At 45.9% G+C, this 144179-nt stretch overlaps 1 protein-coding gene, 1 long non-coding RNA gene and 4 pseudogenes across 8 annotated transcripts; 3 read left to right on the top strand and 3 right to left on the bottom strand.

Moving 5' to 3' along the window:
- Positions 1 to 29298: 29298 nt before the first annotated feature.
- Positions 29299 to 31391, bottom strand: LOC149119508 (small ribosomal subunit protein eS24 pseudogene; annotated as a pseudogene).
- LOC149119507 (uncharacterized) lies at positions 29423 to 43173 on the bottom strand. 3 transcript variants are annotated; one of them, XM_089325235.1, is made up of 4 exons: positions 42840 to 43173; positions 42476 to 42731; positions 41263 to 41349; positions 29423 to 29662 (listed from the first exon to the last, which is right to left on the bottom strand). In XM_089325235.1, the coding sequence occupies exons 1-3, from the start codon at positions 42922 to 42924 to the stop codon at positions 41292 to 41294; spliced, it is 399 nt and encodes a 132-aa protein (XP_089181361.1). In that variant the 5' UTR covers positions 42925 to 43173; the 3' UTR covers positions 29423 to 29662; positions 41263 to 41291. The 3 variants fall into 3 exon arrangements, with proteins under 3 accessions (XP_089181361.1, XP_089181362.1, XP_089181360.1); XM_089325236.1 differs by lacking the exon at positions 29423 to 29662 and adding an exon at positions 29797 to 30026; XM_089325234.1 differs by lacking the exon at positions 29423 to 29662 and having other exon boundaries at positions 41075 to 41349.
- Positions 43174 to 55116: 11943 nt separating this feature from the next.
- On the top strand, positions 55117 to 55691 carry LOC149119506 (protein delta homolog 2 pseudogene; annotated as a pseudogene).
- Positions 55692 to 84151: 28460 nt separating this feature from the next.
- Positions 84152 to 104154, top strand: LOC149119505 (uncharacterized). 5 transcript variants are annotated; one of them, XR_016228580.1, is made up of 4 exons: positions 84152 to 84245; positions 84353 to 84573; positions 87055 to 87141; positions 104100 to 104154. It is a non-coding gene; the product is annotated as an uncharacterized LOC149119505 (long non-coding RNA). The 5 variants fall into 5 exon arrangements; XR_016228576.1 differs by lacking the exon at positions 84152 to 84245 and having other exon boundaries at positions 84253 to 84573; XR_016228577.1 differs by lacking the exons at positions 84152 to 84245; positions 104100 to 104154 and adding an exon at positions 96468 to 101311 and having other exon boundaries at positions 84253 to 84573.
- Positions 104155 to 109120: 4966 nt separating this feature from the next.
- LOC149119504 (telomerase reverse transcriptase-like) lies at positions 109121 to 114652 on the top strand (annotated as a pseudogene).
- A 3676-nt stretch (positions 114653 to 118328) lies between these two features.
- LOC149119503 (sodium-dependent neutral amino acid transporter B(0)AT3-like) lies at positions 118329 to 126103 on the bottom strand (annotated as a pseudogene).
- Between the last annotated feature and the right edge of the window lie 18076 nt (positions 126104 to 144179).

Genomic DNA, 144179 nt, shown 5'->3' with positions numbered 1-144179 from the left:
CATCCCAGCAGTTAGCCTGAGCCCAGGCACATTTCTCCCCACCCTCACCTTCTGCCAATCAGGTAAACTGCTCCCAGGTGTGGTCCTGGCCCTTTAGGCCCCCCAGAAAAGCTGAGTGGAGAGGCATATTGGTATCAGTATCAGTTCTGTCCTATAGTCAGTGTTCCCCTGAGTTAGTTACGCTCCTTCTCCCTGCTCTTTAAAAAGCATCTGTAGCTGTTAATAAATGGACATGTTCCCCAAAACTTGTCTCTGGTGTTCCTGCTGGAATGGGCACTACCATCAGCCCCAACCTGGGCTCCCATGGCTCTTCAGGCTCCTATGCCAACCTGCTGCTGCCAAATACAGACACAGATGAGAAAGATTTTTCAATTTAACCCTATAGTTACTCTCACAGGTTGTCCCCGCCTTGTAACTGAATACCAAGAAAATTTCTCTCTTTGAATCCAGCAGTATCGCTGCCTTCAAAATTATTGCTTTGTAACATGCCAAACTTATTTTGCAATATATATTTTAAAAGGTTTCCAGTGCTATAGAAATGGGTAATCAATGATGAAAACAGCAATAAATATTTATTACTAGTTATAGATAAATGCAGTTTTGATTTTAAGTTCAGATAGAGATACAATATAATATACTATCAGCATCATAAGTCATTTAGGTGTAAGTGCTAAATGTAAAATTGGGTAAAGCTAATGAGATGAATGTGTCTATATAGAAAAGCCACTTGGGCTTGCTAACATGTTTTCATAAATTGTCCATATGAAAATAGTTCAACACCACTTGGAAATAACTAGGCTTGAAATTTGATGTTACTGTATTTTAAAAAGTGTTGTCTTAATGTGGGGAATCCTAGAGGGTTATTTCAAAATATATGTCTATTTATCTATTTGACATAGAACTAAAATCTGATCCTCTGTTACAGCAATGTAGACTTTACAATGCATATGTTAGTAAATATTCCAAAATATTGCTAAAAATCTATTTTAAAACCTGCAGCATCTCCTTTTGATAGCTTTGTTTAATTGGTGACTCTGCTGAGTTTTCTAGCCAGCTCCAGTAAGCTATTCTCTCTTCCCTAGTTCTGACTCTGTTAAAACATCCAAGTTATGGGATTTGATTCAATATACAAGCTCTTAAATATAAGGTTTTATTTATCAGTTTTGGAACAACCAAAGAGATGCAGATTTTGTGTTAAGTTAATCTATTATGTTATCTTAATGTCTCTGCTAGGTTCTAATTGTTTAAAACAGCTGAGTTCTTATTTGGGTTATGATTTGTTTAAAATACATATTTATTCTGAAACACATATAATCACCTTATAACAATGATCAAATTTTGTCTATATGATGTCATGATGTAAAGGGATCCTATTTCAACCAGATATTTTGGATTTTGAGCCTTCTTGGCATTATTGGCAGGCATTCAAAAATTCAGTTCCAAAAATTTTGGACTTTGGTATTTCCAGATAGGCACCTGGAAATATCAAAGGACATGTCTCTCATCTTGTAGAGACACCAAATCATCAGGCTATTTCGGTTGTATTAGAAGTACTATCAAGATATGAAGTGGTGCTAAATTTTAAATTTTGATAATATAAAATGCTACCAATACAAATGTCTAAAGGTTAAAGTCTAATGATCTTGTGTTACTAGATATGATGGTTATTTTAATGAGAAAGGCCCAGAGGCCTAAAAGGGTTATTTCTCTTACAAAATCCTATAAGTGCTTTTTAAAAAAATATTGTATGGAGTAAGCAAGCACCTCTTATTGGTTAATAGGTTTATAATTTTAAACATGCCTACTTAAAATTTTTTGTTATCCACAGTTTTATATACCATATCTGCTGCTCATGAAACTAAAACATTGTTGGTTCTATGCTTAAATGTATCATTTTAGGTTTAAAAGGACCTCTTTTTCCATGACCTCTATTGTGTTCAATACTCTGGGACAGTTCTGTAAACAGATAAAGCCAACTTCACAGAAGTTTGGCTAATTTAGATTATTAAGAGCAGCAAGTAATTCTAAATGGTTGATGATAATAAAAAAACAGCTAAAGATTTTAGGAAACTATTAACAAAACTGCTTCATTGTTCTGTCTTGTATGTTGTGTTATATGTGTGTATATATTGTACACCTACATAGGAAAATTTAGTAAGAGCTCTGTCTTAATTAGCCTATAAATGAAAGATTGCTCATAAATTTAAACTGCTAAAATTAATCAAAGATACATTTGATTCATGTGACCTAAATCTCTTTGTAAGATGTTTTAAATCTATTGGTAGAAAGAAACAAAATGCTTCATATGTGTGTGCTCAAGTTTGCTGGTTAAGCAAGCTACACTGTGTTAGATATTTAAGAGATATTTCCAAACATATGTATTAAAATGTATAAAAGGCATTGGACATCCTAGTGAATATTTTCATAAGCTGTTATTTAATGGTTGTAATCACTGTTCCCTCATTTCTCTCTATTCCCTTTAAGATGGGAAACGGACTCTGTGCTGAGGGATTCTCCAAGACGTACAGTTTGATTTTTAGATCTTATGAAAGGAGTGGCTAACATTCGCTACATAATAGCATAGCCAAAATAAGAGCTTAAATTGTAACTTCACAACTAAATTTACTTCACCATGGGATCTCAAATCCCCTTGGGCTAGATAGTGAAAGTGACATCTTAAGTTTTAATATAATTATACAGATTAGATTGTGTTTTTTTTTTTTTTTTTGGACAGGCAGAGTTAGACAGTGAGAGAGAGAGACAGAGAGAAAGGTCTTCCTTCTGTTGGTTCACCCCCCAAATGGCTGCTATGGCAGGCTCACTGTGCTGATCTGAAGCCAGGAGTCAGGTGCTTCCTCCTGGTCTCCCATATGTGTGTAGGGCCCAAGCACTTGGGCTATCCTCCACTGCCTTCCCAGGCCATAGCAGAGAGCTGGACTGGAAGAGGAGCAACCGGGACAGAATCTGGCACCCCAATGGGGACTAGAACCAGGGGTACCAGTGCCACAAGCAGAGTATTAGTCTAGTGAGCTGCGGTGCCAGCCCTAGATTAAGTTTTAAAATGATCCTATTGGATTGGATTAAGTTTTAAAGTGGTCGTATAGATGGGACTAATTGTTAAACTGATCATAGCAAGAGAATTAATAGTGTTATAGAGGAGTAAATGCTCCAATATATGAAGCAGTCCATACAGCAGACTCATAGAATGGCAATTGCTCTAAGTAACACTCTGTGACCTCAGAATTAGCCCTAAAGGCATCCTGGTCTTCTGGTCTGGCTAAAAGGCTCACAAGAGCATGTCAGGTGTGGAAAGCCAGGACACTTGTGGGAAAAGTTGTCCCTGCATGGAGAACCTCCCTGGGTGAGACTCCAGTGGAAAGAAATGGTCATCAAAGAAGGATGTACTTTTCTCTGTGGGGTGGAGAGAACTTTCACTTTGCTTATGGCCTTGTTTGAATTTTGACAGAGTCTTTAGATTCAGAAGGCTTTCAGAGCCTAGGCAGCTCATGTCAAGAGCCTTGGGCGGTCACTGATGTCACACATAAGAGTGTTAATGGTTAAATTAACAACATGAGTCACTGTGCACTAACTTCCCATGCAGGACCTTAATACTATGCTTAAGAAACAGAGTGGGAAGTATGGTCCCCACCATGAGCACATTAACTGTGATCCTTTTGCCTTAAAGTTGATCTTTAGTGCAACAGAATTACTTAAATTTAAGGCCAGTAATCATATTTTAAAAAAAGTTTTGTTAATGAAAAATAAAGGTAGACTACACATTTTGTAACAATCCTGGCAAAGAAGTGCTCATTGTTCAAGAAAGGACCCACATGACTGTTCCCCAGGTCCAAGGAAATCCTGGGACACTTTTCATTAACCTTATTGTCCTGTTGCAAAAAGAAGAAATACCCCCCTGTTCCCTCAGCAAGGTAGAATGGATGATCTCCCAAATAAAAATCCAGGAGATCTAAATAAAAACAGTTATTTTGGCCTTAGGGTTCTTTAAAGATCAACCCTTTAATTTTATTGCTGATTCTTGATGTAATTTATTGTTTCATTTACCACATGCTTAAATTAGTCCAGCTGTGAGAAGTCAGATGGGTTAATAGGCAATCAGTGTAGTCTCAGTGGAATTGGGGGTGTAAAATGCTTCCTTTCTCCAAAGAATCATCCTTAGCAAGGTCAGAAGTGCCTGCCTGCCCAGTCTTTGGAATCTCACAAATTTACCATGAGAATAGTAGGCAAGTAGTGAGCTCCTGAGCTCACAGTTTATTGTGAAAACAAATTAGGCATCCCACCCTTGTGATTTTTTTTTGTAGTTTGTTTTATTTTATCATAAGCAAGCCAGATAAGAAAAGGATTGTAAATTGGGTCTTTTGATGGGTTTTGTCCCTGCCTCTTAACTGAATGCCAATCTGTCAAGTTTTTTTCCTTTAAAATTGTACTTAAGAAATTGTACTTAAAAAACCTCTGGTGCTGGTGCCAGGGAATCTCTTGGGTTTTGCTTCTGTTACAGCCCCCTTTCATGTCATTCTGGCTGGAGGTCTTTGACTCTAGTAAATCTTGCTTTTAAACCTTTAAATATTGCTTTTCTCTTTGCCTTATCAGCTTGGAAATTCTTCCATATTGTCGCTCCCCCTCTTCGTGGAGGAGCGACACTAGACCCTGCGTTGTTCTTTCGTCTGCTCGGCGCTTCCCGGGTTTGCTGCTGGTTCTTCCCGGGTTGGCTACTGACCCTTCCACCTCCATGGAAGGGCGGTTCCCCCTGCCACTTTCCTCACTTCCGCGGGGGAGCGGCACACCTCCGGCCGGGTCTCTCGGGGGCTGCTCAGGTGTTCCCTTTAGATGTTCCTGGTGCATGTTGTCTCTCTCCTCCTTTATAGTCCTCTTCCACCAATCCCAACTCTGCTACCCACACACCAAGTACGCTGCTCTCCTCCAATCAGGAGCAGGATCAGCTCCTGCAGGTCATCACTCAAGTTGGCAAGAGGCAGCTGCGTAGAAGTTGTTACTCCCTTCTCAGCGCCATATTGTGGGAGAGCAGATGCATAGAATAAGTCTTAATTCCAGTAACAGTCTAGTCCGAGTTGCTCCCCACACATATGAGACAAAAATCTATGGTAATAATAATTTCTTTGCTGCTGTTTTCCCACAACACTGCCATTGATCTTAATTTACTTAGCCATTTTTTACTAACCTTACACTTTCTGCTATGCCAATCCCTTTACATGCTGCTATATTCACAGTCACACCTCTTTACCAGGTTTTCTTTCAGAAGGCAACAAACATGTGGATGAAGCTTTACATGTCTGTGTCCTACTTACTGATCCTCTTCAGTCCTGAATTTTTCATTAATCAGCTAAATCTCTCCATAAACAGTTTAAAATTCCTCTTCCTGATATTCCTGAAACAATCTATAATTGTTCCCAATGTGATCAAACTCCTCATCCTCATTATTTTCCTTTTGCTGCTGTCAACCCTCAAGGCCATCATTGTGGGCAGCCACAGGCAGTCGCCCCTTTTGTTTACACTTAAACATATGAATGGAGACACAGACAATTAGGCTAAGGAGATTCCAGGAAGAGACAGGAAGAACCTTATCTCACTGCTAAACTTCTCACAAGAGATGATGTAGATAATCAGTCACACCTCTGTTAAGAGGAAGAACCTTATCCGAACTCTTTAGTCTTTTTGATATGTAAATCTTTTGTGCTCCTTCTTGTATACAACTGGTCATGTTTAAATACTACTGGGTTTGTTGAATAAAGGAGCCTTGATCAGGACTTGTCTTGGCTCCATTCTTTGCATCCTTGTCCCCTCATTCCCACTTTCTGTTTCAGGAAACCAGGTTCTTTGTGCTGCAGGCCAGCACACATCATGCCAATGAACTTTGACAAATGGACATAACTCAATGTCCTTTGTCAAAATCCTTCTCTTATTTACATGTTATTATTATTTTTTTAACTTTTATTTAATGAATATAAATTTCCAAAGTACGGCTTATGGATTACAATGGCTTCCCCCCCATATCGTCTCTCCTACCCGCATCCCTCCCCTTTCCCATTCCCTCTCCCCTTCCATTCACATGAGGATTCATTTTCGATTCTCTTTGTATACAGAAGATCAGTTTAGCATACATTAAGTAAAGATTTCAACAGTTTGCTCCCACACAAACATAAAGTGAAAAATAATAGATGATTTTTTAAATGATGATGAAATCAGATCAGACCTATTGTCATGTTTAATCCCAGTGAGAGTCAAGTTGGGAATTGATAATTTCTTCTTCTTCTTTTTTTTTTTTTTTTTTTACAGAAGATCAGTTTAGTATACATTAAGTAAAGATTTCAACAGTTTGCACCCCCATAGAAACACAAAGCAAAATATACTGTTTGAGTTCTCATTATAGCATTAAGTCTCAATGTACAGCACATTAAGGATAGAGATCCTACATGAGGAGTAAGTGCACAGTGACTCCTGTTGTTGACTTTAGAAATTGACACTCCTGTTTATGGCATCAATAATCTCCCTATGCACCAGTCATGAGTTTCCAAGGCTATGGAAGCCTTTTGAGTTCACCGACTCTTATCTTGTTTAGACAAGGTCATATTAAAAGTGGAGGTTCTCTCCTCCCTTCAGAGAAAGGTACCTCCTTCTTTCAAAGGAAGCGCATAAACAAGTCTAGTACCTGCTAATACTAACCGATAGAATAAATAAAGGGGAGAGTGATCCAACATGGGAAGCGAGATACTCAGCAGACTCATAGAATGGTGGATGTCCTAAACAGCACTCTGGCCTCAGAATCAGCCCTAAAGGCATTCCGATCTGGCTGAAAAGCCCATGAGAGTATTTCAGGCATGGAAAGCCAAGACACTCTGGAAAAAAAAAAAAAAAAAAAAAAAAACCTAAATGAAAGATCTCTGTGAGTGAGATCCCAGTGGAAAGAACAGGTCTTCAAAGAAGGAGGTACCTTTACATGTTATTATTAATACCCATTCAGATTACATTTGGACAACTCCACTTAAAGGAGAATTGTTATGCCCAGTTCAGTTGTCCCCAAAGGCTACCAAGGAGCCGATACTGCTGTAAAGCACAGGCTAGTTTTATTGCAGGTCTGGACCTGGACTCTCAATCAACACCGAAGCAGTGGGTCTGAATTGAGAGCCCAGACCCTTCAGTTAACAGGGTTTTTATAGGGTGTCAGAGACATTCTATACATCATGGTACCATTTAGCAAATCATCTCATCCCACGGGAAATTCAAAGGACATCTCTTAGAATTGATTAGTGCATCCAGTGGTGGGAACAGACCTACTAAAGGTGGTTGGAGGGCTTTGGGGTTGATGCTTTTGAATTGATTGGCCGAAGCATGGGGTCTGAGCTGATGGGGTGTACTTGTTGAACTGCAGGGTCTTGGGTAGCTATCAATCACCTTATCTGCCCTGAGAAGACACCAGGAACTCTAGGTATTTCTCTGTTATCTGTTAATCAGCTGTTGCTAGGAGAGTTTATTGCAAGGGGAGTTCATTTATTTACTTTTAGGAGCTTCTGGCTCAGAGTTCAGTGCCTGGTCAGGCCCAAGTTACAAGATGGAGGCCTAATTAAAAATAGTTATACCTTGATCCAGGCTCAGTTCTCACAGAATCTACTTGCTATGTCATTGTGTTCAATTTTTTTTTAATAAATCAAGCCCAGACTTTTGTTTATAAAAATCTATTTGGAGGAAAGATGATGGTATAAACCATTTACATTAGTTTTATCTTGACAAGTAAAGCATTATCCATAATGTAAGATTTGTTACTTGTGCCCCCTACTTCTTTTTTCTTAAAGTGTATAAGTTTGTAATGTGGCAAAAAGAATATATGAATTATATAAAATATACATAAAAATTTCCTTTTATCTTTGCTATAAAGAAACTATTTCTCCAAAGGAAAAATCATGGCTGTCATAGACAAACTTATTCAATTAAAGACTGATAATAGGCCCACCTATATCTCTTCTGCATTCAATCATTTTTGTCAATTATGAGATATTAAACTTACTCATGGCATTCCCCATAATCCTGCAGGAAAGCCATTGCTGAGCAGGCCCATCATATGCTTAAAACCCTTCTTCAAAAACAAAAGAAAAGGGGGAAACACCCCTGGGGAGATTAATCATAAAATAGCCATTCTTTTATTTACACTTAATCATTTAACTTATTTTTCAAAATTCAATTCTGGACTATTTCTTTGTATCTGTATGTGCCTTTCAAGAAAATAAAAATTTTAAACAAATAAATTCAAGTTTGTATGACATTTGTGTATTTGAGGCAATTTTATCTTGCTGCTCACTGTGAGGCTTGAGAACAAATGGGAAAAATTACTTCAGGTTGGAAATAAGCATATGTATTTTAGCATTTTTATTGAATTCTTAACAGTGCCTATGTTTTATGGAACCATTAGTTCAAGTGATAAAAACTTACATACCCGAAATCATGTCAACATATCTAGCCATTTAACTAGAAAGACTCATAGGTTATTGTGCACCCCGTATCTGCTAAAATATAGCTTTTCTTATTTTTTATGATCTTTGAACCATTACTTGTCAATATCATCTACCATAATTGCTGGAATTTAGCCCCTCTTGATGGTTACCTCAGCTAAATCTGAGTTTCCCAGGAATCCTTCTGATTCTTGTCTTTCCTCCTTTACAACACTGAGTTGGGACAGAGAACCCTAATACATTGCCACCTCAATGCCCACAGTGTCCTTCATGAGTATAGAGTTGTCCTTCAAACTGTCCTGGATAGTTTTCAGGATGCCCACAGTCTATCTCAGATAGGAAGTTGCACTGCTCTCCCAGCCAACTAAACTGTTATATTTGACTTTCTAACTTCCCACAAAACACCTCAGAGCAAGTTTTACAATTATCAAGAACTTACTGAAGATTTTGAGATAAGTAGGAACATAACACAGGCACATCCCTGCATATCCATCAAAGAAAAAAACCAAAGCTGCCTCATAAGCCTACATCAAGTTAGAAGACACCTCCATCTTATATTGTAATGATTCCATCAACTACACCACGAAAACACCAGGCTTTGGAAACCTGCATAATTTGACTGTAGTCTCAGATAGGAAAAACAGTTTCATGTTTGTTTGTGTCTTAAGCACACTTACAAGGCCTACCCTGAAATTCTTATTCTCTGGATCATATTTTTTCAAAGATGGTGGCTCCCTTGGGCCTTCTTTAAGAGATTTTAGACTGACCCCCTGAGACTCATGGACCCACTGGCTCCTTTCTGACCATTGGCCACAATTAAGGAATAGATGCCTTTAACCCTGGGACACAACCTATATAATGGTGCAGAAAAAGGCAAGCTCCATCAGGCACAGAGTGAGACCTCAAAATGGCCCTCCCCTCATGCAGAAGAGGCCTCAGCACTGCATAAACCACAACTACCTCACATCCAGCTCCATCCCTGCCAGTTACCCTGGGTCACTCAATGGGTCAGTCAGCTCTACTCTAATGTTCACCAGGATGAGCACTGTGATGGCAGCCAGAAACAGGGTTCCAACCCTGTGGAGACCCATCTTATCTCAAGGCAGGTGTTTCTAAAAATGGTCTCACTACTTGGGTGAGATGCAGACAGACGACTCACTGTAGGATCCCCAACCTGTCTATGACTAGGCAGCAGCTCACATCCTTCTCCTCCCTAGGCCCCACCTGCTTCCCTCCTTTGTAATGCTTCAATGAACAAGACTCAGGTGAATGACCAGAGGCACTTGGAGTCTTGGGGCAGCAGGGCAGCCTGTCTGTCCTGAGGGATCCCAGGGCCCTGTGACCATAGGCATAGAACAAGGTTGGATTCTTCCTCCTTTGTGGAGTATCCAGGTCTGTAACTGCTCATCTTTGGCTATGGTGTCTGTTCACCCTTTTGCCTACTACACCTTCAGGGCCCACATCTGCTAAAAGCTACGGGACAAAAATCTGTACATAAAGCAATACTGGATAACTGAAGGGAACTACTCCTCACAGAGCTCTTGTCAATTTCATCAAAGGAAGATTCAGGTCCACAGACAGGTGTATGACACCTGGAGTCTAGTTTCCAGAAAGGTGACTTCTTTAAAGTATAGGGACAGAAGGAGCATCAGACTTAGGGTCTTTGTCCAGCTTCCTTGACACACAGGAAGACTGCTCCTCACACAGATTGGGTTGTGAGTATCCTCCAGCAGCCACATTTTCCATCATAAAGGGCCATCACCATCCCATTATAGGTCATGAAGTCTCTGAGTCTGGTGCACCCACAGCTCTAAGATCACTGTTGACTACAATGGCTCCCCAGGGACTCATGTCCCTCCACAGATCCATATCAAAGGGAAATTTGCACCCATCCCACAGGGTCAGAAACAACTATATTCATAAGCAGTATACAGTGGACTCCACTGAGGGTACAGCAAATATCACCTTCCTCATTAGCCAGGAGAAATCAGGGCCACATACCTTGCAGGGACTGTCCCCAACTCAGCAGGAAATGAAGAAAGCAGGTTGCAGTCACCTGTGTCCTCCTGTGATGAATGAGCTTCCTAAATAAAAAATAAAAAAAAAACCTCCAAGTCAGTAAGCCTCTAACTGCAGTAGAACACAGAGAGAGGGGTGCTGGGCAACAGTGACATCATGGAACCAGCCCTGTCACAATGGTACACTCCACAGATACTAGGGCCAAAGTCAGCCTCCTCAGCCCACAGAATAACAAAAATCTCCAGGGATGGATCTTGGGGTCTCGGAAACAGGTGAAAAATAAGATCTGTGGTAGGTATTCCATGTGACCAGATATACCAGTGCCTTCTATCACTTGCTATACAAGGTCCTAGGTTCCTGCAATCCTCTACCTCCAACCCATTCTCCTTCCCCAAATGCAATTATATTTTGTAACAACTTTTTAAGCCCTTTTAATTTTGAATCAAAATTTTTCAGTGAGTCCCCACACAAACCTACTACACCTTCCTAAGGTTCACATACTCTGCTTCCATTCCTTCAATAAGAACTGAGTAATACAATGGTAAAACCTCCTCCACATAAGAGTCTTCACACCAGCCCTGCTGATCCAATCTGATGCCTTCTGCTCTAATACTGCCCCATCTCTCTCGTGCTGTCAACATTGGGCTCCAGGGAGTCCTCCTGGAATGGTGGAAAGGGGAGAGTGTAACTGAGCACAGCCTGCCTGGGACCCTGAGCTGTACAATCTATAGGAGGAACAGGGACCTAAATTTTCTTGATGCAGGAGAGGGGTTAAGGGGTGGATCACTCTTACTTTTCCTGACACTCATGCACCCAACACTGAGGCTGATGTTGAGAGTACCTAGGATATCTGCACACTGTGAGGACCCTGACTCAGAGTGGCGGACATCCCTGTCCAAAGAGCAGCCCCATCTCTCCAAATCCTACTCTCCTCCTGTTCTCTTCTGGCCCCTGCAGAGGCAGCAAGAGACTGGTCAGTTTTCTGTAGTTTGGCAAACTCTAGCTCCTGTTGTACTCCAGCTGTTTCTTGCTCTCCCCACCTGGACTGCATTCCCCTGTGTAGTTAATGGCTGTGCCACTGTGCATGTGGATAAAATAAGCCCATGAGTGTTCTGTGGATGTGTATGCTCTAGCACTCTAGCAGGGCCTTGCTGATTCATGCTCAATGTACAGAACTCATTGCCACTGTCACCTCTTGAATGAGACTTCCATCAGAGTTGCAGCAAGTGCTTCCCAGTTTTCCCAGCATACTCCAGGGGCCATCATGGGGAGGTACGTGGGAGCTGTCAGAGTCTGAAGCCCTATTAGGAAACACACCTGTTACTAGGAGGATCTAGGTAGCATGGTAGGAACAGAAAAATAAGTCACAAAATTCTACTCATATGTGAAATATAATAAAGCTGATCTCAGAAGTCGGGGTGTTTGGATAGTTACCAGAATCTGAAGAGACTATGGTAAGAGAGGATACGGAAATGTAAATGGTACAAGTGATAGTAAAATCCTACACTACACATTGGGGATGAAAGTTCTGTTGTTGCATTGCACAATAGAGTGACAATGCATAATGATAATGCTTATTTAATTTAAATAAATGTTAAATGTTTATTTAGATACTATGCTCCTAAATCTGTATTTATGAAATAAATGAAATTTGTTTACCATAAGAAATTTTAAAACAAATGAAAATTAACAGAAAGAACTTTGTGTATTTTCACCATGAGAATGATATGTTTGGGGACAATGCTATGGTGTAGCAGGTAAAGCCACTGCCTGCAGTGCCAGCATCCTATATGGGTGCTGGTTCAAGACCCAGCTGTCCCACTTCTGATCCAGCTCTCTGCTATTCCTTGGGAAAGCAATAGAAGATGGCCTAAGTCCTTGGACCCTGTATCCACATGGAAGATCCAGAAGAAGCTCCAGGCTTTTGGCTTTGGATTGGCCCAGCTCCGGCCATTATGGACAATTGGGGAGTGAACCAGCAGATGGAAAACTTCTCTCTCTCTCTACTTCTCTGTAAATATGCCTTTCAAATCAATAAATGTTTTAAAAAAAGAAATAATATGTTTGAGGAGATAGATTTGTTTACCCTGATTTGAATGTTATGCAATGCATGCATGTTTCTAAATAGTACATGGTGTCCCATAAATAGATACACAATTTTTATGTTTATTCATAGATATTTGTTTTTTGACAGAGTGGACAGTGAGAGAGACAAAGGTCTTCCTTTTGCCATTGGTTCACCCTCCAATGGCCGCCGTGGCCGGTGCACTGCGGCCAACACATCGCACTGATCCAAAGCCAGGAGCCAGGTGCTTCTCCTGGTCTCCCATGTGGGTGCAGGGCCCAAGGACTTGGGCCATCCTCCACTCCACTCCCAGCCCATAGCAGAGGGCTGGCCTGGAAGACAGGAACCAGGACAGAATCCGGCACTCCGACCGGAACTAGAACTTGGTGTGCCAGCACTGCAGGTGGAGGATTAGCCTATTGAGCCACAGCCCTGGCCGTTTAATCATAGATAATATACATTTTCATCACAGTTTAAAATTAAAAATAAATAATTTGAAAAAAACACAAGAAAACAACCCCATATTTGCACAACCAAATACATATAGAGATCACAGCAGAATATAAGTGAAATATAAAACAGATTACAATAGAAAAATAATTTGAAAATTAGGACACATTAATATCTGGAATTTAAATGATTTTTTCTCAAAAGATTTTTGGACGATAAGAGAATATTAGGAAAATATCAAATAAACTGAATGTACTAGAATAAACCCCAGCAAGGAAGGTGAGCATGCAAGATTCAATGAAATTTGTTTTTAAGAACAAATTAGGTCTGCGCGACAGTGCTCCAAGGGGAGTGCATGCCACACAGACAACAACGGGGAGACTTGGGATGCTCAGGGCTCCGAGTCCACACATTGGCACTGGAAGGGGAGGAAGAACCAGGCAGAGCTCTCAGGCCGCACATATCTCAAGCCTCCAAGGCTCCTCCAACAGCAGGCAGTCCACTTAACACGGACACAGTATAAAAAAAAAAAAAAAGAAAAAAAAACGCACAGTGATGCAAGAAGAATTAACTATGCCGAGTAACAAACACAGAAATAGAGGGAGCAAGATCAACGATGACACTATGATGCCTCCAAATAAGCAAAACACCCCAAGCCAAGATTATGAAGATGATGAGATAGAAGAAATGCAAGATACGGATTTCAAAAAATTTATGATAAGAACATTTAGAAGTTTTCAAAAGCAAATCCTTGAACTACAGAAATCCTTAATGGACAAGATTGAAAATCTCTCTCGTGAAAATGAAATTTTAAGGAAGAGTCAAAATGAAACTCAGAAACTAGTAGAACAGCAAAGTGTAATAGTCAAGAGAAATCAAAATGAAATGAAGAGCTCAATAGATCAAATGACAAACACATTAGAAAGCCTTAAAAACAGAATGGGTGAAGCAGAAGAGAGAATATCGGACTTAGAAGATAGAGCACAGGAAAACATACAGTCAAACCAAAGAAAAGAAGAGGAAACTAGAAACCTAAAAAATATTGTTGGGGATCTACAGGATACTATTAAAAAAACCAACATTCGAGTTCTAGGAGTTCCTGAAAGGATTGGAAGGCCTTTTTAGTGAGATACTAGCAGAGAACTTTCCAGGTTTGGAGAAGGACAGAGATATCCTAGTACAGGAAGCTCATAGAACCCCCAAAAAACATGACCAAAAGAGATCCTCACCACGACATGTGGTAATTAAACTTACCACAGTGAAACATAAAGAAAAGATCCTAAAATGTGCAAGAGAGAAACGTCAGATTACTCTCAGAGGATCTCCAATCAGACTCACAGCTGACTTCTCATCAGAAACCCTACAAGCTAGGAGGGAATGGCGAGACATAGCACAGGTGCTAAGAGAGAAAAATTGCCAGCCCAGAATATTATATCCTGCCAAGCTCTCATTTGTGAATGAAGGTGAAATAAAGACCTTTCATAGCAAACAGAAATTGAAAGACTTTGTGGCTACTCATCCGGCCCTGCAAAAGATACTTAAAGATGTGCTACACTCAGAAACACAGAAACACGGCCATCAATATGAAAGAAGGGAAAGGAAAAACACCTACCAGTAAAAGAGCATGGGAAGCTCAAAGCATATACTAGAAAATATTTCCGGGAAAATGGCAGGGCAAAGTCACTACATATCAGTTGTCACATTGAACATTAATGGTCTGAATTCTTCAGTTAAAAGACACCGTTTGGCTGACTGGCTCACAGAACACAACCCAACTATTTGTTGCCTACGAGAAACACATCTCTCTAACAAAGAGGCATGCAGACTGAAAGTGAAAGGTTGGAAAAAGATATTCCATGCCAACAGAAACCAAAAAAAAGCAGGTGTAGCCATATTAATATCAGACAAAATAAACTTAAATACAAAAACTGTTAAGAGAGACAAAGAGGGACACTATATAATGATTAAGGGTTCAATTCAACAGGAAGATGTAACTATTATAAATGTATATGCACCTAATTACAGGGCACCGGTCTATTTAAAAGATATGTTAAGGGACTTAAAGGGAGATTTAGATTCCAATACAATAGTACTGGGGGACTTCAATACTCCACTCTCAGAAATAGATCATCCGGACAGAAGATCAACAAGGAAACAGCAGATTTAATTGACACTATTGCCCAAATGGATCTAACAGATATCTACAGAACTTTCAATCCTACATCTACAGACTTCACATTCTTCTCAGCAGCACATGGAACCTTCTCTAGGATTGATCACATACTAGGCCATAAAGCAAGTCTCAGCAAATTTAAAAGAATTAGAATCATACCATGCAGCTTCTCAGACCACAGCGGGATGAAGCTGGAAATTAGCAACTCAGGAAACCCCAGAAAGTATGCAAACACATGGAGACTGAAAACATGCTCCTGAATGAACACTGGGTCATTCACGAAATCAAAAGAGAAATCAAAAACTTTCTGGAAGTAAATGAAGACAACAACACAACATATCAAAACTTATGGGATACAGCAAAAGCAGTATTGAGAGGCAAATTTATAGCAATAGGTGCCTATATCAAGAAATTGGAAAGGTACCAAATAAATGAACTTTCAGCGCACCTCAAGGACCTAGAAAAACTGCAGCAAACCAAACCCAAATCTAGTAGGAGAAGAGAAATAATTAAAACCAGAGAAGAAATTAACAGGATTGAATCCAAAAAAACATTACAAAAAATCAGCCAAGCGAGAAGCTGGTTTTTTGAAAAAATAAACAAAATTGACACCCCATTGGCCCAACTAACTAAAAAAAGAAGAGAAAAGACCCAAATCAATAAAATCAGAGATGAAAAAGGAAATGTAACAACAGACACCACAGAAATAAAAAGAATCATCAGAAATTACTACAAGGACCTGTATGCCAGCAAACAGGGAAACCTATCAGAAATAGATAGATTCCTGGACACATGCAATCTACCAAAATTGAACCATGAAGACATCGAAAACCTAAATAGACCCATACTGAAACAGAAATTGAAACAGTAATAAAGGCCCTCCCAACAAAGAAAAGCCCAGGACCAGATGGATTCACTGCTGAATTCTACCAGACATTTAAAGAAGAACTAATCCCATTTCTTCTCAAACTATTCAGAACAATCAAAAAAGAGGGAATCCTCCCAAATTCTTTCTATGAAGCCAGCATCACCTTAATCCCTAAGCCAGAGAAAGATGCAGCACTGAAAGAAAATTACAGACCAATATCCCTGATGAACATAGATGCAAAAATCCTCAATAAAATTCTGGCCAATAGAATACAACAACACATCAGGAAAATCATCCACCCAGACCAAGTGGGATTCATCCCTGGTATGCAGGGATGGTTCAACATTCGCAAATCAATCAATGTGATTCACCACATTAACAGACTGCAGAAGAAAAACGATATAGTTATCTCAATTGATGCAGAGAAAGGATTTGATAAAATTCAACACCCTTTCATGATGAAAACTCTAAGCAAATTGGGTATAGAAGGAACATTCCTCAATATAATCAAAGCAATTTATAAAAAACCCACAGCCAGCATCCTATTGAATGGGGAAAAGTTGGAAGCATTTCCACTGAAATCTGGCACCAGGCAGGGATGCCCACTCTCAACCACTGCTATTTAACATAGTTCTGGAAGTTTTAGCCAGAGCCATCAGACAAGAAAAAGAAATCAAAGGAATACAAATCAAGAAGGGAGAAGTCAAACTATCCCTCTTTGCAGACGATATGATTCTGTACTTAGAGGATCCAAAGAACTCTACTAAGAGACTACTGGAACTCATAGAGGAGTTTGGCAAAGTGGCAGGATATAAAATCAATGCACAAAAATCAACAGCCTTTGTATACACAAGTAATGCCATGACTGAGAAAGAACTGCTAAGATCAATCCCATTCACAATAGCTACAAAAACAATCAAATACCTTGGAATAAACTTAACCAAGGACGTTAAAGATCTCTACGATGAAAATTACAAAACCTTAAAGAAAGAAATAGAAGAGGATACCAAAAAATGGAAAAATCTTCCATGCTCATGGATTGGAAGAATCAACATCATCAAAATGTCCATTCTCCCAAAAGCAATTTATAGATTCAATGCAATCCCAATCAAGATACCAAAGACATTCTTCGCAGATCTAGAAAAAATGATGCTGAAATTCATATGGAGGCACAAGAGACCTCGAATAGCTAAAGCAATCTTGTACAACCAAAACAAAGCTGGAGGCATCACAATACCAGACTTCAGGACATACTACAGGGCAGTTGCAATCAAAACAGCATGGTACTGGTACAGAAACAGATGGATAGACCAATGGAACAGAATTGAAACACCAGAAATCAATCCAAACATCTACAGCCAACTTATATTTGATCAAGGATCTAAAACTAATTCCTGGAGCAAGGACAGTCTATTCAATAAATGGTGCTGGGAAAATTGGATTTCCATGTGCAGAAGCATGAAGCAAGACCCCTACCTTACACCTTACACAAAAATCCACTCAACATGGATTAAAGACCTAAATCTACGTCCTGACACCATTAAGTTATTAGAGAACATTGGAGAAACCCTTCAAGATATTGGCACAGGCAAAGAATTTCTGGAAAAGACCTGGGAGGCACAGACAGTCAAAGCCAAAATCAACTATTGGGATTGCATCAAATTGAGAAGTTTCTGTACTGCAAAAGAAACAGGAGAGTGAAGAGACAACCAACAGAATGGGAAAAAATATTTGCAAACTATGCAACAGATAAAGGGTTAATAACCAGAATCTACAAAGAGATCAAGAAACTCCACAAAAACAAAACCAACAACCCACTTAAGAGATGGGCCAAGGACTTCAATAGACATTTTTCAAAAGAGGAAATCCAAATGGCCAACAGGCACATGAAAAAATGTTCAAGGTCACTAGCAATCAGGGAAATGCAAATCAAAAGCACAATGAGGTTTCACCTCACCCCGGTTAGAATGGCTCACATACAGAAATCTACCAACAACAGATGCTGGCGAGGATGTGGGGAAAAAGGGACACTAACCCACTGTTGGTGGGAATGCAAACTGGTCAAGCCACTATGGAAATCAGTCTGGAGAGTCCTCAGAAACCTGAATATAACCCTACCGTTCGACCCAGCCATCCCACTCCTTGGAATTTACCCAAAGGAGTTTAAATTGATAAAGAAAAAAGCGGTCTGCACCCTAATGTTTATTGCAGCATAATTCACAATAGCCAAGACCTGGAACCAACCTAAATGCCCATCAATGGTAGACTGGATAAAGAAATTATGGGATATGTATTCTTTAGAATACTATACCGCAGTAAGAAACAACGAAATCCAGTCATTTGCAACAAAATGGAGGAATCTGGAACACATCATGCTGAGTGAAGTAAGCCATCCCAAATGGACAAATACCATATGTTCTCCCTGATCGGTGACAACTGACTGAACACCAAAAAGGAAACCTCCTGAAGTGAAATGGACACTATGAGAAATGGTGACTTGATCAGCATAGCCCTGACTGCTAATGGACAACTTAATACATTATCCCTCATAGTATTTTTTTTGTCTGTTCTACTTAATATGACTGGTTTAATTCTGTAATTATCACACAGTTATTCTTAAGTGTTGAAATTTAACTGAAATGTGATCCCTGTTAAACATAAAAGTGGGAATAAGAGAGGGAAGAGATGTATAATCTGGGGCATGCTCGGGCTGACTTGCCCCAATTGGTAGAGTTGGAAACATACCAGGGGATTCCAATTCAATCCCATCAAGGTGGCATGTGCCAATGCCATCTCACTATTCCAAGTGATCAATTTCAGTTCACAATTGATCATAATGAAAGGACTAAGAGTCAAAGGGAGCACATAAACAAGTCTAGTATCTGCTAACACTAACCGATAGAATAAATAAAGGGGAGAGTGATCCAACATGGGAAGTGAGATACTCAGCAGACTCATAGAATGGCGGATGTCCTAAATAGCACTCTGGCCTCAGAATCAGCCCTAAAGGCACTCGGATCTGGCTGAAAAGCCCATGAGAGTATTTCAGGCATGGAAAGCCAAGACACTCTGGCAAAAAGATCTCTGTGAGTGAGATCCCAGTGGAAAGAACAGGTCTTCAAAGAGGGAGGTGCCTTTCTCTGAAGGGAGGAGAGAACCTCCACTTTGACTATGACCTTGTCTAAACAAGATAAGAGTCGGAGAACTCAAGGGGCTTCCATAGCCTTGGAAACTCATGACTGGTGCATAGGGAGATTATTGATGCCATAAACAGGAGTGTCAATTTCTAAAGTCAACAACAGGAGTCACTGTGCACTTACTCCTCATGTAGGATCTCTGTCCTTAATGTGCTGTACACTGAGGCTTAATGCTATAACGAGTACTCAAACAGTATATTTCACTTTGTGTTTCTATGGGGGTGCAAACGATTGAAATCTTTACTTAATGTACACTAAACTGATCTTCTGTTAAAAAAAAAAAAAAAAAGAAATTATCAATTCCCAACTTGACTCTCACTGGGATTAAACATGACAATAGGTCTGATCTGATTTCATCATCATTTAAAAAAATCATCTATTATTTTTCACTTTATGTTTCTGTGTGTGAACAAACTGTTGAAATCCTTACTTAAGGTATACTAAGCTGATCTTCTGTATATTAAGATAATCGAAAATGAATCTTGATGTGAATGGAAGGGGAGAGGGAGTGGGAAAGGGGAGGGTAGTGGGTGGGAGTGACGGTATGGGGGGGAAAGCCATTGTAACCCATGAGTCGTACTTTGGAAATTTATATTCATTAAATAAAAGTTTAAAAAAAAATTAAATGAAATAAAACTATTTACAAAAGCATTAAAAATATAAAATACTTGGTAGCAAATAACAAATGTTATGTAATACTCCATGCTAGGAAAAACAAAATATTCCTGATAGTATATAAAGAAGATCCAAATGAAGTGGAAAGTTATAATACATGCATTGACTATAAAACTCAGTGTCAGTGTGGTCATTGTCATGCAGTGTGTTAAGTTGCCATTTGGGGTGCTAATGTCCCATATTAGTCTACTTCTGATCAAATCTCACCTCCACATCTGATATAGCTCTCTACTACTATGTCTAGGGGACAGAAAGGATACACTGAGTGCTTGGGCCCCTGCCACCCATGTGGCAGACCTAGATAGATCATTGTGTTTTTGAGTTTTGTTTTGTTTTTGTCTTTGTTTTGTTTTTGGCTTCACATAGCTCTGGCTATTACCAGTATTTGGAGAGTAAAACTACAGATAGAATATTCATTTCCATCTTTCCCTCTGTCACTCTGACTTTCAGACAAATAAAGCTAAGAAAATTCAGTAATTCAAGACATGAATTTCCCCAAATTTATTATTTTAAAATATGAAGAAATGCCATCACAATTTCAACAACTCTGTGTGTGTGTGTCCTCATGAAAAATCACCTTCTAATTGAAAAACGTACTTTAAAATGAAAAGGACATAAAATAGTAAAGCTAATTTTAAGAAAAATCAAATATTGTGATTTTCAACTACCTCATACCAAGAGTTAAAATGGGGGTATGACAGTTTGGCATGGTGCATAAAGCTGCTGCCTGTGATGCTGACATCCCATAAGGGTGCCAGTTCATGTTCTGGTTGCTCCACCTCCAATCCAGCTCTCTGCTAATGCACTTAGGATAGCTGTGGAATATGGCCCAAGTGCTTGAGCCTCTGCATCCACATGAGAGACCCAGAAGAACCTCCTGACCCCTGGCTTCAGCCTGGCCCAGCCCTGACTGTTGTGGCATTTGGGGATCAAATCAGCATGTGGAAGATGTCTCTCTCTCTGTCTCTCTCTCTGTCTCTCTCTCTGTCTCTCTCTCTCTCTCTCTCTCTCTCCCCTTTGTGTTTGTGGAGGGTGTCTCCTTCTCTCTCTGTAACTCTGTTTTTCAAATATATGATTACTAGAGTCCAAAAACCGACCTGAACATTTCATTTGATGATATTCAGCTAATGCACTCATGTAATCAAAGTGTTAAAGGTTAAACTTTTCTCTAAATGGTACTGCACACTTAGATATATCTGTGGAATGAAGTTTACCTTGATCCCTGAATGGCAACATACAAATACACATTTAGTAAATTATAGACTTCCTGGCAAAAACAAAAACAGTAAAACTTCAAAAACAAATTATAGATGAAAACCATGCTGATTATATCATTGGCCAGTATTTCTTAGATATCAAAAAAACACATGCATCACAACAGAAAATTGTACATTAAAATTTTAATATTTAATTCCTCAGAAAACACTACATCCTGTCATGTACTTAATAACAAAGCTTCAGTGAAAGACATACCACATAAAAACCCCAAGTCATCCCATAAGATTATATTGACAAGTAATGGCATAGATCTTGTCTTGTGTAGATATGTTTTGTGATGATCAGTAACAAAATTGCCTAATGATGCATTTCCCAAAATGTATTCTCATTGTAATACATGACCATTACATGGAAGCCATTTATTTGGGGAATATATTCACCAAAATTTGAATTATGTATTTATATTCATTTGATTTGAAAAGCAGAGAGAGATACACACAGAGAGAAAGATATAGAAAGAGAAATAGAGGGGCCAGAAGTGTGGCGTAGGGGGTAAAGCCACCCCCTGCAGTGCTGGCATCCCCTATGGGCTCCAGTTAAAGTCCTGGCTGCTCCATTTCCAATCCAGCTCTCTACTGTGGTCTGGGAAAGCAGTGGTAGGGCCTTGGGCCCCTGCACTTGTGTGAGAGCCTGAAAAATCTCCTGGCTCTGGGCTTCAGATTGGCCCAGCTCCAGCTTTTGTGACCATTTGGGGAATGAACCAGCAGATGGGAGATTTCTCTGTCTCTGCCTCTGCCTCTGCTTCTCTGTAACTCTGCCTTCCAAAAAATAAACAAATCTTTTTTAAAAGTAGAGAAATGGAGAGGGAAATACAGTGACAGAAGATCTTCTCTATGCTGCTTCATTCCCCAAGGGATTGTAACAGCCTCACAGTGCCTAATCAAAAATCATAGCCCTGGACTCAATCCAAGCTCCTGTATGGATAGTAGGATCCAAAGTGCAGCCAAAAGTTGCAAGCAGGCATTTGGATATGAATGTAGGTATCCCAAGCAGCATCTTACCTGCTACACCAAATGCCCACAGCCAAGCCAAACTTTTTTAAATTGGACATATGAAGAACTCTAATAATTCAATAATAATAAAATAGTAAGTCCTAGGATACATGAAAAATACTTGAAAAGATGTTTTAAAGGAGCTTTATGTATGCCTACTAGTGTCAAGAAAAGAAACTCAACATAAGTCCTATTAATGGAAGTTCAAATTAAAACACTTTCACATATCACTAAATACCAGCAGATTGACTAAATTTAAGAAGACTGAGGATACCAAACATTGGTGAGGATGTGGAATCACTGAAACTTTCATATATTGCTGTTCAGAATATAAATGGAACAACAGTTTGGTGGCTTGACAAATTTACACAATTAAAACAAGTATCACAGCCGGCGCCCCGGCTCACTAGGCTAATCCTCTGCCTGTGGCACCGGCACACTGGGTTCTAGTCCCTGTCGGGGCACCGATTCTGTCCCAGTTGCCCCTCTCCCAGGCCAGCTCTCTGCTGTGGCCAGGGAGTGCAGTGGAGGATGGCCCAAGTCCTTGGGCCCTGCCCACCATGGGAGACCAGGAGAAGTACTGGCTCCTGCCTTCGGATCAGCATGGTGTGCCGGCCACAGCGTGCTGGCCGTGGCAGCCATTGGAGGGTGAACCAATGGCAAAAGGAAGACCTTTCTCTCTGTCTCTCTCTCACTGTCCACTCTGCCTGTCAAAAAAAATAAATAAATAAAATAAAATAAAACAAGTATCACATGAGTTACCAATTCCACTTCTATGTGTTTTCCCAAGAGAAAAGAAAAAAAAATACACACCAGTATTTTTACAAAAATTTCACAGAAGATTTATTCATAAGGGTCATTAATTAGGGATTAAAATTTTGTATCACCTAGAGTGAATTTATAGAACCATAGATATTCTCATCATTGAAAAATGTTAAAAACACCATCCTGGAGAAAATATGGTAAGGTGGTTGTCTTAGATAAGGGCTATTTGAGGGAGTGAATCCAAATGGAGCTTTCTGGGATGATGGAATTATTAGAAATCTCAAGTGGTTACACTAACGTTTATATTTATTAAAACTCACCAACATTGTACTTTGACAGGATACATTTCATTATTATAAATTATATTTACACAAGTGCTAAAAAATAAGGCATAAACTAAATGGTGCATACATTTGGTATTTTTGGAAAACTATAGAGATGTACAACTTGTCACCTATCGTATGAGCAAAAGTCCCCCAAATTGAAAATCTTTTCACGAGGAATTAGCTCCCTCACAGATTTCTGTGTGGAATTCAAATTGTCACAGCTTCTGTGGGAGTGAATATAAAGATTTTTAGGAAACTCTGTTCATTATGCTTTGATGCAATGCTCCCACATACAGAAAATGTGTTCCGTAATTATTTAAATTGACAAAAATAAGGATGATTTCTCTCTCCATCTCTCCCTCTATGTCACACTTTCTTTCAAGTAAATAAATAAACCAATAAAATTTTAAAAAGAAAATGGAAAAGGAATGTAGCAAAATTGTATATCATGTGTTAATGTGAGATATATAAATAAAATTATAAGAAATTATCCAAAAGAAATTAACATAGTCACATGAAGGAGAGAATATGTATAGGGACAAAACCAGATAAAAGCATCATTTTGATTTTTCTATGCCAAAATTCTATGGCTTTTTTATATGTCAAATTTAAAATTTTAAATTTCAATGACCTTTATGTCTCTTGCATTTCCAAATACTTTAAATTCCTCTTTTTTTTTTTTTTTTTCTTGACAGGCAGAGTGGACAGTGAGAGAGAGAGACAGAGAGACAGAAAGTTCCCCCTGTTGCCATTGGTCCACCCTCCAATGGCCACCCCCTGCTGGCACACCGTGCTGATCCTAAGCCAGGAGCCAGGCGCCCCCCCCCCCGGCTCCCCATGCGGGTGCAGGGCCCAAGCTCCCGGGCCACCCTCCACTGCCTCCCTGGGCCAGAGCAAAGAGCTGGCCCAGAAGAGGAGCAACTGGGTCAGAACCCAGTGCCCTGACCGGGACCAGAACCCGGGGTGCCGGTGCCACAGGTGGAGGACCAGCCCACCGAGACATGGCGCTGGCCCCCAAATATTTTAAATTCATATGAGAGAGAGAGAATAAGTATTCCATCTGCTGATTCACTTCTGAAGTGCTCACAACACTTGGAGTGAGGTGGACTGAAGCCAGGAATCTAGAATTGAATTTAGGCTTCCCATGTGGATGCAGGGACCACATACCTGCTGCCTCCCAGAGTATGCACTGGTCAAAACAGAGTTGGAAATAGAGCCTGTAAAACCCAGCTACTCTGATATAGAATGTGGTCAACCCAAGTAGTGGTGGGAAGTAACATTGTGGCATGGATGGCAGGGTCAGTGCCAGGATGTCTGATGTGGCAAGGGCAGGTGGTGGGGAAGGCTGTGACAGTATTTCAGATGGCAGCAGGGACATCATAGATACCAAAGAGGGAGATTTGCATGGAATATAACTCTCATTCAAACTCCACATGCTGTAATCAGGGAGGGCCCATGGTCTGGCCTTCTGGTTTGGTGTTGCTCTTACTGGCTCCATAAAGACCATGTGGCTATGCCTGGCCATGACAGATCCCCTGTCACACTGTTACCAGTTCTGGTGCCTGCTCCAATCACCAGCATTTGCCAAGGCTGGAGGAATGCTTTCAGGACCATATCAGCTTTGTGAACTTGGAACTTTCTATACCATATGGATAGCAGTTGCTGCCCATGTTCTGGACCTCAGTGCATGTCACTGTCATATTTTACATAAGATCACATCAGGGGAACCATTATCCTGACCTTGATTTGACATCTGCCGTCACAGCCCTGTTGCACCTGACACTGTACCTGGGTAGGATGGGAGGAGAGGAGCAGCTGCTAATGAGCCCAGCTCCAGAAACCCCATTTCAGCTAGCATGTCTTCGTTACCATGGGTTTGGCATGCTGTTTTTTAGTAAATTATATATTTTTGGAAATGAACCAGTGTCAGTTGACAGACTTGCTGAAAAAAACCAGCCAGGTGGGCTCAGCCAGCAACACCTTCTCTCCTTTGACTCAGAGGCTCAGTGGTGAGGAGTAGCCCTGATGAGTAGCCAGGGGAGATTGAAGGCAAGCCCTGGAGGGCCCCTCTCAACCAGTCTTTCCTTCATATTTGAATGTATACCCCATTCCAACTGTCAGAAGGCCTCCACCCTAAGGCCCTGTTTTCTGCTGTTATGCTGTCTCTCAGGCCTGCAGATCCCTCTCCCACTGCACACTAAGAGCTGGAACAGGTGGCCTGGAGGGAAGGACACCATGGGCCACTTGGGGTAGACATAGAAACATCAACATCTGTCATAGAAGGTGTCCCATCCTCTTCACTCACAGCTAATGTTAGGCCCATGTTTCCCTCCATATACATGGCTGCTATAGTCAACTGCCATGATGGCATTTTGCTCCCTCCCATCCATGGAAGGGACCAGGCAGAGACCTCATCCTCCAAGTACAGGAAAAATAGAAAGATAAATAGAGGAAATATATGATTCAAAGAATAAATATGGTATATAGAATGTAACACTATGAGACACTTAATGTTACAAAAGCACTTTATAGAATTATAATCAATATATATCAGTTGGATACAGTAACACAATGGAAACCAGTAACGTTATTACTGTTATTGATTCTGAAACAGACAATGAAGATAGACTCATTTATTTGATGGGAGGAATGTCTATGAATGAGTGGAGATTGAAATGATACCATACACTGCCTTTAAGGGTGAATACACACATAACTGAACAGCAAGGAAGATTGTTTTTCACTATGTTGATGTCTTAAATTAAAATGTCTAACTTATTAAAGTTAGAGCATCTTATCAACCCCATCACACCACACTCCTTGACAACCTCCCAAATTCACCATCTCTGTATATCAGGAAAATGATTTTTACCTAAAAGTATGCACACTATAGGATAATCATTTTTATTTTCAATGTTTATTTTGATCTTCTGTTTTGTTTCAGTTTGTCTGTTTTCAAATAATTATTTTCCATCTGTAATCAGATTTGTAGGCCCTATGCTTTTAATGTTAATTCTCTATGTAATACCTTCAAATGCATTAATATTGGATTATTATTTTTCAATTCATTTTTGCCTTTTTAATTTTATTTTTAAATACAGAACACAGAGCTAACTTTGAACATTTTGCTATATTTTTTCATGTATATCAACCAGACCTGCATAAAATCTGTTAGCATATCTTGCTTAATAGCTGCTACTGTAATTCACAATACATGAGCAAAAATATCTGTTGTGATGTATTTTCTTGAAAACTAAGATGAAAGTGGAAGTCATTGAGATAATTTTGTTAGAATGCTGATTATAAAGGAGGAAGCTTTAGCTGCAAAATCATTTTCTTTATTCCTTCCTGAAACACAGATAGTGTGTTGGTCATACAGAAGCCATTATGTAGCCATGAGATAAGAGTATGGAGAATATAAGCCACATGGTCAGGATCATGTTAATGTTACACTCTCAGACTACTGTATTAGCCCCAGATCATATAATTTGGGGAGCTTGTTAGAAAAATACAAATGATTTAGAAAAGCTCATGAGTTCAATTATCTATTATACTCAATCAGGTTTATTCTTAACTGAATGGAAAAATACTTTATTTTATTCAGTGAGTTATTTATAATTATTATCAGCCACCCTCCTTATCTCTTACCCAGGTTGTCCATTATGGTAATTTAGTCTCCCACAAATGATGCATGAAGCCCCTCTGGTATTAGGGAAAAGACTTCCCAGTGTCTGTCCCCCCTCAGCTTCAACAAAATCCTAGCATTGCTTCAGGAGTATAACTTTGAGAATGATTTACCAAATCATATAGATATATTGAACACTATAATATTTTTAGAGTCTAAAATGATGCCTGTTGTTCCTCTTATCTTTTCTATTAAGAGACAGTTGATTATAATTAATCTAAATCAAAACAGCAGTGTTAATTTTACTTCAATATAACTTCATTATTGTGTTTTTTTTCCTACAATAAGCAAACGTGTAGAGAAAGCAATTTTCAAGACATTTCTTACAATTTTCCCTTTAAATTAATAAATAGATGGCAGTCAGAAAGCTAGAGAAATTAAGATAAGGTATTATAATTTAAATAAATACCTATTGGGGGCATACTAACACTTGCCTGTTAATTATACACGTTCAATTCTTGCTAGTAATGCCTGGCTCATTTTGTTATCACTTATTTTTATCCACAAAATAATTGTTATCATAGGGTAACTTCTGTAGCACATCAGGTTAATCTGACACTTAGAGTGTACACAGCAATCCACCTTCCTGATAATTCCCTTGTGAGGAAGCAGATAGTGGCTCAATAGATGGGTTCCTGCCACAGACACAGGAGACCTGGATGGAGTTTCTGCTTCCTGGCTTTGGCCTGGCCCAGCTGAAGCTATTTAGGGCACTTGGGAATGAAACTGAAAAGAAGATTCATTCTCTTCTCTCTCTCTCTCTCTCTGTCTCTCTCTCTCTCTCTCTCTCTCTCTCTCTCTCCATCTCTACAATTCTGCCCTTTCAAAAAATAAATGCTTTTTTTTTTTTGACAGGCAGAGTTAGACAGTGAGTGAGAGACAGTGAGAAAGGTCTTCCTTCCATTGGTTCACCCCCAGATGGCTGCTACAGGTGGCGTGCTGCACCAATCCGAAGCCAGGAGCCATATGCTTACTCCTGGTCTCCCATGTGGGTGCAAGTCCCAAACACTTGGGCCATCCTCTACTGCCTTCCTGGGCCACAGCAGAGAGCAGGACTGGAAGAGGAGCAACCGGGACAGAATACAGCACCCCAACTGGGACTAGAACCCAGGGTTCCAGCAGCACAGGCAGAGGATTAGCCTAATGAGCCGTGGCACCAGCATGAATACTTTTTTGAAAAGATTTATTTTATTTGAAAGGCAGAGGCAAGAAAGAGAGGTCTTCCATTTGCTGGTTCACTCCCCAAATGGCTGAAGCTGCTGCAGCTGCACCAATCCAAGGCCAGGTGCCAGGAGCTTCTTCCATGTCTCCTGCATTAGTGCAGGGGCCCAAGCATTTGAGCCATCTTTGACTGCTTTCCCAGGCCACAGCTGACAGCTGGATCAGAAGTGAAGCAGCCAGGACATGAACTGGAGCCCATATGGGAAGCCAGCACTGCAGGCAGTAGCTTTATCTGCTATGCCCAGTGCCAGCCCCAATGAACACAATTTTAAAATAATGCATTTTAAAAAGGTGGCGGTATTGTGGTGGCAGCAGCTGGCTTCCAGGGAGCTCACCAATTCTTAAGAGCCTGGCCCTGCACATTGCTACAGTGAGCTGGGCTGAACTGCTGTGCCACACTTCCTTTTAGAATAAATCATGGGATTGAGCTTCACTCAGATGTAGTGAAATATGCCAAGGAAAAACTGGAGAGCTTTGTCAAAAATAATAGTTTTGATAAATTTGAGTTCTGTGAACCTGCATTTGTAGTTAGTAATCGCCTCTAGAAATGTCTTACAGTTATCAGTATGAACGAATTTATTGTGATGATTTAATTTATTGTGGTGCTAGAGTCCAGAAAGGCCATGAAAACTATGTGAAAATTTTACTGAATATGGGAGGCATGCTAGTCATGCCTATAGAAGATCAGCTAACACAGATTATGTGACTGGGACAAAACATTTGGGAAAGTAAAAATATCCTTTTTGTTTCATTTGCTCCACTTGTGCAGCCAAGTAAGAATGGTTATGGCAAGCCTGCTTCTGTGGGACTCCCCCCTGTGCTGTCAGGAACCTGCAGGACTTGTGCCACAGTGCCAGACCATGGCTATGCCTGAGATTGAGCTAATAACTGCCCCACACTCTAGTATTTGCTGCACAAAGTAGTTATTGTAGACTGTCATCATTTCTTCTTTGTAGTGTTTACTGGATCATTAACTGAGTAAAGCACATGTACTCCACATAGAAAATACACAGTTCATTCCACACATTTTTTTAAAGTTTTACAGTTTATTAATTCTTATGAAAATGTCACAAAATCACCATAGATAAAGTCATCACAAAATCTTTATTCCTTCAGCTTTTTGCCAGCACTAACATTGGCTTTGGTAGTTCCCCTGAACTTCTTCATTCTGTTGTTACACTCCTTTTGCTGTTGTGTTGAGATCTTTTTCTTATACAGGCCATGTATTGCAAGTCAACGTTTGGGTTCATTTTTTTAACATAATCAAAGGAATCACAAATCTTACCAAAGTCCATTGTCTTGCCACTGCCAAAATGGGTTCTAAATCCAAATACAAAATGACATCAGGAATCGTCTAGCACATTGTGGCTAGTTTTTCCCAAATCTCTGTGAAACAGTTGCCTTCCTAGAGTGGAACACATCAATGACCATTTGTTCCCTCTGAAGTGGTCGGTTAGTCATGAACTTCCTGGTACAAATAGTACTGTGTCATTCATTATATCAGCTGATTGTTACAAAAAGAAAAATGCTACTATATGCTATAAATTTCAAATAAAATATAATTCAATTCAACTCAGACAAACGGTATAGAGTGATATCTGGGACTGGCATTGTGGTGCAGAAGTTTAAAGCCCTGCTCTGAAGTGCTGGCATCCCATATGGGTGCCAGTTCTAGTTTTGGCTGCTCCTCTTCAGATCCAGCTCTCTGCTGTGGCCTGGGAAAGCAGTAGAAGGTGGCCCAAGTGCTTGGGCCCCTGTGCCCATGTGGGAGACCCAGAAGAAGCCCCTGGCTCCTGGCTTTGGATCAGCTCAGCTCCAGCAGTTGTGGCCATCTGGGGAGTGAACCAGCAGATGGAAGACCTCTCTTTCTTTCTCTATCTCTTTGTGTAACTCTTTCAAATAAATAAAATAAATCTTTTAAAAAAAGAGTGATACCTTATTCATAAAGTTACAGTCCACAAATAAGATAAAATAGCTGTGATTTTTTATATACTTTCACAGCAGTCTCGTATTCACAAGAACTAATCTGATGAAAACAAGTTGATATTACAAAAACAATACTATGACAGATAAATTTGGCATGTTCTTACTGTGAATGAACAGATCATAGTAAAAAGTTTTATAAAATAAGATTCTACTAGTTAACCTTCAAGTACTAAGAAAAAAATCTGTTGTTTCTCAAAACAAATTTTGTGCATGTTACAATCACTGATCAGCATGCAATATTGAAATTATGGCAAAAAATAGAATACATATATATGATTATACTTTGGACAATTCATGGAAGAATGGAACTAAAGATATGTTATTAAAATTATAAATGTATTTCAAAACACAAGTATTTCATACAAAATTTAAAAATTTGTTGTATACATGGATTTCAAAATTCCATTTCCAGGGCCAGCACTGTGGCATAGTAAATGATGCCTACATCCTCCAAAAAAAGAAAAGCCTAGGACTGCATGGCTTTACTGCTGAATTCTACCAGACATTTAAAGAACTAGTTCCAATTCTTCTCAAGCTATTCAAAATAATTGAAAAGGAGGGAATTCTCCCAAGTTCTTTCTATGAAGCCAGCATTACCTTAATCCCTAAACCTGAAAAAGACGCAACTGAGAAAGAGAACTACAGACCAATTTCCCATGAACACAAAAGCAAAAATCCTGTACAAAACTCTAGCCAAACAAGTCCAACAACACATCAGAAAAATCATTTACCCCAACCAAGTGGGATTTATCTCTGGTATGCATGGATCGTTCAATATTCAAAAATCAGTAGGAGCCAAGATGGTGGAATAAGAAGGGAACTTACTGATAGTCGAGGAGAAGACAGATTAATAAAAGTGAAGATAGTGTAGTCTCAGGGAAGAATTAGGGAAAAACAGCAGAGGAAACTCTTCCGTAATTAGAGGGACATGGTATACCTACGTGGAGGGCACAGGTACCCACAGCTTGGGACTCTAGCTGTTGAGAGGTTCTGCACCAGCACTGGAAAGCGTAGTGAGATAAAACCACAGTAGCATGAGACACTGGCAGAAAAGTGGCAGGAAGAGCCTAAAGGGAACAAGGCTTGAAGCCCTGTGGGGGAAAAACACCAGCCTAACTAGAGGAGAGAAAAAATAAAAGGGACAGTATGGACATGATTCTATCTCTCCAATCACCTTACAAGAGCCTAGGAGCCAATAGAGCAGGCACCATTTTGGACATACGTAACAGTTGCACCAGCTTGGGGCTGTACCCAGCAATCAGCCAAACAGAAAAACCTTACTCTTGTGGGGAGTAATAACAGGAGACTAAGACCTAGTGAATGTGTGGAGCTTATGAACTGGCACAGTGAAAAAAAAAAAACTGAGGGTGTGTGGTATAACTCACAGTGTGGCTGAGACTTGAGCAGTCTTAGTGGGAGATGCCACAAGCACAGGCCACACTGGCTACCCGGTGAAAGACATTGCAGGGGAATCTAAGCTTACAGTGAGGAATGCACAGATCATTTGTGTGGTCCTTGAGACAGAGCAGATGAATATTATACCCACAGGGGCTCATGCTCAGGCACTGATTGCCACCAAGGAGAAGAGCTCAGCTGAGCAGAATTACTTCCCTTCTGAATAAAAAGAAAAAAAAGAGGGAGAGAAGATTTACCACACCAAACCTGGGTGTGTAACCTTTGGCACACCCTTAACCCTGAAGAACTGAACAGAGCTCTCTGGCCACACCCACCACAAGCCTCTAGAGATTTACCAAAAGCAGACAGTCCACTTAATTTAGAGACATAGTATAATGAAAAAAGCCACCGCAGCAAGAAAAAAAGAAGAAACCAAAGAATATATCCACAATGCCAAAGAACAAACACAAAAACTGAGGAAATAAGAACAAGGAAGACACCATGATGCTCCCAAATGAACATGACACGCCAATACAAGAATATGAAGATGAGATAGAAGAAATGGAAGATATGGAATTCAAAAAATTTATGATCAGAACACTTAGAAGTTATCAAAAACAAATGCATGAACTACAGAAATTCATACAGGACAGGACAGAAAATCTCTCTCATGAAAATGAAATCTTAAGGAGGAATGAAATGAGGAATTTAATAGAACATGAAATTGAGATATTGAAGAGAAATCAAAATGAAATGAAGAATTTAATAGAACAAAGGAAAAACATATTTGAGAGCCTTAAAAACAGAATCAGTGAGGTAAAAAAGAGAATATCTGACCTAGAAGACAGAGCACAGGAAAGTATACAGTCAAACCAAAGAAAAGAAGAGGAAATTATAAATCTAAAAAATATTGTTGGGAATCTACAGGATACTATTTAAAAAACTAACATTCAGGTTCTAGGAGTTCCTGAAGACATGGAGAGAGAGAAAGTATTAGAAGGCCTTTTTAGTGAGATACTAGCAGAAAACTTCCCAGGTTTGGAGAAGGAAAGAGACATCCAAGTACAAAAAGCACATAGAATCCCCAATAAACAAGACCCAAAGAGATCCTCATCATGACACGTTGTAATTAAATTCACCACTGTGAAACATAAAGAAAAGATTCTAAAATATGCAAGAGAGAAACAGATTACTCCCAGAGGATCTCCAATTAGACTCACAGCTGACTTCTCATCAGATACCCTATAGGCTAGGAGGGAATGGCTAGATATAGCCCAAGTACTAAGAGAAAAAAAAAAAAACTGCCATCCCAGAATGTTATATCCTTCAAAGCTCTCATTTGTGAATGAAGGTGAAATAAAGACCTTTCATAGCAAACAGAAAGAGTTTGTCACCACTCATCCAGCCCTGCAAAAGATGCTTAAAGATGTGTTACATGCAGAAACACAGAAACATGGCCATCAATATGGAAGAAGGTAAAGGAAGAAAATCTCCCAGTAAAAGATCACAGGAAGTTCAAAGCACATATTAGAAATATCTTTGAAAAATTGCAGGGCAAAGTCACTACTAATCAACAGTCACTTGAATGTTAATGGCCTCAACTCCAAGTTAAAAGACACAGACTGGCTGAATGGATTGAAAAACAAAACCCATATATTTTCTGCTTACAAGAAACACATCTTTCCAGCAAAGATGCATGCAGATTGAATGTGAAAAGTTGGAAAAAGATATTCCATGCCAACAGAAACCAAAAAAGAGCTGGCATAGCCATCATAATATCAGATAAAATAAACTTTAATACAAAAACTGTTAAGAGAGACAAAGAGGGGCACTATATAATGATTAAGGGTTCAATTCAACAGGAAGATGTAACTATTATAAATGTACATGCACCTGATTACAGGGCACTGGGTTATTTAAAAGATATGTTAAGGAACTTAAAGGGAGACTTAGACTCCAATACAATAGTATTGGGGGACTTCAATACTCCACTTTCAGCAATAGACAGATCAACCTGACAGAAGATCAACAAGGAAACAGCAGATTTAATCTGCACTACAGACCAAATGGATGTAACAGATATCTTCAGAACTTTTCATCCTACACTTGAGGAATACACATTTTTCTCAGCAGTACATGGAACCTACTCTAGGACTGGCCACATACCAGGCCATAAAGCAAGTCTCAGCAAATTCAAAAGAACTGAGATCATAACATGCATCTTCTCAGACCACAGTGGAATGAAGCTGGAAATTAGCAACTCAGGAATCCCTAGAGCGTATGCAAACACATGGAGACTGAACAACATGCTCCTGAATGAACAATGAGTCATAGAAGAAATCACAAGAGAAATCAAAAACTTTCTGAAAGTAAATGAGGATAACAATACAACATATCAAAACTTATGGGATACGGCAAAAGCAATGTTAAGAGGGAATTTTATTGCAATAGGTGCCTACATCAAGAAATTGGAAAGGCACCACATGGATGAGCTATAAATGCATCTCAAATATCTAGAAAAACTGCAGCAAACCAGGCCCAAAACTAGTAGGAGAAGAGACATAATTAGAGGAGAAATCAACAGAATTGAATCCCCCCAAAAATTACAAAAGATCAGCAAAATGAAGAGCTGTTTTTTTTTTGGAAAAAAATTTGACAACCCATTGGCCCAACTAACTCAAAAAATAAAAGACCCAAATCAATAAAATAGAGATGAAAAAGGAAATGTAACAACAGACACCACAGAAATAAAAAGAGTCATCAGAAATTACTACAAGGACTTGTATGCCAGCAAACAGGGAAATCTATCACAAATGGACAGATTCCTGGAAACATACAACCTACCTAAATTGAACCATGAAGACATAGGATACCTAAACAGACCCATAACTGAGACAGAAATTTAATTAGTAAAGGCCCTCCAAAGAAAGAAAGCCCAGGACCAGATGGATTCACTGCTGAATTCTACCAGACATTTAAAGAAGAACTAGCTCCAATTCTTCTCAAACTATTCAGAACAATCCAAAAAGAGGGAATCCTCCCAAATTCTTTCTGTGAAGTCAGCATCACCTTAATTCCTAAACTTGAAAAAGATACAGTATTGAAAGAGAATTACAGACCAATTTCCCTGATAAACATAGACACAAAAATCCTCAATAAAATTCTGGCCAATAGAATGCAACAACAGGTCAGAAAGACCATCCATCCAGACCAAGTGGGATTTATCCCTGGTATGCAGGGATCATTCAATGTAGGCAATTTAATCAATATGATACACTACATTAACAAGCTGCAGAAGAAAGCCATATGATTATCTCAATAGATGCAGAGAAAGCATTCGATAAAATAATAATCCTTTCATGATGAAAACGCTAAGAAAATTGGGTCTAGAAGGATCATTCCTCAATACAATCAAAGAAATTTATGAAAAACCCACAGCCAGCATCCTATTGAATGGGGAAAAGTTGGAAGCATTTCCACTGAGATCTGGTACCAGACAGGGATGCTCACTCTCATCACTATTATTCAATATAGTACTAGATTTTGAGCCAGAAACATTAGGCAAGAAAAAGAAAATAAAGGGATACAAATTGGGAAGGAAGAAGTCAAACTATCCCTCTTTGCAGATGATATGATTCTTTATTTAGGGGATCCAAAGAAATCTACTAAGAGACTACTGGAACTCAAAGAAGAGTTTGGCAAAGTAGCAGAATATAAAATAAATGCACAAAAATCAACAGCATTTGTATACACTGGAAATACCATGGCCGAGAATGAACTGCTAAGATCAATCCCATTCACAATAGCTACAAAAACAATCAAATACCTTGGAATAAACTTAACCAAGGACGTTAAAGATCTCTACGATGAAAATTACAAAACCTTAAAGAAAGAAATAGAAGAGGATACCAAGAAATGGAAAAATCTTCCATGCTCATTGATTGGAAGAATCAATATCATCAAAATGTCCATTCTCCCAAAAGCAATTTATAGATTCAATGCAATCCCAATCAAAATACCAAAGACATTCTTCTCAGATCTGGAAAAAAAGATGCTGAAATTCATATGGAGGCACAAGAGACCTCGAATAGCTAAAGCAATCTTGTACAACAAAAACAAAGCTGGAGGCATCACAATACCAGACTTCAGGACATACTACAGGGCAGTTGTAATCAAAACAGCATGGTACTGGTACAGAAACAGATGGATAGACCAATGGAACAGAATTGAAACACCAGAAATCAATCCAAACATCTACAGCCAACTTAGGATCTAAAACCAATTCCTGGAGCAAGGACACTCTATTAAATAAATGCTTCTGGGAAAACTGGATTTCCACATGCAGAAGCATGAAGCAAGACCCCTACCTTACACCTTACACAAAAATCCACTCAACATGGACTAAAGACCTAAATCTATGACCTGACACCATCAAATTATTAGAGAACATTGGAGAAACCCTTCAAGATATTGGCACAGGCAAAGAATTTCTGGAAAAGACCCGGGAGGCACAGGCAGTGGAAAGTCAAAATTAACAATTGTGATTACATCAAATTGAGAAGTTTCTGTACTGCAAAAGGAACAGTCAGGAAAGTGAAGAGGCAACCAACACAACAGGAAAAAATATTTGCAAACTATGCAACATATAAAGGATGAATAACCAGAATCTACACAGAGATCAAGAAACTCCACAATAACAAAACAAACAACCCACTTAAAAGATGGGCCAAGGACTTCAATAGACATTTTTCAGGTGAAGAAATCCAAATAGGCAACAGACATATGAAAAAATGTTCAGGATCATCAGGGAAATGCAAATCAAAACCACAATGAGGTTTCACCTCACCCCAGTTAGATTGGCTCACATTCAGAAATCTACCAACAACAGATGCTGGCAAGGATGTGGGGGAAAAGAGGTACTAACCCACTGTTGGTGGGAATGCAAACTGGTAAAGCCACTATGGAAGTCAGTCTGGAGATTCCTCAGAAACCTGAATATAACCCTACCATACAACACAGCCATTCTACTTCTTGGAATTTACCCAAAGGAAATTAAATTGGCAAATAAAATAGCTGTCTGCACCTTAATGTTTATTGCAGCTCACTTCACAATAGCTAAGACCTGGAATCAACGCAAATGTCCATCCATAGTAGACTAGATAAAGAAATTATGGGACATGTACTCTATAGAATACTATACAGCAGTAAAAAAAAAAAACACTGAAATCCGGTCATTTGCAATAAAATGAAGGAATCTGGAAAACATCATGCTGAGTGAAATAAGCCAGTCCCCAGGGGACAAATATCATATGTTCTCCTGATTGGTGAGAACTAACCAAGCACCAAAAAGGAAACCTGTTAAAGTGAAATGGACACTATGAGAAACAATGACTTGATCAGCCCTTGTCCTGATTGTTGAAGAACATTTACTACTTTATTCCTTTTAGTATTTTTTTGTTCTACATAATTCCATTGGTTGAACTCTGTAATTAACACACAATTATTCTTAGGTATTTAACTGAAAAGTGATCCCTGTTAAATATATCAGTGGGAATAAGAAAGGGAAGAGATGTACAGTTCAGCACATGCTCAATCAGACTTACCTCCAATGGTAGAGCTAGAAACATGCCAGGGGATTCCAATTCAATCCCATCACGGTGACATGTACCAATGCCATCTCACTAGTCAAAGTGATCAGCTTCAGTTCATAATTGATCACAATGATAGGATTAAGTGTCAAAGGGATCACATAAACAAGACTAGTGTTTGCTAATACTAACTGATAAAATTAAAAAGGAGAGAACAATCCAACATGGGAAGCGGGATATACAGCAGACTCATAGAATGGCAGATGTCCTAAACAGCACTCTGCCTTCAGAATTAGTCCTTAAGGCATTTGGATCTGGCTAAAAAGCCCATGAGATTATTTCAGGCATGGAAAGCCAAGACACTCTGACAAAAAATAACCTAAATGAAAGATCTCTGTGAGTTAGATCACAGCAGAAAGAATGGGCCATCAAAGAAGGAGGTACCTTTCTCTGAAGGGAGGAGAGAACTTCCACTTTGTCTATGACCTTGTCTAAAAAAGACCAGACAGTTGTGTTCAGTCAGTTGTCACCGATCAGGGAGAACATATGGTATTTGTCCCTTTGGGACTGGCTTACTTCACTCAGCATGATGTGTTCCAGATTCCTCCATTTTGTTGCAAATGACTGGAACCTCCTGAAGTGAAATGGACACTATGAGAAATGGTGACTTGATCAGCATAGCCCTGACTGCTAATGGACAACTTAATACATTATCCCTCATAGTATTTTTTTTTGTCTGTTCTACTTAATATGACTGGTTTAATTCTGTAATTATCACACAGTTATTCTTAAGTGTTGAAAATTAACTGAAATGTGATCCCTGTTAAACATAAAAGTGGGTATAAGAGAGGGAAGAGATGTATAATTTGGGGCATGCTCGGGCTGACTTGCCCCAATTGGTAGAGTTGGAAACATACTAGGGGATTCCAATTCAATCCCATCAAGGTGGCATGTACCAATGCCATCTCACTATTCCAAGTGATCAATTTCAGTTCACAATTGATCATAATGAAAGGACTAAGAGTCAAAGGGAGCACATAAACAAGTCTAGTATCTGCTAACACTAACCGATAGAATAAATAAAGGGGAGAGTGATCCAACATGGGAAGTGAGATACTCAGCAGACTCATAGAATGGCGGATGTCCTAAATAGCACTCTGGCCTCAGAATCAGCCCTAAAGGCACTCGGATCTGGCTGAAAAGCCCATGAGAGTATTTCAGGCATGGAAAGCCAAGACACTCTGGCAAAAAGATCTCTGTGAGTGAGATCCCAGTGAAAAGAACAGGTCTTCAAAGAGGGAGGTGCCTTTCTCTGAAGGGAGGAGAGAACCTCCACTTTGACTATGACCTTGTCTAAACAAGATAAGAGTCGGAGAACTCAAGGGGCTTCCATAGCCTTGGAAACTCATGACTGGTGCATAGGGAGATTACTGATGCCATAAACAGGAGTGTCAATTTGTAAAGTCAACAACAGGAGTCACTGTGCACTTACTCCTCATGTAGGATCTCTGTCCTTAATGTGCTGTACACTGAGGCTTAATGCTATAACGAGTACTCAAACAGTATATTTCACTTTGTGTTTCTATGGGGGTGCAAACTGTTGAAATCTTTACTTAATGTACACTAAACTGATCTTCTGTTAAAAAAAAAAAAAAAAAGAAACTATCAATTCCCAACTTGACTCTCACTGGGATTAAACATGACAATAGGTCTGATCTGATTTCATCATCATTTAAAAAAAAATCATCTATTATTTTTCACTTTATGTTTCTGTGTGTGAACAAACTGTTGAAATCCTTACTTAAGGTATAATAAGCTGATCTTCTGTATACTAAGATAATCGAAAATGAATCTTGATGTGAATGGAAGGGGAGAGGGAGTGGGAAAGGGGAGGGTGGTGGGTGGGAGGGACGGTATGGGGGGGAAAGCCATTGTAACCCATGAGACGTACTTTGGAAATTTATATTCATTAAATAAAAGATAAAAAAAAAAAAAAAAAAAAAGCAACATAAAAAAAAAAAAAAAAAGATCAGAGTTGGCGAACTCAAGAGGCATCCATAGCCTTGGCAGCTCATGACAAGAGCCTTGGGTGATTACTGATGTCGTAAATAAGAGTGTCAATTGTTAAATTTCAACAGGAGTCACTGTGCACTTACTCCCCATGTAGGATCTCTGTCCTTAATGTGTTGTACTATGTGAATTAATGGTATAAATAGTACTCAAACATTACTTTATACTTTGTGTTTCTGTGTGGGTGCAAATTATTGAAATCTTTACTTAGTATATACTAAACTGATCTTCTGTATATAAGCATAATTGAAAATGAATCTTGATGTGAATGGGATGGGAGAGGGAATGAGAGATGGGATGGTTGTGGATGGGAGGGTAGTTATGTGGGGGAAAGCTGTATTTGGAAATTTATATTTATTAAATAAAAGTTAAAAACAATATCAGAGAACCCAAGATGTGCTACACTTGAAGTTCTCATTTCCTAGCTCAGTTACTAAAACAGCAAAGAAGAAACCCTGGAATAGAATTAGACTCATATTCACCCTACTTCTTGGAACAATTTAAATACCTTAAGAAAAGCTAGAGGTCAGAATCAAATAACCCTGCTCTCTAAACTTTTAAGCTACAGGAGCTGACTGACAAACTGAGGAAGTCTCCAACTAAATGCAAACTGTAAAAAAAAAAAAAGAAAAGTTGCAACATGGAAAATTACAAAGACAGGTTGAAAAACTCTAAAAGCAGAGTTCAAAAGTAAAAGATCAAAACTTCTTGTCAACTTTTTTCCTAACAGAAAACCTGGTTGTTTTATCATTAACATGTAGGACAAAATTCTAACTTCATGTCAATGTGCCTTTTGTATTAATGCTCTCAATTTCCAGAAACTCATGTGGCCAATTCCATGATAACCTCAGCCAATCTACCACAAATCTACAACACTTTATATTTTCCTCAGCTGATTGTCCTATTTTTTTTTCTCCATGCCAAACACCATTATACTTTAGGACAAATATTACTTTTTCCTTTATCAAAACATATCTCTTATATTCCATACCTTTGCTCTTAATTTTGGTTACCATATACTTGTTAGAATTATTCCTTATTCTAAGTAATTTAATTTCTAGCAAAAGCTTAGTAAACAATTTTGAACTCACATACTTCAATAATTGATGAAAGTGGCCGGCGCCGTGGCTCACTAGGCTAATCCTCCGCCTAGCGGCGCCGCCACACCGGGTTCTAGTCCCGGTCGGGGCGCCGGATTCTGTCCCGGTTGCCCCTCTTTCAGGCCAGCCCTCTGCTGTGGCCAGGGAGTGCAGTGGAGGATGGCCCAGGTGCTTGGGCCCTGCACCCCATGGGAGACCAGGAAAAGCACCTGGCTCCTGGCTCCTGCCATCAGATCAGCGCGGTGCGCCGGCCGCAGCGCGCCGACCGCGGCGGCCATTGGAGGGTGAACCAACGGCAAAGGAAGACCTTTCTCTCTGTCTCTCTCTCTCACTGTCCACTCTGCCTGTCAAAAAAAAAAAAAAATAATTGATGAAAGCACAGTTATTTATAGGCCCAGTGCCTTTTATAGAATTTAAGATGTCAAGAGTTCATGAATTTACATTTAGGAACATTTACCTCTTTCAGAGGTTAATCTGGTAATGCACAGCTATAGTAAAAATGGTGGTCCTTACTAGCACTTCTTGCAGGCTTGTGCCAGGTGCTTGGTTGAGGGATCTACACTCCTTAACCTTTTTGATCCTCATCACAGCTTTCTGGGGCTTTAACTTTGGTTATCTCTACTTCTCAGTTAAGACATGACAGACATGCCCTGAGTAACTTTCCCTTAGTCACATAGGAGATGCATGATGGAGTCAGAAATGAAACCCAGGCAGTCTGCTACATATACGTACATATACACATACACAGGCATGTACATATTCCTCAGTCTGCTATATGTACACATACATATATAGACACATACATATGTGTTCCTCACATCAAATAATAAAGAGCAATTTTTCCAGTAGCCAATGTGACAACTTAAACTCGTAGTGTTTAAAAGCCATAAAACTTACAAATTGAAGATTTCAATGAGATTGGCTTATACCTGCATTGTGTTATCTCTGGTCAGTGTTTTCAGTACCCAGAATAATGCTGACAGAAGTACCATGGCCTTCCCGTTGGGCATTTTGCACTGTCAAATGAATTTTAGCAACAAGTGAGCATAAATTCTAACATGATAAAAAGCTTCAGAATATTAGATAACATTAAATTACCGTGTGTAAAATGTTTATGGAAAATATGTATCATGACAAAGCCATGCATGGATTATCAAAAAATTTTTATACCAAAACAAATGTACAATTTTTCTTCCCACAAACTTTTTCAAGTACAATCATGTTGCTCCTGTCATTATTTAAAGTAATTAGAAAAAAAAAGCTATCAAATAACAGATAACTCTTCCAAAGCCAAGAAACACTCCTTTAATGAGCCAGAGTGTTCTGCCCCAATTCAGTCCTACAAAGTGACCACAAGCCAAAAAAGGTTTCATTCTCAGCCTAAGTCAAATTCTCCATTTTCTCAAATGCCTTATCAACCCAGTTTTCTTTCAGGTAAGCTCCCTCTCGAATCCCAATATCCTGGAGACCTTTCTTGAAGTTTCCTAATTAACACTGCACTCATGCTCCAGTCCTTTCAGAAAGATCCTCCTCCCAAATTCTCCTTTCCCCCACTTTTCCCAAGGATTTTCCACAGGCCCCATCTCACATATCCCATGCATCCCTGCTATGGCTCTTGCAAAAGTCATCTGCTTTCAGCAATAATATTCTTCCCTTTTCCTATCTATCCTCGGATGGAGACATACACAAACATATTCTCCCGTCTCCCAGCTCTTCCAAGGCACCAAACGCTCCCCCAGAGTTTCCCTCCAGTGCTGTCCACCTTGGTCCTGCACTCTAAACACCGACCTTTTTCTCAGTCTTTCAAATCCAGAAGTGCTGGGGTTTTACTCTTTGCCAACAGCACATGGCTTTCCTTCCAGGTCTACCTTCCATGCCGCCACAACCAAGTCTTATCGGCCCCTGATTTCCTGCAGAACCCCAGAGAAACCCAGTCCCCAATATCCCTTCTGCCCTTCCTGTCTCTGTGGCCCCTAATTCTCCTGTAGGCGCCCTCAGACCCCAGATTTCTCCCCATACATGCGGACCCTCTCTGCTGTGGGACAGAGGCCCACCTCACTGCCTGCAGGGCTTGGGGGTCCCTTCCCTTAACCTTGATGCCCCCAGGCTGCTGACAGCGTCAGTCCGACCGGACTGACTCACCTGCTGCTCCTGTCCAGGAGGAAGGCACAGCCGGCCAGGTTAAGCCAACACCGAGCAGCATCTGAAACTTGGAGACGAGCACGTCGTTGTTGAACTTCGGTATCATTTCCAGGTCCGGCTCCAGCCCCGTGTCCTCCAGGGCCCGGCCGACTCCAGCCACTTCTCACGTCTGAGCGTCTGCCGCTGGGACTCCAAGAGGCCTGCTGCCAGCAGACGCTGCGACTACACTCCACTGAGGTAGGCCCTAGATCTGTCACTGCCTCAAAGATAAACGCAGTCACAAGTCAGCTCCACAGGACAGCGCCGTGGCCACCACCTCTGCTGCAGTCCCAGGCTCCCCCACGGCAGCCCCAGGCTTCCTCACCACACAGACGCCTGAGGTCTAACTTCGCCCCCACCGCCGCTGGGCCCACGCTCAGCGCCCGTTGTTTGACCACCGCGGCCGCCATCTTCCCACGCTCAACATTGCCTCCTCCCCACACTTCCTCGCTTCCAACGCTGGAGCCTGCCAGGACTCATGGCTGCCACCGTCACAGCCTCCCTGCTGTTCATGGCCGCCCTACTCTTCCTGGCCGTGGCCGCCACCCCACTCTTCAGGGAAGCCCCACTCTGCATGGACTCGGCCTTCGCCGACGTCCAGAATTCGTAGTTGCTACTTCTGCCGCTTGGTGACGCAGCACGTACTGCGCAAGCGCCGCACGCCCGGCCCCGCCCCTTCCTCCTGGTCTCACTCGCCCCCCTCCTACCTTCACTTTCACCTGTCCGTGGACGCCATGGAGTTGACTGTCTGAGAGCTTTTCCCTTCCCACTGACCCAGAGGCATAGGGCCCTCTTCTGACATCTCTAAGTAGTAAACTTCTACTTCATAGATGTGGTTCAGTTGCCTTGACTCACACTGAATCTAACTTTACTGATGGTCAGAACTCTCCTAGAGCAGCCACCTGGTAGGAATAAGCTAGAAACAGATCAGACAAGTCTCCAAGGCATCTGGAAATCTTAATACGTGCCCTGTAAAAGGAACACCTGGTCGTTGGCTGCACACTCCCCTAGGCCCTCCGTTCCCTCTGTGACGTGTCCTGCCTGGTGGCCAGGGTTCTGTGTGAACTGCATGCTCCTAGACACGGCGTGCACTGCAGTGTCACTAGATGGTGGACAGTATCATTCCCATCCTCTGATGGGACCACTGTTGTATATGCAGTCTGTTGGCGACTGAAACGTTGGCACGTGGTGACTGTTTTCTTAGAAGTTCTGTAATGGAAGTTAAAAGCTCCCAGGTGTGTGAGTATCCAGGCCATACCAATTGGGGTTGAGTGGCGGAAACCAGGCCCTCGGGGCACATGACTTTCTGTAATTCTTCTCTGATCATTTTCAATGTATGTATATACTGTATTTATTCATTCCCAAATGAAAATTGTGTTTAGAGACATCACAGAGAACAGGACAAAACTATCTGAATTGTTTGTTATAGCCTCCTTTAAGTCAGAAGTTTGTGTTGCTTGTGTTTAACTTCCCAATTCTCAAATAAGAGTTTTTGAAGCTGCTGATCCTTTCTTCCATAGTACAATGGTAATTGATAAAACAAACAATCATAGTTTCAATTATATACATGCATATTTAGAGATTTTTTGAATATGTATTTTTGGCACAATCCACTCTAATTGATCCTTCGAGCTGTTAAAATTTCTTGTTTCACAGTATAGTCGAGAGTGCTTTCCAACACAGATTTTCAACTCTTTCATGTTCATAGAGACAAAATATATTATAAAATCTCCTTTTGTTGCAGCTATACTTCACAATAAAAACAATCTACACACCACTTGAATATCCCTATTTTGAATTTTTTATGTGTTTGTACATAAAGATTGAAATGACAACAAAGAAAACTAGCTTAAAGTAAATGTCAAAGGGGCCAGCACTGTGGTGCAGTGGGTTAATGCCCTGGCCTGATGTGCAAGCATTCCATATGGGTGCTGGTTCTAGTCCCGGCTGTTCCACTTCCAATCCAGCTCTCTGCTATGGCCTGGGAAAGCAGTAGATCATGGCCCAAGTCCTTGGGCCCCTGCACCTGTGTGGGAGACCGGTGGAAGCTCCTGGCTCCTGGCTTCAGATCAGAGCAGCTCCGGCCATAGCATCCATTTGGACAGTGAACCAGCAGATGGAAGACCTTTCTCTCTGTTTCTCCTTCTAACTGTCTGTAACTCTAACTCTCAAATAAATAAATAAAATCTTTAAAAAAAAAAAGTAAATGTCAAAGCACATTGTCATGCTCTAGTACTTAACAATCTGATCAAAGAAAAGTTAATAAAAGTCATAGCTTTTTAAAATTACAATTGTTTGAAATATTAATTTTTAATAACTTGCATATGCATGAAACTTTTGAGGACCTTCCTCTTACATACAGTGGTAGAGCAAAGCCTGAACATCTGCATATTGTAATAAAAGGATAGAAGTAGCACTATGCATGAAGCACTTCACTAAAGAGCCTGAAGGCATAAGATTCTAATGTTAACAATTTGGAAAAGAGTGTCACTGGGCCAGCATTGTGGTATAGCAGGTTAAGCCATTGCTTGCAAAGCCAGAGACCCATATGGGTGCTAGCTCCTTTGTGGCCACTCCACTTCTGATCCAGCCCCCATGTGTGAGGCCTGGATGAAACTCCTGGCTCCTGGCTGCAGTCTGGCCCAGCCCTGGCCATTGTGGCCATTTGTGGAGTGAACCAGCTGAGGGAGATTTCTATCTCTCTATTTCTCCCTATCGCTCTATAAGTTTGCCTTTCAAATACATAGATAGATATTTTAAGGAGGGAAAGAGTGGCATTTTCAAGCTCAAAGAGAAAAGGAGTTTGCCTACATTTTATATGGTAGTTGATATGGCTACATTATTGGCTGCACTTATTAATTCTAAATCACTATACATACATTCTGAAGCAGAATTATGTGAAGGGAATTAAGATTCTCACTGTTAAGGAGGGAGTAGAGATGATGAATAAGGAAGAATGAAGCATGTAATATTGAACTAAATATATAGTATAAATTCATGTTTTCTTAATATAGATATGTTACCAAAAGCAAGGTAAAGTTTCTCTCTGCTTGCAAACAAATATTTAAGAGTCAAGAACTGATGCATGAAAGCAGGTTAATTCAAGAAGCCAGAAATGTTGGGAGAAGGAGGATGTGATTTTCACCAAGACAATTGCAGCATCTCAGGGTAGCAGGATTGTTTCAGATGAGACCAGAATGGGGAATCAGGAATAAGGGGCATCAATGATAGGCCCTGCTGCATGTTGGGCTCTAGCAGAAAATAAGGGGGCTGGTCAGAGTCAAAGAGGTTAAGTTTGAGCCTGTAGTCACAAACCCCAGCCTCTGGTCCTGCTGACTGGGGTAGGCTATATTACTTGGCAAATTCAGCTGACTTTCTCAAGATCATATTCCAAAATCCTTAAGCAGGCATAACTTGTTTCTTAAGCATAAGTTTAGTCACAAAGACAACAGTTTTTACAAAGCAAAATGGAGTCATTTGGGCTATTATCACAGTTAAAATGCTACATGTAAAATCTTTACTGCTATGTGTATTATAATGAAGAGTAAGATTCTGGTGTTTTTTTTTTTTTAATTTTAACTGGGGCATCTTTGAATCCTCACCCAAGTGACTTCTACTACTTTTCTACATCTAGAGAGGCTGTTAAGAAAACCCAAGTGTTCCTTCTTCGCACCAGTAGGAGTTCAAGTCAAACACAGGGTCCTTCATCCCAGCCCAAATTGTAACCCTTACAAAACCAGAAACAAATCTCCTTTCCCTGCTATTTCAAGTTATGTGTTTGAACCTCCTGGGAAGCCACTCTTCTCTCTCCAGAAATTCATTTTGTGTGAAATAACACATAACAAATTCTCATAGTCTCTTTATGTGTGTGTGTGCACACATGGAATCATTGTTCTCCATATCCAAACAAATTTTGAGAGTCATGTTTGTTTCTACACAATGGCAATAACATGTATCCACATAGGTTACTTAATATGGTTACTCCTGCTATTAGCTGAGTGGGCCTAAAAGTAACTTGTTCTCTGTAACAACATGCATACCTCATAATCTGATCCTCAATTTTCATGCCATTCTCCAATTAAAGGCACCCAAACTCTTCAGATGAATGACTGAGTTAAGATGAGGCAAGTAATATACAAAATAAGCCAGGAACATCTTGCAGCACTAGAAATAAAGAAGTGCTAAAAAGAAATGGTTGTGAGTATGGCCAAGGATACAGAAACCAATTGAAAAACCTCCTGATAGCCAAAGTTGGAATATGTCCATAAGAAAGTAAATGAAATATCATTGGAATATACCCAAGAAATAAAATAGCTATCTATAAATCTATACTTATAGAAACAACTGGATGCATAAATAATTATGACAGAGTATAAAAACTCTATGCAGAAGAGTTTAGATAATTTACATGTCAACTCTGCTGTCATGGAGAAATTACAGCATTCCAAACTGCTAGTGTAAGCTGTTCAAAATAGCCTTCATCTAAAAGTAACAGATGTAGCCAGTGTTGTTGTGCAGCAAGTTAAGCTGCTGTGAGCAATGCTACCATCCCATATTAGAGTACTGATTTGATTCCCAGCTACTCCACTTCCAATCCAGCTTCCTGAAAATATGTTTCCCTGGGTTGAGAATGGGAAGGGCAACAGAAGATGGGTCAAGCATTTGGACTCCTGCCATCAATGTAAGAGACCCGGGTAGAGTTCTAGGCTATTGGCTTCAGCCTACAGTAACCTTGGCTGCTGCAGGCATTTAGGGAGTGAATTATTTCTGCCTATTGCCAGGTTGGTCCAGCTACCCCTGTGTGTTTGGAGATAAAAATCTGCTCAGAGACAGATTCAGGTGGAAACAACATGAGGGCCAGGGAACTGCAGATTCACAGGTCTGAGCCCTGCATTTCAATGTTCATATACTTTTATTTGCTTTACGTGGATCGGGGTTGAGGGTCAGGTAGCCTAAACAATCTCTTGTGTAGGCATATCTGTTCCCTAGGGCTATGGCCTTTTGCATGCTCTAGGTCGGCCTCTGCAGCCACAAGTCTTGCCTGTTTCTCCCTGCCTCCAACCTTTCACATACATTTTAGAAAACCAAGAATTTTTCAGAAGTGGTTGTTAAGAGAATGACAAGTCAGCTACTAAAATGTTCAAAGCACGAGGGAGGGAGTAGTTGGTGATGGAATATGATGCCATCACCTTCAATGGCTTCCAATATCTTTATTGCTCATCAATGAAGTTTGATACTGTTTATCAATGAAATATTTTCATTTTTCCCAACTTGAACTCATTCATCAATTCAGACTCTTAAAGAAGAAGCTTGAATAATAGAAAAAGTAGAAACATGGTAATATGTGGCCTTACTATTTCCCTGAGAGCTATATCGCAGTGCTAAGATAATGTCCAGCACCTGGTGTTATCACATAGATACTTAATTAATATTTATTGAATGGCTTTATGATGACAAAAATGTCAAAATAACCTAAGTGGCCAATAAGTTTAACCTAGCTATGTTTAAGAAGTTATCACATATCTATTTAATGGAACATCACAGAGTCATAAAAAGTATGCTTCCAAAAACTATGAATATATGACATGAAGTGGTGTTTAGTCTGGTGATTAAGGTGCCTGCATCCCATATCAGAGTGTCTGGGTTCAAGTTGCACTCTAGCTCTTGAGTCCAGCTTCCTTAGCCACAGGTGATGGATTAAGTAATTGGATCCTTATACATGAGAGATCTGGAAAGAGTTCTTGGCTTTTGGCTTTCACCCAGCTTATCCTGCATTGTTGCAGGCATTTGGAAAGTGAACCAGTGGATGAGAGTGCTCTGTTTCTGTCATGTCTCTCAAATAAATAGTAAACATTTTTAAGAGCCAGGATAAAACATTGTAGACACATTATATCTGTGTGAAAAATCAGGATAAGAAAAGGGGTCAAAACTATAAAAACTGTGGCTTTGGGGGCTGGCACTCTGGTGTAGTGGGTAAAGCTGTCACCTGCAGTGCCAGCATCCCATATGGGCTTCAGTTCGAGTCCCAGCTGCTCCACTTCCAATCCAGCTCTCTGCTATGGCCTGGAAAAACAGTAGAAGATGACCCAAGTCCTTAGGCCCCTGCACCCAACATGTAAGACCCAGAAGAAGTTCCTGGTTTCAGCTCAGCCCAGCTCCGACCCTTGTGGCCAACTGGGGAGTGAACCAGTGGAAGGAAGACCTCTCTCTCTTTCTGCCTCTCTTTCTCTCTCCATGTAACTGAGTTTCGAATAAATAAATAAATCTTTAAAAAAGAAAAATAACTGTGACCTTACCAAGCTCACAAAATCTCGGGCATTTTTTTTTCTTTTTACTTTAATCTAATACAGTGTGGTTCATTTTGGAAAAAAGGGAAATGCTGAAAAGATCAATAAGAAAAAAAAAAAAACAGTACCTCCAGCATCCAGAAATGCTGCTACCAATACCCAAATAGGTTCTGCTTTGTGTCTGGCCTTTCCCCACTAAGTCTATTCATCGATATAATCTATTTATGCACAACAGTGTTTAGCATTGTAACTTGTTTGCAGCTTTCACTGGAAAAAATAAAGATCAGAGCCACATCTTTACTCAAATTCAAAAACCTCTTGGGGAAGAAGCTATTGAAGAGGGGAAGCCTGCTGGAGAGTGGAGGTGTGGGGGGGTTAGGTCCACCTCCAGTGAAGACTTCAGAAATCTGCCCCCGTGAGGACTTCTGGAGAAGCTGTTCTGCACGGGCTTAACGAAGTGAAACCTCTGAGTTTTCCACTAAAATGATGTAATCGCCATCCGGAGGGCCAGATAGGCTGCAGCATTCCTGATCTCTGCAGTCCATCCTGCACAAAAGTGACTGCACTCTGAACGGGGGCTGTGGAGAGACCTAGAGAGGTGTCCTCCCCTTTGGAAGTCTCACACTCTGAGCTCTGGGCTGAGGCACTGGAGGGTGCAGCTGAAGCCCAGGATGGCTGTGCTAGGGTGCCGAAGAGGGAATTTCAGGGCCCATTGACGGAGTCTGGGGTTCCTTGTCCATGGAGCTTTCCCAGAGCTGACCACTGAAACCAACAGATGTCGGATGTTTAGAAAGACACAGGTGGATGCTAGGAAACTGTATATGGCAAGGAGGAAACAAAACAGCGACCACCATAAGAAAGGAGCAGGCTGAGGGCTTTCCTAGCGGGCTAGTGAATGGAGCGTCCCGGTCCGGCGGCAAGGGTGCCTCTCGTGTGACTGGGATACGTAGGAGATGCGTGACGGGCAGCAGCGGGGCCCAGGTCAGAAAAGCGGGGATGGAGAATGGCGGGGCCATGCACCTCTGGCGGGCTTGACGCTTTGCTCCCATTACGGTGCCCACGATTTCCTTCTTTCCTTGAAGAACACCAGATTCGGTGGTGGCAGAGGGCAGGGGTCTGGGGTGCGCGGCATGCGACCAGAGGGGCAGGATGAAGTGAGCGTCCTGTATCGCGGGGGATTGGGCGCCGGACTGGGGACGGGTAGCAAACTTCAAGGTTGAGGACGGGAGCTGCCGCCTGGGGTCGCCCAGAGACCCGGATTCCCTAGCAAGCCGGCGCTTCAGTCGCCTCCAGTGACAAGGCCTGTAGCCAACTAGGGACAACCCGCAGTGGAGCCCAACGGTTCTGGCCTCCCTCTGGGGCCCGAGCCCGCCCACTGCCAGCCGGAAATGAAAACCGCGTAGGCAGGGACGCGCGGAGCTGGGGTCGCCGGGGTCGCCAGGGTGTCCCAGGCCCTGCGCCGCCCAGGAAGCCGGGTGCTGCGGAGATATGAGTGGGACACAGCAGCCAGTCCTGAGTGGGCAGGGGGCCGTTGGAGGCGACGCCGCTGGGATACCGAGTCTGCCCTTCCTCCAGCTCCTTCCCGCTTCCCTTTCACGTGCGAGGACGCCTCTCGACGTTATCCTCATCGCCGCGGACCTCATCCTTCCCGACCCTGAGCCCAGCCGCGGCATTCTCGCGCTGGGCCATGCTCTGCTCAGCCCATCCTTTGTCTCCTTCCTGCAGACTCCCTTTCAGTTTCCTGTCTCCGGTCCCCATGCAAACTCAACTCTCTCCTGTCCCCGCCTCCCCACTGCCCTCGCTCCCTTCTTCCATCCCAGAGCTCCGATCCCTTGTTGGGTACAGTTACATGGTTCCCGTATCTGTTCCACTATCTCCGCCTCTGGCCATCTTCTAACCAGCGTCTGACACAGACGTCCACCTGTCCCTCGCACCAGGGCAGCCGGCGGCTGTGAGCGCACCTGTCGGCATTGTCCTCGCTCTCTTCAGCGGTCACAGCTTGCAGGTTGATGTCTGCCGGCCACAGACAACACTGTAGCCACTGTCATGGGCAGAGCTGGAGAGACCCAGGTCGTGCTTTGGAGTGGAAAGCATCTCTATGGCCCTGCCCCAGAACCGGATCCACTCACTGCCAGGAACCTGGAATCATCTCCAGAGTCCCACATCTCAGGGAGCCTTACTATGACCCAGATTCTCCTCTCCCATATCTATCTGTTGTAGTTGATGACTGCAGCTTGCACTGTGACCTGGGCCACGATGCAGCCCGCTTCATGTCTTCTTAAAGGTACCTGCCCCCAAACCATTGACTCCCTATTCCTCAGCCCTACACACCCATAAGATCAAGCCCCAGAACAAATGTTTAGGGAATGAGACTCGCTGTTCGCATTCTATTTCACCAATAGCAACAGGACAATGCCACAAATCGGCAAACCCCACCCCAGCCCCAGCATTCCACTTTGCCTGTCTTGTTATTTTTTTTTTAAGATTTATTTATTTATTTAAAAAGCAGATTTCAGAGAGAGAAAGAGAAAGGTCTTCCACTTGCTGGTTCACTCTCTGAATGGCTGCAACAGTCCAAGTTGTGCTGATCTGAAGTCAGGATCCAGGAGCTTCTTCTGGGTCTCCTACATGGGTGCAGGGGCCCAAGGACTTGGGGCATCTTCCACTACTTTCTCAGGAGGTAGCAGAGACCTGGATCAGAAGTGGAGCAGCCAGGACTCAAACCGGCACCCATGTGGGGTGCCAGCACTGCAGGCGGCGGCTTCACCCACTGCACCACAGTGCTGGCCCTTTGCCTGCCTCTTGCTTCATCAACTTTACCCCTCCAAGTCTGATTCAGGGAGTTTGACATGTTGTTCCTCAAGGTGCTTGACAGGAGACCTGAAGCTTGACAATAATCTGGAGATTGGGAGACATGAGGAAAGCAGAAGGTAAAAGAAAGAGAATGGTTTAGCCTGGCAAGGGAGGCTGGGGTGGGGAGTGCTGCTGGGAGACGCTTGTGTTGAAAGAGGCTCTGTGAAAAGCCTTTCAGTAACTGACTCTCTGAGGTGCAGGTTGGGCAGATTCTGTAGCAGGGGGAATTTCTGCATGTAGAGAAGGGAGCAGACAGGGCAGTTTGCTCAGTCAGCTGTGGGTGTTTGAGACTATCAGAAGTACTTCAAAAGTTCATGGAAAATGGAGTTAAAAAACAAATTTACTTTCATACAAAAGGTTTTGAAAATCAAGCATAAATTTTTCATCATACATATTTTCCATGAACTATTTGAAGACCTCTGCATACATACTTGAAGGGCTTCAGTGATATAGGTCAGATGTTTTCCGAGAACTGGGATGGGAAAGTAATCCTGATGACCTTTCAAGGTCACTCTTTTTTCAATGCTTGTGAGTGTTTCAGACATCCCAGAAATGGTTCTGAAGGCATTGGCAGACATCATTTTTATTCCTCAACACAACCCTGTGAAGTGTATTCCTATTTTGCAGGTAAGAAAACAGAGGCTCAGAAAGGTTATAGTCCCCTCCACCACCCCAGAATACCATCCCAGAATGCCATATCACCCTGGGGCAGGATTCTAGTATGAGCCACACACACAGAGCCTTGGGTCCAGAGGGCCTGGCAAATGGGGCCCATACAGGTCTTTGAACAAGATGTGAGGGGCCATCCTGTAGTGGGATTTTTGTACAGAGATGAGACACCAAAGCCTTTAACAGGAAGTATTATTATTTATTCCAGCAAAAGGCCCAGGTGGATTTTTATCAGGATGGATAGCAAAGGTTCTGAGCCAGGGTGTACTGGGAAAGAAACATGGGGAAAGAATTTCCCTTTGAGGCCAGCCTGATCAGACAAAAAAGCAGAAGGAAAAAGAGCCAGGCATTTCCGACAATTTCTGACAATTTCTCAAATCACAGATGCTAACAAGGATCCTAGTGCCTTTGGAAGGATTCAAGCCCTGCATTGTCATGGGCAAAATCTGCCAAGAGGATTCTAACCTGCTTGTGTAGCCTACCTCAGATTGGCTAATCAGGGGCTGGCGGTGTGGCACAGTGGGTTAACGCCCTGGCCTGAGGCGCTGGCATCCCGTTTGAGCTCTGGTTTGAGACCAGGCTGCTCCACTTCTAATCCAGCTCTCTGCTGTGGCCTGGGAGAGCAGTGGAGGATGGCTCAGGTCCTTAGGCCCCCACACCCATGTGAGAGACCCCAAGGAGGCTCCTGGGTCCTGGCTTCAGATTGGCACACCTCTGGCAGTTATGGCCAATTAGAGAGTGAACCATCAAATGGAAGACCTCTCTCTCTCTCTTTGCCTCTCCTTCTCTCTCTGTGTAACTTTGACTTTCAAATAAATAAATAAATAAATCTTTTTTAAAAAATTGGCTAGTCAAACCTCATGCTAGGGCACTGCTTTATCTTGTAGGTGAGGGTCTTCAGATTCCAGAATCTAGCATTACATGGACATTTCTAGACCACACTCAAAAATGATTTATAGCCATACAACAGCGGTCAGTGCACTTGCCTCTGGTAAGACTTCTTAAAAGCAAAAATTCTCAGTGTAGCCACTGGATATTTTGAGGGGCAGGGATGCTGGACCAGTTGCAACAGCACCAAGGCAGGAGCTACCTCAGTGAGGCCTGAACTCCCACTCTCGGTAGCATGAACGAGATAGTCTAGGCTGTCTGCCATTGTCCTGTGCTCTGTTCATGAGAAACTGGAGAGTTTGAAGATCAGGAATTCTGGAGGGGTGAGGTCCCACCTGGCCTGCCAAATATTACCCAGTCAAAATTTTGGTCCCAATTTCCAATGTGTTCTAAGAACTGCACCAAAAATTGTTATGCAAAGTATTGTATTGCAAATAAAACAACTTTGGTTAAAAAAAAAAAAAAAGGAAGCAGAGCAGCCAGGATTCGAATTGGTGCCCTTATGAGATGCTGGCACTGCAGGAGGTGGCTTCACCCACAATGCCACAGCACTGGTCTGGGTATTTTCTTATACACAGTTTTAGCTTCTTTGTCTCCCTTCTATGGATACATGCATGCATTTTGGGGGGTATTCCAATGCTTCATGGTGGCTGCAGGAGATGATACAATATTGTGCATGCATACATAGTTACTGATGATGTTTTCTTTTCCACACACATACTGAGTGTTACACTGTCTAGCAAGGGTTAACACCATCCCTTAGTGCTAACAAGCAGGAAGCCAAGCAGATAGTAAATCCACAGACAAGAAGATAACAATTACATTTCATTCCCAGGACAAGTTCCTCCCTTTGTCTTCTTCTGAACTTGGGAAGGCCTCTACCACAACCTTAATCATGTTAGTTAGAAACCATTTTAATTAAAAGACAAAAGACCTCTACCATGATAACCCATGTCCCACATCCTCCCCAGATGAGCACATCTGTACTATTCAGTCCCCTTCCAGAATGGAAGCCTGTGTAAATGTGACAAATGTGGTTAAGGCCACTGTTAGTGCCCACCAGGTATACATAATGGTGACTGTGAGTACAAGGCTGGACTCTGGGAGCAGGCAGAGTGAGTGCTGGGCCAATGGGCTGTGTGGAGTAGTTAGACCAGAATCTGGTGATGGAGTGAGGGAAGACGCAGGGCTGTTGAGAGGGTGGAGAATGAGGGGAGACCCAGCTGGGTGTATCCTAAGATAAAATCCCAGAATGCATGCCAATGTCCCCAGCTCATGCTTTCTAAGTTTTCTTTGGTACCTTCTGAACCATGTCTCGAAGAATAATCTGTGGGAGCCAGAGATAGAACAGACATATGTGGAGATACAACAAACACATGTGGAGATACAGCAGACATATGTTGAGGAGACTAGGTTTCCTTTTGTCCTTCCAGAAAGCTAGCCAGTGACATTAGAGAATTCCACATGGCAGCCTGATGCCCCTTGTCTGAATGAGAGGCACCCCTCAGGCTGGACTTGTTTTCATTTACTTCTCAAGCTCTGACACCTGTGAGACTAATAACAGCACACTGAAACTGAGCCTTGCTATGGAACAGATCCTGTGCTGTTTGATGTTGGATTATCTCATTTAACTCCCAAGATTTGGAAGCTGGGTACTGTTTTAAGTAAGGTATCTGAAGCTCAAAGAGAGTGACCTAATGTGATGCAGCTAGAAATTCTAGCAGGATGCTGTGGTCAGGACACTGCCCAGTGTTGGCCACTTGGCATCAATGTCCTGTTCTATCCCAACCTCAGCTCCCCATGACAGAATGGCAGGAGGTGTTGAGATGTCTGAGTCTGCGCTCACATTCACCTGCCACTGCCCAGAAGGCTTTGTGGAAAATGACAAATGTAGGCAACTATTTGATGTGGCCATGTGTCAACGGTGCCACCTGCCTTGATGTCATAAACTGCTTCCCCTGCCTCTGCCCTGAAGGCCTTTCTGGACACTTCTGCCTTCTCAACAGAGAAGAGCCTGTGTGGGGATCAAGCATTTGACTTTCACTCCCTCTGCCCCAATGTCTATGGGGGCAAGACTTCTGAGACTGTCTTACTTGCCCCAAACCCCTCACCACTGTGGATACCCCTCTAGGGACCACCTTAGCACCTGTCACAGGATTAGCTCCCCACTCCCCCACTATGGGGACTGTTCTTCCATGGATCTCAGTGAAGGAGTTGGTGTTTAGGCAAAGGTCTGGGCTAGGGGTCTAATCTGGTTGCCTTGATGGTGTTTGGGGCTCTCACTGCTGCCCTGGTCCTAACCACTATGTTGCTGAACCTAAGGGTCTATCATCATAGTGTCAGCCCCAGGCCCTGAGGCTATCCTGGCCTACATTATGCCCTGGTATGCTAGACCTAGGAGTGTCAGGTTGGCAGCTGTCAGCAGTGCTCTCCCTGCCAACTGACCTGCCCTTGAGCCTGGAAAGACAACAGCACTGTGATGGAGGGGAGCTTTACAGGCCCTTCCTCACCTCCTCCATCCTGAGGCTGGAGAGATCCCTTCTCACCAGCCCCCAGCTCTGGCACACATACTAAGGGGGCTTCAGCTCATGTCAAAAGTATTTTGTTTTTAATACACAAAATGCAAGATGGGAATTTTATCAAAAATAAAATAAACAGGTGGGCTCCTGTCTCAGAAACCCCACCTTGAGTGTCAGCTGCAAAAAAGGGCAGAGCAGAGGCCTGATTCTGGGGAAGCCTATGGGTTCTGTCCACTGAGGAGTGGTTTCCCAAGAGGAAACCAGGATGTCATTTTCCTCTCTGGGGAAATGAAGAGAGCTGGAGCCACAGAGGAGAACGCAAACCTGCAGTCAGAACCTCTGTGTTGGCCCAGCTGTGGACAGATGGAGATGAGAACCCCATAGCATGGGGGATGGGGCTCAGGGCCCTCAAGGAGAGTGGTGGGATCCCTGCTGGCTTCCCTTTATCTGCTGCTTGGACAGCAAATGGGGATGGTTGTGCAGGGCAGTAGTGAGTCCAGCACCGCACCCTTCCTGCTTGTAGCACTAGTACCTGGTCCAAGTTCAGGATCAGGTTGAGCCTCTGGGAGCAGATGGTCAGTGGGTAAGCAGGCAGGGCACAGCACTCTACAGCAGAAAACTGAGCAGCTTTATCTCTTCCCGCTGTTCCCTTTGCATAGAGCACAGATTTTTCTTCACTTTATTGCTTATTTGCCCTCATCTTATTGCTTTGTCTGTGCTGTAGGAAGAACTACAAAGTTGCTTTCTATAATGTATATGATATATGTTCCTGATGTGTTTGAAGGATTTCAAAGATTTAGAAAGAAGCATTAGAAATTTAATAACTTGTTATTGACATAATTATAGAACAATCATGATAAGCTAGTTAAATATACATATATATACATATATTATTTGTTTTTGTTTTTGATTTTTCTTTTTACATTTTATTTGTATTTCCAAAAGGATGAAAAAATGACATTGTTATAATTTTTTAATAGCGTTAGTCCACTCTTTCATAAAATGTCTAATTATAAGTGGATCAGATGCAAGTATTTGCGAATATTAGAAGGTCTATGAACCCATAAGTAAAAATCAACAACTGAAATCATTACAGCTTAACTGTGAATGTTCTCATATAATAATGACTTCAGGAAAACTCTTTCTTTAAAAGATTTATTTATTTGTTTGTTTATTTATTGAAGAGTCATTCATTGACTTGAAGAGCAGAATGAGAGAGAGAGAGAGAGAGAGAGGGAGGGAGAGAGAGATTGATTTTCCACCTGCTGGTTCAGTCCCCAAATGGCCCCAATGAGTGCAGATGGTACTTGGGCCATCATCTGCTGCTTTTCCCAGGCCATTAGCAGGGATCTGGATTAGAAGTGAAGCAGCTGGGGCTGGCACTGTGGCACAGCAGGCAAAGCCCCTGCTTGTGGTACCGGCATCCCATTTGGGTGCTGGTTAGAGTCCTGGCTTCCCCACTTCTGATCCAGCCTTCTGCTATAGCCTGGGAAAGCAGTGGAAGATACCAAAGTGCTTGGGCCCCTGCACCCATTTAGGAGACCTGGAAGAAGCTCCTGGCTACTGGCTTCAGATTCTGTGCACCTCTAGCCATTGCAGCCATATGGGGAGTGAACCAGCAAATGGAATACCTCTCTCTTTCTCTCTCTCTCTGCTTCTGCCTCTCTATAACTCTGCCTTTCAAATAAATAAATAAATATTAAAAAATAAAAAAGAAGTGGAGCAGCCAAGACACTCATATGAGGTGTCTTTGTATGCTATGTCACGATGCTGATCCCCCAGGGAAACTTGTAAAAATGTCCCTTTAGCAGGAAGTCTAATTCATTTTAGAACTTTTAAAATAAAATGCAGAGGGCCGACACTGCAGCTCAATAGGCTAATCCTCCACCTAGCGGAGCCGGCACACCGGGTTCTAGTCCTGGTCGGGGCACTGGATTCTGTCCCAGTTGCTCCTCTTTCAGTCCAGCTCTCTGCTATGGCACGGGAGTGCAGTGGAGGATGGCCCAGGTACTTGAGTCCCTGCACCCCATGCGAGACCAGGAGAAGCACCTGGCTCCTGCCTTCGGATCAGTGCAGTGCACCGGCCGCAGCGCACCAGCTGCGGTGGCCATTGGAGGGTGAACCAACGGCAAAGGAAGACCTTTCTCTCTGTCTTTCTCTCACTGTCCACTCTGCCTGTAAAAAAAAAATGCAGAGGCTGGCATTGTGGCATATGCCTTTTGTTTAAGATTTATTTATTTGAAAGGCAGTTACAGAGAGAGGGAGAGATGGAGGGAGAGATTTTCCATCCACTGGCTCACTCTCCAATTGGCCACAATGGCCCACTGGGCCAGGCCAAAGCCAGGAGCCAGGAGCTTCTTCTGGATCTCCCACATGGGTGCAGGGGCCCAAGGACTTGCACTGTCTTCTGCTTTCTAAAGCAGATTAGCAAGGAGAGGGATTGTAAGTGGAGCAGCTGGGACTCAAACTGCTGCCCATATGGGATGCCAGCGCTGCAGGCAATGTCTTTAAGACTATGCCACAGCACCAGCCTCAATAAATAAGTCTTAAATAAAATAAAATATAACACAAATACATTACTTAGTAGAAAATGCTTTTTCAAGTTGCCTATCTTACAAATAAAGCATTCAATGTCTAAGTCATATGGACTGAATAAAGGCCCAAGTTGGTTTTTGTTTGTTTTTCACAGGCAGAGTGGACAGAGAGAGAGAGAGAGACAGAGGGAAAGGTCTTTCTTTTCCATTTGTTCACTCCCCAAATGGCTGCTATGGCTGGCTGCACCAATCTGAAGCCAGGAGCCAGGTGCTTCTCCTGGTCTCCCATGCGGGTGCAGGGCCCAAGCACTTGGGCCATCCTCCACTGCACTCCTGGGTGACAGCAGAGAGCTGGACTGGAAGAGGAGCAACCGGGACAGAATCTGGCTCCCCAATCAGGACTAGAACCCGGGGTGCTGGCGCCACAGGTGGAGGATTAGCCGAGTGAGCCATGGCACCAGTCAAGGCCCAAGTTTTGCTGAAAAAGAGTTTACTTGTGTAGCCAGCATAGGAGGTAAGGTTACTGCTCCAAACCACATCTCTCCCAGTAGCTCAGGGAAGGACTTACCATAGATACAGAGACAAAAGCTGGGGGACATTCATTCAAGAGAGGACTTGGGCTTTGGGGAGTGGTCTTGGTGCTTCTCTCATTGTGCATTTGCAGATTGCCATTGGGTCTGCTCTTGTGATCATCAACATCACAAAACTTACCACTGTGAGACTTAGGAGCATCTATCCTGAGGAGTTACTTTTTGAAAGAGACAGTAACTTTCCTCTAAGAAAGAAATTTGCCTGTGTTTAATGATTGTAACAGTGTTGAGGAAACTGGTTTCCTTTTGCAGGCAGGACAAGGGAAGGGGACTCAATGGAGGAACTAGACCTCTTGTGTTTAGGAGGACCCTGTGAGAATACTACTTCAAGAAGTATTATTGGGCCAGCACTATAGCGCAGTGGGTTAATCCTCCACCTGCAGTGACGGCATCCCATATGGGTGCCAGTTTTAGTCCTGGCTGCTCCTCTTTCCATCCAGCTCTCTGGTATGGCCTGGGAAAGCAGTAGAAGATGGTCCAAGTGCTTGGACCCCTGCACCCACATGGGAGATCCAGAAGAAGCTCCTGGCTCCTAGCTTTGGATCAGTGCAGCTCCAGCTATTGTGGCCACCTGGGGAGTGAACCAGCAGATGGAAGACCTCTCTCTCTGTCTCTACCTCCCTCTGTAACTTTGTCTTTTAAATAAATAAATCTTTAGGCCGGCCCCACAGCTCACTAGGCTAATCCTCTGCCTGTGGCACCAGCACTCCGGGTTCTAGTCCCAGCTGGGGCACCAGATTCTGTCTCAGTTGCTTCTCTTCCAGTCCAGCTCTCTGCTGTGGCCTGGGAGGGCAGTGGAGGATGGCCCAGGTGCTTGGGCCCTGCATCTGCATGGGAGACTAGTGGGAAGTACCTGGCTCCTGGCTTTGGATTGGCGCAGCACACCGGCCGTAGCGTCCATTTGGGGGGTGAACCAATGGAGGGAAGACCTTTCTCACTGTCTCTCTCTCTCACTGTCTAACTCTGCCTGTCAAAAAAAAAATTTTTAAATAAATATTTAAAAAAAGTATTATTTATTTGTTAATTCATTGAGTACATCTCTCCTTAGTGTTTTCCCTGTGCCAGACCTTTTGAGGCATGTAGAGGTGAATCAGAGAGAAGCCTTTTATCATCAACCTGCAAGAGACCTCTATACAAGTAGATAAATAAAGAGGAAATGGGTTTCTGGCAACAAGCACTACAGCTTCTTGTGAATGTCTTGGAGATTTATTAATCCCCCAACCTTTCAGTCAACTCTGGTTTTTGAATCTTATTTTACAGTAGAATTGCACAGGGAGATATTTGAAAAGATTCATCAGAAAGTTGGAGATAAAATTGCTTTATGCACAGTTTTTACTGAAAAGTATAAATAACAGTGGAAATGATTTTTACTGGCAAGTTTATTTATGATAAAAAATAAGACCTACATATGTATCAGACATAAATTTTCATGTTAATCAAAAAAAACCCTTTAATTTCTTTTGCAAAGATTTATTTATTTATTTATTTATTTATTTATTTATTTATTTATTTATTGGAAATAAAGAATTTCAAAGAGAGGAGACCCAGGTAGAGAGGTCTTCCATCTATTGGTTTACTTCCCAAAAGGCCACAATGGCCAGGGCTGGGCCAGGATGAAGCCAGGAACTAGGCACTTCATCCAGGTCTCCCATATCATTGGAGTGAGCCATCTTTTTCTGCTTCCCACAGCATATCAGTAGAAAGCTGGGTTGGAAGTGGAGCAGCTGGAACACAAACTGTTGCCCATATGGAATGAGAATATCATAGGTGGTAGCTTAACCCACTATGTCACAACTGTGCCAGCCCCAAATCTTTAATTTCTATCTTAGAAACAATTATTTTATACTTAATTTTTCTTTTTTAAAAAGATTTATTTTATTTTATTTGAAAGACAGAATTACAGAGAGAGGTAGAGACACAGAGAGGTCTTCCATCTGCTGGTTCACTCCCCAAATGGCTGCAATGGCAGGACCTGATCCAATCCAAAGCCAGGAGCCAGGAGCTTCTTCCAGGTCTCCCACATGGGTGCAGGGGCCCAAGAATTTGGGTTATCCTCTGTTGCTTTCCCAGGTATATTAGCAGAGAGTTGGATCAGAAATGGAACAGCTGGGACTCAAACCGGTGCCCATATGGGATGCCAGTACTGCAGCCTGAGGCTTTAACTATGCACCACAGCATTGTCCCCTATACTTAGTTTTCTTTTCTTGAAGATTTATTTGTTTATTTTAAAGTCAGAGTTACACAGAGAGGAGAGGCAGAGAGAGAGAGAGTGGTCTTCTGATGGTTCACTCTCCAGTTGGCCACAACAGCTAGAGCTGTGCTGATCCAAAGCCAGGAGCCAGGAGCTTCTTCCAGATCTCCCATGTGGGTACAGGGGCCCAAGGACCTGGGCCATCTTCTACTGCTTTTCCCAGGCCATAGCAGAGAGCCGGATCAGAAGAGGAGCATCTGGGTCTCGAACCAGCACCTATATGGGATGCTGGCACCACTGGCGACAGCTTTACCCACTATGCCACAGTGCCGGCCCTTATACTTAGTTTTTCTGACAACTCACTGTTCATGAATTCAATGAACCTCCTCTGGGATTGGTGTCACACTACCTCAGTGATATGGAAAAATCTTGGAGGGCCTTTTCATTTATGCCAGTGATTGGGGAGCACTGCTGGCACTAGATGGTCATTATCAGTGCCCAGGACACTCCTGCACTTCATGAGTTCTCTACTGCTGCTGTCACCAGTTACTGCAAACTGAATGCCTTGAAGAAATACATTGATTTCCTTGTGGTTAGGTAGGAGTCCAATAAAGACCTCATGTGTTTAGTATCTAGGCAAGGGTATGGCTGCATTTCCTTCCAGAGATTTTACAGAATTTATTCCCTTTACCAGCCTCACAGGAGTGGGGAAACTTTTTTTTTTGCCATGGGTCATTTGGATATGTATAATTCATAAACCATGAATAATTAGCAATGTAAAAATTAATCTGCTGTAGATTTATTGACTTTCAAGTCCCTCCTGTGGTTGCCTTGGCAGGGCCACACCAAATGATTAGATGGGCTATATGTGGTCTGAGGGCTTCCCATTCCCCAATCCTGCTTTGGAAGATGCCCACCTTCCTTGGCTAGAGGACTCTCCCACCATTTTAAAGGCAGAAAAAATATCTCTTTTAAAATCTTGTTTAATTACCATTTTACAATCACATTTAAATGAGAACTGGTATACATATAATTAATCACACATTTCCCTTGCCTTTTAACATTCACCCAATCTAAACACTCTCCTCTGTGGTGGCTCTGGTATATTCTCTCTCTCTCTCTTTTTTCTTAAGATTTATTTATTTATTTGAAAGTCAGAGTTACGTAGAGAGAGGAGAGGCAGAGAGAGAGAGTGAGAGGTTTTCCATCTGCTGATTCATTCCCCAATTTGCCACAATGGCCACAGCTGTGCCAATCTGAAGCCAGGAGCCAGGAGTTTCTTCCGGGTCCCACACGTGGGTGTAGGGGCCATCTTCTACTGCTTTCCCAAGTCATAGCAGGAAGCAGGATTGGAAGTAGAGCAGCCGGGTCTTGAATTGGTGCCCATATGGGATGTCGGCACTTCAGGCCAGGGCGTTCACGTGCTACGCCACAGCGCTGGCCCTGAAAAAAATATATCTCATTTTCCTTCTGTAGTCAGGTCACATTCTGAGCACAATTGGGAAAGATTTTTTACTTTAACAGACTTCTGTAATTTAAATTGCCCCACCTATAGTCTCCAGGTTAATTTCCCTTTTCAGGGAATTAGACACAATCACACTTGCAATCCATTTTGCCATATAGGGTAACACGTTCACAGGTTTAGAGGATTAAGACATGTTCAAGGGAAAGGCTGCCTGTTAATATGCCAGGAAGAACTCTCACATTTTTAAAGATTTATTTTAATTATTTGAATGACAGTTACAGAGAGGTACAGCCAGAGAGGGAGGGAGGTCTTCCATTTGCTAGCTCACTCCCCAAATGACTGCAAGGGCCAGATCTGAGCTTATCTGAAGCCAGGAACTTCCGCCAAGTGTCTGACACAGGTGCAAGGGCCCAATGACTTGGTCTATCTTTTGCCTTCCCAGGCCATAGCAGAGAGCTGGATCAGAAGTGGAGTAGCTGGGGTGGGGTGGGGGAGGCGCTGTGACATAGCAGGTAAAATGGCCACCTGAAGTGCTAGCATCCCCTATAGGTGCTGGTTCGAGTCCCGGCTGTTCCAACTCCAATCCAGCTCTCTGCTATAGCCTGGGAAAGCAGTAGAATATGACCCAAGCCCTTGGGCCCCTGTACCTGCATGGGAGACCTGGAAGAAGCTCCTGGCTCCTGGCTTTGGATCAGCACAGCTCCAGCCATTGTGGCCATCTGGGAAGTGAACCAATGGATGGAAGATCAATCTCTCTCTCTCTCTCTCTCTCTCTCTCTATCTGTCTCTTTTGACAGGCAGAGTGGACAGTGAGAGAGAGACAGTGAGAAAGGTCTTCCTTTACCATTGGTTCACCCTCCAATGGCCTCTGCGGCTGGCGCACTGCAGGCTGGCACACCACGCTTATCTGAAGCCAGGAGCCAGGTGCTTCTGGTCTCCCATGCAGGTGCAGGGCCCAAGCACTTGGGCCATCCTCCACTGCATTCCTGGGCCAGAGCAGAGGGCTGGACTGGAAGAGGGGGAACTGGGACAGAATCCAGGGCCCCGACTGGGACTAGAACCCGGTGTGCTGGCACCATAGGTGGAGGATTAGCCTATTCAGCCATGGCGCTGGCTCTCGCTCTCGCTCTCTCTCTTTCTCTCTCTCTCTCTCTCTCCTCTTTCTTTCTTTTGTAACACTGACTTTCAAGTAAATAAATATTTTTTTAAAGATTCGTTTTATTTATTTGAAAGATAGAGTTACAGAGAAAGGTAGAGGCAGAGAAAGAGGTCTTCCATCTGCTGGTTCACTCCCCAGTTGGCCACAATGGCCAGAAATGTGCCGATCTGAAGCCAGGAGCCAGGAGCTTCTTCCAGGTCTCCCACACGGGTTCAGGGACCCAAGGACCTGAGCTGTCTTCTACTGCTTTCCCAGGCCATAGCAAAGAGCTGGATGTGAAGAGGAGTAGCTGGGTCTTGAACCAGTGCCCATATGAGATGCCAGTACTTCAGGCCAGCCTTTAACCTGCTGTGCCACCAGGCCAGCCCCAATAAATAAATCTTTAAAAAAAAGTGGAGTAGCAGGGACTCAAACCAGTGCCCATATGGGATGCCAGTGCCACAGGCTGGGGCCTTAACCTGCTGTAGCACAGCTCCAGCTCCTTTCACTTTTTTTTAATGGCCTTACTGCTGAGGAACAATTCAATGGGAAGGCAGAATATGGGGCCTCGCAACCAAATTGAGTTTTAAATTTGCATTCCAAATGACTTTTATAACACTCAATATTTCCTCCTATCTTCAACTATTTTATACTTTGTGTCTGAAAGAGGTTAAAGTGGCGACATTAAATGATGAATCATCATGACACTCTGCTACTGTCACAGCCTGTGATCCTTGATGTCCACTTGGTGTCATGTTCCATGGATTCCTCTCACCTGTCCTTGAAATGTATGTACAGGACAGACTAGAAATAAAGACAGAAAAGGGAAGAGGGCTAAATCTGAGGCAGTTGTCCTTCATTACCTAATTCCAGTGTAATGTATTTGTATTCAATCCAAGATTTAAAAAAAAAAAAAAAGAATTGTCTAGGGGCTGGCACTGTGGTGTAGTGGGTAAAACCGCCGCCTGCAGTGCTGGCATCCTATATGGGCGCCAGTTCAAGACCCAGCTGTTCCACTTCTGATCCCGCTCTCTGCTATGGCCTAGGAAAGCAGTAGAAGATGGCCCAAATCCTTGGGCCCCTGCACCCATGTGGGAGACCCAGAAGAGTCTCCTGGCTCCTGGCTTCAGATCGGTTCAGCTCCGGCTATTGCGGCCAATTGGGGAGTGAACCAACGGATGGAAGACCTCTCTCTCTCTCTCTCTCTCTCTCTCTCTCTCTCTCTCTGCCTCTCCTCTCTCTGTGTAACTCTGAATTTCAAATAAATAAATAAATCTTTGCAAAAAACCCCAAATTGTCTAAATTTCAAGTGCATCTCTAAATGGTTACCATCTCTGTTCTTTCTGATGCCATATCAAAAAGAAATAATTGTTACATGCTTCAAGATGATGCTTAGAGGAGAATATTCTAGGTTCTTGTCGAACATGAAGTCTGAAACAGAAACTTATTGGTCATACAGATGTTAGTATGGCTATGTATTTTCTGTGGTTCACATCAGAATTTTCCTGTGTTTTCCCTTAATTACCTTCTGTTGGGCTCATCAAATTTTGAGTTTCAAAAATTTTGTTTACTTCAGAAACAGAGACTCAGAGAGTTCCCATCCACTTGTTTACTCCTCAAATATCTACAGTGGCTGGCCAAATTAAAACCAAGTGCTGGAGGGGTCCGGCTTTGTGGCATAGTGGATAGGGCTGCTGCCAGTAGTGCTGGCATCCCAGTGCCAGTCCTGGCTGCTCCACTTCCCATCCAGCTCTCTGCTATGACATGGGGAAGCAGTAGAAGATGGCCCAAGTCCTTGGGCCCCTGCACCCATGTGGGAGACCCGGCAGAAGCTCCTGGCTCCTGGCTTTGGATCAGCACAGCTCCAGCCATTATGGCCAACTGGAGAGTGAACCAGTTGATGGAAGACCTCTCTCTCTGTCTCTGCCTCTGCCTCTCTGTAACTCTGCCTTTCAAATAAATAAATAAGTCTTTAAAAAAAAGTGCTGGGAATTCAATACAGATCCTTCTCCTGGGTATATGGAACTCAATTACTTACTGTCACCACTGCCTACCAGGGCTCACCCCTCCTGGAATCTGGAGTTGGAAGGCAAAGCTGGATGTCAAACCCAGGTACTCCAATGTGGTGCACAGACATCTTAACTATCACCTTAACCATTAGGGTGAATGGCTGTGCCCATAAACTATCTTAAATATTTTATTGTGGTACATATATAGACTATTTATAGACTGAATTATTTTCTCCCCAAAATCCATTTGTAGAAACTCTAATCCCCAAATGACTGTATTTGGAGATAGGGTCACCAAATGGGCAATTAAGGCTAACTGTAGACCTTTGTGTGAGTCCTAATGCAATTCAACTGGTGACTTCATAAGAGATATACCAGGAATGAGATGATGCAGAAAAAAGACCAAGAGATTACATGGTGAGAATTTGGCTATCTTCATACCAAATAGAAAGGCCTAAATAAAAACCAAGCCGCCAGGCATCTTTCTCTTTGACACTTAATTTTGAATTTTAATTCTCCAAAACTTTGAGAAAGTTAATTTCTGTTGCTCAAGGCACCCAATCTATGTATGGAACCATATTATGGCTGCTCTAGCAAATACACTGCTTTGGGCCTGGCATTGTGGCATAGCAGGTCCCTGCACTACCAGCATTCCATATAGGCACCATTTTTAGTCCCAGCTGCTCCATTTCTGATCCAGTTCCTTGCTTATGTGCCTGGGAGGGCAGTAGAAGAAGGCTCAAGTGCATGAGCCCCTGCACCCATGTGGAAGACCTGGATGAAGTTTCTGGCTCCTGGCTTCAGCTTTTTGAGGAGTGAATCAGCAGATAGAAAATCTTACTCTCTCTGCCTCTCCCTCTCTCTACCTTGCAAATAAAATAAAATAAAACTTAAAAAAAAATACACTGGTTGTTGCATTTTCTCTGAATGACATGATAATTTTATTCATTAATTTGTTGATAATTGCTCTACTGATTTAAAATATGCATAATTTATCATAATATTCTTGGAGTTATACTGTGCTACTTCACATACAATATAGTAATTATTCAATAGAATAGTTCTTTTGACATCTACATATTGTACTATTTCATTATAAACATACCTATGTTTTTTTTTAACTTTTATTTAATGAATATAAATTTCCAAAGTACGAATAATGGATTACTATGGCTTCCCCCCATAACGTCCCTCCCACCAACAACCCTCCCCTTTCCCACTCCCTCTCCCCTTCCATTCACATCAAGATTCATTTTCGATTTTCTTAATATACAGAAGATCAGCTTAGTATACATTAAGTAAGGATTTCAACAGTTTGCTCCCACACAGAAACATAAAGTGAAAAATAATAGATGATTTTTTTAAATGATGATGAAATCAGATCAGACCTATTGTCATGTTTAATCCCAGTGAGAGTCAAGTTGGGAATTGATAATTTCTTTTTTTTTTTTTTTTGTCACAGAAGATCAGTTTAGTATGCATTAAGTAAAGATTTCAACAGTTTGCACCCCCATAGAAACACAAAGTGAAATATATTGTTTGAGTACTCGTTATAGCATTAAATCTCAATGCACAGCACATTAAGGACAGAGATCCTACATGAGGAGTAAGTGCACAGTGACTCCTGTTGTTGACTTTACCAATTGACACTCCTGTCTATGGCATCAGTAATCTCCCTATGCTCCAGTCATGAGTTTCCAAGGCTATGGAAGCCCTCTGAGTTCTCCGACTCTTATCTTGTTTAGACAAGGTCATAGTCAAAGTGGAGGTTCTCTCCTCCCTTCAGAGAAAGGTACCTCCTTCTTTGATGACCTGTTCTTTCCACTGCGATCTCACTCGCAGAGATCTTTTGCCAAAGTGTCTTGGCTTTTCATGCCTGAAATACTCTCATGAGCTTTTCAGCCAGATCCAAATGCCTTTAGGGCTGATTCTGAGGCCAGAGTGCTATTTAGGACATCTGCCATTCTATGAGTCTGCTGAGTATCTCACTTCCCATGTTGGATCACTCTCCCCTTTATTCTATCAGTTAGTATTAGCAGGTACTAGACTTGTTTATGTGCTCCCTTTGACTCTTAGTCCTTTCATTATGATCAATTGTGAACTGAAATTGATCACTTGGACTAGTGAGATGGCATTGGTACATGCCACCTTGATGGGATTGAATTGCAATCCCCTGGTATGTTTCTAACTCTACCATTTGGGGCAAGTCAGCTTGAGCATGTCCCAAATTATACATCTCTTCCCTCTCTTATTCCCACTCTTATGTTTAACAGGGATCACATTTCAGTTAAATTTCAACACTTAAGAATAACTGTGTATTAATTACAGAATTAAACCAGTCATATTAAGTAGAACAGACAAAAAACTACTAAGAGGGATAATGTATTAAGTTGTTCATTAACAGTCAGGGCTATGCTGATCAAGTCACCGTTTCCCATAGTGTCCATTTCACTTCAGGAGGTTTCCTTTTTGGTGTTCAGTCAGTTGTCATCGATCAGGGACAACATATGGTATTTGTCCCTTTGGGACTGGCTTATTTCACTCAGCATGATGTGTTCCAGATTCCTCCATTTTGTTGCAAATGTCTGGATTTCGTTGTTTCTTACCGCAGTATAGAATTCTAAAGAGTACATATCCCATAATTTCTTTATCCAATTTACCGTTGATGGGCATTTAGGTTGGTTCCAGGTCTTAGCTATTGTGAATTGAGCTGCAATAAACATTAGGGTGCAGACCGCTTTTTTGTTTGCCAATTTAAATTCCTTTGGGTAAATTCCAAGGAGTGGGATGGCTGGGTCGAATGGTAGGGTTATCTTCAGGTTTCTGAGCAATCTCCAGACTGACTTCCATAGTGGCTTGACCAGTTTGCATTCCCACCAATTGTGGGTTAGTGTCCCTTTTTCCCCACATCCTCGCCAGCATCTGTTGTTGGTAGATTTCTGTATGTGAGCCATTCTAACCGGGGTGAGGTGAAACCTCATTGTGCTTTTAATTTGCATTTCCCTAATTGCTAGTGACCTTGAACATTTTTTCATGTGCCTGTTGGCCATTTGGATTTCCTCTTTTGAAAAATGTGTATTGAAGTCCTTGGCCCATCTCTTAAGTGGGTTGTTGGTTTTGTTTTTGTGGAGTTTCTTGATCTCTTTGTAGATTCTGGTTATTAACCCTTTATCTGTTGCATAGTTTGCAAATATTTTTTCCCATTCTGTCGGTTGTCTCTTCACTCTCCTGACTGTTTCTTTTGCAGTACAGAAACTTCTCAATCTGATGCAATCCCAATAGTTGATTTTGGCTTTGACTGCCTGTGCCTCCCGGGTCTTTTCCAGAAATTCTTTGCCTGTGCCAATATCTTGAAGGGTTTCCCCAATGTTCTATAGTAACTTGATGGTGTCAAGTCATAGATTTAGGTCTTTAATCCATGTTGAGTGGATTTTTGTGTAAGGTGTAAGGTAGGGGTCTTGCTTCATGATTCTGCACATGGAAATCCAATTTTCCCAGCACCATTTATTGAATAGACTGTCCTGCTCCAGGAATTAGTTTTAGATCCTTGATCAAATATAAGTTGGCTGTAGATGTTTGGGTTGATTTCTGGTGCTTCAATTCTGTTCCATTGTTCTATCCATCTGTTTCTGTACCAGTACCATGCTGTTTTGATTACAACTGCCCTGTAGTATGTCCTGAAATCTGGTATTGTGATGCCTCTGGCTTTGTTTTGGTTGTACAAGATTGCTTTAGTTATTCGAGGTCTCTTGTGCCTCCATATGAATTTCAGCACCATTCTTTCCAGATCTGAGAAGAAGGTCTTTGGTATCTTGATTGGGATTGCATTGAATCTATAAATTGCTTTTGGGAGAATGGACATTTTGATGATATTGATTCTTCCAATCAATGAGCATGGAAGATTTTTCAATTTCTTGGTATCCTCTTCTATTTCTTTCTTTAAGGTTTTGTAATTCTCATCGTAGAGATCTTTACCTTCCTTGGTTAAGTTTATTCCAAGGTATTTGATTGTTTATGTAGCTATTGTGAATGGGGTTGATCTTAGAAGTTCTTCCTCAGCCATGGCATTGTCTGTGTATACAAAGGCTGTTGATTTTTGTGCATTGATTTTATACCCTGCTACTTTGCCAAAATCTTCTATGAGTTCCAATAGTCTCTTAGTAGTGTTCTTTGGGTCCCCTAAATAAAGAATCATGTCATCTGCAAAGAGGGATAGTTTGAGTTCTTCCTTCCCAATTTGTATCCCTTTAATGTCTTTTTCTTGCCTAATAGTTCTGGCTAGAACCTCCAGAACTATATTGAATAGCAGTGGTGAGAGTGGACATCCCTGTCTGGTACCAGATCTCAGTGGAAATGCTTCCAACTTTTCCCCATTCAATAGGATGTTGGCTGTGGGTTTTTCATAGATTGCTTTGATTGTATTGAGGAATGTTCCTTCCATACCCAGTTTGCTTAGAGTTTTCATCATGAACGGGTGTTGTATTTTATCAAATGCTTTCTCGGCATCTATTGAGATAATCATATGGTTTTTCTTCTGCAGTCTGTTAATGTGGTGTATCACATTGATTGTCTTGTGCACATTAAATCATCCCTGCATACCAGGGATAAATCCCACTTGGTCTGGGTGGATGATCTTTCTGATGTGTTGTTGCATTCTATTGGCAAGAATTTTATTGAGGATTTTTGCATCTATGTTCATCAGGGATATTGGTCTGTAATTCTCTTTCAATGCTGCATCTTTTCCCTGCTTAGGAATTAAGGTGATGCTGGCTTCATAGAAAGAATTTGGGAGGATTCCCTCTTCTTCGATTGTTCTGAATAGTTTGAGAAGAAATGGAGTTAGTTCTTCTTTAAATGTCTGGTAGAATTCAGCAGTGAATCCATCTGGTCCTGGGCTTTTCTTTGTTGGGAGGGCCTTTATTACTGTTTCAATTTCTGTCTCAGTTATGGGTCTGTTTAGGTTTTCGATGTCTTCTTGGTTCAATTTAGGTAGGTTGCATGTGTCCAGGAATCTATCCATTTCTGATAGGTTTCCCTGTTTGCTGGCATACAAGTCCTTGTAGTAATTTCTGATGATTCTTTTTATTTCTGTGGTTTCTGTTGTTACGTTTCCTTTTTCATCTCTGATTTTATTGATTTGGGTCTTTTCTCTTCTCTTTTTGGTTAGTTGGGCCAATGGGGTGTCAATTTTGTTTATTTTTTCAAAAAACCAGCTCTTCGTTTGGCTGATTTTTTGTAATTTTTTTTATTCAATCCTGTTGATTTCTTCTCTGATTTTAATTATTTCTCTTCTCCTACTAGATTTGGGTCTGGTTTGCTGTAGGTTTTCTAGATCCTTGAGGTGAATTGAAAGCTCATCTATTTGGTGCCTTTCCAATTTCTTGATGTAGGCACCTATTGATATAAACTTTCCTCTTAACACTGCTTTTGCTGCGTCTTATAAGTTTTGGTATGTTGTGATGTTATCCTCATTTACTTCCAGAAAGTTTTTGATTTCTCTTTTGATTTCTTCTATGACCCATTGTTCATTCAGGAGCATGTTGTTCAATCTCCATGTGTTTGCATATGCTTTAGGGATTCCTGAGTTGCTAATTTCCAACTTCATTCCTTTATGGTCTGAGAAGCTGCATGGTATGATTCTAATTCTTTTGAATTTGCTGAGACTTGCTTTATGGCCTAGTATGTGTTCAATCCTAAAGAAGGTTCCATGTACTGCTGAGAAGAATGTAAAATCTTTAGCTGTAGGATTGAAAGTTCTGTATATATCTGTTAGATCCATTTGTGCTATAGTGTCGTTTAAATCTACTGTATCCTTGTTGATCTTCTATCCTATTGATCTGTCTATTTCTGAGAGTGGAGTATTGAAGTCCCCCAGTACTATTGTATTGGGGTGTAAGTCTCCCTTTAAGTCCATTAATAAATCTTTTAGATAAACTGGTGTACTGTAGTTAGGTGCATATACATTGATAATTGTTATATCTTCCTGTTGAATTGATCCCTTAATCATTATATAGTGCCCCTCTTTGTCTCTCTTAACAGTTTTTGTGGTAAAGTTTATGTTGTCCGATATTAAGATGGCTACGCCCGCTCTTTTTTCATTTCTGTTGGCATGGTATATCTTTTTCCAGCCTTTCAATTTCAGTCTGAACATACCTATGTTTACATATTAAGTCAATGTATGTGTGCCTTAATGTGATACATATTGCTTCAAGTAATCATCTATGCTTTAAATTAAGAGTTTAAAAAGGTATATAGTCTCTTATCTTTAAACACATACATGTTTACATTTTTTTTTCCTGATACTTTCCTGTACAGTCATTTCTTTTAACCTGGAAAACTTCCTTTAGCATTCTATAGTGTAGTTCTACTGATAATCAATTTAGAGTTTTTTCATTAGAAAGTGTCTTATTCACCTCATATTTCAATGTTTATTTAAAAATCACAGTCACACACACAGAGAGACAGATTTTTATTCACTGGCTCAGTGGCCTACATTCCAGCTGGGCAAAGCAAGGCTGAAGCTCGGAGGCTGGAAATCAATCCATGTCTCCCAAGAGTGTGGCAGGGGCTCAAGTATTTGGGATATCACATGCTGCCTCCCTAGGTGCACACTACTCAGAAACTTTATTAAAATCAGAGGTAGGGATTGAACACAGGCAGTCAAATACAACATGTGGGCATCCCAAGCAACAGCTTAGTGCATTGCACTATGATATCCACTCCTGTTCACCTCACATTTTAAAACAGTATCTAGAAATACTGAATCAGGGATAGGAGGAGATGTTATTTCAATACTTTGAAGGTGTCATCTCATCATTTTTGGAGAGAACTCAGCTATCATTTAAGTCTAGTTGTGCCTAGTATGTCACAAGCTAAAATTTCTCTCACTGCTTTCAAGACCTTTTCTTTGTATTTGGGTTTCTTCAGTTTGTGGTTTGCCTAGAATCATTTTCTATCTTTTCTGAATAAGGAGTTGTTGGACATTTTGATGAGATAAATTGATGTCTTTGGGGGCTGGTGCTGTAGCATATAAGGTTATTTCTCCACCTGCAGTGCCAGCATCCCATATGGGCACTGGTTCTAGTCCTGGCTGCTCATCTTCCAATCCAGTTCTCTTCTATGGCCTGGGAAAGTAGAAGATGGCCCAAGCTGGGCCCCTGAATCTGCATGGGAGACCCAGAAAAAGCTCCTGGCTCCTGGCTTCAAATCAGCTCAGCTTCAGCCTTTGTGGCCATTTGGAGAATGAACCAGTGGATGGAAGACTTTTCTCTCTTTCTCTCCCTCTCACTGTTTATAACTCTACTTCTCAAATAAATAAAATGTTTTAAAAAATTGATGTCTTTTACAAAGCTTGGGAAGTTTTATCCATGTCTAAAAATACATTTTGTGATTTATTCTTTCTATTTTCCTCCCAAAGTCCAGTGGTATGTATGAGAATATTTCAAAAAAGATTGTGGAAAGTTGAAATAAAAAATGAGGTTGTTTTGCTGTAAGAATTTTTTTTTGAAATCCATACATACAAGGAGTTTTTGAGAAGTTCATTGATGAGAACAATGTTGTGGCAAAGCAGGTAAAGCCACTGCTAGGGACACTGGCATTCCATGTCAGAGTGTCATTTGGGTACCAGCTTCTCTGCTTCTGATCTAGTTCTCTGGTGGTATACCTTGGAAGACAGCAGATGGCCTTGCCACCCATGTGAGGGACCCAGGTAATGTTCCTGGCTCCCTGGTTCAGCCTGGACAAAGTAACAGCCTTTGCAAACATTTGAGATGTGAACCAGCAGATGAAAGATCTTTTGCTGAGTGTCTACCTGTCAAATAACTAAACAATTTTAAAAGTTAAAAAGCGTCCATATGTGTTGCCATTGATTTCTCAACAATGTTGCAGTGGATTCATTTCTGAGAGGAGCAGCATGGTGGGGGCAAGAGGCGTGGAGTCACCACACAGACCCCGGGAGTCAGCTGAAAGCAGGCTTGAGGCGAGCAGCCCGCAAACTCATTTATTTCAGTTGGTACAACATCTTATATAGCCAAGACCAGCCATTCTGGTCAAGTGGTGGTCTATGCCCCAACCAATCACAGCCTGTTGCCAGGCAGTTTCCAAAGCCATCCAATTACAGCCTGTTGCCAGGCAGTTTCAAATCCATCCAATCACAGCCTGTTGCCAGGCAGTTTCCAAAGCCATCCAATCACAGCCTGTTGCCAGGCAGGCTCCATTGCCAGGTGGGTTTCAAAGCCATTCCTGAGTAACGGATGCTCACTTGCCAGTGGCCATCTTAGCATGGCCTTCTCATTCCACCACACATATGGATTTTTTAGATTTATTTTACTTATTGGAAAGGAAGAATTATAGAGAGAGAGGGAGAAACAGAGAGAGAAATAGTCCATCTGCTCTTTCATTCCCCAAATGGCTGCAACAGCTGGGGTTGGGCCAGACCAAAGGCAGGAGCTAGGAGCTTCTTCCCAGTCTTCCATGTGGGTGCAGGGGCCCAAGAACTTGGACTATCCTCTGTGGCCCTCCCAGGCACATTAACATGGAGCTGGATTAGAAGTGGAGCAACCAGGACTTGAACTGGTACCCATATGGGATTTCAATGCCACAGGCCAGGGCTTTAACCCACTTACCACAATGCTGGACCAGGGTCCATGTGGATTTAAAAATGTTTTTAGTCAGGTGAAATTATCTTTAATTTCACTTTCTGAAAAGTTTTTAAAGTAACATTTGTTAATTTTTTTTTTTGACAGGTAGAGTGGACAGTTGAGAGAGAGACAGAGAGAAAGGTCTTCCTTTTGCCGTTGGTTCACCCTCCAATGGCCGCCACTGCAGCCGGCGCACCGCGCTGATCCGATGGCAGGAGCCAGGTGCTTCTCCTGGTCTCCCATGGGGTGCAGGGCTCAAGCACCTGGGCCATCCTCCACTGCACTCCCTGGCCATAGCAGAGAGCTGGCCTGGAAGAGGGGCAACCGGGACAGAATCCGGTGCCCCAACCGGGACTAGAACCCGGTGTGCCGGTGCCGCAAGGTGGAGGATTAGCCTATTGAGCCACGGCGCCGGCTCAACATTTGTTAATTTTTTTTAAGATTTATTTATTCAAGAGGCAAAATTACAGACATAAAGAGGAAGCGATAGAGATGTCTTCCATCTGCCTTTTCACTCTCCAAATGGCCACAACAAGCCAGAGCTAGGCTGATCCAAAGTTGGAAGCCAAGAGCTTCTTCTAGGTCTGCTATGTGGGTGCAGGAACCCAAGTACTTGGGCCACCTTCCACTGCTTTCTCAGGCCATTAGCAGAAAGCTGGCTTGGAAGTGGAACAGCCAGGACTTGAAACAGTGCCCACATGGGCTGCTCCTGCTGCTGGCAGAAGCTTAACCTATTATGCAATAGTGCCACCTCCATTTGTTAAATTTGTCTTTAAATTATTTCATAGTTTCCCAACCAATTTCCTTCTCTCTTTCATTAAGTTTAGGCAATATCAATCTATTTTTTTCTCATTTTATTTTGTCTCATAAAAATACCACTCAATTACAGTCTGGAGGCTGAGAAGTCCAATGTCAAGAGGCCATATGCCTGCATCCTATCATGGCAGAGGTCATTACATGGTGAGAGAGCAAGCGATGGAACTCATAGCCTGAAATTCTTTTAAAATTTGGGTTAACTTACTCTTAAGGACAGAAACCTTGAGAATTAGGTTTCCAACAAATTCTTTTGGGAGGACATAATAAGGTCAGATTGTATTTCAAATTCTGTGGATTTTTTCAATTTCCAATATTGTGGGCATTTTTTCTATTCCAATCTGTTATTTAGCCCATATGTAGATTTCTATTGTAGTTGTTCTATTTTATAGCTATAGAAATAAATTTATGGTTTTTTTAAACTTTCATTATTTATTGTTCTTTATATTTATCTTGTCATTTAAATACTAAAAGGTATTTAGTTTAGCTGTCTTTTATGCTACTTACAACATCTCAATACATTTCTTTCTAGGGATTTTTTTCCCTTGAGTATGAATTAATTTTTCTTTCTTACATGTACTGATTCTGAATTTTATCCTGACTATTATAATGAAATGTAGAAATTGTGGACACTATTAAATTCTTAGGTGAATGATTTCTGTCTCATAAGGCAGTTACTTGGTTCAATTGAAATACCAAACTTTTAATTTTTACAGTGATTAGTAACTATTTCTTTTTTTTTAATTTCTTTATTTGAGAGGTAGTTACAGACAGTGAGAGGGAGTGACAGAGGGAAAGGTCTTCATTCCATTGGTTCACTCCCCAAATGGCCACAACAACTGGACATGCACCAGTCTGAAGCCAGGAGCCAGGCGCCTCTTCCTGGTTTCCAATGTGGGTGCAGGGGCCCAAGGACTTGGGCTATCATCCAGTGATTTCCCAGGCCACAGCAAAGAGCTGGACTGGAAGAGGAGCAACCAGTACTAGAACTGGTGCCCATATGAAATGCAGGCAGAAGATTAACCTATTGCACCACGGCACCGGCCCCAGTAACTATTTCTTTCACCTTCCAATAGTCCAATGCTTTTTATTGGTTCCTCTGAAATTTCCCATATGATTGCAGCATAGGTGTCAGTAATTTTGATCCATTTTGCATGCAATTTTAGGAGCTTTCTCTTCTACAGTACTTAAATTTCTGTTCCCAGTATTTTTTATTGTCGTCTCAGCCCTGGATTTTTCCCTGTTACATCCTGAGTCAATGAAAAGGCAACTTTTACTTCCTTGATCTGTACATGTGCAGGAGTGTGTCTTCTGGTAATATCTCCCAAATGTGTGAGTTTCCCCTTTATATGTCCCCTCAGTCCAGTTCCTGCCTTTTAGTTTGATTCCTCCTCTCTTCCCCAGGTAGTTGTGCTACAAATTTCTTCTAATTTCAGTTTCTTTTTCTGTTAAGGGTTAATCTGGCTAAATATGTTGTTATCACTATGATACTCTAGTTATTTATATTTAAAAACATGTCCTGTACATTTAATATTCTTCATTATTCATAGTTTCATTTTTTCTGTCCCAGGAGTCACTGCTTCAGGTGTATTTTTTACTGTGCAAGTGAAATATTTCTTGCATAGGGATGATTTTACAAAGCAGAAATAGGGAAATAGTCCTATGTGCCAGATTTAGCTCACTTCCTATTTTGGTGTGGCCTTTGAGTTCATTTGTTGTAACTTTTTCAAGGTTGCTCAGAAATCTTCATACTTACAATTTCTGTTTATTACCAAAAAAAGGACCCACTGCAATGAGCCAAGGGATGAGCTTCCAGTTGTGGAACCTTATTGTCATTGCCTGCTACTCCCAACAACAGTGGGTGATAATACCCATGGGATATTGACAACCAATCTTATATGAGCCTATGTTCAGAGTCCATATTGAGGTTTCATAACAGAGATGTTTGTACATCCATATGGCTTTTGTTAGTCACCAACACATCCAGAGATAGAACTGATACCACATGGCCCAAAACCTGTCACCAGAATTACATTGTAGAAGCAAAGCGTCCATGTGGCCAAAAACCTGAAGGTCAATTAAGTCATCCTCCAGGTGACACATTCTAAATGTTGGAAGAAAACCTACCAGGAGCAGAGCCAAGGGCCAATCCTTTTTTTTTTTTTTTTTACAGGCAGAGTGGACAGTGAGAGAGAGACAGAGAGAAAGGTCTTCCTTTGCTGTTGATTCACTCTCCAATGGCCACTGCACCATGCTGATCTGATGGCAGGAGCCAGGTGCTTCTCCTGGTCTCCCATGGGGTGCAGGGCCCAAGCACTTGGGCCATCCTCCACTGCACTCCCTGGCCATAGCAGAGAGCTGGCCTGGAAGAGGTGCAACTGGGACAGAATCTGGCACCCCAATCGGAACTAGAACCTGGTGTGCCGGCACCGCAAGGCGGAGGATTAGCCTATTGAGCCGCGGTGCCGGCCCCAATCCTTGCTTTGAGAAACATATCCTTTCTTATATAGCTTGTGATCTGTAGCTTAAGCTTTCTGTTTCAGTGAGCTTATGATTTTCAGTAGGCTTGTGTGGTTTATCCTGTTCCAGGCTGGAAGACTGCCTGCCTAGCCTATTCAGGAGGCCAAGAGGACATAGCACACCATGCCCCATGGGAAAAACCCTGGGTGAGGGCTTAGCACACTGCGACCCACATATGGCATGACTGCTGGCAGGCAGCAGGGGCCCCAGGTACATATCTCCCACCCCCACTTCCTGCTGGGGCCTTCTAATTGTCAGCTAAATGATCAGCTCTGAGATGTGGCCCAGACCCATAAGGCCACCTGGAAGACTACATAGGCTACATAACCTTCAAGCTGATTGGAGTAGTATAGTGGCACCAGTATCGGCTTTATCCTATAGAATTAGTGTTGCTACCCTGAGCTAGATACTCCCCTTTGCCTGCCATATAAAAGCTTGTGCCTAACTGCTAATAAACAGACATGTTCACCAAAACTGTCTCTGGTGCTTCTTGTCAAGGAACACCATCGCCCCACCATCCTGACAGCGTGGGCCCCACAGGACAAACCCACAAATTTGGAAAATGTTGTTTTTACTTTGCATATTTTCGGACCCCCACCTCCAGGGAAGTCTGATACTGCCCCAATCACACAATATCCAGTGTTTTCATCTGAGATCTCATTAAAGTTGCCCTTTTCCCTGATATAATTTTGTATCCTCAGTGAGATGAGAATAAATGAAATAGTCTGATTTTCACCCTTTTTTACCTTGAATTAATTTCTACCTTAAACTTTTTCAGAATCTGGAAACTCTCATAACATGAAAAATGTCTCTGGGTTGAGTTCCCACAGTTGCCAATCTGTTGGATTTTCTCTTCTTTAGGTCTCTTTCAGGGAAAGTTTGGAAGTACAGAATCAATTTAAGAAACCACTAGTGCCACAAAGGTGACAGTTTATGGTAGTTTTTATAACAGTAATTACAATAGTACTGACACAGATTGGTCCAATATGGGGTATGTTTAGCAATTAGAGCTAAAGTATGATCATAGTTAACTATTGAATCATAAAACAAGACACAAAAGTTTGAATCTAAGAAACATATTAGTTGAAACAATACACTGTATAATTTTAATTTGTATTTCCTTTTCTATTTATTTATTTTTTTTATTTGACAGGTAGAGTTATAGACAGTGAGAGAGAGAGAGAGAGAAAGGTCTTCCTTCCATTGGTTCACCCCCTAAATTGCTGCTTTGGCCGGGGTTGCACCAATCCAAAGCCAGGAGCCAGGTGGTTCTTCCTGGTCTCCCATGCAGGTGCAGTAACCCAAGCACTTGGGCCATCCTTCACTGCCCTCTCAGGCCACAGCAGAGAGCTGTACTGGAAGAGGAGCTGGGCTGGAAAAGGAGCAACCAGGACTAGAACCTGGTGCCTTACAGGATGCCAGCACTGCAGGCAGAGGATTAACCAAGTGAGCCATGGCACCAGCCCCTGTATTTCCTTTCTTACAGCAATTTATATTTTAAAGATTGGTTTTTGCAAAACAGGAAGTAAGCTGTAATCCTTTGTTCAGTTTTCCATTCAGATGCCATTTCCTTCCTTTTCGTATCAATGTCTGATTTTATTATCAGGAACCTAAATAATCTGTGGTGTAACTTGTCATTTTTTTTTTACCTTGTTTCCTATTTCTTTAATTTTGTTATAAGAAATTTTGATACTAATAAGTCAGGCAGTTCACATATTTCTCAAATTTTTGTATACTTTCTGTGAACTGTGGAATCACCTTTAGCTTTATTCCATGTATGTATTCATGAAAATTTATTGAAAAGTCCACAGGCCCAATCCATAGACTTGCAGTGATATCCCAGGAGGCAATTTGCTTCAACTGGTGCTCTTTTGCTGATTTCTCAGGATATCAGGGCAGTTAACTAGATTATGGTTTGATATGCAGTGACTCTTACTCTCTTCAGGGCTTCCACATTCAAGATGTATATCAAATCTCATTTTGAGTTCAGGCTGATAGAATAGCCTCTCCTAGAACATTGCTGATCATTGTGACTAAAGAGGGCAAGGAACCAAAAGTGTGCTGTTCTCAGAAGTGAAACACGTCCCTTTCACTGTATTTGCTTGACCAGAGTCATTTTTCTGCCCTTCTCTGACTTTTTCCAGAGTGAGAGTGGGAGTATGTGATCCTCTCACAGGAAACAACACTGAAAATGAGTGGGTAGTGGTCCCCACACATGGGTATTTCTCTCCTCTAACATGTATCTTAACCACATTTCATACTCAATAACACAGCCCTAAAGTGCCATCTATTTATCACTATGCACTCAAATTTAGAATCTGAGTGATGCCAGGAAATTATGTTATGTCCAGATGTGCCTTTTCTTGATCCATAGACCTGCGAGTTAAGCAGAAAGTTATCTGTTTCTCTGGCCCAATGTGCAGGCATAGAGCACAAACAGCATAGTCACTGTAAGCATTCAATTTTTAGAATTTTTATTGAAAAGAAAAAGAGGGGCCAGCACTGTGGCATAGCAGGTAAAGCCAATGCCTGCAGTGCCAGCATCCCTTGTGGGCACTGGTTCAAGTCCTGGCTGCTCCACTTCCAATCCAGCTCTCTGCTATGGCCTGGGAAAGCAATAGAAGATGGCACAAATCCTTGGTCTCCTGCACCCACGTGGGAAGACCCAGAGGAAGCTCCTGGCTCCTGGCTTCAGATTGGTGTAGCTCCAGCCATTGCAGCCAATTGGGGAGTGAACCGGTGGATTGAAGACCTCTCTCTCTCTCTCTCTCTCTCTGCTTCTCCTCTCTCTCTGTAACTCTGGCTTTCAAATAAATAAATAAATATTTAAAAATGTATTTATTGATTTTTCTTAGAGAAATAAGAAGACAAAGAAAGTTCCCATCAACTGCTTCACTCCCCAAATGCCTAAAGTGACTAGGGCTGGGGCTAGGCACGTAAAAACCTGGAGTCACAAAGTTGATCCAGGTCCCCATGTGACTGACCATCACTTGAATCATACACTTCCAGCACTAGAAGGAAGCTAGAGTCAGGGACCAGATGTGAGAATCAAACTTAGGCACTGTAATGTAGGACATGGGCATCCTAGTTGCTTTGCTAATTTCCCACTCTGATATGATGATTTTATATTACTTTTATATTCTAATTTATTGAATCATCCTGATAGTAGTTTTCAGGAGATCATCTGGGTCTTGCAGGTGTATATTGTATGCAAATCATAATAATTTTCAATTATTTTTCTCTTATTGACTAATATCTCATATAAAATGTTAAAGGATTGTGATGATGGAGCAGTCTTATCTTCCAGTACTTCCCTGTTAACTCTGATGCTTCCTTTGAGCTGAAATGTATATAGCTTATAAAGCTAAAAAGAATTTACCAGGGGAAGGCACTGTGGAGAAGTAGGTTGAGCTACTACTTGGGATTCACATACCTATCATCATAGTGCCTGGCCTGAGTCCCAGCCTCTGTGCTTCTGATCCATATCTCTTCTAATGCATCCTGGGAGACATCAGATGATGGCATAAGTGCTCTGGGCTTTGGTCTTGCCCAGGTCTGGCTGTTGCAGCCATTTGAACCAGTGGTTGGAAGATTCTCTCTCTCTCTCTCTCTCTCTCTCTCTCTCTCTCTCTCTCTCTCTCTCTCTCCCTCTCTCTCTCTCTCTCTCTCTCTCTCTGGCTCAGAAGAAAATAAAATAAATAAATAAACATTTTTAAAAGAATAATGTGTCATATCTCTCTAATTGAGGATTTGTTTTATAAATGGATATGGTATTTAGCCTTTTTGGGGGGGGCAGGCAGAGTGGACAGTGAGAGAGAGAGACAGAGAGAAAGGTCTTCCTTTGCCATTGGTTCACCCTCCAATGGCCGCCGTGGCTGGCACACTGCAGCCAGCACACCATGCTGATCTGAAGGCAGGAGCCAGGTGCTTCTCCTGGTCTCCCATGGAGTGCAGGGCCCAAGCACTTGGGCCATCCTCCACTGCACTCCCTGGCCACAGCAGAGAGCTGGCCTGGAAGAGGGGCAACCGGGACAAAATCTGGCACCCCGACTAGGACTAGAACCCGGTGTGCCGGCGCCGCAAGGCGGAGGATTAGCCTAGTGAGCCACGGCGCCGGCAATGGATATGGTATTAACAACATTTAGTTGCTGTGTTTTTTAAAAATCATGATCTAGTACCGCTCTGTTTCTTCTTATCTGGATAGATCATCCTTAGTGCCTGTGGTATCCTATTAGGAATCCCATCAATGATGGGATAAGCTATTCCCAACTCTTCATTAATCAATTCATTTGTTGATGCCTCAAATTGAGCAGCTTCTTGGACAGGAGGCACACCATGAACTACAGCAGCACCTAGTTGAAGGCACTGGGTGGCTACCCCACCCTTTCACTCCCAACTGCCAAGGGCCACAACTTTGTCACATGCAGGCACCTACAGATGCCCACAGCACTGAGGCTAGCCTTCCAACCACTTCCCAGTGTGCCCCTGGCCAGCCGCATGGTGGCCCCACTAGCCTGTCACTGTGATCTCTTAACACAGTCAGAATTCCATTGTTCCTTTCTTGTGGGAAAGGTTAGTTCTAGGTATATAAGAAAAACTTTTATAGTATATTTGCAATTACAACATTAACACAGATGGAATATATTTCCATTGTGTTTTTCTTACTGTCAGCATACAGAGCACAAAATAGGCTTCATCTTACATTAGAGACACGTAAAACACACTGAGAGAATGGATTCCCTATTTACCTGTTTTGTGACCCAGAGCTGAAATGCTGAAGACAAATGCTCTGTAAAAGATATTGGTGTCATAAGACCAGACTGTTATGTCCACCCAATGTGAGTAACACCATCTGGACAATTCTCAGAGGACCCTGTATGTGATGCTGGAGATCTACAGCAGCCTGCCGTGCTGGGGTGAGTGACACTCCCCAGTCACACCCAAATCTACCTATTTCATCTCATTTGATAAGCAAGTAGCTACCTTATAAGGTGTAATTCTGTTTAGGTATAGGATTTGAGTCCATGAAGGATGTGAGTATCCACAGTCTCCAGCAAAGGATTTAAACTGGCCCTTCTATTGCACAACTCCTGAACCCAAGCCATTGTCTTTCAAAGAACTTGACTTAATGATGACAAATTCCTTCTTCCTTCCTTCCCCTCTTCCCCTCTCTCTCTCACCCCTCCCCCTTTTCTTGCTTTCTTTGAAAGGAACAGTTAGAGAGCTCTCCCATCTGCTGGTTCACTCTCCAAATGACCACAACAGCTGGGTGTGGGCCAGACTGAATCCAGGCACCTGGGACTCCATCTGGGTCTCCCTGACATGGGTAGCAGGGTCCCAAATATTGGAGCCAACTTCTGTTTTCCCAGGTGCATTAGCAGAGAGCTGGATTGGAAGTGGATCAGCCAGGACCCGCTGCACACAGAGATTTAACCTGCTGGGCCACAATGCCAGCATGAAGTACAACTAGACTAGATTGTGTTTGAAGAACTGCCTGCTGCAGTTGTTTCTCCTCAACCCTTTCCTAATTATAATCAGTGAGATCTCCAGGGCACCCCCACCCCCAAATGACCATATAAATACTCTCAGCTTTTCCAAACCTCCAGACCGAGTGCAGGTGGGGAGTGTTTTTGTGTTTGCCCACATATATAAATACCCTCTTTTCAGTTGAGTTTCTGAAGAGGATAAATGTTTCCCCTCCTCCCTCGGTGCACTTGTCTGTCTCCCAGCACTCCCCACAGTGCGGCAGAAATTGTAATATTCAAAGAGACCAGAACTGCCTGGCTCTAGACTGCTACACATGAAACAGGAGACTAGGAATACAGCGTGGGACTGAAAGAGCCCTTAGGGGGGATGAAGTGGAGTAGAGAGCTGGAATTCCAACCAGGGAAGAGACGCAATTCAGGGGTAGGCTAGGAAGAGAAAGAGGGGTGAGGAGTAAGTTGTTAAAGTATTTGCAAAGTCAAAAACCCAAGGGGCTTAGCAAGATGGGGAGGAACAAGTACGTAAGGGCTAAGTTGGAAAGAGGTGAGGGACCACCAGAGTCTGCAAGTGATTACGGGGTAAGTTTAGGGGACCCAGAGGGTGACCTTCAAACAGTGGCCTGAGCCCCAGACTAAAGGTAGGGGTAGCAGGGAAGTGTAGGGGGCGGGGCATCCCGGGTAGAGACTGAACGGGCTCCCAGAATCTGCAGCGAGTGGAAAGAGAAAGGGGGCAGAAGGCAAGGGGTTCAGCAGCGGGGGAAGCCCTGGAAAGATGCTGGGGTGGCTGAGGGTTGGGACGGGGATGGGGGGGGGGGGCTCCTGGAGAGCACACGAGTCGTGCAGCAGGAGCCCTTGTCCACGGGACGGACCTGTATCGGCCGTCCGGGTCTCGGGCGGGAATCCCGGAACCGTGGCCGCATAGCCACTTCTCCTGCACCCGGGGGACCTTGGGGCGGGCTCCACCGCGCCTCCCTGAGGGACTGGAAGGAGGAGGGCTGGCGGGAGAAACGACCCGTTGACTGACAGCAGGTATCGCCTAGGAGCCTGCAACCTGAGCCGCCGGCTGTCCCGCGCAGGTGCCGAGCGGCACCGTCCCGGGAACTTGGAAGAGAGAAGTGACGCAAGCGCGCCGGGTTTGCCGGCCTCTCCGCGCAGGCGCAGCAGAACTGGCGAAAAGCGCGCGGCGGCGGTCCAGTGGCCGCAGGAGCCTGGCGTTAAGGATTCTTTTCCCTCCTAACAGGTTCCTGCGTTAGCAGCCGTGAGGTGGTCTCCAAGTTGGAGCCAGGAATAAAGCTGTGGTGGTGGAAGAAGCCCTCAGCCTGAGCCTCTCAGGTCCGTCAGCGCCTTCTAAGTCGGAGGCTGGGACTAGGAGGAGTCAGCGGGTGTGCTGCGCGCTTCTCCCGGTTCCTCCTGCGCTCCCGGTCTTGAGGAGAGTTGGTTCAGGCATCTGCAGTCTCCATGGTAGGCCCTCCTGTGTGCATCCATCCTCCTTGTGTTCTGTTGTCACTGACTGTGCCAGCGTTTTATTTTTTGTCTACACTTTGTTGAAACGGGTTACTCCCGTTAGTCCTGGAATCCTGGTCCGAGTCTGACCTCTATTTCCTTCTCTGACCCTGTTGGATACCCTTGTACATAAAGACAGTCGTGTCTGGTGCTATAATAGTTTTACTTGGATTTTAGTCGTTTTATTGTCATTATCCCCCTTCATGTTGATCCTCAGTTTCATTCAAAGTTGCTGTGAAATTCTGTTTCCCAACCACAAGGTCCTCTCTGACTTCTGATTGGATTTGCTTTTAGCTTAGATCTCAGCAGATCCCCAGTCAGGACGGACACTTCACCCAGGTCTTCCCAGGTGACCAGGCTACATGCTGATGGGTGCTCTAGCTGTAGTCACGCCTTTCTTGTTGTGCATGCTGAGGACAGTCCTGCAAATCACCCTCCCACCTCCACTGCTGCCCTTTGGGAAAAGCACATTAGCCCTAGTCATGGCCTTTGAGGATCCCCCCAAATGCAGTCATGAGATGCAGACCTGCAATACAAGAATAAACAGATTTAAAGGGAAATAAATGCTTATTTGTGTTTTTTTTTTTTTTTTTTTGACAGGCAGAGTGGACAGTGAGAGAGAGACAGAGAGAGAAAGGTCTTCCTTTGCCGCTGGTTCACCCTCCAATGGCCGCCGCTGCAGCCGGCGCACCGCGCTGATCCTGGCAGGAGCCAGGAGCCAGGTGCTTTTTCCTGGTCTCCCTTGGGGTGCAGGGCCCAAGCACCTGGGCCATCCTCCACTGCACTCCCTGGCCATAGCAGAGAGCTGGCCTGGAAGAGGGGCAACCGGGACAGAATCCGGCGCCCCAACCGGGACTAGAACCCGGTGTGCCGGCGCCGCAAGGTGGAGGATTAGCCTATTGAGCCACGGCGCCGGCTATTTGTGTTTTGTAAAAAATTAAACAAAGGCGAGATAGCTATTCTTTCCTCAGAATTGACTTAAAGATAATTTTTTTAGAGACTGAGAAAGATCAGTTGTTTTAAGAAATTTAATTAAGTGTATTTAAAAGCTATACTTTTTTGTATATTTCTGTCAACTCACATATATAAAGTGAAAACTAGTGTAAGGGGGCTGGCAGATCGTAGTAGGAGACATAGTCACCTCTCTCCATGGGTTTATAGATGGAGTACAGCAAGGAAACAGGGGTAAGAAACAAAAAGAAGAAAACAAAAGTAGGACCTGGACATGGAAGCTTTAGTTATTCAAACTGGATGCCCCAAATATTGATGCTCATTTTTTAATTTTTCACCAAGCTGGGAAGATATGATCCCAAAGCACTGGTCCCGTCCTGCAACTGCTTTGTATCAGACAAGCGTCTTGCAGAGTATCTCTGCTCCCCAGAGTATCTTTCAGGCAGTTGGGAGACCCAGGCTCCGAGAGGGATCAGGAGTGGGTTGAACTGGGGAGGTATATATTTGGACAGAGCTGAAGCCAGGTTTACTTGGGAAGGTAGTGACTTCAGGGCCTTCTTCCTGAGCCTGCATGTCTCAAAAATGAGGTCAAGGGGTAGAAGGAAGGAGTGACTGGGAATGATGGGACTCACTGTGAGTGCAGCATGGATTATGGATGAGGCTGCACACATTCTGTCCACACTGTGCATCTTATCTGTCTCCTGAGGTGGAGCAGTTTCAGTACCTGGTCACCTGGTTCAGTAACCACCAATGGCAGTGGGTAGGACCTCATTTGCTTTTGCTTTCTGAGATGTGTGCAGCTGCTCCTGTGACTGGACTAGGGTTCTGATTTCTCTGCCTTTCTTGACCACCACTCATACCATGTTCATCAAGATCCTTGCATATCCCCTGGTCTCCAGATGAGACATGGGGATCATTTTCCTGATGAAGAAATTCTGTATTTATCAGTGAGTAGCATAGTTCTCTCTTTTACCAGGGTTGCAGATATACTGTTAGTATCCAGGAGATCCAAACATGCTCAAGCTGCTTACGTGTGAACTTGGCTTACACACTATACATTTCTTGACACTGCAAGCTAAGCAAGCCTGCCAGGCGTTGGGTGGACAGAAGCAAGTGGGTTGTGAATCTTGCATGGCCTGTCCCAGAGGAATCAGCAGAATGCAAAAGTGAGACAGGAATGAGTAGAGCAAATTGGGGTCAAGGAGAGATCCTGTACGGTATGGCTGGGTGCAGAGATAGCAGGATCTTGCTGGGCAGAAAGATCTCACAATGTGCCATCATCCCTAGCCCCTGGTTCCCTACCTGCAAGTAGCCACTGCTGCACCGTCGTTTCTTTGTCTTTTTCCACTCTACTCTCTATATATCTTTTTCCTCTTTGGTTTGGCTTTAGCTTTTTCCAATTTTTCTAATTTCTTAAGGTAGAAGGGTAGTTTACTGATATCAGATATTGTTTTTAAAATATCCCCCATTCCCTGGTTTACTCCCTAGATGCCCACAACAGCCAGAGCCAGACCAGGGTGAGGCCTAGATCCTGAAACTCCATTCCTGTCTCTCTCATGCACGGAAGAGACTCAGGTACGTGATCCATCACTTGTGTGCACATTTTCAGGAAGCTGGAATATTGGGCAGAACAAAGGCTCAAATCCAGGACATGGACATTTAAAGGGGCATTTTAACCACTAGGGCAAATGTGTGCCCCTAATTTTCTCTTGTGATCCTTCATAATCAGAAAATACCTTCTGTGAGTTCAGTTCTTTTAACATTTATTTAGTCTGTTTTATGACTTAGTGAATCTTATATGCATTTTGGCTTTTCAGAGTTCAGATATAAACAAGATAATATATTTGCCTTTCTGTGCCTGACTTGTGTCACATAATATAATGTGCTCTATTCATGTATCTTGTCATGTGACAGAATTTTCTTCTTTTTCAATCTGAGTAGAATACATTTTAAGTCCATTCATGTGTTGGTGAACATATTCATGGATTTTATTTCTTATGTACTCTACATGGGAGTACAGCTATATCTTAAATATAATGGTTTCATGTTCAAATATATACTTAGTTTTGGAATTAATAAATCCAATGCAAGTTCTATGTTATGTTTTTAGAGGAAACTTCATACTGCTTTCTAAGCTATCTGATTTAATTTACATTTCCAGAGACTATTGTACTTATGAACACTTAACTATTTTGCATCTTTTTGATAGTAGCTATTCCATCAGGTGAAAAGTGATACATTATTTTTGTTTTATTTGTGTCTCATCATTAATAATATCAAAGATGTTTTCATATGTTGACCATTTATATATCTTCTATTGAGAAATGTCTATTTGGGCCCTTTTCCTATTTTAATAAAGATTCCCTTATACATATTTGTTGTTAGCCTCTTTCTAATGTGTGGCTTTTCTCTTCACTTTGTCATTTATCTTGCAGTATAAATATTTTTTAATTTCCTATAATCCCAGTAATCTGTGTTTCTTTTAATGCCTGGCTTTTGGCATTACATCCAATAAATCATTTTCTGGACTGATGTCTTGGGACTTTTTCCTGTTCTGTTAGTACTTTTCTAGTTTTAAATTTTATGTTTGAGCATGAAATCTATTTTTTAGTGATTGCATATAAATATTTAGATGTAGCCAATTTATTTTGCATGTGGATGGCACATTATTTTCAGCAGGATTTGTTGAAGAGACTACTATTACTACATTTTATGTTTACTACATTTGTGTACCTTATTTGAAAATCAGTTAATTGTCAATTTTTAGGTTTATGTCTGGGCTTTCCGTCCTAGTCCATCAGTCAATGTTTCTGTTTTTGTGCCAGTACCATGCTGTAGCTTTGTAATACATCTAGCTTTGGTGTTTTTGCTAAAGATTGTTTTGGTGATTCTTAATCTTTCCTGTTTATACAAATTTTAATATTGCTTTCTGTTTCTGTGAAGAATGACATTAAAATTTTGATTGGGATTGCATTAAATATCTACATTGTTTTGTGTGGGTAGGAAGGACATTTTAACAGTATTATTTTTCTGATCTATGAACATGGACTAGCTTTCCATTGTTTCTGCTGTCTTCAATTTCCTTTATTCATATGTCACACTTTTGAGTATACAGATCGTTCTCCTTATTGGTTAATTCAATCATAAGTAGTTTTATTTTTATGATGTTTAAATGAGGGCTTTATTTTAACTTTTTTGATTTATTTATTTATTTATTTGAAAGGCAGAGTTACAGAGAGGCAAAGGCAGAGAGAGAGAAGTCTTCCATCCACTGGTTCACTCCCAAAATGGCTGTGGTGGCCAGAGCTGGGCTGATCTGAAGCCAGGAGCCAGGAGCTTCTTCCAGGTATCTCAAGTGGGTGCAGGGACCCAGGGTCCTGTGCCATCTTCTACTGCTTTCCCAGTCCATAGCAGAGAGCTGGATTGGAAGTTGAGCATTTGGGACTGGAACTATTGCCCATGTGGGATGCTGGCACTGCAGTCAGCAGCTTTCCCCCTATACCACAGTGTGGCCCCCCACAATGTATTTTTAATTACTTCTTTAATCTCTGTCATTTCCTTTTCTTGCTGATTTTCTTTAGTGTTTTTCCTAATTTGTTGAGCTATAACATTAGATAATTAAATTGTTTATTTGATATCTTCTTTTTTGTTGTGGTGATATTGTACTTCATTTTGCTACATCCTATTAGCTTTGTATGCTGTTTCCTTATTTTCTTCAAGGTATTTTTAGCTTCCCTCTTTAGTTTTTCTTTGATCCTGTAGTTATTTAGGGTTGTATATGGCTTAGTTCCTACATATTTGTCTATTTTCTAATTCACCTATTATTAATTTCTATTTTCAGACCACTAGGGTGTGAAATTATACTTGATATGATTTTAATCTTAAATTTGTTGACATTATTTTTGTGGCTTAATGTATGACCACATATATTGTATGTGTACTTTGGATGACTTTTGATTTTATTGTATTGTTCTTAGACAAAATATGTTTTTTTTGTTTGTTCTTTTTCTAGATTTTATTTATCCCAAAAGTTACCTTTAGCAAGGTCAGAAGTACTTGTCCTTGGGAGCTTCCAGTTTTATCATGAGGTCTTTGACTCTAATAAATCTTGCTTTTAAATCTCAAAAAATTATTTTTTATTTATTTATTTGGGAGGCAGAGCTACAGAAAGGGAGAGACAGAGAGAAAAGTCTTCCATCTGCTGGTCCACTCCCCAAGTGGCTGCAATGGCCGGAGCTGAGACAATCTTCAGCCCAGAACCAGGAGCTTCTACCAGGTCACCCTCACGGATTCAGGGGCCCAAGCACTTGGGCCATCCTCCACTGCTTTCCCAGGCCATAGCAGAGAGTTGGATCAGAAGAGGAGCAGCCAGGACTAGAACTGGCACCCACATGGGATGCCTGCATCATAGGCAGAGTCTCAGCTCACACCATAGCACCAGCCCCCAGAATGTTTTGTATATGTCTGGTAGGACCATTTGTTCCTAATGCATAATTCAGTCCCAATGCTTTCTTGTTGATTTTCAATCTAGATGATCTATTGTTGAAAATGGGGATTTGAAATCCCTGCCTTTATTGTGTAATAGTCTGTTTTCCTTTAAATTTCTTATATGTATTCCTGTGTTTTAGAGACAGAGAGATATTCTGAGTTTAGGTGTGTGTACAATTTTATATCCACTTGATAAACTGATACTTTTATCACTATACAGTGACCTTTGTCTCTTTGTTACAACTTTGGTCTAAAGTCTGATTTAGTTGATCTGACTTATAGTTACGTCTGATTATTGTTGCTTTTCATTTATATTGATTATCTCTTTCCATCCCTTCACTTCCAATCTATAAATGCCCTTTAAAGTAAATGAGCCTCTTGTAGCCTCTATATAGTCATATCTTTATCTTTTTTTTTGTTCTCCATCCATTGTTTGCCTTTTATTTAGAGAATTCATTTACATTCAAAATAATTATTAAGAGGTGAGGATTCATTACTATTTTACTAATACTGTTGTTTTATAAATTCATCTTTTTTTCATCTCTAACCAATATCCTTTGTGACTTGATGATTTTCTATAGTGACATACTTTGAATCTTTTAAAAAATCTTTTTATTATCTCTATTTCAAAAAGTTAATGAAATTAGAATTAAAATATAAGTTGATTTTGGTGAAAAATATTTTGAAATTGCACATTTTCCTGAACTTTTAAGAGATCCCTCATGATATAGTTGTTTGCCTAGTGGTTTTCCTAATTCTTCTATTTAAAAAAAAAAAAAAAACTCTAGGTTGAGAGCCTTAATTCTGATATCATTCACAGACTATCCTTTTACTCCCCCTCCTCCTACATTTTATGTTGGAATGTCACATTTTCACCTTATACTTTGTATCATTTAGGAAATGTTACAGCTATAGTTATTTTTCATTTATTTATTTATTTTATTTAAGAAGTAGAGATACAGATGGAGAGAGGTAGAGAAAGAAAGAAAGGTCTTCTGTGCACTGGTTCTCTCCCCAAATAGCCACAACAGCTGGAGCTGGGGTGATCTGAAGCCAGGAGCCAGGAGCCAGGAGCCAAGAGCCAGGAGCCAGGAGCTTCTTCCAGATATCTCATGCAGGTGCAGGGGCCCAAGCACTTCAGCCATTTTCTACTGCCTTCCCAGGCCATAGCAGAGAGCTGAATCAGAAGCAGATTAGCCGAGACATGATCCTGAGACAAGAACTGGTGCTGACCTGGGATGCCAGTGCCACAAGTAGAGGCTTAGCCCAGTATGCCATAGCATCAGCCCCTATAGAGTGTCTTTTAACCTTTTACTAGTGATAAAATTTATCAGTCTTCCATAATTAGAATATTAGTGGTTTGAATCTGATACTGTATGCACACTGGCTTATGAGCTTTGTATTTTCACATGATTTCTCTTTTTTAATTTATTTTTATTTTGACAAGTAGAGTTATAGACAGTGAGAGAGAGAGACAAAGGTCTTCCTTCTGTTGTTCACTCTCCAAATGGCCACTATGGCCAGCACTGCACTGGCCTGAAGCCAAGAGCCAGGTGCCTCCTCCTGGTCTCATGTGGGTGCAGGGCCCAAGCACTTGGGCCATCCTCCACTGCCTTCCCGGGCCACAGCAGAGAGCTGGACTGGAAGAGGAGCAACCAAGACTAGAACCCAGCACCCACATGGGATGCCGGCACTGCAGGCGGAGGATTAACTAAGTGAGCCACAATGCCGGCCCCTCACATGATTTCCTTATACTAGTTAGTATCCTCTTCCTTCCCCTTGAAGAATTTCCTGTAGCAGTTTTTCCAGTGAATGGTGATAAACACCTTTACCTTTTTTTTTTTTTTTAATAAAGTTTCTTTGTATTCCATTTTTGAAATACAGGATCACTGAAAATAATACATTGATTCACATTTTCTTGTTTACTTCTTTCAGGACTTTGAATAAACCATACCACTCCCTCTGGACTGCAAAATTTCTGCTGAAAAATATATTGACAGTCTTATTACAGTTCCATTGCACATAGTGAGTTGTCTTTCCAACACTACTCTCCAAAGTCTGTTTATGTCTTTAAGTGAAGAGCCAATTTTTCAAACCTTCCTTTTAATGTAAAATGTAAAAATGTGCATTTCCTTCCCTGACCCTCTGTCCTCCACCCTTCTTTCTTTACACTTAACCCAAAATGAACCCATTTCCTTTCTTCAAAAGTTTTAGAGTAGGAATCTTGCATCTCCTGTGCTCATGCCACAGCCCTGTGCTCCTGCCCCAGGCCCTGACTTGCTCTGATACACACAGCAGCAGGCAGGGATGGTGCTGTGCCTCTTGTCCACTGGATATGCTGAAAGTTACTCCCTGTCTGAAATTCTCCTAGGTAAGGTACCCTGCACTGGTTTCTTCATGCTGGATTCATCCCAAGGGTTAGGGAGGTGGGGGTGATATTGAGGCCTGAATTTCTGAGGGATCCCTCCTTCTTCGGGGCAATCTCTTCCTAAGGAGACATGTCTGGGGCAGGGTGGGGAGGCAGGAAGCACAATAGGAAAGGAGTAGATGGAATGTTTGAGAAAGGTGTTGAAAGTACACCTGCAGTTTGGGGAAGTTCCATACGGATATACTTGCTGGCCAAGGATGGTAACTGCCCTTTGGAGAGCTCAGATACAGTTCATGGGACAGAGCTAGGATATCCTTGGTGACCCTGGTATTCTAGCATACATGCTATCCAGTCACTCCCTGGCATTGAATATGGGGATTGGCATACCAGTGTCATGCCCCTAGAGGGCAGAATCTTATTGTTTAGCAGCCTTCTCTCCAAAATCTACACATTCCTTTCCAGGGTGAGTCTTTGTCACAGTCTTCCTTGTGTCAAGGTCCCCCTCTTCTCCTGGCATTCCCCTTTCATTCTCCCCCCTCTTGGTGAAAAGTGACTTTCACTTGTGTCCTTCCCATGACGATAATTAAGATGGTTATTGTGCAAGGCTAAGTCAGTTGTGTAGACATGTGAATGGCACCTGCCCCTTTCTTAATGAATAGAGCTCACCTCCACATGCCAAGGCTGCTGTGACAGTGTTGGTATGTGTTAAATAGAACCCTCCAGCTTGCATCCCCTGTTCCCAGCCCTTACACCATTGTCACCATTTTGTGTTTTTACATTTCCATCAGAACCTAGAACTTTTGCTTTCATTTTGAAAGGGAAATGAGTTTGTTGAGAAGGCTGAGAACACAAGTATCACATAACAATTTAGCTCAGTTTCTCCTATACTTTCAGGTGCAATGGAGAAGTCATTTGGGACATAGACTCCTAGGAGTACTTTCTCATCTGGCCTTGTACTAGGCATGCACTTTGTCATCTCTTTCCCTTACATGTCTTTTCCTTCTTAATCTGTCCTCAAAACCTATGGCAACTTCATTATGGTGCATGATGTGTTAGAGTAAATGTCCCCTTGTCTATAGCACAGTCTGTAGCACAGGAATGCCCCTGGCCAGAATGTCCTCACTGTAGGCATATTACCACCTTATTGGTGAGAATGCACATGTTCTTGTTAGAATGTGACAAAGAGTAGACATCCTCAGACATCAAGTAACAGCACTGGAAACAGCAATTTAAAGTCACTTGAAGTCATACTTAGTGGTCCATCCTGCTTTACCTGCCCTTATGTGGGTCTTTTTGAGGTGACGCCACTTATCTCTTACCACTTATCTCCAGATACTTTTGAGGTCTCAGAATCAAGAGATGTATTCTTCAGGTTTTCTGTTGTTGCTAGGGCTTGAGACACAGCACCCCTAAAGTGACAGTAGAAAACCAGAATACACTGCCCCAACATTCACTGCTCTTCGCTATTATGTGCTGGTTATTCTGGGAAACTGCAAGCACCAAGGAACTGTGAAGTGTGCTTTGTTAATAGAAGTTTCCATCTATAAAAAATATTAGAATTACCTAAGTGTTGAAATTTAACTGAAATGTGATCCCTGTTAAACATGAGTAGGAATAAGAGAGGGAAGAGATATATAATTTGGGACATGCTCAAGCTGACTTGCCCCAAATGGTAGAGTTAGAAACATACCAGGGGACTCCAATTTAATCCCATCAAGGTGGCATGTACCAATGCCATCTCACTAGTCCAAGTGATCAATTTCAGTTCACAATTGATCATAATGAAAGGACTAAGAGTCAAAGGGAGCACATAAGCAAGTCTAGTACCTGCTAACACTAACCGATAGAATAAATAAAGGGGAGAGTGATCCAACATGGGAAGTGAGATACTCAGCAGACTCATAGAATGGCAGATGTCCTAAATAGCACTCTGGCCTCAGAATCAGCCCTAAAGGCATTCCGATCTGGCTGAAAAGCCCATGAGAGTATTTCAGGCATGGAAAGCCAAGACACTCTGGCAAAAGATCTCTGTGAGTGAGATCTCAGTGGAAAGAACAGGTCTTCAAAGAAGGAGGTACCTTTCTCTGAAGGGAGGAGAGAACCTCCACTTTGACTATGACCTTGTCTAAACAAGATAAGAGTCGGAGAACTCAGAGGGCTTCCATAGCCTTGGAAACTCATGACTGGAGCATAGGGAGATTACTGATGCCATAGACAGGAGTGTCAATTGGTAAAGTCAACAACAGGAGTCACTGTGCACTCACTCCTCATGTAGGATCTCTGTCCTTAATGTGCTGTGCATTGAGATTTAATGCTATAACGAGTACTCAAATAATATATTTCACTTTGTGTTTCTATGTGGGTGCAAACTGTTGAAATCTTTACTTAATGCATACTAAACTGATCCTCTGTAAAAAAAAAAAAAAAAAAAAAAAAAAAAAAAAAAAAAAAAAAAAAAAAAAGAAAAGAAAAGAAAAGAAACTATCAACTCCCAACTTGACTCTCACTGGGATTAAACATGACAATAGGTCTGATCTGATTTCATCATCATTAAAAAAAAATCATCTATTATTTTTCACTTTATGTTTCTGTGTGGGAGCAAACTGTTGAAATCCTTACTTAATGTATACTAAGCTGATCTTCTGTATATTAAGATAATCAAAAATGAATCTTGATGTGAATGGAAGGGGAGAGGGAGTGGGAAAGGGGAGGGTTGTGGGTGGGAGGGACGGTATGGGGGGGAAGCCATAGTAATCCATTATTCGTACTTTGGAAACGTATATCCATTAAATAAAAATTAAAAAAAAAAAAGAATTATTATCCTGTTATTCTAATAGTAGACTAGTAGTATTCTAACAAACATTTCAGGAAGAAGGGGGCTCTGGACAAGCATTACTACCAAAGAGGGTTTTTATCCATTTTGAGCTTTTAGCTGCTGACACATTAGATTGTGAGTCAGTTCTGTGTCCTTTCCAATCAGATTTCATTAGAATTACATACTTTAGTGCAGTAAGAGATTCCTTTTATATATTGCTCACAGATGCTACATTCTTTTTTATAATATATGTTATAAAAACAAAGGCAGGCTATACTTGTATATGTGGACTAAACATATGGAAATGTTACCCACAAAATGTGGCTCTTATAGTCTGCAGCTTTGTAATGTAGAATTCTCAGGGGCTCCTGTATGGCAAAGACTTTAGCTTGGGAGGTATAGTATAAGACTCAAATTCTAGGCCGGCACTGTGGCTCACTAGGCCAGTCCTCCACCTGAGGTGCCGGCACTCTGGGTTCTAGTCCTGGTTGGTGTGCAGTTTTGTCCCAGTTGCTCCTCTTCCAGTCCAGCTCTCTGCTGTGGCCTGGGAAGGCAGTGAAGGATGGCCCAAGTGCTTGGGCCCTGCGCCTGCATGGGAGACCAGGAGGAAGCACCTGGTTCCTGGCTTTGGATCAGCGCAGTGCGCCAGCCATAGCGGCATTTGGGGGGTGAACCAATGGAAGGAAGACCTTTCTCTCTCTCTCTCTCTCTCTCACTGTCTAACTCTGCCTGTCCCCTCCCCCCCAAAAAAAAGATTTTGTGCTTAACTTCTTGGAGGAGGTCTACTATGGGCCTGTGTTTCAAAAGTCAAAGTATATCATGCAGAATTCAATGGCTATGCTTTGAATTAGCCTCTAGCACTTCACTTTAGCCATGGACACACTCATTGTGTTTCCTTTAGAAGGAAGGTAAATATCAAGACTTTACTGCTTGCAAAGTTTTGTCTTACCCTATTAATGTTCGTGGTGATTTATGGAGTGATTCTGCAGAAAGTTCTATGAGTGTTTATAGGGAATGAGTTGTGTAGTTTTATATGTACACATACACACATTCAGAACATTCCTTCAGCTCTTTTTCTCATGACTCAAGACTACTACAGTTAAATGATCTGATTATGGACTCAGTCAATAAATGTAACTCATTTTTACTGGATGCTGTTTTGATGTCATAGCCATGATTTTCTATTAATTTTAATTTTCCCATTCTACTGTACTTTTCTGTTTGATCAAGAATAAGCCTAATGACTGAAAGGATATACTGGATTTGGAGACTCGACCAGGACAGCACTGTGATCATCTCGGATTGTGAGGCAGCTACATGTAGCCTGTGAGCAGTGCATGATGAGAAAGATGTGGAGGCACCCTGTGGTGAGCTCCTTGTATGTATGTCAGTGTCTGCTACTTTAGATCCACTCATGTGTGAGCTCTGCTGAAAGGGAAGTACTCTGTAGTCAACTGGAACTCATTCAGTCAAAACCTTGATTTTGCATCCCTACTACCTATTGACTGGACTTCCATGTGCATATTTTGAGCTTAATTATACCTCTATTATCTCATTTCAGATAGTGAAAACTAGATAAAGAGAGTATAGATTATTATCAATGATCATTGTTACTAAGCAGCCAAATATGATTTAAACTAAGATCTGGGGCAGGTGTTTGGCCTGGTGGTTAAGATGGTACCTGGGACACCTAAATCCCATGCTAGAGTGTCTAAGTTTGCATCTTACTTCACTCCAAATTCCAGCTTTCTGCTGATGCACAGCTGTCATTGATTTCTCACCACCCCATTTGGAGACCTGAATTGAGTTCATGGCTCTGAGATACAGCCTGGTCCATCCCTGGCCATTATAGTCATTTGAAGAGTGAACCACCCAATGGGATTCCCTCCCTTGCTCTATCTGAAGCTCTCTGTCCCTCAAGTGGATTAATATAATTTTAAAAATACAAAAATTAAGGTCTGTTTAGCTTTCTAAAAATATGTATTTATTTATTTTTAAGTCAGTTACACAGAGAGAGTGAGACACAGAGATCTTCTATCCACTGGTTCATTCACCACATAGTCACAATGGCTAGAGCTGGGCCAGTCCAAAGCATGGAGCCAGGAGCTTCTTACAAGTTTCCCATGTGGGTGCTTGGGCTGCCCTCTACTGCACTCTGAGGTACGTTAGCAGGGAGCTGGATCAGAAGTGGGGCAGGTGGCAGCTTAACCTGCTATGCCACAATGCCATCTGTTTAATTTTTAAACTTGAGTTGTTTGGGGACCATAGGTAAGTCTTAAAAGTACCCAAAGTGTTAATTTTAAAAAGCTGTGGATGTAGTTGAAAAGCTGGAAATTAGAAGACTAAGCACATTGATCTATATAAGATCAGCAGCTGCAAAGGATGATAGGCTGAATGAACCATCAACTTCTCTTGACTCTTGTTAAAATTTTTAGCTGGAGGGGTCTGTGCTGTGGCACAGTGGGTTAATGCCCTGGCCTGAAGTGCCAGCATCCCATATGGGTGCTGGTTTGAGACCCGGCTGTTCCACCTCCAATCCAGCTCTCTGCTATGGCCTGGGAAAGCAGTAGAAGATGGCCCAAGTCTTTGGGCCCCTGCACCTGTGTAGGAGACCTGGAAGAAGCTCCTATCTCCTGGCTTGGGATTGGCACAGCTCTGGCCATTGTGGCCAACTGGGGGAATGAACCATCAGATGGAAGATCTCTCTCTCTCTCTCTCTCTCTCTCTCTCTCTCTCTGCCTTTCTCTCTGCCTCTTCTGTGTAACTCTGACTTGCAAATAAATAAATCTTAAAAAAAAATTTAGCTGGAAAGACAATTGACACCTTTTTTTAAATTTGAGACAGGGAGATAAGAGAAACAGAAACAGAGAAGTCTCCCACCTTCCAGCCCAACTTACATATAAATTTCTGCAGTGCACAGGCCAAGGACAGGAAACACAGTTCTTCTCTTCCATGTAAGTGGCAGAGACAGAATTAAATGAGTCCTAACTTGGTGTCTCCTGGGATGCACAGTAGCAGGAAGCTGGAGGTGGGAGCCAAGCCAGGATTTGAACCTAGGTAGCTAATATGGGACAAGGGCATCTTAAACCTATATCTTAATCACTAGAGCAATCACTAGATCAAATGCTCAAACTAGATCCACAATCTCAGGAGGCCAGAAGTATCATTTATGGTTTATATTCTTATGACAGTGAAGAGAATCAGGATGCAGGGAACTGTAAAATCCAAAAATAACAAGGATGATCTCTGTAGTGAGATGTCAGAGTCATATTGTAAATCCTGTACCAGAGAGAACCAAATCACTCCTCCCTCTGTAACTCTGGAGGCCTCTTAGTCAAAGTCAGTTTCTCCCAATGGGAGCTTCTAGTCAGGTTTGCTCTTGCCCATATTATCCAACAGCTCAGTGATCCTGCTAAAGTGCTTTGTTGTGGGACATTCTCTTTGATACTTCCCTCTCTGAATTAAAAAATGACAAGGCAATGGACGCCTTATGTATTACTCCTTTACAAAGAGACCTGAGGTGTATAAGGCAGGGGACCTTGATATCAGGCAGTCAGAAAGGCTCATTTACAAATTAGGGATCGATGTAAATATTGAGGTCTATTGGATTTAAAAAAAAAAGAAAATTTATTTGAATGTCATTTACAGAGAGAGAGAGAGACAGAGAGATCTATACACTGGTTGACTCCCCAGATGGGTGCAATGGCCAGTGGTGAGTCAGGCTGAAGTCAGGAGCAATTCTATTGGGTCTTCTATTGGGTCTTCCACGTGGGTGGCAGGGGCTCAAGCACCTGGGCATCTTCTGCTGCTTTTCCTAGGCCATTAGTAGAGAGCTGGATCAGAAGCAGAGCAGCTGGGACACGAAATGGCACCCATAAGTGATGTCAGCATAGCAGGCAGCAGTGCTATCTGCTGCCCCACACCACCAGACCCAAAGATACTGCTTTTGGATGGAGATTCTTCTGGGCATTTTATTCCCTGTCTGCCCCACCCTTTATTCTCTTACACATATGTTCCAGGTAGATTATGTTTAGAAGATAATCCTACTATAATTTATTTCTAGTAAGGATTGTTTATCAAGATTAATAAATGTTAATGGTTTTAAGAACTTTGGATTACATGCAACTGAAAGACCATGTTATAAAGAATTGGGTACTATGTTAAACACTTGGCATGTGCTAAGAATTAATAAAGTAACCTAACATGCAATGATGAAATTAAGAATCCAGCAAAGATAATAAAAGTCTGGGTAAACCTAAAAATGCATGTAGAGGACGGGCATTTGGAATAGCAGTTAAGATGCCAGTTACGATATCTGCTTTCCACATTGGAGGGTCTGAGTTCAGATTCAGACTCTGATTCCTGATTCCAGTTTACAGCCAGTATGGGCCTTGAAAGGCAGCTCAAGAATTTAGGTCCTTGCTGTCCATGTGCGAGATCTGGAATGAGTTCCCAGCACAGAGCTCTGGCCAAATACAGCCCTGACTGTTCCAGCATTTAGTAAGTGAATCAAGAGATGCAGGCTCTTTCTTTTTCTTTCATTCTTCCCACCCCCATCCCTTTGCCTGTCAAACATGCCTGTAGAAATTCATGGTGTAATCAGTCCTTGGATTGATAGAAATTCTCCTGAAGAGATGCTTACATATTGATTTAAAAATGTACAACTGTATTTATATAAATGATCATATTTAAAATTTCCCCTGTATTATCGCTGTAGTTTTACATCATTCAAAATCTTTTTAGCATAGTGATTTTTTTTCAGTGTGAAGAAAAGTATTCCCAAACTATTCCTTAGGTTTCCATTCACCTCTTTTCAAATGAATCCCAGTCTTCACCTCATTTCTCTTAAAAGTAGCATTTCCAACTAAAGTACAGAAAAGGGACATTTTTCTTAGAATTGCTTATTTTATTTGAGAGGCAGAGGGACAGAAACAGAATGATCTTTCATCACTTGTTCACTCCTCAAATGACCGCAATACCCAGGACTGGACAAAGTAGAAGTTCATCTGGGTCTCCCATGTGGGTAGCAGGTCCCAAACACCTGGGGCATCAACTGATGCTCACCCAGGTGAGTGAGCAGAAAGCTGGATCAGAAGCAAAGCAGGGAATAGTGCTGTGGCATAGTGGATGAAGCTGCTGATTGCGGTGCCGCCATCCTGTATGGGAACTGGTTCAAATCCTAGCTGCTCCTTCCAATCCAGCTTTCTGCTATGGCCTAAGAAGGCAATAGAGGATGGCCCAAGTCCTTGGGCCCCTGTGCCTGTGTGGGAGACCTGGAGGAGACTCCTTGCTCCCGGCTTCAGATCAGCACAGCTCCAGCCGTTGCGGCCATTTGGGGAGTGAACCAGTGGATGGAAGACCTCTCTCTCTCTGCCTCTACCTGTGTCCCCGCCTCTCAAGTAAATAAATAAATATTAAAAAAAAAACTAATCAGGACTTAAACTGGCAGCCAGATATGTAACTGAAGGGTTAAAAAGTTAAAAGCCACTCCCGCTCCCCCTGCCCTTCTCTGGTGAACTTCCTGACCTTGTTAGACTTGCTCTGTATAGCCATTCTCTTTAAAGTTAGTTAGTCAGTGAATTACCCCAATGTAGACGTAACCTTAGTTTCACCTAAGTAAGATAGAAGGAGTCACTGTTTAGAAATTAACAAACCTTCACTAAGAAATCTATTTGCTCCTGGAACTCTGACCCCACCATATGTCCCTTATCGCCATTCAGCTGCATTCCTAGGTACCATCGAGGCAGTTCTTGTAACCTTGTTGTGTGGCCCTCCCTTTTGGTAATAGGAGGCTTTTTGATCCTCCCTGTATAGGCCATATGGTTCTCTGATGTCTAATCAAGCCCTTACTCGATATCCTGTACTCCCTGTATTCATAAATCAACTGATTGTAAAATCACTTAACTTGTATCAGTTGTTTACTCTGCACCGACTGTTTGATCTATGCAATGATTGATTTTCTTTGTTTAAATGTGTATAAAAACCCCAACTCTCTACTTCTTGGGGCTGCCTGTTCTCTTATGCTCAGGGGCCCCAACATGTTGGATCATCAATAAACCTTACCCTTTGCTAATTGCATGAGAGAAAGCCTCTTGGAGTCGTTCTTGGGGTGGTGGACGCTTTTTCAACTCTAACATAACCTGCTGTACCACAGTGCCAGCCTAAAAGTAAAGTCTTGAAATGAGTCACTCATGGTTGTTCTACATTAGTATAGGCACTATGGCTTAACAGGTGGGGCCACCGCCTGTGGTGCCGGCATCTCATATGGGCACTGGTTCAAGACCTGGCTACTCCACTTCTGATCCAGCTATGGCCTGAGAAAGTGGTAGAAGGTGGCCCAAATTCTTGGGCCCTTGCACCCACATGGGAGACCCAGAGGAAACTCCTGGCTCCTGGCTTCGGATCGGCTCAGCTCCAGCTGTTGTGGCCAATTGGGGAGTAAACCAGTGGGTGGAGGACCTCTCTCTCTCTCTCTCTGCCTGTCCTTCTCTCTGTGTAACTCTGACTTTCAAGTAAAATAAATCTTTAAAAAAAAGTTCTGTTCACAGGCATTTGTGTGTGTATATGTATATATACATATATATTTTATATATTCATTTAATATATTTATATATACATATAAATGTATACCAAAATGGATTATATATTAAAAATAAAACATTTGGAAAGGGACTATTTTAAATCAAAGTCATAGTATAATAAATTTGTGTCCTTATTACATAAATATTTGTATGTGGTTTATAATTCTTGATAAGTTAAAAAGACTTCAAGGATTTAGAAAGAATAATGTTTAATAATGTGTGATTGATATAATTACTGAACATTGATGGTAGTAAAGTTAGATATAAATTTCAGATTTTTTTCCAGTGTCATTATTCTGTCTTATTACATTTTATTCGTATTTCCAGATGCAAAAGCAACATTTTTGGTATAATCTTTTTACAGCATTAGTTCTCTCTTTTATAAAACTTTTTGGTTAAGTTGATCAGATTTAGGCATTTTGAGAAAAAAGAATCTTAGGTCTTCAAAGAGGGAGGTGCCTTTCTCTGAAGGGAGGAGAGAACCTCCACTTTGACTATGACCGTGTCTAAACAAGATAAGAGTCGGAGAACTCAAGGGGCTTCCATAGCCTTGGAAACTCATAACTGGTGCATAGGGAGATTACTGATGCCATAAACAGGAGTGTCAATTGGTAAAGTCAACAACAGGAGTCACTGTGCACTCACTCCTCATGTAGGATCTCTGTCCTTAACGTGCTGTACACTGAGGCTTAATGCTATAACGAGTACTCAAACAGTATATTTCACTTTGTGTTTCTATGGGGGTGCAAACGACTGAAATCTTTACTTAATGTACACTAAACTGATCTTCTGTAAAAAAAAAAAAAAAAAGAAAGAAAGAAATTATCAATTCCCAACTTGACTCTCACTGGGATTAAACATGACAATAGGTCAGATCTGATTTCATCATCATTTAAAAAAAATCATCTATTATTTTTCACTTTATGTTTCTGTGTGGGAGCAAACTGTTGAAATACTTACTTAAGGTATACTAAGCTGATCTTCTGTATATTAAGATAATCGAAAATGAATCTTGATGTGAATGGAAGGGGAGAGGGAGTGGGAAAGGGGAGGGTTGTGGGTGGGAGGGACGGTATGGGGGGGAAACCATTGTAACACATGAGTCGTTTGGAAATTTATATTCATTAAATAAAAGATAAAAAAAATAAAAAAAAAAAGAAAAAAGAATCTTAGAAGGTCTAGGATCTGAAAAGTGAAAATCAGCAATTCAGATCAATAGAGGTTACCTGTAAATATCCTCACATAATATCTCAGTAAGTTAGAAATTAGCATCAGGAAAACTCTTCTAAAGATGTTCCTTGGCTAGGTAGTCTAAAAGTCTAAAACTCTTAAACTGAATCATAACTTACATTATTTAGGAGAAAATGATTTTTAAAGGTCACTGGTCTTGGCTGGCACCGTGGCTGAATAGGCTAATCCTCCGCCTTGTGGCACCAGCACACTGGGTTCTAGTCCCAGTCAGGGTGCCAGATTCTGTCCCGGTTGTCCCTCTTCCAGGCCAGCTCTCTGCTGTGGCCCGGGAGTGCGGTGGAGGATGACCCAAGTCCTTGGGCCCTGCACCCCATGAGAGACCAGGATAAGCACCTGGCTCCTGCCTTTGGATCAGCGCAGTGCGCCGGCTGCAGCGCGCCGGCCGTGGTGGCCATTAAAGGGTGAACCAATGGCAAAGGAAGACCTTTCTCTCTGTTTCTCTCTCTCACTGTCCACTCTGCCTGTCAAAAAAAAAAAAGTCACTGGTCTTAAAGCTGTCAATGTCAGAGTCCATGTTGAACTGAATGAAGGGCATCTCTCACTGGTGCTCTTTATAAGGCATAGTTGGCTACACCAAAACCAATTTGTTTTTAGCTTCCATCATGGCAGTTTATTAACAGAAAGCCATCTGGTGAGTCAGCAACCACAACTGTCACCTTTCCTGTGGGTGCTGTGTGAGCGTCTGGGTGACGTCCTCAATCGTACCCAAGTGGGCTGACTGGGCCCTAGGTCCAGGGGTCTTAGTTCTGTTCATCTGTGGCCCAGAGTTTGATATGTAGGGCAGTGATGCCTGGCTGGTTGCACCTCTGGGCCACGTCTGGCCAGCCAACATGGAAGTATATGGTGAGGATTTGTCTAGGTCAGCCTTCACCTTTGTCCCACCTGTCACTGGGCAGATGGTTTCCTTGACAAACAGTGACATAGACAAAGGTGTCATTGAAGGAGGTGAAGAAGTGACAGATACCAAAGATACTCTCTCAGAAACCTGGTATCCAGGCTAATGACCTGTTATTTTCCTTCTCTTTGTGAGGTGTTACTTCTGTGTGTCTTCTTCAGACTCTACCACTGAAATGAGAGGGCAAGGCCAAAACACCAGTTTTTACAAAGAGGAGTTCACTTGGGTGGCCAACATAGGAGGTAAGGGCTCTTGCTCCAAACCACCTATTTCCTTGTTGCTCAGGGAGGGCTTTGCCATAGGCACAAAACAGCAGCTGGGGGAAATTCAGGAGGAGTCTTGGGCTTTCAGGAATGGTCTTGTATGTTTCTTCTGTGCACTGGAAGATTCTCAGGTGATCTGGTCTTGTGATCAGTGATAGTGTATCTTTGCATTGTTACACTTGGACACATCTGTCCTAGGAGATATTTTTGAAAGAAGCAGCAATTGTCCTCTCAAAAAACAATTTGCATGTGGTTGGTGATATATAACAAAAGTTGAAGAAATTGGTTTCTTTTTGCTGGCAGGGCAAGGGAAGGAACCCTTATGAGGAAACCATTTTTTTTTCCTTTTAAAGATTTTATTTATTTGAAAGGTGAAGTTATGGGGTATAGTTGGTGGGGTGGGAGACAGAGATATTTCTTTGGCTGGCTCACTTCCCAAATGGCCACAGTGGTTGGGCTGGGTCAGTCCAAAGCCAGGAGCCAGGAGCTTCTTCCACATCTCCCATGTGGGTGCAGGGGCCCAAGTATTTGGGGCATTATGCAGGGAGCTTGATCAGATGTAGAGCAGCCAGGATTTGAACTGGCACCCATATGGGATGCCAGTGCTGCAGTTGGCAGCTTTACCCACTATGCCACAATGCTGGCCTCACCTTTCGTATTTTGGATGAGCCTCTTACAATATTAGTTTATTAATTATTTTTTAATTTATTGATTTTTATGAATCTTTTTAGTGTTTTCCTTGTGCCAGAATCTTTTGAGGCTTGTCCAACTGAAACAGAGAGAGACATTCTCTCTCCAACCTGTGAGAGGCCTTTATATAAACAGGTAAATAAAGAGAAAAATGTTCCTGGCAATAAGCACTGTGGGTTCTTGAATAAGGGTAAAGGGACAAGTAGCACTGGCTAAAGACATGCCTTGAAGCAGCCACTTCTGCAAATTTAACTGGCATGTTGCCATTTATGTAGATTGGGAGAAGAGTAAGCCAGGGAGAACTTTTTTTTTTTTTTTTTAGATTTATTTTGAAAGAATTTAAGGATCTTAGAGGGTGTTGGGGCAGAGGTTTCTAAAAGGCTGATTGTTAGGTAAGGAGTCTTGAAGGTGGGCTGATGCTGTCATGGAGCTGATTTCTCTTTTCTAGAAGTTCTCATGGAAGATTGTGGCCATAGCTTTTTCTCTTTATAGTACCAAGGTGGATCTCAGTCATCTATTTTTGTTTGTTTCAGTTGATGGGCTTTTCTGTTTTGATCTTTGTGATACATATGGATCTTTTTTTTTTTTTTTTTTTGACAGGCAGAGTGGACAGTGAGAGAGAGAGACAGAGAGAAAGGTCTTCCTTTGCCATTGGTTCACCCTCCAATGGCCACCGCGGCTGGCGTGTTGCAGCCAGCGCACCGTGCTGATCTGAAGCTAAGAGCCAGGTGCTTCTCCTGGTCTCCCATGGAGTGCAGGGCCCAAGCACTTGGGCCATCCTCCACTGCACTCCCGGGCCACAGCAGAGAGCTGGCCTGGAAGAGGAGCAACCGGGACTAGAACCCAGTGTGCTGGTGCCACAAGGCAGAGGATTATCCTATTGAGCCACAGCACCGGCCTCTTTCTTTTTTTTTTTTTCTTTCTTTTTTTTTTTACATATGGATCTTTGTATAACCTTTTTTTGTCTGAAGAGATGTTCCTCAGGATTTAACTTAATTAGCAGTTTTGTGACATTTGTTGATCCTTGGGAAATGTCACTGTACAGGTGTTTCCCAAAATTAACCCTACGTAGGTAACTTTGAGTAACTTATCCTATGTGAAGCAAGTAGAAAAACAAGTTTTTTACCTTTTGAAGCTCTCAGAATTTTCTTCTCTTTCTTTGCTTCTCTAATTAAGCTGCAGCTGTCTCTTGCCTCAACCTGATGCCCTGATCCTGTCTCATGCAGTTTTGTTCCTGTACTTTCATTGGTATAGTATTAGAGTCACAAATGCAAATAATGAAATAAAGCCTTCAGATAACCAGAATGACCAAGCAAAAGTGACAACCAAGCCCCAAATTATTGTTTGTTCATGGAATCCTTCTTTGGCAGAGTTTTGAAGTGCTGATACTAACTCTCCTTTTCCCTCTAAGCTCTTTAAAGTTCCCTAAAGTCTCATTATTTGCAAGACCATAAAAATAGGATGATACAAATACATTAACAGAAGTTAACTTTCCATCAATAAATTTGTGGAAAATATGCATTTTTTAAAAAATTTTATTTAAGTTATACAAATTTCATATATTTCATATATACAGATTTAAGGACATAGTGACACTTTCCTCCTCTACCCTCCTTTTCAATTTGCATTTTTTGAAGAAATTTTTGAAGCCCTCACATATATTATGTCACTTATTATTTAAAAAAATATTCATCTTTGAAATATCAAAGTATTATTCCTTCTTAACTCCTTAGGTGAGTACAACAAAATCTATTTTTTAAAAGATTTATTTATTTTATTTGAAAGGCAGAATTACAGAAGGAGAAGGAGAGAGAGAGATCTTCCATCAACTGGTTCACTCCCCAAATGGCCGCAATAGCAGGAGTTGGGCCAGACCAAATTCATCTTCCTCATCCTTCCCAGGTGAATTATCAGGAAGCTGGATCAGAAGCAGAGCAGCCTGGAATTGAACTGGTGCCCATATAGGATGCTGGTTTCTCAGGTGGCAGTTTAACCCACCACACTACAGTGCCAGCCCCTACAGTAAAATCTTCCGGTTCGTATTTCATATATGAAATTATAATTTAGCACAATACCAAAATCATACTGTTGAGAGTGAAGTTCATCATACTGAATTTATTTTTAAATGGTTTTAAATGAGTGTGTTTCTTTTAAAAAAATGTTTATTTTAATATAATTGAAAGGCAGAATGACAGATTTTCCAACTTCTTCTTCAGTCCACGAATGACTGTAACTGCTTCTGCTGGGCCAGGCCAGAGATAGAAGCCTGGAATTCCATCTGGGTTTTGGCAGTGGGTGTCAGGGTCAGGTCACAGACATTTGAGGCAACATCTGCTGCCTCTAAAGGTGCATCAGCACAAACCTATATCAGAAGCAGAGCAGCTAGAACTTTGAGTCAGCATTCCAAAATGGCCTAGTTTTGCTCGGACCTCTGCACTGACCTGGGAGACCTGGATGAAACTCCTGGCTCCTGGCTTTAGCCTGGCCTAGCACCAGGTGTTGCAGCCATTTGGGGAGTGAACCAGCAGATGGAGGACCCCCCTCTGTCTCTCTCTGTCTCTCCCTCTCTCTCTCTAACTCTGACTTTCAAATAAATAAAAAATAAACCTTAAAAATTTTAAAACCTCTTAATTATAAAAACCCTCCCCACATTAGGTATAGAAAGAATATATATGACAGACCAGGTGTCCCAAATGGTAGCTTTATCTGCGGTGCCACATTTCCCACCATATATTCTTTTAGAGTCAAAAAATATATCTCCCTTTGGCTTCCATTAGATTCCATTCTAATTGCTTCTCAGGCTTTCGGCTAAGATAAGTGTAGATTCCATTCTAGTGATGGGTTATGAATGGCTGACCTGGTAAGGAAATTGATCAGAAAGTTAGGAATAAAATTGCTTGCCACATGTATTTCATTGAAGTACATAAATAATATGATGTGTGTTAATTTTGAATATTTTATTTATAATAGAAAATAAGGCCTATGAGTACATTAAAAGTAATTATTAACATCAATCAGAATATTTGAACTTCAGTCTTAGAATCTGATTATTCATTCTCAATGTTTCTGACAAGTCGCTCTTCATGAATGCAGTGATTCTCAGCTAGGATGGGGTTGCACTACCTCAGGGACATTGAAAGTCTGGGAGGGCCTTTTCAGTTATGGTAGTGCCTGGGGAGCACTCCTGGCACCAAATGCTCATTATTAGTGCTCAAGGCAGTCCTCGCTGCCTGAGTTTCCTTTTGCTGGCCACAGTTCTTCACAGATTCCATGGGAGAATCTGCTTGCTTTTGGGAGTTGCTGGAAGATGCCTGCATTCCTTGACTGGAGGATTTTTCCACCATCTCATTGTCCTTCTGCAGTCCACTGTTCCTCTGACCACAGCTAGCAAAGCTTCTTCACTTGTAAAGACTTCGTGTACTGAGAATGGTCTCACCTACTTTATCTGGGTTAATTTTCTTACCCTGAGAACTTAGACACAATCACACTTGCAGTCTGTTTTGCCACGTAAGCTAACACATTCACAGGTTCAGGAGATAAGGACATCTTTGGGAGGAGGGCTGTTACAGGATGGCCTAGATATATGCACAGAAAGGTGAGGGGGCAAAATCTGAGGCAACTGTTCCTCATTACTTCCAGGCTGATAAATTTGTGTTAAGTCCAGGGTAGTTATTTTGAACAAGAATTGTCTAAATTTCAACTAGATCTGTATGATGATGTACATTTGACTTCAAATGGAATCGTTTTGGGGCTGGCTTTGAGGCACAGTGGTTAAGCTACTACTTGCAGTGCCGACATCCCATATTGGAGTGCTGATTTATGTCCCCTCTATAATTCTGGTCCTAGTTTGGAAAATGGCCAAAGTGTTGGACCTATGCCACACATGTGGGAGACCTGAATGGAGTGCCTGGCTTTGGCCTAGCCTAGAACATTCTGTTGTGGCCATCTCTGCTCCGTTTTTAATTTTTTTTTAAGATTTACTTATTTATTTGAGAATTATTGAGACTAGGTCTTCCATTTGCTGGCTCACTCTCCAGTTGGCCACAATGGCCAGAACTGGGCCAATCCAAAACCAGGAGTCAGGAACTTTTTCCAGACCTCCCACGCAGGTGCAGGGGCCCAAGTATTTGGCCATCCTCCACTGTATTCCCAGGCCATTAACAGGGGGCTGGATCTGAAGTGGAGCAGCTGGTACATGAACTAATGCCTATATGGAATTCTGGCGCTGCAGGCCGAGACTTAGCCTTCAGCTTCGTGCTGCTGGACGGCGCCCGCGGAGGCCTGCCCTGGGCCTTCACCACCTGCAGGAGCAGCTACCTGCCCAACACGGTGACTGAGACGCTGCGCGACAGCGGCGCGTGGGGGCTGCTGCTGCGCCACGTGGGCAACATGCTCATGCACCTGCTGGCGCGCTGCGCGCTCTACCTGCTGCTGTCCCTGAGCTGCGCCTACCAGGTGTGTGGGCCGCCTCTGTAGGAGCTCTGCGCCCGTCGCCCAGGCCCGGCCCTCCTGCACCATGCGCTTGTGGGACCCAGGTGGGCCCCGTGGCCACGCAATGAGTTCGGAACAGCAGCGGTGGCGAGGCCTGGGCGCCCCTGGGCTCTCCCGCCTGCAGTTCGGGGCGTGGGCGTGTCCCGGGCCTGCGGGATGACGCCTGCGGAGTGTTCGGAGACAACACGCTCCAGGGCTTCCACGGGAGTGGACTAAGCGGGAGCCCGGTCACTCCGCTGCCCGGTGGTCACCACGTCCGAAGGCTCAAGTGTTTGCGGAGACCAAGCGCTTCCTCTACTACTGGGCGATGGCGAGCGGCTGCGCGCATCTTTCCCACTGAGCTCCCTGCGGCCCAGCCTGGCGGGCGCCCGGAGGCTGCTGGAGGCCATCTTCCTGGGCTGGATGCCGAGGTCCAGGGGTAGCCGCAGGCCGCGGCCCCGGTTCCGGAAGCTGCTTGCGAACCACACGCGGTGCCCCTATGGCTCGCTCCTCCGGACGCACTGCCCGCTGCGGGGGCCGGCCACGCAGGTGCAGTCCTCAAGGCCGGCCGCTGACCCCCAGGAGGATACGGGCTCCTGGCGCCTGGCGCCTGGTGAGGCTCCTGCAGCAGCACAGCAGCCCGTGGCAGGTGCATGAGTTCCTGCTGGCCTGTCAGTGCCGCCCGTCCCCCCTCCCCTCCCCCCCCCCCCCGCGCGCCTCTGGGGCTCCAGGCACAAGCTTCCCTCCCGAGGAATACAAAGAAGTTCATCTCGGGAGCTGATCTGGTAGGTGAGGGTGCAGGACTGCACCTGGCTGTGCGAGAGCCCAGGTGAGCTGGCGTCGGCCAGCGCCAAGCCGGGAGCTGAGGGGGTGGTGGGTAAGGCTGCCCCGCGCCCCCTGGACTGGACGGTCCCCTGCTGATGGGGTGGGGTGGGGGATGTCGGGTCATGTGCTGGGCAGGGGAGAGGAGCAAGATTAGACTTCCTGTGAGTGCTGCCCAGGAGGAGGGAATGGGGCTCCTGCCCTGGCTCCCTGTGTGGCTGAGCCAGCGCCCCCATGATGTTTCCCATTTGAGCTCCAGGGGACTGTGGCAGTGTCTGCCAGCTCAGGCCCCCCACCTCCCGGGCTGCTCCTGGATAGGTGGGGCTTGAGTCAGATGGCTGCCTCCCTAAGGCCCGACGGGGAGGGCTTGTAGGGGTGGATGCCCTGTCAGGCTCCCCAAGAAACCTGGCCAGTGATGGAGATATGCAGTGACCGCTCTGTCCTTGTGTCGTGGAAATGCCCCCACAGCGGGAGGTGTGACATCGGCCCCGGGCACCCCCAGCACTGCTCTGTGCACCCACCCAGACATTGTGTGCTCAGGCAGTGGCCACTCTACTGCCTTCGCGGAGGGAGCAGAGATGCTGGGGTTGGGGATCTGCCTCCTGCCAGGCCAGCTGGCCGCCTGCTGCATGGGGCAGGATGAGTCAGCTTTCCCAGTGTGGGCTGTGCACGGGAGAGGTGGTGCTGCTGGTGCTGGGCTGTTTCTGGTCCCTCTTGCTGCAGCTGCGGGGACCCTGTCTCCCTCGCTGTGCCCTCGGCGTCGGCCGGATGGCCTCACCCAGGCCACTGTGTGCTGCCTGCTGAGTCCTCCCCTCCCTGAGGGCTGACCCTGTGTTCTTGTGTGTGGCTCTGTGTCTGGCTCAGCCTCCTGTCACCCCTCCCCCATTGCCCTTTGACCTTCAGCGTGACTGAGTTCTGTTGTCCCATGGGGTCCTCTCTCAAGCCTTTGTTTTGAATTTCAGTGATTTCTGTTTATCTTCTTCCTAATGCCTTTTTCAGGCTTTCCTGTCATTCTATAAATTTCTGATGGTGGATGTGTGGCTATGCATTAGCCTCTAAGTACTGCTTTTGCTGCACCTTATGTAGTAATATGCAGTTATTTTGATATCAGTTACTTTTTAAAAGATTTGATTTATTTTGAAAGAGAAGAAAAGAGAGAGAGCTTTCATTTGCTGGTTCATTCCCCAGATGGCTGCAACTGCCCGGGCTGGGCCAGGCTGAAGCCAGGAGCTTCCTCCAGGCCTCCCACCTGAGTGCAGGGACCCAAGCACTGGGGCCATCTTCCACTGCTTTTCCAGGAACATTAGCAGGGAGGTGGAGCAGCCAGGACTGGCGCTCGGCTCTCCCATGAATGCCAGCGTTGCATGCGGTCCTTAACCTGCAACTCCACAGCACCGGTCCCTCTGTGGTGACTTCTGAGGTGGCGGAGCCTGCACAGGGGGACAGTTGAACCATGAGGCCTGGGTGGTATCCTACGGCTCCTGTGCAGGGCTCCCGAGGGTCAGCTCTACCCGCTCAGCATGGTCGACTGCAGGGGTGACGTGGGGTGGTGAGTTCTCAGTCTCCACGCAGGCACATGGTGGGACCCTTGGCTGCTACACGAGCCTTGGCCCCAGGGGCCATCTCCTGCGCTCTGCCACCCCCTGGCTCAGCTGACCGCTCCACAGCGCCATCCTCGGCTGGGTGTGAAACCGCGGTGCCATTTGCTCCTGGGTTTTTACTCTGCTGGGTTCCTTGGCTTAGCTGTAGCTCAGCCACACACACGGGTGAGGTTTCCATTACTTCCAGCCCGCTGGACGGCATTTAGGGAGAGGCTGGCCAGAGTGTGCTGCTCATCATTTCTTTGAGAGGCAGAGAGAGACGATGAGACAGCACCCATCCTCTGGCTCACCACTGAAATGCCTGCAGCAGTCCCCAAAGCCAGGAGCCAGGAGTAGCCTCCAGGTCCCCGGCACCATCGCCGCTGCCTCCCTGGTGTCCCCGTTCCTCGGGCTTTGCCGTCTTCTGCCTTTGGGTCCTTGTAAGCCACCTGTGGGTGGCTGAGGGCATTAAACCTGGCCCAGTGCCATTGGCTGTCCTGAGCAGGGACCTGGACTCTGGCCACTGTCCCTGCTCGCCTAGCGGCCGTCCCTATGGTCAGGGTCTGCCCTGCCCCAGCCCCTCCCCAGTTTCTCTTGAACCGGTTATTGGTGGGCCCTGAGTTGCTTGCGAGGTCTGATGCCAGGGTCCACAGGGGTCCGGCCGTGTAACCATGCTGTGTGTCCCGCCAGCCCCTGGTCTTCCGCCCAGAGGCTGTGAGTTTGACGTCACACCTGGGAGCCCTTTCCATGTTGTCTGCTCTGCGTGCCAACCCGAGCATTGCCTGTGAGCCGCGTGTGCGATGGGATGCCAGGGGCCAGTACACGTGCAGCGACATGTTCACCAAAGCCAGGGCAGCCAGTTCAGGACTGCAGGGTCCCTCATGCCCTGCACTCCCACCGTGGCTGCCTCGTGAGGGTGCACGTTCGGGGTCTGCCTCGTTCCAGGGCATGGCCACGTCCCGGCCATGGAGCACAGACTGAGGGAGGGGATCCTGGCTAGGTTCCTGTTCTGGCTGCTGGACATCTATGTGGTGGGGCTGCTCAGGTCCTTCTTCTACGTCATGGAGACCACGTTCCAGAAGAACCAGCTCCTCTTCTACCACAGGAGCGTCTGGAGCAGGCTGCAAAGCGTAGGCATCAGGTACCGCGTGTGGCATCCATGTCCCGGCTCCCCACAGGCTGCGAGGCCCTGTGCTGGCCCGTGGAGGGGAGGCCCTGTGCTGGCCCATGGTAGCCCTGTGCTGGCCTGCAGAGACCCTGTGCTGGCCCACACCCTATATGCTCATGCTTGGGCTCAGTCTCCTCAGGGCGCTTCTGAGGGACTTGGGTCGTGAGTCGCAGAGACCCCTCCTGCAGGGACACCTGGGGGTACAGGCATCCCCTCTGGATGACCTTGGTGGGGGTGGCATCAGGGGATGGGGCCTGAATGGTGGAGATGCTGGCTCCTGGTTCTGCTGAGTCAGACTGAGGGATCAGGACTGATTACGCCGAGTCATGCCAGGTGTGGGATGGGAGCCTCAGGCCCCCATGTGGGGGTTCCTGGGAGGTGTCTGTGGTGTGCGAGGGCATCTGTAGCCCTCGCCCCACCCCACAGAGTGTGCTGTGTCCACAGGGACCAAGGTTCCCTGACCCCAGCCCCGGGGCGTGTTGCCAGCAGCACCTGGAGTGGGTGCAGCTGTGGGAGCTGTCAGACGCGGAGGTCCAGCAGCAGGCCAGGCCAGCCCTGACCCTGTCCCTGACCCCAGCCCTGACCCCAGCCCCGGGCATGTTGCAGGCAGCACCTGGAGTGGGTGCAGCTGCAGGAGCTGTCAGATGCAGAGGTCCAGCAGCAGCCAGGTCGGCCCTGCCCATGGCCCTGACCCCCTCTGACCCCGGCCCTGACCCCAGCCCCAGGTGTGTTGAAGGCAGCACCTGGAGCAGGTACAGCTGCGGGAGCTGTCGGATGCAGAGGTCTAGCAGCAGGCCAGGTTGGCCCTGCCCATGGCCAGACTGTGCTTCATCCCCAAGCCCAGTGGGCTGCGGCCCATTGTGAACCCGGACTCTGTGGTGGGAGCCAGAACATTCCGCAGGGAGAAGGTGACCTGGGCTCCATCTTGCCCCACACAAAAGCTCACAGGCTTGTGCCTGTGTGCTCAAAGATGGGTCCTGCTGTGAGTGGATGAGGAGCTGGGGGAGGTACCCAGCTGGGTCTGGGAGCCCACAGGGGGCACTGGCCAGGGCCCTCAGAATCCTGCCATGGCGCCGCATGGAGGGGAGGGAAGAACAGCTGTCGCTGCCCCCTGAGGACCGCAGGACTCGTCCCGTGGCTCCCCCACCCCCTGTGGCTCTTTCTGTGGCTTTGCCCCCATGGCTGCTGGTGCCTCTGCCACGGTGGGGTGATTTTGTCATCAGTTAACGTTGCTGCAGTCACTCCAAGGACCTGGCCTCTGTGGGGGGGGGGGGTGCTGCGGACCCCAGCCCCAGGCAGCTGCTCAGCTGGAGCTGGATGGATGGCTAGCATCCCTGAGGGTCACATGTGTTGCTGGGTGAGGGTTCCTGAGGTGCAGTGACAGGAACCCTGAGGAGCCCGGCCAGTGGGCTGAAGGCTGGCTCTGCATTGGGCTCTCCCAGGACCCTGGGAAGCTGGGTGGGCTTGTGGCTGCCCACCCTTTACAGCCCCCCTGAAGCTGCATCCTGTGTGCCCCAGGCCCGGTCCTGGACCTCGCACATCAGGACTCTGTTCAGCATGCTCAATTACGAGCGGGCGCAGCGGCCCAGCCTGCTGGGTGCCTCTGTGCTGGGCCTGGGCGACGTCCACTGGGAGGCCCTGGAGGCTGCAGCTGACCCGGCCCTGACCGCAGTCTTCAAGACCATCCTAGACTGAGGCTAGAGGAGCCGGGCACATCGCTGTTGGGGGAGGGGTCATCTGAGACACAGGGCAGGGCCTGTCCTTGGGGCCTTCTTCCTTCAGGTCAGTCCCCTCCCTACTGTCAGGGGAGCAGAGCCCACCACTGAGTCCTCTCAAGACCCCATCATGAATAGCCAGGAGGAAGCTCATGGAAGACCTGGCCATGGGCCGTGGGCCTGTGAGCATGTGCCCTGCCCCGGGCCTGCTCATCACCCCCGAGTGATCCAGGGCTGCCAAGGGAAGCCCTGTGCTGTGTGCTTGGTTAAGCTGCCCAGCTTGAGTGAGGGGAGGCCCCAGGGCGCTGACCCACATGTACCTGGGAGCAGCAAGCTACCCACCCCCTCATCCAAAGTCCAGGCTGAGCATCCCTGACCCAAGGTGTCCAATGTGCAGCCCCGCCCAGGCCTCCCCTTGCCCCGTCCCTGCCTCTGTCCCTGCAGTGGTCCTCTGGAGCCAGTGTCTGGTGCAGTGTGTGTGGACTCCCCTCCTGTCCTCAGATGCCAGGGCAGGAGGACATGTGGCTGCTGTGAAGGAGTGTTGTTCACGTGCTAGAGCCACATATCTGTCAGGCAGCGTGGCGCTGCCTAGTGCCTGATGAGGATGAGTAGGGAGCCCCCTTCCCCCGGCAGGCCCCAGCGTACAGGGGGCCTAATGTGACCTGAGGACCCTACTGAGAGCAGGAAGGGCAGTGCTGGGGGGGATTTGGTGAAGGAGTGGCCTCAGCCACAGGGGTGGCTTGGGCAGCCTGAAGCCTGGCAGAGCAGGCACCTGTGTGACATTTCAGCTGCTGTGAGTAATTCCAGAACCTAATGGGATGTCACAGATGGGGTCATGGACATGGACCTTGGACAGGGCTCCTGGCACCTCGTGCTGAGTTTTATGGCACAGGATGTGCCCCTTTGCTGCTGCATTCAAAAGATGTCCTGGTGACCTGGTGACTAAGCCGACAAGCCCAGGGGACCCCAGACCATCCTGGTGACTAAACCGATGTGCCCACAGGGACCCCAGACCTTCCTGGTGACTAAGCCAATGTGCCCAGGGGACCCCAGACTGTCCTGGTGACTAAGCCGACATGCCCATGGTGACCCCAGACCATCCTGGTGACTAAGCCAACATGCCCAGGGGAACCCAGGCCATCCTGTGACTGAGGCAATGTGCCCAGGGGACCCCAGACCTTCCTGGTGACTAAGCCGATGTGCCCACAGGGACCCCAGACCTTCCTGGTGACTAAGCCGACATGCCCAGGGTACCCCAGACCATCCAGGTGACTAAGCTGATGTGCTCAGGAAGACCCCAGACCATCCTGGTGACTAAGCCAACATGCCCAGGGGAACCCAGGCCTCCTGTGACTGAGCCAATGTGCCCATGGGACCCCAGACCGTCCTGGTGACTAAGCCGCTGTGCCCATGGGGAACCCCAGGCCCTGCTATACTGTCACTCAGGTTCTCAGGCTTCACTGAGTTTGCCAAACCTTGGAAAAGCTGAGCTTTCATAATTCACAGATTTATTGGTTCATTTGAGAGTGACAGGGAGGGGGAGAGAGCTTCCATCCACCTGCTCCCCTGGTGGCTGCCATGGCCAACACTGAGCCAGGAGCTCCATCGGGGTCTCCCACATGGGTAGCAGGGGCCCAGGTGCTTGGGCATCCTCTGCTGCCTTCCAAGGCCATTAGGGAGCTGGGTGGGAGCAGGGCAGCCAGGACTCCAGCCAGTACCTACAGGGGATACAGTGTTGAGTGGCCACTTTGTGGGCACGTGATCCCCACAGGTGAAACGGCATCAGCCTCTTTGCTGCCCAAGCTCTGGCCTTCCCAGTGAGCAGCTCCTGACAGGGGCGGGGCAGGGAGAGGGAGACGGGGTGGAACCCCCAGGGGGCAGGCTTACAGTCACCTGTGGGGGCTGCTGTGACTGTGAGGGATAGCGCCCCCCAAAAAACAAGATGGCTGTGCCCTGCTCCCCAGCGCCCCCTCCTGGTCGTGCTAACTGTAGTCCCCCATTGGGTGACCTTGTGGTGGTGGTGGCCCTGTCTGCCCCGGGGGCTGTTGCCCATGAACATGGTGTCCAGGAGGGAGGGGCCCTCTGTGGACTCCTCTGTTTTGGCCACATGAGGGCAGCATCTGCTCCTGTGCCAGCCCCTGCCAGTCAGGGATATCACATGGAGGGCTCATGCCCATGGGGGTGTCACGCTGGTCAACCATTGCCCTCTGCAGCCCCTGGGCCATGTCTACATTCACATGAGTGTCCATCTGTCCACACATCCATGGCTGAGTTTTCTGGAGGCTGGGTGTCCACTGGGTCTCTGTCCCCATGCCCCACCCCTTCCCTTTTGGCCACTGAACCAGGGCTCTGACACCACCACCGCCAGCCCCTGAGGGCCCCTCCAGGCCAAGCTCCTGGGCACAAGGTGGCCAGGTGAGGTGTGGTCAGGAAGGGCAGCCCCAGAGCCATTCAGGGCAGTGGTAGGGTTTGCAGGCCACAACGGCAGTGCCGGGACAGCGTTGCCCTCACTTCCCAGCCCTGTGGGGGCCCTGCCAGTACTGTCTACTGTGCAGAGGGCAGGTCATGAACCATGAGGTCTCTACAGCATACGAGGGGGGGGGCTGGCCAAAGGGGCACCGCAGGGCAGAGCTGAGAGTGGGCAGATGCCTGTGGGTCCCGCGAGCTCCCGTCCCCTCGGCTGTCTGCTCAGAGCTGCTGTTAGCAGTGATGTCCAAGCTAGCAAGATGGGGCTGAGCCCTGGGATGCCCCCTGTGGTATGGGCTCCCCTGTGTGACACCCCATGCTCACTGCCACCTGTCAGTATGGCGTGGGGAGGGGGTGTCATGATGGAGGGCTAAGTGCCAGCCTCCCCCACTGTGGGCTCAGACGTGCATGGAGCGCTGGGGCTGAGTGGGTGTTTAGCTCTCAGATCCTCTGCAGCTGGACCTTGGTCACACCCATGGTGGCGAGAGCTGCTCCCAGCACAGATGCTCCTTGAGTGATAACACACACATGCCTTGCCAGGTGCCACAGGGGGTGTGGCCAGCTGTGTGTTTCTGCAGGGCACTGGGAAAAGGCTAGGGGCTCTGTGGGTACTGGTCTGGCAGTGTGAGGCCGAGGTCAGTGGTCAGAAGGAAGTGGGGGTGGGGTGGGCAGGTGGGGGCTGACTGCCTGGGTGCTTGGTGGGTGGAGGGCGGCTGGGGACCTGGAGGGAGTGGCCGAGAGGCCCCGCGGTAGGAAATCTGACTTCAGCAGCCTCTGCCCTTGAGCATGGGTGCTGACACTGGCAGTGTCTCCCAGAGTCCTCCCTGGCTGGGCTCCCAGCACCCGTGTGTCCCCCTCACATGTGTGCAGATGACTCCTGCCCCCTATCCTGGGCTGGACTTGGGGGTCAGCCTGGGGCTGGATTCCTGGCAGGGAAGCTGTGCAGGGCCTGGCCTGCCGTCAGCATGCCTGCCCTTTGTCCATCATCACAGCTTGAGGCTGTGTGGGCAGCACTGTCACAGAGGGACTCCTATGGCAGCCAGGAACTGGGTGTGCCCCTGGGTGGACTCTGCCTCCCATTTGAGGGCAGAGTGGACCCTGGATAGAGCAGGCCCAAGACATGGGGAGCCAAGGGTCCTGCAGAGTTGGTGGCAGGGTGTGATGAGGTCACCCACGGCCATCCCTGCCCCTCAGTGGGTCCTGCTGTCTTGCAGCCTCAGGCTGCTGTCCAGCCACTCATCCTGCTGCTGCCTCCTACACTTGGCCACCAGCCGGGCCAGTGCGATGCCCGGGACCCACAGAGCAGGCAGCAGGGACAGGAGCATGCAGATGGCTTGCACACAGCCAGGGTAGTTTCTCCTGCCTGGAGGGGAACTGCTCCTGCAGGGGGCACAAGAGAGAGAGAGCTCAGCCTGGAGTGGTCAGACCTCTGGCTCCAGACCCCAGGCCTTGAGCAGAGCGAGGCTGACCCGACCACCTGTGCACGGAGGCAGCCCCAATCCTCCCTGGGACTACAGGAGGGTAGCATCCTGGGTGGGTGCTCAGGGATGAGGGAGCTGGGGCTTGAGGCTCCCTCTGGGTGGAAGCCCTCAGGGAAGGCGGGGGCATGTGGTACCCACCCACTGGCCTCCAACACTTGTGGACAGGTGAGGTGTGGTCTGAGACCCCAGGATAAAGCAGAAAATTCTCACTTCCCCCAGGCGGACCCTGAGGGGTTCTGGTGCTCACTTGGAGGGGCGGCCCAGGCCAGGTGTTACATAGTTCCCTGTGTGGACCAGGCAGGGAGTGACCCTTCGCCAGTCTGCCTCCTGACCTCTCCCAGACACTAGAATTGTCGCTTCCCTGGCTGGCTGTCCACGTGGAAAGTGCAGGCTGGAAGGACTGATGTCTCCAGGGTCTGGACACTGCTCTGAGGCCCTCGAGAGGCTCCGGTCCTACCAGGGTCACCCTGCAGGTCACTGCGGCCCCTTGATCCCTGTGGGAGGACCTACATGCTGAGGGTTCCAGGCCTGGTAGCTCAGTGTCCTCTGGGCCAGCAGGACGAGGTAGGCCAGGAAGATACTCAGGAGGAGCAGGGGGCTGGCCACGAGCCACACCGCCCGCCAGTAGAGGCCTGGCTGCTGCCCCATCATCCACACAATGTCATCACAGAACCTGCACAGACATTGGGCTCAGTGGTGCTGTGGGGCCCTCCCCACCCCCCCGGGTTTCCTGTGGACCTCAGCTCACTGCCGCAGGCTGTAGATGTAGATGACCCCCACCACCTTGAAGAAGGTGAAGACTATGAGGTTGAAGGAGGCCGCGTAGCTGTTGAAGATCTCCAGCCAGTAACTTCTGGACTGCAGCATGAAGCAGGTGGCTGAGAGCAGGCAGGCTAGGCAGGCCAGCCCTGAGGTGCAGGGTCTGGGTGGGAGGCCTGCACCTGCCCCTTTCCCCCACCCCACCTCACCTCACCTGCCAGAGGTGGGTCAGAGCTTGGCCTCAGTGGGCCACGGTCAGGGCAGGTCCACCCATGTCCTGCCCGGAGCCGTTGGGCTGTCCTCGGGGAGTGGGCTAGCCCAGGGCCCCTGAGCTCTGTATAGGAGGCAGCAGGCATCCCTGTGGCTGAGCTGTGCACTCACCTGTGAGGGCCTCCTTGGGGATCCCCGTGGGGATGACCCCCATGTCCAGGAGCAGCGTGATGATCCCCTCCATGTTGGTGCCTTGTATGATGCAGGGTCTCATGCAGCCATGCAGAGAAGGGCCAAGTGCAGCCAGGGCAGGAAGTGCAAGCCTCATCCTGATGCCCCAGGTGCCCAGCCCAGCCCAGCACCCCCAGTGTGGGCACAGCCACCAGAGTGGGAGCCCCAGCCCAGCACTCCCTCACCAGTGTCAGCAGAGACCCTGGGAGTGGGAACCCCAGCCCAGCACCCTCTAACCCAGAGTCGGCAGACACCCTGGGAGTGGGAGCCCTGGAACAGAGAGAAGCAGCTTTGCATGGTGCAGCATGGCCACCACTTGCTATGCTCTATGAAACTCTGGGAATCCAGCTAGGACGTGACAGGACCCTGTCCTTGGGGTCCAGGTGAAGGAGCTGGAGAAGCCCCTCTTGCACTGGTGAGGGTGGTGCTGAGGTGAGGCTCACACAGTGAAGCACAAATGAGGTGCACACACATGTGAGGCACACAGGTGCACATGAGGCACACACACACATGTGTGAAGCACACACACGCTCACACAGTGTTCCTGAGGCACCGGCTCCTACCGCACTGGCCATGGCTGGCCTGTCCTCTGCCTCCTCCCTCTGAACGGTGTGGGATTGGCACAGGCACCACCCATTGGCTCTGCATGTGGGGGCCATCCTGGGTGCCGACGGGTTCAGCAGGACCCCTGACCCACCCACTGGGTGCCTGAAGCCCCCTCCAGGGATGTGTACTCTGCAGGGGCAGAGCTCCCTGTGCCAGAGGCTGCAGCCCACCCAACTCCCTGAATGAGACGTGTCTGGATGGTCGGGTGGAGGGCCTCAGGGTTGCTTAGGCAGCATCGGCTTCCTGGGGCTGCCTTAGGGCTGTGCACTGTGCATATCTCAGAGTGGAGACATGCATAGTGCGTGTGATCCTAGAGGCCCCGGGCACACGGGGTCAGGTGGCAGCCCCCTAGAGGCTCGAGAGGGCACCCCTCCTGCCCCCTGTGGCTGTCCCCTACTCGGGGCCCACATTCCCCAGGGCAACCTCAGCTCCATCCACACCCGAGTTTCGTCTGCTGAGACCCTTTTTCCAGTGAGAGTCCTCAGAACACTGGCATGCCTGCCCCGCCCCTGCCCATGGCGTGGCCCAGCCTCACCTGCCCAGGCACTGTCCATGGTCTGTGGTGGCCTGGAAGCCCATGATGGAGAAGATGACAACAGAGGCATACAGGGAGGTCATGCTATTCACCAGAGAGATGACCATGGTGTCCTTCTCACAGTTGTTCCTGCACATGGGAGCACTCAGGGCCTCGGGAGGGCCCCCACCCACTGAGCCTGGGCCCCTCCCCACTGCCTCACTCTACTCCTTGACCATTTGTGGAAAGGCTCAGATCTGTGCTGAGTGCCCTGTGGGCCCCAGACCTGCCCCAGGCCAGTCAGGCTGGGCACACACAGCAGCTCCTGGAACGGACAAGCCAGGTGGAGCCCACCCCAGGCCAGCAGGTCCCACAGCACCATCCCCAGCTCAGCCCTGGCTGGCTGGCACCGCATCACCAGGGTGCCAAGCAAGCTGGGGCAGGTGCCCACCTGGATGGATTGCAGCTGGCAAAGGCAATGTGTCCACTGAAGGCCAGGGACCGGGAGAAGATCTGGGTGGCTTGCATCCATCCACACCCACAGGTTCTGGAGAATCTGCCTCTGAAACATGAACACAGCAGATGCTGTTCTAGAACATTCCCTGGTCCTTTTGGGTCACACCATAACCAGGTGTGACCTGTACAGATTCCAAGAACCGTTCAGGACTTTGTGCCAGGAGGGAGCTTGCTTGGCGTGGTAGCTGACACGGCTCCCCTGTTCTGCGATGCAGCCAGCAAGCTGTGGCTTCATCAGGCCCACGGCAGAGTGTGGCTGGCACTCGGTGGTGGGGCTTAGAACTAGATCTGAGCTGACTGACCTGGGCATGCTCCCTATCCTCTCCCACGCATGGCTTTAACCGTGTGAGGCCCCTGGGCAGGGGTGTTTGCACCCATTGCCCCATTTGCCTACTGCTGGGTGTCTGGGGAGATAGCCTCATGCCCAGGTGTGCAGCTGACTCCTGGTGGTGGTCAGCAGCCCTGGAAACCCCCTTGGGATCCTGGACCAATGGAATGGTCTAGAAGTGCTGCAGGCTCTGAGTAGAAGCCCCTTGGTCCTGTGTGCCACACCTGCTGGATGTTTCTGCCCCAGGTGACAGCTGATTCCTGCCAGCCCCTCCCCCACACTCCTACCTTGTCAGCACCTGGACTTCCTGCAGGTGCACCAGTCCACACACCCCAGACCAAAGTCCTTGTCCCAACCCTGCTGAGACCCCAAGGCCCGCCTCCCTTGCCCACTGTGCCCCCTGCCCCCCTCCACTTATGTTGTGGGTGAAAAGGTAGCAGAGCCTGTGTGTGACACCAGACAGCATCAGGCCTCTGATGAGGAAGATGGTCAGCACCAAGTAAGGGAATAGGGCCGTGAAGTAGATGGCCTGGAGGAGATGCCAGGTCAGATGCACAGTGGCCCTGCAGGAGCGGGGGAGGGGCCTTGCCCCATTGTGACCACTCATGTGGCCCAAGGTGACCACACAGGCATGGCACTTTGGGTCAAGCTCTGAAGGTGTATGGTCACACACCTTCTGCTAAGGTGGGCACCGGCACTCAGGACAGGCAGGCCCCTCCCCCACCCCAGGCTGCCCCTCGTCCTGCCTTGTGTCCTCCTGTGCACACCTCAGGCTCTCAGCCCAGCCCCCTCTTTCCCCTGTCCTGGTGGCTCCCAGTCAGCGGTGGGCCAGGGCCGGCCCCACATCCCCACACAGACCAAAGCCACAGGGCCTCCCCAGCGCATTCCTAACAGGATGATCTGTGAGAGCCACAGGGTCTGGTCACTGGCTCTGTCCTCAGAGCCTCGTGGGAAAAGGCTCAGGCTGGTGGCTGCTGGATTGTGTGGGCCGCCCTGGGGCAGGGGGTGTGAGGAGCCCTGACCATGCCATGAGTGTTCAACACCCCCACCCGTGTGCCCCAGTGGCCCCAAGGGAAGGCCCTTAGATGCCAGTCGCCTGTGAGAGAAACCAGTGTCTGCTCTCTATCACATGGTTTAAGTAAGTGTAAGAACATGGCCAAGGCTTGGAGAGGAGTGGAAGGGAAAAGGGGGCTGTTCCTGGAGGACAGTGCATGCAGACCACTGCACGTGGGGCACACGTGTCACCTGAAGACGGCCCGTGACAGGCCCTGAGATCCGGTACCAGCCAGTGGGTGCATGGCCTTGGCAGGGGGATTTGGGTGCAGACCCCACCCATTGGTGGCTTGGCAGGGTTGGGGGAGGTCATGGCAGGGCCTCGAGGGGTGGTTCCAGTGGGAGCACGGGTTCTGAGAGCTGTGAGTCCCCTGTGTCTCTTCTCCCAGGGTGGTCCCTCACCACCCTGCAGCCGCCCGGCTGCCTGAACTGAAGGCGCTGCCCATCTCGGAGCCCGAACCTCCAGACCGTGAGCTACATGTGCCCTCCTCCCTGGTGCTGCTCTGGGATCCAGCGAGAGTCAGAAGCCTGACAGTGCCTCCGCCACACAGGAGGCGGAGTGGAGGCATAAAGAGCAGAGGAGGAGGACCAGACGGGGAACAGTCAGGAGGCAGAGGCAAATCTGAGCCGCCAGGGAGGTGCTGGCTCTGAGTGGGGGCTCCTCAGGCCAGACCCAGTGGAGCAGTGGCTATGAGAGGCACTGTCCACCGAGATGGAGGGGCAGGGAGAAGTCACAGTGGCTGCCAGAAGAGAGCCGGCATGGCTGCCTTGGCACAGAGTGCGGTTCAGGGCAGAGACTGTCACCAGGATGAGAAGCTGCCCATGGGGCCCCGAGTGTGCCTGCTCCCCCATGCCGAGCCAACACTGGCAGCATGGGGAGGGGGCCTCGGAGCCAGAGGAAGCTGCTCTCACCTTCCCAGTGGTCTCAATGCCTCTGATGATGCACAGATACACCACAGCCCAGCAGATGACCAAGCAGATGAGCAGCCACTACTGGACAGTGCCACTGTCACTGATGTCAGCAGTGATGTCCAGCATCTGCCGGTACCAGAAGTAGCTCATGGAACTGCTGCCCTGGCACTCCGCCACGAACCCTGCAGCCAGCAGTCCCGTCACAGGCCGGCCACAGGGCCCAGGCCCAGTGCACGCTCTGCCTCGAAAGCCAGCAGGGCCACGGGCACCAGCGCACTGAAGCGGCCCCCACCCTCCAGCCCAGCTGTGCTCTCTCACCTCGCTCTGAGGCTGAGATGGGGAAGGGAGGCCCAGGGCTTGGTGTGTGAGCGGATGGGGATCTGGGTGGTCCCTGGGCCCAGTGGGGACCAGTGAACAGGAGAGGTCACCTGTCCACACTGGCCATGCCCTCACCCATCCTGTTGCCTTCCAGCAGGCAGTGGTTCCAGGGCAATGGGTACTGGAAGGAGTTGAGGAAGTACTACAGCACCCAGGTGAGGATGGTGTTGTAGTACAGGCTGACCAGGAAGGACATCATGAGGCAGCCCAGCCCTGCAGACAGCGAGGACAAAGTGTCACACAGCAGGGGAGGAGCGGTGCCACCCACGTGCAGAGCAGGTCCTCCTGGGGAGCCAAGAAGGGGGTGGCCTGCCTACACTGCCCAGGTAGGGGGAGATGGCTGTCCACACCCCAATGCTGCCCCTGTGCAGGTGCTGGCCGATGGCGAGCTCGATGTGGAAGAGTGGGATCCCCTCAAAGACCAGGGCGATGAAGTAGGGGATGAAAAAAGCCCCTGTCAGGACACAGGGGTCGGGGTGGCCACCCTCTGCTCCCCATTGGGGCACCTGGCATGCTGCCAGTGGCCAGCCTGGGTTCTGACTGGGTGTGGTTGGTGTAGCTGCTGGCTGCATGCTCAGCCTCATGGGAGAATAAACCAGCCGGGCAGCACTGTGGAGCAGATTCAGAGGCTGTCTGAGCGGCCAGTGTGGATAGGTGGAGTATGTGTGGCCAGTGTAGACAGGAGTGTGTCCAGCTAGTGTGGAAGATGTGTAAGTGGCCAGTATGGACAGGCAGAGTGGGCATGGCCAGTGTGTACAGGTGGAGTATGTGCAGCCAGTGTGGACAGGCAGAGTGTGTGCGACCAGTGTTGACAGTGTGGACAGTGTGGACAGGCAGTGTGGGCATGGCCAGTGTGGACAGGCAGAGTGTGCAGCCAGGGTGGATAGGCAGAGTGTGTGCAGCCAGTGTGGACAGTGTGTATGTGGCCAGTGTGGACAGGAGAAGTGTGTGTAGCCAGTGTGGACAGGTAGAGTGGGCACAGCCAGTGTAGACAGGTGGAGCCGGCAAGCAGACACCTGGAACAGGAGCTGGCATGAGGATGAGGAAGGGCCACAAGCTCAGAAGACCCTGGAACTGCCCAGAAGCGAGGAGGGTGAGTGCGGCTGTGCAAGATGTGGGGGCACTCTTTACAAAATTCTGAGTGATGGGCGATGGGCACTGAGTGGCTGGGGTGAGACCACCCGTCAGCGCAGCCTGGGGAGGAACGGGGAGTAAGAAGACAGAATGTTACGGCATGTTTGGCCATGCTTGCCGCATCTGGAAACAAGTGCCATAACAGCATGTTGGGGCGGCCACTCCTCCCTCGCCTGCATCCCTGATGAGAAGCCCCGTCCTCCGACCTCTGCATCCCCGAGGCCCTGGTCCCTGGGGGAGTCTCCCCAGGTTCCTCACTGGAGAGGGTTGTGTGTCCCAGGCCTGCCGTCACATGGAGGCACTTGGGCAATGACAGCCCTGAGGGCAGCAGCCCCTGGCTGGTGCACATGTGTGGGCCACACAGGTGCATCTGTGTGCTGTGACTGCTGGTGAGCCCAGGGCTCCTGTCATCCTGCAAGGAGCCTTGGGAGACACCAGCCCCCACGAACATGGACACCAGGGTGATCGCCCCCTGGAGACTGGCTCCACACTGAGGGGCAGCGCCGCTGAGAATGAAGCTGCATGCTGGCCTGGGACCCCATGTGCAGGCCCCTGAAGTCCCCAGGGCTCAGATGCCAAGGCTGGGCTCTTCCTGGGGCCCTACATGTCTGGCTTTTTGGGACAGTGGTGCTGCCCAGAGGTCAGGGGTGGGGAAGGCCAGTCCTTGGGTATCCAGATGTGGCTGGCAGGCTCACCTCCACTGTGGGTCTGGCACCTCCAGATGTTCCCCAGCCCCACAGCAAACCCCACGCAACTGAGCATGTACTGGAGCTTGTTGTCCCACTGGGGCCTCTCGTCCTCCCATGCATCCAAGGCTGGATCTGGACCAAGGTCCTGGGCCATAGTGGTCCAGTGTCTCTGGGAGCATCCAGACCACACCACACCTGCACCCTCTGCTGGCCTAGAGCCTGAGCGTCCCCTCCGTCACATCCTCTGGTTTATTTAAAGGAAAGCTGGTGGAGCCCTGTTAATTGGTAACCTGGGGCCTGGCCATGCCTGCATCCCTGGCCCCTTTCCCATGAGTGTGTCCAATGTCAGCTGAAGACTGGTACCACCACAGAGAGAGCTGTCCCCACGACAGCTGTGTGCTCCTGTTGGGGATGCTCAGGGGCACGGTGAGTTGGCTTTTAGTTATTTATCTGTAACAAGTGTTTTGATGTTGAGGTAATGCAGACTCATGCTCATTGGTGACAGGGTCAGAGGTCCCTGCTCCCCTCCCCCACCCTCAGTTTGCCAAGGTGGCCACATCCTGTGAAGCTGAGTCGAGGGTGTGGAAACCTCAAGACCCAGAACATTCATCACCAGGGACCCCCACCCTCCATCCAGGACCCTGGCAGCCCCTGACCTCCCCATGCCATGCAGTTCCCAATGGGGTTAGCAGATAAAGGCTGTTGCCTGGCCACATGTGGTGTGGTGGCTGTGGCTTCCCTGCTTCTGGGGCAGCGTAGGAGGGGGCTTAGTCCTCAGACTACACCTGTCTCCTGACACCTCGGGAGTCTGACCATGGCTTCCTGGCCAGTCCTATGTGGCCTGCACCAGGGGCTGCACCTGCTCCCTAGCCCAGCCTGGGGGCCTCAGAATGGAGCCCACACCCTCCCTAGAGCTACAGGAGTCCCTGGGGTGACCCCCACTGAGCACAGCAGGGCCTTTGAGAGGCAGACAGTCCTGCCCAATGCCCAGCCTGTCCCGGCCACAGCATGTGGCTTTGTGGACAGCATCCTGATTGCAGCCCACGGGGGAGTGGAGCTGACCACCAGCCACACTGTCCCTGGGGACACACTCGCCCATCTGGATGCACACTCGAGGACAGTGGATGCAGTGGTTTATTTAGATGGGGACACTTGATGTCCATGAACCTGCCTGTCTGTCATGTTGACAAGGATGCCAAGCAGCAGCACTGTGTTCTGGAGGTGTCACACAACCACCAGCCTCCTGGATGACACACCTGGCCGTGCCGTGCCAGGGGCACTGCAGGGCAGTGGAGGGGTGAGTGCTGAGTGGTCAGAACATGTCCAAGCTCCACCCTGCTCCGTGTCTGCAGTGTGCCAGGTAGCTGGAACTGCAGGACTGGAGTTTGTGGCCGGGGTCTCTGGGAGGAAGGGGACCCCCCAGCATCCCAGCCCAACTTGTGAGAATTCTATAAAGTCCACTTGAAGGGAAGCACTCAGGCTTTTCTGCAGAACGTGGAGGTGGCCGTTTGTGGAAGCAGACGCCACAGGCACAGCTTGCGTGGGCTGAGGTTGGTGCCAAGTCCCAGGGCCATCCACCCTGACACAGCCCTGGGCTCCAGGGGGGCCAGGAGGCATACAGCATCCTTGGTGGCAGGGGCCGAGGCCAAGTTACCCTGTAACCCTCTCTCCCAACATCTGGCTAACAATTCAGTTAATGTCCCCGTAAGAAAACAGCTGATGTCTTCCTCTGGCTGGGCCGCATTGAGCTGCACTCAGAGCGTCTGTCCATGGCAGGCAGAAGCAATGATTAAATGGTGAGTATTCATTAAGCCAGGGGTGGTGGGGCCAGGGCATGGAGGGGGTGTGTGGCCATGTCACCACAGGCTCAATGGGCTTCTGGTAAAAGGGCCCAAACCCTGACCTCGGGGGTCTCTAGGTCAAGCGTCTGTAGATAGGGGGAGGACACAGGGTGAGGGCTGGGAAATGAGAATGGCTGCAGGGCCGAGTCAGCAGCCCACACTCCAGGCTCCACGGCCATCCATGGCAACCTGGGGTGCAGCAGGTGCAGCCTCCCCACCCCTCAGCTCTTGACTTTGGGGGACATACTCAGGGCTGTGTGGCATGCTGTACTGTGTTCATGACAAGGAGACTGGGCCCACATGGTACACGTGTGTGCCATGAACATGTAAACACAGATGCACACATGTGTGTGAACACGTGTGCACCTGGATATGCTCACACATGCATGTGCATACAAGCAGTGTGCGTATACGTGTAAGCACAATGCACACGTCCACATGTGCACAAAATATATAGCTACATATGTACAGATGCACGTACACACATACACATGCATATGCACACACCCATAAAACATGCACATGTATGCACACAGGCATACGTGCACACAACACATACATATCCAGGCATGCACACAATGCTGACATAACTCACATGTACACACACGTGTGCATAGACATGCATGCATATGGAGAAACATCACATACACATGAATGAATATACACATGTACAATGTACATGTCTACATATTCAAGCTAGTGCACACACATATGAAATGCTCACACACACACACATAAATGTGTGCATGCGTGCACTCACACACACACGCAGCCTGGGGACCTCAGTACTTGAGGTCCCCATTCATGGAAGCCGTGGACTGCATGCTGACCAGGCCCTGCTGGTCCCCTGGCTGCTGGCAGTGGCCCCTGATGAGCTTGCAGATGGCGAAGCAGGGGATGATGAGGCTGGGCATGCCAGCCACGACCACCACCACCATGTACACCCAGGGCAGGTACCTGACCTGCCAGGATTTGAGGAACTCCTCCTGGGGGAGAACCAGGCCAGAGGTGAGCACATGCAGGGCCTCTGCCCTGACCTGTGACCCTCCCCTGAGCACACCCAGGGCCTCCACCCTGACCTGTGACCCTCCCCTGAGCACACCCAGGGCCTCCACCCTGACCTGTGACCCTCCCCTGAGCACACACAGGGCCTCCACCCTGACCTGTGACCCTCCCCTGAGCACATGCATGGCCTCCACCCTGACCTGTGACCCTCCCCTGAGCACACGCAGGGCCTCCACCCCGACCTGAGACCCTCCCGGCATGGGCGGCCCCAGGCACTCACGTAGCTGGGGTACCAGACACTGTAGATCAGCTCCTTGCTGACTTTGACCGTGAAGTAGAAGGGGAAGATGACCAGCATGATCTGGGGGCTGACAACCCACCACATGAGCTGCCAGAAGATGTTGGGTTTGTGCCCAATCATGAACTCAATGTCCTTGTTGAACTTGGAGACAGAGGCTGGGATGGTGTCAACTGACCTGGGTGAGACGCTGCCTCACCCTGTACTCCGGGCCTTTCACAGATGGACGTGTAGACAGGTACAGTGCCAAGCACAGCTGCACAGCTGTGGGGCCAGGCACATGGCCAAACCCACACTGCATGATGTTACCAGAGCATGGCCAACCCTGTGTACCTTGGCCTGCCCCTCAGCTGCACACCTGTACCTGCACACACGGCCTCTGAACACTTGGCCTGCACACACCTGTGCATACCTATATCTGCACACACCTGGCCTCTGTACACCTGTGCCTCCACATCTGTAACTGCACATCTGTACCTGCACACCAGGTCTCTGCACACTTGGCTTCTGCACACCTGTGCCTGTGCACACCTGTGCCTGTGCACACCTGTGCCTGCACACCTGTACCTCTGCACACCTGGCCTCCACACACCTGTGCCTGTACACCTGTACCTCTGCATGCCTGTACCTCTGCACACCTGGTCTCCGCACACCTGTGCCTGTACAACTGGCCTCTACACTCCTGGCCTATAAACATCTGTGCCTGCACACCTGTGCCTCTGCATGCCTGTACCTCTATACCTGGTCTACACACACCTGGCCTGCACACACCTGTGCCTGTACACCTGTACCTCTGCATGCCTGTACCTCTGCACACCTGGCCTCCACACACCTGTGCCTGTACAACTGGCCTCTACACTCCTGGCCTACAAACACCTGTGCCTGCACACCTGCACCTGTACACCTGGCCTACACACACCTGGCCTGCACACACCTGTGCCTCCACATACCTGTGCCTGCACACCTGTACCTGTATACCAGGCCTCTGCACACTTGGCTTGTGCACACCTGTGCCTGCACACCTGTACCTGTGTAACTGGCCTCTTCACACCTGGCCTGCACACACCTGTGCCTGTACACATCTGTGCCTGCACACCTGGCCTCTGCACACCTGGCATCCACACACCAGTGCCTGCACACCTGTACCTCTGCATGCCTGTACTTATACACCTGGCCTCTGCACACCTATGCCTGCACACACTTGTGCCTCTGCACACCTGTACCTGTACACCTGGCCTCTGCATGCCTGGCCTGCACACACCTGGCCTGCACACACCTGTGCCTGCACACCTGTGCCTCTGCATGCCTGTACCTGCACACCTGGCCTGCACATGCCTGGCCTTCACACATCTGGCCTGCACACCTGTACCTGTACACCTGTGCCTGCACACCTGGTCTCAGAAGCAGCTCGCCTTGATAGCTTCTCAGGCTGCTCTCTGGTGGCCACCCCACCCAGCAAGGTGAGTGCCCAGATGTCTGGCCAAGTGGGGGCTGAAAGTCCCTGCTCTGGATAGGCCTGGACTCCAGGGAGGAACAGCCCCCCACTGCAACATAGGTACCCCGGGCTGAGGACCCCAGCCCCACTGCCCACCCACCCATAGTTCCTCTGCTGCACCTGCACCCAGGCTGCTGTGGGGGGCCCAGACCAAGGCTCTTGCTCAGCCATGTGGCAGAGGGCCTGCTCTTGCTGTGGCCTCCATGCTCATATACCCCAAGTTCTGGGCAGTCTCCCAATGCTGCTGTCAGTGCTTGCTCTGCACAGCTAGGTGTAGGAGAATCTGGAAGCCAGAGGGGCCCTGCAGAGCCCCCTCCCGGGACTCAGGGCTGCTGCTCTGCTGTCTGTCCTGTGCCCCCTGAGGCTGGCCCCGGCCCAACTCCCTGCTGCCTCCTCCCTCATACCTATCAATGCCATACATGTAGAGGATCCCAAACACCTAGCAGAATGCAATGATGAGCAGGGGGATGGAGCTCGCATATCTGTCTGGGAGGGAGAGCCAGTACTGGCCATAGTTCTGTGTGAAGATGAGGGCCAGGAGGTAGGTCCCCAGGCAGGTGAGGCCTGCAGGAAAACAGAGCCGAGCGGGTCCCAACCTGTGGCCCAGTGGGAAGGGGACACAGCTGGGCCCCCCGTGGCACACGCACCTGTAAGCAGCTCCTTAGGGCACTTGGCGGGGATGAGCTTGAGGTCGTGCAGTGGCACAGCCATGCCCTCCATGTTCCCGAACATGGATGACAGGCTCAGGCAGAAGAGCATGAGGAAGAACAGCACGGACCACAGCAGCAACACCGGCATCTTGGTGATGGCCTCTGTGAAGACAATGAAGGCCAGGCCCATGCCCTCCATGCCCCGCATGATGGCACCCAGTCACCCAGGGCCTGTTGGTCCCTGACGGCCACACTGGTCATCCTGTCAGCGCACGGCCCACTGACCGAACAATACCAAGCAAGAATGAGGCTGATCCTAGGCCTCCTATTGGCTCCAGATACACGGGTAAAGCAGAGCTGCAGGCCGGGAGGTGAGGGTGCACGGGGCCCGGGGCCCTTCGCCAGGTGCGCCCGGCCCTGGCAGAGCCAGGAGCAGCTGAGGGCGCCTGGGCTGGGATGGGGAATGCCAGCAGCCACCTGGGGCCCAGAAGGTGACACACAGCTGACAACAGGTGACGCCATATCCCATCACCAAGCTTGGTGCTGTGGGAGCCAGCCTGGAAGTAGTGACACCCCCACAACCTGGGGGCTCCCGAACAGAGAGGAGGCAGTGTGTGGGGAGCCGAGCGGCAGCAGGATGTGCCACAGCCAGCGTTGTGGCGACCAAGGGGAAGTGGATGGCAGCCCCAGGGAGCAACCTGGGGGGCCGGCGGGGGCGCTTCTGCCTCCCACTTGCTGGGGTGCCTGGGACCTGCCTCCGAGAGGAAGGAGTTCATGCCGCAGCTCTGGAACATGAGCTGGGCGTAGGCCGCAGGGTCCATGGCATTCCACCAGAGCTGCATCTCCGCGAAGTTCTCCTGGGTCACATTGCCCTCCGGCAGGTTGAAGGCGTTGATGAGGGTCAGGAGGTTCCTAGGAGCAGAGCCAGGATGACACAGCGCAGGGCGTGGCAGGGGCAGGACCACTCACGTGCTGAAGCAGTCATCATAGCGCTCGGTGGTGCAGAAGCCGATGATGGAGTAGATCACTGTGGCTGCTTACACGGACATGAAGCCATTGATGGAGATGACCACCATCTCGCACCCCACAGGCAGAGGTCGGCAAAGGCACCACTGCCAGGCCCAGGACTGAGGGCCCAAGGCCTGCTGGGAAATGGGCTGGGCGGGAGTCCACCTGTGCCCCTCCAAGCAGGTGCAGGTGCTGAGGATTCAGAGGGCCAGAGGGCTGTGCCCAGCATGGGAGCCCAGAGCAGGGACCCTTGGCCCTTGCCCTTCACGCCTCCCCCACCACAGCCTACTGGCTCTGGGGCCCCCGGAGCAGCTGTCCCCTTGATTCTGGAGCAGGAGATCCCTGGGTTCAAGTCCCAGCTGGGCCTCAGGTGCCCCTGGACCTGCCGGGCATTGGTGCAGCCGACACACATGATGCCATCGGCCATGGAGACCCGGCTGGACCCACAGCTCCACTCCCAGTCATGTGCCTGGAGGTGGGGTCGTTCCCAAGAGCCACAGAGCCCCAGGCACCTGCGGAGCAGCCGCAAGGCCCTGTAGAGCTGGCAGGACAGGGAGAGTGGGTCACGGGGTGGGACTTGGGCTGGTGGGGTAGGGAGAATGTTCTGGAACTGGATAGAGGTGGTGGAGATGTGGGAGCCACCTGTCCTGCCAGCCAGATGGAGCCTCTGTAAGGGTCAGCACCCGGGAAGCCAGGTGCCACAGGGTCAGCAGGGTTGCCCTCCTCATACCTCCCCCAGCACGCCCCCACCAAGGGCTGCCATGCACGCTCTCGCGAGGGTGGCCGGGTTTCCAGGTCTGATGGAGAAACTGAGGCGTGGTCTGCTCCCGGCACCCCAGGACCCCTGCACCCTCTACTCACTGCATCGAGTTAAAGCTGGAGAAGGAGAGGAGGCCGCCGAGGGCCAGCGAGAAGGAGTAGAACACCTGCCCGCCCGCATCCAGCCAGGTGACCGGTTGGCCAGCTCGGTGACCTGCGCAGAGCGAGAGCGCAGCATCAGCGGGCAGTGGGCAGCTGCAGGCGGCACTCACGTTGGGTGTGAAGAGGAAGGCGATGCTGGCGCCCGCGCCCTTCAGCCTCAGGCTGCGGATCAGGAAGATGGCGAGCACGAGGTAGGGTAGCCTAGAAGTCGTGTACACGGCCTGCAGCGGGGCAGGGAGGCGGGCTCACGGCGGCCGGCGAGGGCGCGCCCTGCACCGCAGCACCGCAGCACCGCAGCCGCGCGCGGCGCCCGCCCCGCACCTTGCCCGTTGTCTCGATTCCGCGGATGGTGCACACGTAGAGCGCGCTCCAGGCACACGTCAGGCACAGCAGGATCCACCGCTGCACCGAGCCCGTGTCGTTGATGGACGTGGATATGTTAAGCGTCTCGCGGTACCAGAATTAGTCCACGGAGGAGCTGCGCGCACACTCATCCGTGTAGCCTGCCAGGGCGCGGCCGTGACGCGTGTCGGCGGGAGCAGCACACGTGCACGCACCCGGGGCTGCATGCTCCCTAGCTCCTGACGGCCTCCCTCTCCCTTGGCTGCCCTGGGTGGAGCGGAGTCTCGGGGCTCCCTGTCCCCAGCCCCTCCAGGACCCTGGCTTCGGCCCCAGGTGCAGCTCACCAGTAAGGTTCTGGTCCAGCGGGCACTGGCTCCAGGGCAGCCGGTCCTGGAAGGAGTTGAAGAAGTACCAGAAGATCCAGGCGATGATGGTGTTGTACAGCCCGACCATGAAGGATGCTAGCATGGCGGTGATGCCTGCGTGGGCGAGGGGGCTTCAGGGGAGATTCCGCACGTGGTGGGGCAGGGGCTCCTGTAGGTGCTTGCCTCTAACAGAACCAAGCATGAAGGGACCAGGAGAGGCAGGCAGGGGAGGCCTGGATCTTGGGCTTCAGGGCAAGGGCCTCCTGCCCCAGGAGCTCTCATCAGTGGACCCTGCCCCCTGCCCTGGCCAGAGGTCTGAGGGAGCCAGTGCCTCGGTCACAGAGCTGGTCAATGAGTGACCCCCCGGGCTGGCAGGGTGTGGGAGTAGATGGAGGCCGCCTGAGCAGGTGGCCAGCGCCCCCTGCTGGGCTCTTACTCTGGGCAGGCAGGCTGTGCCCCTCCACTCTATGCTGATACTGCCCACACTTCCCGGGTGCCCAGGGAGGGGCCTACCTCACCCTTGAGGGCTGGGTGCATGGCGCTCCACATGCCCACAGGCCCCTTGTGCAGCCTCTGCCCAATGGCAAACTCCAGGTACAGCAGGGGGATGCCCTTGAGGACCAGCAGGATGAGGAATGGGATCATGAAGGTCCCTGGGGAGGCAGCACCAGTCAGGGCAGGTCCCCTTCTGGAGGGGCCACGTAGGGGCTGTGCAGTGCCAGCCTGGTGGCCCTCCCAGCCCGCGACTGCCCAGGAGCCCCAGCGTGTGCGGGCAGCGTGGAGCCAGGCAGGACCAGGCCGCCTTGCAGCTGAGTGACTGATCCATCACAGACTGGTTGCTGCCCCTGGAGCCGCTCCCCTGGGGCTCCCAGTGAGCTTAGCCAAGATGCAGGAGCTCTGTCGTCCATGTATGTCCAGCCCCAGACCTGACAGAACTGTGCACACGTGTGTGTGCATGCATGTATTGTGCATGTGCTGTGTGTACACGTATGTGTGTGCATGTCGATATACATGTGTGCATGTATGCACGTGTGTGTGCTTGTGTGTTGGCGTGTGTGTACTGTGTTTTGTGTGTATGTGTGCTTGCATGTGAGTGCATGTGTGTGCAGTGCGTGCATGTGTGCACACGTGTATGTGTGCTTGTGTGTGTGTATACTACCAAACTTGGCCTTCAGTGTCTGTCAGGTCTCTTGGTTGTGCCCTGTGTGTGCTCCATGAGAATCACATTGATGGGAATTTTTCTCAGTCCAAAGACAACACCAAGGTGGTTGTTTGGCCTGGGGGTGCGGGGCCCACAGCCCACTCCAGAGGGCCTGGGTTTGAGTCCCAGCTCCACTCCCAGTTCCAGCCTCCTACTGATTGCCACCGGGGAGATGGCTCAAGGACCTGGCTCCCCGGCACCCACATGGCTTGGCATTCAGGGAGTAAACCAGCAGGTAGAGCTGTCTTTCAAGTAAGTTAGTTAAGTAAAAAAACACGCAGCACCAGGGGACAGTGGCAACCTGTGAGGAAATGCTGGTGCGTTCTGACCTCAGGGATTCTCGCCCAGGAACCCAGAGAGCAGCTGGACTCTGCTCAAGACATCACCATCACTCAGATCTGGACCAGCAAGGGCCACGTCTCAGTAGATGAGGGCCGAGCAGAGTGCCCACCCCAGAGCTAAGCCCAGGTCTCCCCAAGACCCAGCCCCAACCCTGCAGAGCAAGGCAGCTGTCCCCCAATGGATGGAGAGATGGACAGAGGAGCAGAGGAGTTCTGTGCTCGGGCCTGGGTGCTGTGTGACATTAGTGGATGACAAAGAATGCCTGTAGCCCTCACTCACAGGAGGACCCCAGAGAGACAGGAAGCAGAGCAGGGCTGCCTGGGGTGGGGCCTGGGAGTCAGGGACAGGTGGGCACCCAGCTTTGGGCTGGGGAGATAGAGCTCTTGAGAAGGTGGCAGAGGCAGCTGCACATGGCTCCACCTGCTGCCCCTGCTGCACACGGCACCATCAGCTGCACACGGCACTGCTGCCCCTACTGCACACTGCACGGTCTGCAGCCAGCTCTGCCTCCCCAAGGCTGAGGTCCCCCCATCTCAGGTTCCTCACTTCCCCCACCCTCCTCACCCTAAGGGGATGCTCCCGGCCATCCCTGGAAGCTCTGGCCTGAGACTTCTGGGAAGTGACCTCTGAATGTGGATGACATTGACCTCATTCTGAAATTACAGGAATTCAGGGCTGGGCAGGAACAGGAGACTGACCAAAAAGTTCAGTTTGTCAGGTTGTACGCAAACTCAAAGGAGAAGTCCCCACTGGCGAGAGTCAGCCTGAGGCTGGGACAACACTGAGTAGAGGCCTCAGGCCATCATGGCTTGCACATGTCCAGTGGGCCATGAGAATGGCCTGCACAGGTGAGCCCCCACCTGGTGTCCACAGGTGCCTCCCAGGCCCTGGGTGGGCCAAGGTGGCCCCCTTCCAGCTGGGGGCTTCACCGGGAAGGAGGCACGCAGCAAACCACACAGCCAGAAGCCTGGATGCCAACGGTGGCCCCACACCTGACACCCAGTGGGTGATGTCTCATCCCTGGATGTGGCACAGGATCACCTCGGCCTGTGCTGAAGGCAGCGCCCAGGAGCAGGAAGCAGAGGCCTCCCCAACCCTGTGCCACATGGCAGCGGTGGAAATGAACTTCTGTGTCATCAACGTTCTAGAACAGATCTCTCCCTGTGGCCACTTAACCACTTGTCTGGGCTGTGCCGAGTCACACTGCCAGCATACCAGGTCGGCCAGCGTTCTCTGGAAGCATCCTGGTCTACAGTGCTGGCCTCCCCAACCTGGCCCCAGCTCTGGTGCTCCCAATGCCATGGTCTGCATCTTGCTGCAAGCCTGGGCAGAACCCGGGGGAGCCACCACAGAGCACCTGCTGGGCCTGTGCCCTCATCTGCTGCCCAGTGCGCCCCGAGAACTGAGTGTGAGGAGCATGGGCACCCAGCACCTGCGTGTGGGGAGAGGCCTCTGCCTCCCAGCTGCCGCGACCACAGACGTTCAGCTGCTCCCCTGGAGTTGTTTTCCGCCTGTACCCGCAATGAACTCTCATTCCAGCGTTTCTCCGCACATCTTGTGAGGTGAGTGGGTGTCGGTAAAGTCTCCCGCTGCTCCCTTGGGAACCGCCTTGTGCCCCTCACTGGCTCCTCGTGGAGTTAACATATTCGCTGGGCAGAGACGGCCTCCTTCTTGTCGTGCCACTGTGCCACCGGGGCTGCAGCAGGGGTGGCCTTAAATCTGGCCGGTCCTGCCTTGGCACCCCACAGTTATCCCGTCTCCTTCCGGCCATGGCCTAAAGCCCTTGGCCACGTGCGCCAGACAGCCAGGTGTGTCCTGAGCTCCAGGACACTGTGAGTTTACTCATTTGTAAACATTACTAGATTTCCCACATTGGCAAGACAGCAATACTCCCAAGATATCAAGCGTTATAGTTATTTGAAAAGAAATCTTGTCAATCAGGCTACTGCCTAAAACAGAAAAAGGACCAGAACCAATGGCTGGCATTGTGGCACAGTGGGTTAAGCTATGAATTGTGATGCCAAATCAGAGTGTTGATTTGAATCCTGGATCTATACTTGACCTAGCTCCCTGCTAATTCACCTGGGGAAGCAGTGGAAGATGAACCAAGTACTTGGATCTCTGCCACTCGTACAGGAGATCCAGATGAAGTTCCTGGCTCCTGGTTTCAATTCAGCCCAGCTCTGGTTGCTATAGCCATTTGAGGAGTGAACTAGTTGATGAAGCTTAATAACTCTCTCTCTCTCTCTCTCTCTCTCTCTCTCTCTCTCTCCCCTCCTCTCCATTTCACTCTCTCTGTCACTCTTTCAAATAAATAAACCACTAAAAAATACAAAAAGAAAAATCACAATTATTTAAACTAAATGCTTAAAAGCATTAATTAAGTTGAGCATCTGACCATAAAAAAGCAACTGTTAGCAGAGCAGTAAACTATAGGAATGTCCCTATTATAGTTAAGATTGTCTATAATGAACAAAAACAGGAAAATTAACATGGAACATTGAAAGCTCATTTCTCAAGGGCCAGCACTGTGGTATAGCAGGTAATGCCATCACCTGCAGTGCCAGCATCCCATATGGGTGCCAGGTTTGAGTCCTGGCTGCTCTACTTCTGATCCAGCTGTATGCTATGGCCTGGGAAAGCAGAAGATGGCCCCAGCACTTGGGTCCCTGCACCTGAGTGGGAGACCTAGAAGAAGCTCCTGGCTCCTGGCTTCAGATCAGCCCAGCTCTTGCTGTTGTGGTCATTTACAGAGTGAACCAGAGGATAGAAGACTTCTCTCTTATGTCTCTGCCTCTCTGTAACTCCGTCTTTCAAATAAATAAATAAATCTTTTTTTTTTAAAAATAAATAAAGCTCTTTCCTCTGGCAGCAGACCCATGTGAGATGGGTCTTTCTTTTCAATATTGTACTAAAAGTGTAATCAGGGAAATGAAACAATGAAATTTAAACACTGAGTATAAAGATACATTTTTTAGATTTATTTATTTTTATTTGAAAGGCAGAATTACACAGAGGAGAAGGAGAGAGAGAGAGAGAGGTCTTCCATCAGATGGTTCACTCCCCAATTGGCCGTAATGGCCAGCACTGCGCCAATCTGAAGCCAGGAGCCAGGAGCTTCTCCCAGGTCTCCCATGTGGGTGCAGAGGCCCAAGGACTTGCCATCCCCTACTGCTTTCCCAGGCCATAGCAGAGAGCTGGATCAGAAGTGGAGCAGCTGGGTCGAACCGGTGCCCATATGGGATGCCTGCGCCACAGTGGCTGGCCCCAATGATAAATTTTTAAGTAACAAAACTATCTATACAGAGATAATCCTAAAACAAACTGATAGGAGAACTAAGCAAGAATCCTGGGTACAAGATTAACTTATACCATCAATGGGGTTACTATATATCACTAAGAAACAAGTAGAAATCTATTTTAAAGGAAAAAGATACAGACTAGAAGCAAATGAGTCTTTTCAGTATCTTTAAATATTCTTCAAAACAATAAAAAATACTGAAGTGACATACAAGAGAAGTATGCCAAGAATATGATGAAACTGAAAGGCTCAAGACTCAGTAAATGTTAGTAAATTGTGACTGTGAGGCTAAGTTCTAGGTCACAAGATCCCAGCAGGATCACAGACATGGTGGGGATTGAGGGATCTCAGGTGGAATCATCAGGGACATTACAGTACAGGCTGCTGTCAAGAGAGCCAGCCCCCAGGAGGATGAGGTGGCTTTAGACTTGAGCTGAATGTCCCCCAACAGAAACTGCCCAAAGGACTACCCATATGCTAGGGCAATTCTGATTGGTTGAATCTTTTCTGATGTCATGTATAATCACCAGCTGAACAAACTGTCCAATCAGGTATGCTGAGAAAACACTGGAGTACCATATGGGATCTTTGATCTTGTTGTTGCCAAACACAGCTTCTCTAGTCTGTTCCCAAGAGAGGCCCTTGGTGGCTCAGCCTTTGCTGCTCTGTGAGTTCTACTCACCACAGGAGCCATCAGAAGGATGCCCAAACACCTCAGAAGCTGAAAAATGGAGAGTGTGTAGAAACAACTGCCTCAAGCTTTCAGGATGTGAGCTGGGATGGCAGCTGGGATTATGAGTATGCTCTCTCATCCCTGCATTTAGTTTCCTTGGCTCAGTCCTAGAGCCAATCTTGCCAAATTGTGTTGTGAGGATGAGTGAATTCTCAGGGAGAATACAGACTTCATCATGTATGGAAGAGCAGCTGTGACATATAGGGTCCTCTCTCCCTCCTTTCTCTCCAGGGGTGACCTGATTACTCTTAGTTGGGAAACAGATCATCAAGCCCACAACCCAATCCTCTTAGCATAGACCTTCCTCAGTGTCTGATGCTGTTTTCTGTTGCTAATAACACAATACTATAGAGTTATCGTGTAAGTTATAAAAAAGTAGCTTTATTTGGCTCAAATCCAAGGTTGGGAGCAGTCTATCGTTGCAGTGTTCTTTTTGACAGAGGCTTAGATGTGGTATAGAGGCTATGTAGCCCAAAAAAAGGAACGTAGGAGAGGCCAGTCCAAAGTGACTTTTTAAAAATATATTTGCTGGGCTGGCGCTGAAGAGTAAGGAGCAAAGCCTTCGCCTGTGGTGCTAGAATCCTATATGGATGCTGGTTCATGTCCTAGCTGCTGCTCTTCCCATCCACCTCTCTGCTATAGCTTGGGAAAGCAGTAGAATATGGCCCAAGTGCTTAGGCCCCTGCATCCACATGGCAGACCTTGGAAGAAGATCCTGGCATTGGATTGCTGCAGCTCTGGTCATTGTGGCCATATGGGGAGTGAACCAGTGAGTGGAAGACCTTTCTCCCTGTTTCTCCCTCTCTCTATCTGTAACTCTGCCTCTCAAATAAATAAATAAAATATTTGAATAAAGATATATTTATTTACTTGAGAGGAAGAGTTAAGAGATACACACACAGAGAGACACAAAGATTGATCCTCTATCCACTGGTTCATGCCCCAAGTGGTCAAAATGACCAGATCTGGATGAGGCCAATGCTGAGTCTGGAATGCCATCCCCATCTCCACATGGGTGCAGGGAGGCAAGCACTTGGGACATCCCTGCCACTCTCACATAGCAAGGAGCTAGATCAGAATTGGAGTGGTCAGTACTTGAACTGGCACCCATATGGCTTGCTGGCATTGCAGGTTGCAATTTAACCCATTATACCACAAAGCCAGTCCCCCAAAGTAATTTCTATAGCAGACCTCTGGCAATAACTATTAATCACATGAAAAGACTTATCCTAATCACTTCTTACTGATGTGGTGAAGATTAGATAGGTAATTTTAAGTTAATGAGCTGGAAGTCACACCTAGTTCACTTTATATTTTCATATTCATCTTCCTGTCAATCAGGGATCCCCACCCCAGGAAGTGCCTCCTCTTACCCAGGAAATGGGGGTTGTACCATGTAAACATTTCCATTTTTCTTTCTTTTTTAAAAGTTTCATTTATTTATTTGAAAGCCAAAGTTATACAGAGAGAGAAGGAGAGGCAGAGAGAGAGAGAGAGAGAGAGGTCTTCCATCCGATGGTTCATGCCCCAGTTGGCTGCAATGGCCGGAGCTGTGCCGATCTGAAGCCAGGAGCTGAGAGCTTCTTCCAGGTCTCCCATGCAGGTGCAGGGACCCAAGGGCTTGGGCCACCTTCTACTGCTTTCCCAGGCCATAGCAGAGAGCTGGATCAGAAGTGGAGCAGCTGGGATATGAACTGGCACCCATATAGGATGCCGGCACTGTGAAGTAGGCAGACATACAGGATAAAATTGATTAGATTTGTGAACTGGAAGGCCACACCTTCACCACACCCCTGTGTGACCACATGCCCCTAACTGATGCCTTCACCATGGCCCTGTGTGGCCTCATTCCCCTACCTGGCCACACTTGGGTGCCCACCAGCCAATCAGCTTAATTAACCACTTGCCTTTGGAAGTGGGTTAAAAGATGGGAGATGGTGTGGCCTGGCCCTCTCTTCTTCCCTGGACTCTTGCCAGGAGGGGGCTGGCTGTAGCCCTGCACCACCAGGGCACATGGCCAAGGCTTCCTGGCCTAGATGCTCTTCCATGTGGCTGGTTGCTGGTGCTCAGTATGAACCCCTATTTACCTCTCTCTTAAATAAAGCTCTCAACTCTCCTATGCATTTTTCTCACTAAATAAAAGCTTAAAATGTACCATGCTGCCTCGTTTATCTGTGCTGATATTTAGAATTCTTCTTTAAATAATAGGCAAGAACCCTCTAGGGCTTATTAATATTGGGGATTTAGTAACAAGCCCATGGTGAAATCGTATGGCACCCCAAATTCTGGTAGCACATGTGACACCCCAGAACTTTAAGAGCCACATTTTTAGTGTAGATTTTAGGGGGGTCTTCTCCAATTTCAACTGCAGGCAGCAGCTTTACCCACTACACCACAGCATGGGCCCCAACACTTCCATTTTTCTAAGAGTATAAAAAGCTAGGAAGAACAGAAGCTCTCTGTCATCCACCTAGACTCAGGAGGAGCAGAGCAGGCTATAATTCCCTTTCTTTGGCACCATTCTTCCTAATTAAGCCCTTTTGGGTGTGTGTATGTTTCTCACTTTGTAAAAAGTTTATCACATTGCATGCTGTGTTTGGGCCTGTATTTAGTATTCTTCTCTAAGTAAAAGCAAGAACCTGGAAAGTTAATTTAGGCCCTACACCTAGTCCATAACATTATAAGATGTCATCTATTTCTATTTCCTAATAACTAATTATTGGGATTCAATCTCCCAATGACAGAGTGGACAAAACATGATCAATCCATAGCAATAAGTCTGGCAACAAATGCCTATATATCCAGATCTTTTTCCACATTACCAATTGACAACTTTCTCCTCTAATACTTCCAAAACTATCAACTATTTTTCTCTATGACACACTTCATTCAGCTCCAATGTGTTAGGTAGGAAATTAAAAATTAGCCTATGCATGTAAGAGGGACCTAAGGAACACAAGGCACCACAGAAGGGAAAGCACTGCAGCAGTCCTTAGCAGCCTCAGAAGCACACATTCTGTCCTGCCTAGCATTTTCCACCATAGAATACTACTCCTACCCTGATAACATTACTGTGGTCCTAGCCTTCTCCCAAGATAAGCTCCCCAGAGGAATCTCCTGGTACCATCTGGGCTACCAACCTAATAACATTCAGTAATAAAACCTTGGGAGCTAGTTTACCTATTTCATATCTGGCAAGTCCTTTGCCCAGAAGAGGGAAGGAGAAAGAAAAGTGGTGGGAAGAACTGGACCCCAGGGACCAGTGTTGTGGTGTAGCAGGTTAAGCTTCCTCCTGTAATGTCAGCATCCTATAGGAGCACCAGTTTGGGTCCCAGCTGCTCCACGCCCAATCCAGCTTCCTGATAATGCAACCTGGAAAAGCAGCAGAAGATGATCCAAGTCCTTGTGCAGAGAGTTGGATCAGAAGTAGAACAGCTGGACTCAAACCTGATTCCCATATGAGATGTTGGTGCCACAGGCAGAGGCTTAGCCCACTATGCAACAGCACCAGCCCTAACAGAAACTGCTTTTTTTAAATTTTTGTTTTGACAGGCACAGTTAGACAGTGAGAGAGAGAGACAGAGAGAAATGTCTTCCTTCTGTTGGTTCACCCCCAAAATGGCCACTACAGCCGGTGCACTGTGCAGATCTGAAGCCAGGTGCCAGGTGCTTCCTCCTGGTCTCCCATGCAGGTGGAGGGCCCAAGCACTTGGGCCATCCTCCACTGCCTTCCTGAGCCACAGCAGAGAGCTGGACTGGAAGAGGAGCAACCAGGACAGAATCTTGAGCCCCGACCAGGACTAGAACCCGGGGTACTGGCACCACAGGCAGAGGATTAGCCTAGTGAGCCATGGTGCCGAACAGAAACTGCTTTATTATTCTGTCTTATGATATATGTGTTTCATATGTGTGTGTGCATATGTTCTATGTTGCACCTACATGGTAAAAATTCCTTAAGAGCTCTATTTTATGTGACATACATCAATGATGACTCACATAAATTGAAACTATTAAATTAATCCAAATATATTTTGGCTCATGTGACACCTTATATTGTTTCAAATTTGTTGGTAAAAACAAACTAAAGATGTTTTCAGAGTCATTAATTTTTTTTTTTGCTTGCAAAAGGTATACTTGTTTTTCTTAGATACTTTAAAATAATGTATAATTTTGACCTAAGAACAATAGTGCATAAAAGGTGTGATGCAAGGTTCCTTATTTCATTTGTAAGAAGTATAATTTAATTTAGTTTCTTTTAGTGTTTAAAGATTTACTTATTTACTTGAAAGGTAGAGTTACAGAGAGTAAGAGGCAGAGAGAGAGAGGATCTTCCATCCACTGGTTCACTCCCCAGATGGCTGCAATGGCAAGAGCTGGTCCTCTCTGAAGCCAGGAGACAGGATCTTCTGGTTCTTCCACATGGTCACAGGGGCCAAAGCACTTGGATCATTCTCCACTGCTTTCCCAGGCACATTAGCAGGGATATGGATCAGAAGTGGAGCAGCTAGGATTCGAACCAACACCCATATGGGGGGTGCTGACACTGCAGGAGGTGGCTTTACCCTCTATGCCACAGCACCAGGCTCTTTGTTTCTAGAATTGTTCTTTGGCAAGACATGATTTCAAATTATAACCATGCTTTTTTTTAATATCTTAGTTTCTTAAAAAATCTACAATTGTTTAAATAAGTTAGTAAACACAAAAGATAAATATTTTCAAATTCACATA

Source organism: Oryctolagus cuniculus, chromosome Y (assembly GCF_051225735.1).
Source record: "Oryctolagus cuniculus isolate XC-2025 breed Fujian yellow rabbit chromosome Y, ASM5122573v1, whole genome shotgun sequence".
In the NCBI taxonomy this organism is placed as follows: Eukaryota; Metazoa; Chordata; class Mammalia; order Lagomorpha; family Leporidae; genus Oryctolagus; species Oryctolagus cuniculus.
Note: the sequence above shows the minus strand (reverse complement) of the source record. Positions and strands in the feature narration are given on the sequence as shown.

Bases quoted from the DNA above. Each gene is read 5' to 3' on its own strand.
- LOC149119507 (XM_089325235.1), bottom strand. From the start codon at position 42,924: ATGGCGGCCGCGGTGGTCAAACAACGGGCGCTGAGCGTGGGCCCAGCG. The intron at 42,732-42,839 runs GTGAGGAAGCCT...TCTTTGAGGCAG, and splicing joins AGACCTCAGGCGTCTGTGTG to TGACAGATCTAGGGCCTACC. The intron at 41,350-42,475 runs GTGAGTCAGTCC...TTCATTTGACAG, and splicing joins CTCCTGGACAGGAGCAGCAG to TGCAAAATGCCCAACGGGAA.